Source organism: Sminthopsis crassicaudata, chromosome 5 (assembly GCF_048593235.1).
Source record: "Sminthopsis crassicaudata isolate SCR6 chromosome 5, ASM4859323v1, whole genome shotgun sequence".
NCBI lineage: Eukaryota > Metazoa > Chordata > Mammalia > Dasyuromorphia > Dasyuridae > Sminthopsis > Sminthopsis crassicaudata.
Window position 1 is genome coordinate 80,922,880 of NC_133621.1, and position 133,802 is coordinate 81,056,681.

Sequence of the window (133,802 nt, forward strand, 5' to 3'; positions counted from 1 at the left end):
GACTAAATGAGTAATTGGAAGTTCGCAGCTTGGAATCTGGAGGAAAAGAAGTCTCACAAGTAGATTAAAATGCAGGTGCTGAATAAGAGCAAAAGGAATAATTAAAAGTGGAGTTAGTAGGGACAATAGCTAGGGAACCCCACTCAGAGGAAGGCTGGGGGGAGGGTGATGAGGCTATCATGAATGCCTCTCATCCAAACACCTTTTCCTAGAATAAATACCAAAGAATGTTTTCCCCCAAATCCCCAAGTTTGTCTCCTTTGGGGAGGAGGAAGTGTCTGAAACTCCTTTCACTTATATATAGTGAAAGGAGCACTCAGATGCTAGAGCATCTGAGGTAGAGATGATGACATGCAGAGTGGAAATAATAATTAATCTTAAATAATTGATCTCTGTTAACAAAAAGTTGAGCCTTCAGTCTTACAAGGAAAGGCTTTTACCCAATTAGTAAAGGTGACAACAAAAAAATCGAAAAGCAGTTTGAAACCCCTAAAAGGGGGCATATGTCTGTTTAATTGTTTCTCCTAGCTTGTGACCAGTGAAAATAGGTTACACAGGGGATTGGAAAGCATTTTTTTTTCAAGTGAGTTGCTTGGCTTATAGATTCTTAGTAAAAGCATTCTTTGTTTAGAAACTATAAATCTTAAACAGGTTCATTTTTCAGGGCTGATGATGTAAGGGTAAGCCCTGGTGGTTTCAGGAAAACTGGCAAGCTTACAAATTAAGTGGAGTTGACAGAAAAACCCCAGGGAGGGGGCTGAGCTTACTAAGTTGCCCACCCCAACTATTCTTAGTGCTTTCATGGGCTGTGCTATTTGATACCTCCCCCCCACTCTGTGAAAGGGAAAGGAATTCATACCTCATACTTGGAGGTAAACTGATAAGGCTTAACAGGAAATAACTCCAAGTAATTTAGTTAACAATTTTTTTAATTTTCCTAAGTAATAGCCAAATAGACTTAGTTGTATTTTCTATTCCCTCAAATGTTTCCCTTTTGTTTTAGGGAGAAAATAACTTAAAGTTAAGTCAATTTTAAAATGTGTTCTATCTTAATAACTCTAAAATTAAGATAGAACACATTTTAAAATTGACTTAACTTTAATGAGCCTAGACAAATTGAATTGCAATTTGGTTTCCAATTCATGCAAATCATTTATCTTTTGTGAGGCAGAAAAAGGGTTAAGGTGCCAGTTTTTACTGACAGGGCCCTCAGAAATCTAACTCACTCTAGATACTAGAATTTTTAAAATAGCAGCAAAGTACTTTTATGTTTTCCTAAAGTTCCAAAACTCTTCTGTTAACACTATCAATCAGTGCAAATAGATCCATTTAGTGGATTTTCCTTTAAAATTCCTTTTATTATCATATCTCAGACAAATTCCCAAATCACTTTACATACACATAGAAATCATTTATCTGTTGGTCACATTAAAAAAACCCATAAAGTTATCAAATGTGAAGCAATTATATCCAATAAAGCAGTTAGCACTCATATATCATGATGCTAAGCACTTCATAGCATCCATTATTTCTCTTGACAAATCAGAAAACTGGGCAGAGATAAAATAATTTGCCAAAAATTACATAGCTGATACATATCTATAATTGAGACAGAGAATGGTGGTCTTACCAAATGCAGAGTTTGACTGGCTTTCTGGGTACTGTCAGGGGTACCCAAATTCTTCCCAGGAAGTTCCTGGACAGAACCTGCTGAAATCTGGGGTGCCAGGATATTCCTTTGATGGTAGTTTCAGGTGCCATGGCTCAGGGAATGCTGACCATGGAGCCTGATCCCCACTCCATCCCATTCCCCCAAACTGGGTTGGGGACATTTGGGCAAGATTATGTGGGGTCCCCACAGTTTTGCTTCCTCTATTTCTATAGATGAAGCAGAATTTAAATTCCCCTATAATTCTGAGATGAGAAGAGTTAGCTAACAGCGGGACTTGGGCTATTATTGATCTTGCTAGCAATCCCCACAACTGAGATGTTTCAGGAATTTTTCTTGCAATTTTAAAATGACTAGTTGCCAAACTTTTTCAATCATTACTTTCAAAATTTGAGAATTTGCTAATCAAATTTTTTGCTCTCAAACCTTTGAGAATCTACAAAGATGTTATTTTAAGAGATTTTCCCAGAATTCTAAGTGCGGCATAGAGGATTTTTCTTGCTGGTTGCATTTTAATTAGTTAACCTTTTTCAATCCTCAGCTTGACCAGAGCTGAGGTTCACATAAAAAAAAAAAAAAGTTAGGCTTTCTAAATCTTTCCAGGTAACAAAATCTAGACACAGACATTCTGCACAGAGATGCAGACACAGACAAAATGACATGAAAGAAGACTGTCCCATCTTTGCCAAAAGCCATCCTATAGCACTGCCATCTTTTCTGGTGTCCCAGAGAAGGTGAAAAGGTAACAAAAATTCCCTAAGAACCTTGCCGAAAATTGCAAGAATTTCCCAACCTGGGCATCCCCAGTCAAGGGAAACTTGCTGATCATGGAGCTCATAATAACCCAGACAAGCTTTCTCCCAGTGGCTTGGAGTGTCCCAGTATAGATTGTGGGAGAAAAAAATGGGAGGCTTACCTTGACAAGGAGGGAATCAAGCCAGGGAAGCCAGACTCTCCCCATATGGGCCACCAAATGTTGAGGTTGGGAAAGAGGTCCCAGATTGGTGTCGTGAGATGTCTCAAAAGAATTTGCAGGCTTGAAATCATCTCCTAATCCAGGGGAAAGTTTATTGTAATTGTAATGCCATTACAAAAATGGGCTTGAATTTCCAAAGGAAATTAGCAGAGAAACAGAAGAAGACACATTTATCCAGGTTTCTAGCATTGATATTCTAATTCTATGTCTCATATGTTCTCATTGACCAGATTATTGTCTCAGGAGTTTGGTCCATGAGATTATCCTGAGGCCAGAGGCTATTGGGTAGTCAGCAATGAATTGGGGAGCAATCAAAATCAGACAGATTGTTGTTCTTAGATTGGGAGTGTGAGAAGTCCTGGAGGCAGATTCAAAAACTAGAAGATTGAGGATTTCCTGACTTATTAGAACAGAAGCTCACCCCCACTAAAATCAGGGGACCACAAAATCATATTACATCATATCTAATCACAAGGATTCTTTTTCATTCCCATTGTATCTGAGATTGTCCAAGGCTTATTGCCCAATTCTTCTTTCTTACTCTCTGGTCTCTTTATCATCCCTTACCTTATCTCTGCTGAACTTCCTGTCTCCCTTAAGGAGGAAGCTTGCAGGGTGTGTCAATCCCAATAAAGGCCTGTGCTTAATTTGGAGATGGTTTGAGCCAGAGTTCTTTCAAAGAAAACATTACAACACATGCTGTAGCACCCCAACAGTAGGTATGTAAAACAAGTATGTATAAATAAGCTGTAGGATAAGTAGAAATAATAGAGAAAAAGCACTAAAATTAAGAAATATTGGAAAAGATTTCATTTAGAAGGTAAGATTCTAGTTAGCATTTAGTGGAAGCAGGAGGAGCCCGGAAATAGAGATGAGGGAAAAGAGCATTCCAGACATGGAAAAATTCCTGGAGAAAATGCTTGGTTATATAAAGTCTGGTGAAACTCAATTGAAGGGTGTAAGGTATAAAAAGATTACAAAGAAGGGCAGAGAGCAGAAAGACTAGTTATAAAGGGCTTTGAATTTCAAACAGGATTTTCTATTTGAGGTTGGAGACCATAGGGAGCAGGGATGATCATGAAGTAATTGATGTTCAAGCTCAGGTGTAGGAGTGGATTGAAACACCTGAAAACTCCCAAAGGCTTTTTATTTTCTGTACCTGTCCTGTTCCTGGAGAAATCATTTAACATTTCTAGACCTTATCCTCTATAAAATTGAGGTTGGGTGATTAAGGGGATGTTGACTAAATGGATTGAGTTCCCTTCCAGATCAAAAACTATGATCCCATTGACCAAGTGGTGTAACCATCCTAGAAAGCCCCAGACCCAGTATCCTGACTCTGTGTGTCTGTCTCTATCTCTATCTCTCTATCTCTTCTTCTTTTCTCTCCCTTCCTCTCCTTCTCCTTCTTCCTCTCCCCACTTCACTGCAAAAGGACTTTTCCCATGTATATCCTACAAGATATATATCTAATCACAGGGATTTTTCACATGCCTATCTTCTCTGAGATTGTCCAAGCATATCTGAGGTTGCCCAATTTTCCTTTTTCCCAGTTCTCCTATTCTTTCTAACTCTGCCTTCTCAATATAATTCCTCTCCTTACTCTACTTGACTGCCTTCCTTCCTTAAAGATGAAAGCCTATAGGATGACCCCAATAAAAGCCCATGCTTGATATGGTATCCCAACACTATGAACCCTGTGTTGTAGGACCCTGAGAAATCTACTTATCTAAGGTCAAACAGGAAACCAGCCGTGGCTGTGTGTGGAAGTCTGTGAGGTGCCAGTTTTTCTCCAGGTCTCTAGAGTCAGGAAGAAGCCTCAGGTTATTATTGAAAGTCTGGATAATAATAGACTAGTTTGGAAATGGTGAAGGAAGGAATGTACACTTAGAGATGAGAGTTTGTGCTAAGAGATGTTTGAGGGAGACTGGAAAGAATAAAAGAATGTACTGACTATCTGAAAAGCTCAACAATATACCCTTCAGTTCAACAAAGATGACCAAAAAAAAAAAAAAAAAAGAAAGAAAATGGCAAACATTAGGGGGGAATCAGGAACATTTAATAAGATATCAGAAAAAATTATATACTTTTAAAATTTTTTCTTGGATTTTTTTTGGTTTGTATTCTCTTTTGCAACATGGCTAAAATGGAAATTATATGACTGTACAAGCATAATCTACATCAAAGCGTTTTTCTTCTAAAGAAGAGAAAGGAGAGAGGGAGTTTAAACTCAAAAATTATTTTTAAAAATGAATATTAAACATTGTTTTTACGTGAAATAGAGCAAAATAAAATAAAAATACTATTTAAAAGAAAAGAAGAGTTATAAGTTGGTGTAGCCATCCTGGAAAGCTGTAATGTTCTTGTTGGTTTTCTGGAGGTCTTTGAGCAGCCTTCCTTTCAGCAGATTAATCACCACAAGAACAGCCAGGTGTTAAAGTCCAAAAGTCTTTATTGTCTCCACCCGGTGCTCAGTCAGCTTTCTTAGAGGCCTTCCAGAGTCTTGGTTTCAGTGGAGAAGCTAAGAAGGCCAGGCCTGCCACAAGGAGGCTGATGAAGATGGAAATGAATCTCTCTCTCCTTGGCTCTGAGAGCTTGAGCTCCCGCCTCCAGTCTTTTGTCTTCTCTGGCTCTCAATGAATCTGGCTGAGGCTCCCAACTTATATGCTCTACACTGAGTATAAACCAATCATTATATCACTAGGAAACCATTATTTGTTGTAAGATTAAATCAATCATACTGAATTTAGAGAACTATTAAGCATCATGCTAAACTAGATAACCATTGTCTCAGCAATTCTACTGACTTAACACCTTGTAAGAATCCTTGTTTCAGAGTTCTGGCCCATAACAGAAAGCAATTTAGAACTATGTTCAAAAAGTCAATAAATTATGCAGATCTTTTCACCCAATGATATTGATAGAGTACAACTTCTAGGAGAAATACAGGAGTAATCCTGAGGCCCCCAGACCTTAGGAGTGCTATTGTTCTAACAATCTGTCAATGATCCTAAAGTCAAATGGTGAAGTGCATACCAGACCACTCCTCAGTTCTACACCTACGATATAAAATTATCATGTTAGTGCTATGAGCTACCTACTTCATACTGCATATATAAATTACATACTACTTCATTACATGAAGAACTGGATCTCTGGTCTTTTCCTATAAATTTATCTTCTTGCTCCTGGTTCTTTGCTAAATCCTTTTGAACTTAGCCTGCTTCAATTGGTGTTACAATTATAATAAACTTTGCCCTTTGATTTGGAGATGAGTTCAAGCCTTCAATTTTTTTTGAGATACCTCATGACACTGATCTGCAATCCCAACCTTTTGGGATCTCCTTTTGAACCTCATAAATATTGTTCTAGAACTATAATCCAAAGAGATCAAAATAAGAGGAAAAGGATACTGAATTATGATATTATTCATAAAAGCTTTTTTTTGCAATGAGAAAGAGCTGGGAACTAAAGAAAAATCCTATCAATTGGGAAGTAACTGAATAAATCACAGGACACGAATATGATGGAATAGTTTTGTGCTGTAAAACATCATGAAAACAATCATTTTCAGAGGAAACTAAGAAGATTTTATAAACTAGTATTGGGCAAAGTGAGCAGAACCAGGAGAATAATTTATACTACAATAATATTGTAAAAATAAACAACTCTGAAAGACTTTAGAAGATTTTAGAACTCTGATCAATGCAATGACCAACAACAATTCCTAAGAGAGGTTAAGGATTCAAGATGCAAAATGAGAAATGCTTTTTGGGACAATGTAGGGATTTATTTTACTTCTCGGTTCATATTTTTTACAAGTGTTTTTTGTTCTTTTTCTTTTTTTTCATGTGGGGAGTGGGTGAAAGGTAAAAGAGAAGATGGATAAGGAATCACAATTTCAAAAAATAAGATGAGAACACAAGGGATCTTAGATAATCTGGACAGTTTTGACAGTTCTATATTGAATTTTAAAGGAATAAAACCTCTCAATAATAAAGATTTCATACATAATTTTGTTCTATAATATGTACATGAAAATGCTCATTTTATTTGTTATTTGTTGAGTTCAGAGTAAAAGGGGAAAAAATTAATGTTGACAATGATGAAGAAGTGATGAATGAAAAACTACAGAAAAAAAAGTAACATTAATTCAGTTGAAGAAGAATGATTGAGCTGCCATATGAAAATAAGTCTATGGGGAATGTGAGTAAGGAGGGACCACTACAATACATTGAGGGCTTTCAGGGAGGCAACATTCAACAAAAAGTGAATGGCATCCTAAGGTCTCACTACTCTCATGAAGTATCCTATCATCAGAAAAGTGTTGATAAAGAATTAAATTTTGCTTCACACAACACATTTGAATTACGGCTCCTTCAAATTCTATTTCAGAAAGAGATTAGTGAAGAAATCATATTGAAACTGCTATAAAGGTGATCCCAAGCATAGGCATCCATACCAATACCATGATAGTTTGATGGCATCAGGGCCATACCCATAGGATCCAAGGTAGAATCTATAAGATAGAAAAAAGAAAGAAGGTAAAAAAGCCTGGTCAGCCTGCAAATAAAAATATTAAAAAATTATTTAGTACAACAGGGTTTCTACTTGCTAACCATTTCACTAATTCAATCTTGGAGACCTCAAATGTGTGTTAAACTTGCTGAGAACACATAATCAAAACCAACAAGACATGTTTTGGAAAAGTCAGGAGAAAGGAGAGTAAACAATATTTATTCTTTACCTAAATATTTATGATGGGTTTTTCCCCTTGTTTTTTTTTAGGTTTTTATCTCCCTACAATGTGATTCTAAACACCTTAATAATAATATCACTTAATTACTGCCATACAGAAGTAGAAATATACTACATATGATTATAAGCCATTTTTTCTTTTTATTTGTTTCATGTAAAGATTCTCTAAAGGAGGTCTTTGAAAAAAACATGGAAAAGAATCATGAGATAAAAAGTAGGTAAGATTGGAATCTGTACCAATTAAGAGAATACCTATATTGATGAGATCACAAAAGTATAGAAATGTATTTCTCTGCTAGATTATAAATTCCATGAGGTTAGGGGCTATCTTAATTAAACTTTGTATCTAACTCAGCCCCAAGCACAGTATACTCTATTCATGGAAAACATTTAATAATTTTTTGTTGAATTAAATTGCACAAAATGCAGTATAGTAGACAAAGCACTGGAAGATGGGATATGGTCTTCCAAGATAATTACTTTGAAGAGGATAATGCTCATTTTAGATTTTTATCATGAGTTCAGTTGTTCAAACATCAGATATCTTGTTTTACATTACAATTTGTATCCCACAACTACCTACATAAATAAATGTGTGTGTGTATGTGTAAAAGAGTCTAGTTAAATGAGAAGAAAAGTATTAGGCTATGTCTATAAGATTTCTGATAGTCATTGAAAGGCTAATTAAAAAAAAAAACAGCACACCCATTGCTTGGCAACATTTCAACAAAAGAAAACAATTGGTTTTTTTTCCTTTGAAAAATTAATTCAGTCTCCCAATGTCTATCAGTAGATAAAGCCACAGGGTGCTAAATAACTAAGCCCTCATACTGAGAAGGTAGTTAAGAAAACTAGGCCAGAATTGTTAACAAATGGAAATTAGGCTCATTCATTTAACAAATATTAAGTACCTCAATGCTATGCCTTGAACAGTGCTGGGAGTTTAGAGAATATAAAAAAGGTACAAAACTTTGTCCCTGCTCTTAAGAAAATTAGAATTTAATAGCTTAATCTTACTGCAAACTCAAGAGAAAATCCCTTTAATTTCCAAGAACAATATTTTGCAAAGTTGTTGAAGAGAGATATTAATGACAAAAGCTGTGGTAGCAAATAGATATCAGCTTATCTTGGGATTCCCATCATTGCAATATAAGTGGTGGGCAGCCCTGTGATTTTCAGCCTCACTCATCTATTCCCTACATCTAAATGATGTTAAAACTTTAAAACCTATCATTACTAAGGCAGCTTTATTACGATGTCTACAATAAAACTGCAATCAATTTAATGTTGGGCTACTTTACATATAAATTGGAAACAAAATAAACACGAATGATTCTTCAAGCTATGTTGATGTACAATCAAAAACTGCCCTTAAAACATGAGAGAATCACAGGCATCTGAGAGCAGTAACTAGAAATTTATTTTGTCTATAGCACTAGGAGGGAGGGAGAAGAGACAGTGTTTAACAGAACACAGTTCCAATGGGGAGAAAAAAAGTTGCAGAAAAGGGTCCAGAAAAGGTCCAGAAAGGAGGGTAGCAGTGTGGAGAGCAGCCTTTTCTCAAAGTGTCTTTCTGTGTCCCAGCTAACATTTATGGGAAAAGGAAGGCAGATCCTTGAAGAGGGGCCATAAGTCCATGGCAATAGAACAGGATAAAAGAGGGAGTTTCATAATATGGTGCAGACTTATGGAGGATCCCCAAATTTGAGACTAAGAGAAAGTGGCCTTTAAAGCACAAGGTGTGGACTACAAGGAAGAACAACCACATTCTATGCCCTGGATAACATATCAGAGGCTCCACCATAGTTATGGCTTTCATCTTTTATTCCTTCCATATTTTTCTCATACTTCTTTCTCAGGATTACATTAGAGTTCCTTTGTCTCTTGCTGGAATGTTTACAAAAAAGCAAGAAATAACAAGATGATATTTAGGCACGGATTCTTAGCAAAAATCTGCCTCCATTTGGCATAATCATAGAGCCACAGGCTAAAAGCAGTTTCACAGGACACTCACACAAAAAATATCTAAGAAAGTTCAGAAAGGAATTTGAGTCCTAGTCCTTCAAAGATGATCCTAGAGCAAACTCTAGGTGAATCCTGGAAAAACTGATGTAGAGAGGTAGAAGATTTAAAAAGATAATGTTGCTCCTGGCAAGTTATAGCAAATGGATATCAACAAATAAGTGTGTATAGCAAAGACTTCATTGAGAAAAGGATTTCATTTCCCATAAAACTACAATACATGAGGCTGTGTGACCAAGATACAGAACCTGAGTGATGAAATTACTTTTTTTAGTTAAAGCTTTTTATTTTCAAAATATATACATGGATAATTTTCAACATTCACTTACAAAATCTTGTGTTCTAATTTTTTCCCTCCCTTCTCTTTCCCCCTCCCCTAGATGGCAAGTAATCAAATATATATTAAACTCCTGCAATTCTTCAATACATATTTCCATAATTATCATGCTGTACAAGAAAAATCAGATCAAAAAGGAAAAAAAAGAAAAAGAAAACAAAATGCAAGCAAAAACAATAAAAAGAGTGAAAATGTTATGTTGTGGTCCACCCTCAGTTCCCACAGTTCTCTCTTTGGGTGGCTCTCTTAATCACAAGTTCATTGGAACTGACCTGAATCATTTCATTGAAGAGAGCCACATCCATCAGAATACATCATCATACAGTATCGTTGTTGAAGGGTACAGTGATCTCCTGGTCCTGCTCATTTCACTCAGCATCAGTTCACATAAGTCCTTCCAGGCCTCTCTGAAGTTATCCTGCTCATCACTGATGAAATGACTTTTAAGAAATGTGAATAAATGAATGAATGAATCCAAAGCATCCAGGATATAAAATGAGAAAGCAAAATTGTCACTATCCCAAATGTCCCAAAGACACATTCTAACAAGGGAAGACTCTCTCTCTCTCTCTCTTTTCTCTCTCTCTCTCTTTCTTTCTTTCTCTCTCTGACTTTGTCTTTATCTCTCTGAATATACACACACATAATCATATATATATATATACACATATATATACACATTTTAATGTATATTTATAGATGTACATGTGTAATATACATATATGTTCACAAACACACACACATATATCCCCTTCACTTAATTAAATCCTTGAATGTGTACACATACATACATACATACATGCACCCTCATGCACACAGAGGAGGCTTAGCAAGAGTGGGATGCTTTAGTCATGGAAGTCACAGATGAGTGGAGATACACAGTAATTGATTGGTTTCCCCTTTCCAGGAATGACAGTGATGAGGTTAGTGGCAGTCAGAGAGTTATGGGAATCTCCTTCTGGTAGGCGCGGGTCCTTCATGAAAGAATTCAAGAGCCTGAAATATTGAATGGCAAAAGGGAAGTTTATTGTTGGATGAGAAGTCAGCTTTGCTAGGAAGACTGACTTCTGAGTGGCAAAGTCCTATTAGGGAAATGGAGACTGGCACTGAGAAGAGAATGTCATCAGTGCTGGCAGGCAGCTATGCCCTACTCCAGACTTCTGCAAGGATCAGGAGTTTAGAAATATCCTTTATAAAAATCTGAGGCTCAGATTTCAGGTTGAAAAGAAAGTCAATGCCTCCAGACTTAGATACGTAGAGTTTTAAGCCACTCATTATTAAGCCACCCAGATCTCCCAATAGAATTTGAATGGGGATCCCGCTATCAATGTGGGGGGGGAGGGGTAGTGATTTGCCTTTAAAGGGCCCAGTCTGAGAAATATCCTCTCTCATAGCCTCTATGGAGCCTGGGAGACCAGGAATCTCTCTTCTTTTATAGATCAAAAGGGGACACAATTTTAGAATGATAATTTTACAGATTAAAGAGAACTGCAGTTTCACTCCCCCATCAATAGTGTTGATTTGATTACATTCTCAGAGTTAAAGGTATAATGAGGGGGAGAGTGGAGAGGGAAGAGTAGAAACATAAAGATGGCTAAGGAATAGCAACATGACTATTGGCTAGAAATGAAAAGGTTCACTAACCAGAAGTCCAGGGACCTGGGCAGGGCAGTAGTCAGTGGAGTTTATCTAGAGTAAAAGATCATAAACTGCAGACATGATAAGTTTAATCAATATTACTGTGCACCCGGTGGGGATTGCCAGTGCTGAGTAGACTTTTTCCAGACCTGGGTAGAAAGACCTGAGTCCTTGGAATCCAAGTAAAGAGCTTCTGATTTAACTGATCTTAGAAGTTTCCAGTGAGCTAAGTGAAAAAGCTCAAAACAGGTGAGATAAATGATAATCATTTAAAATATCATCCTACTGGGTAAATTCATAGTTAAGTGACTTATGGCTTATATGTGAATAAAATGGATTCCAACAAATCAAACACTATCTTCCCATTATTCCACATTATCATTTCAGAGATATGACTGACTTCTGGTTGCCCTTCAGCCAGCAGGGATTCCTTTTATTTTGACTTTGCTTTTCTACTTTTCTCCATCAAATTGTTGAAGATAAATTATGAAAAATGATAAACTATGCAAAAATGTATTTGGACAGAGTCAAGTTGGTAAGAATCAAAAAGAAATGCAGCAAAATCAATCGCCCTCAAAAAAAAAAAAACCCACTCCTCTAAACATCTAGAAAGACATAAGACTGATTCCTGCTCAAAAAAATCCGAGGAAGGAAAAAAAAAAAGTGATTCATATTTCTAGCACAAGTCGGCATATGGAAATACACAGAGATACAGAAAGGTTGTGGCTTCTCCACTCAGGGCCTAACCATTCCAATGTAGGGCGAGGCCGTACACCAGATCAATAAGAGGTTCTAGGTCCAGGAAAGAGGGGCCTATAACATGGGTAGTTGCCAACTGACTGCTCTGTCCCTTACTACCCAGTTCTGAGTCATAGATTCAGGGAGGACTCAGTATAGCACCTGTATCGAGCAGCCTTCTGGTGTGAGGAGCAGTTGCAGGCCATTGACTTTGTTCCAAACAAGGAGCAAGTCCAAAAGTAAGAAGCAACTCTGTGACAAAGATCCCAGTAGACAAGTAATATCTCAGTTACAGTTTCTGGTTCTGTCTAAACCTACAGAGGGATGACCAGGTTAGATATCGCAGATCAAAGGAGGCCTAGGTTCTGTCACAGTTATTTTGATGAAAAGGATGATCAAGCCACATATCCAGAAAGAGAATGATTCCCAAATTCTACAAGCAAAGACTAAAAGCAAAACACAGCTGCTGTGCAAATTCAGCTAGAATTCCTAGAAGAGGGAAAGCTAGAGTTAAAAGTTTTTTTTTTTTTAATGTATAAATGAAATAAGAGTGATTGAATTAAAAATGAAAAAGTTGTGAAAATCAAAAGGGAGAAAACACTGCCCTCTCACCATCACCATATTTGTAACAATATACATTACTGTTTTCAAATATCATTCTTCACCCTATAGAAGAAAAATCATTCTTTTTTTGATATCTTTCTTCTTCATAAGGTTATGGAATACTATTGTTCTGTAAGAAATGACCAGCAGGAGGAATACAGAGAGGCTTGGAGAGACATCAACTGATGCTGAGTGAAATGAGCAGAACCAGAAGATCGCTGTACACTTCAACAACAATACTGTATGAGGATGTATTCTGATGGAAGTGGAAATCTTCAACATAAAGAAGATCCAACTCACTTCCAGTTGATCAATGATGGACAGAAATAACTACACCCAGAGAAGGAACACTGGGAAGTGAATGTAAATTGTTAGCACTACTGTCTATCTACCCAGGTTACTTATACCTTCGGAATCTAATGCTTAATGTGCAACAAGAAAATGGTATTTACACACATATATTGTATCTAGGTTATATTGTAACATTGTAACACATGTAAAATGTATGGGATTACCTGTCATGGGGGGAGGGAATGGAGGGAGGGGGGGATAATTTGGAAAAATGAATACAAGGGATAATATTATTAAAAAAATTACTCATGCATATATACTGTGAAAAAAAAATTCTAAATAAAATAAAATTAAAAAAAAAAAAACAATCTTTCTTCTTCATATAACCTCCTAAGGTTTCTCAGGTCTCCTTTAGTCCCTGGGGAAAATTAAGAATTCCAATTAGGAAATCCTTTATTTTGATTTCCTCTTTTCATATCTGGGGTTCAGTCAGAAAAGAATATTGGATCTGAGTTCTACTACTGCCTTTGATACTAATTTCTGTCTTTGTGCCTTCTTTGCATAAGTGGTTCCCTTGTGTCTCTGATATAGAAATTCTTCACCTTTTCTACTTAAATTCCTACCTTCTTTATAAATATAGTTCAAATGCTGTCTTCTACTCTAAGAATTTTTAGTATTCTACTATTGAAAATAGCACTATTGAACTACTAAGATTAATATATAATTATAAAATAATTTTATTTAGTTATATTTATTTACTAATTTTATATGTCGACTGCCAATAAAAGTAAATTTGAGTAAATTATTTGAGGGCAAAAACTGTTTTGTTTTGTTTTGTTTTGTTTTGTACTATTACAAGTGAAATTTAATAAGAAGATATATCGAGGCAATTCTCTGTACAAGATAACATTTTTATCAGAGGCAAGCTGCCTATCAATAAATGGGTCATTAGTTGCTTCCATTTATGCCAAACCCTGAGCAAACATAGAGTTCCCCTTTTATAGGTTTTGAAAAGGACAGAACAAAGAACAGAACCCAGTAAATGACATCATTAGATTGGGGTCAACGTGACTGGTTACAAAGTGGAGGAGCAGGGAACAACATGATTGTTTGGAATTTTAGTAAAAGGGGATAGCCATAGCCTTCCTTATTTTTTTATGAGACTAAGAGGTGCTTATTATTTGAGTGAAGAAGCAAAGTTTAGAAATAATAGACTAAACCTTTTTGGATAGCAAACCTGACATCCTTGAAGGATAACTTGGTGGTCCAAAGAAACTAGTTTCCTCTCCTTTGTATTCACAAGCATCCCCCCCCCCCAAGATCAGTTAAAATCCTTACTGTACAAATAGATGAGTGATTAAAAGGAGAGTTGGATTTCTAAAATTAACCCATTGCTGGCCAGCTGAATTCTGAACCAAATTAAAAAACAATGACTTAGGAAGTTTCAGGTCAAAAACAATTAATTGTAAATAGGATCAATAAGAAAGTAAAAACAGGGTGTTTTTTTTTAATCCTTTTTGGTAGTCTGATGAAACCTATGAAACCAGCTGAGTCATCTGTACAGTCAGGATAACTGTGTGCTTACAGTCAAAAGTCTCACCCAATCATTTTGTGCTTTGTTAACCACCAATACTAATTCTCCATCCCACAGTGAGAATTTTCTAAAGGATGTACATGACCCTGCAGTTCCAGAATCACGAATTTATTTGGCCACATGTATTTTCTGCACATGTGCCTCACTGTAGAGATGTTATAAGTTTATGCCCTTCTTTCTAGATTTTGCAATAGGTTTGGAGGAAAAAAATTTTTAGACATATTACTACTATAGCTTTTGAATATCTACGTTGGCTAAAGAATGAAATTACTTTACTGATTGATTATTAAAGGAAAGCACACTGATGGGGAGTTATGAGATACTCTTCTAAGAGGATAGCCATGCAAGAATTTGCATTAGAATTCTGAAAGGAATAGTAACTGACCCTCTAAACTTGCCAGTTTTATTTTGGGTTCTTTCAACAAATATGTATTAAGCACCTACTAAGTGCTAGGTTCTAAGTAAAGCTTCTTGAGAGAATTACAGTGCATGCCCCCAAGAAAGTTACATTCTGCTACTAGAAAGGAATAAGATACAAATGCACATAAATACAGAACATAGTAAATGTGAAAGTGATTGAGGAGTGAGGCTATAAACTCCTAATCTTTATTTATAGAGTGGTCACAGCTCACTTCTCCTCTAGCTGTACTACCTTGGGACTTCTCTGATTTCTCAACATGACCAAAGAAATTCCTTTAATCTCATCATCCTGTAAGATCTCATCAGCCTTGGTACTCCATTTCATCCCTACTCTCTACTTCTGTTATTAAAGAATGGAGGCACCCACTATGAACTCCAAATTTCCATTTAAGAAGAGAGCCCAGTTCAGACATCTCATTTCTCATCTGGCAGATCTATCTTGAGACTTCCCTGACAGACTTCTCAACCATCCTTACCCTATATCAGCTACTTCCTCATCCCTTTTTTAAAAGTCCTGTTAGAAATTAGATATGGATCCACACTTAACACCATATACCAAGATAAGATCAAAATGGGTCCATGATTTAGGCATAAAGAATGGGATCATAAATAGATTAGAGGAACAGAGAATAGTCTACCTGTCAGACCTGTGGAGGAGGAAGGAATTTATGACCAGAGGAGAACTAGAGATCATTATTGATCACAAAATAGAAGATTTTGATTACATCAAACTAAAAAGTTTCTGTACAAACAATACTAATGCAAACAAGATTAAAAGGGAAGTAACAAATTGGGAAAATATTTTTAAAGTTAAAAGTTCTGATAAAGGTCTCATTTCCAAAATACACAGAGAATTAACTCTAATTTATAAGAAATCAAACCATTCTCCAATTGATAAATGGTCAAAGGATATGAACAGACAATTCTCAGATGATGAAATTGAAACTATTTCCACTCATATGAAAGAGTGTTCCAAATCACTACTGATCAGAGAAATGCAAATTAAGACAACTCTGAGATACCACTACACACCTGTCAGATTGGCTAAAATGACAGGAACAAATAATGATGAATGTTGGAGGGGATGTGGGAAAACTGGGACACTGATGCGTTGTTGGTGGAGTTGTGAAAGAATCCAGCCATTCTGGAGAGCAATTTGGAACTATGCCCAAAAAGTTGTCAAACTGTACATACCCTTTGACTCAGCATTGCTGTTATTGGGCTTATATCCCAAAGAAATACTGAGGAGGGGAAAGGGACCTGTATGTGCCAAAATGTTTGTGGCAGCTCTTTTTGTTGTAGCTAGAAACTGGAAAATGAATGGATGTCCATCAATTGGAGAATGGTTGGGTAAATTATGGTATATGAAGGTTATGGAATATTATTGTTCTGTAAGAAATGACCAGCAGGAGGAATACAGAGAGGCTTGGAGAGACTTACATCAACTGATGCTGAGTGAAATGAGCAAAACTGGGGGATCATTATACACTTCAAAAATGATACTGTATGAAGATGTATTCTGATGGAAGTGGAAATCTTCAACTTAAAGAAGATCCAACTCACTTCCAGTTGATCAATGAAGGACAGAAACAACTACACCCAGAGAAGGAACACTGGGAAGTGAATGTAAAGTATTAGCACTACTGTCTTTTTATCCAGGTTACTTATACCTTTGGAACCCAATTCTTAACGTGCAACAAGAAAATGGTATTTACACACATATATTGTATCTAGGTTATACTGTAACACATGTAAAATGTATGGGATTGCCTGTCATCTAGGGGAGGGAGTATAGGGAGGGAGGGGATAATTTGGAAAAATGAATACAAGGGATAATGTTATAAAAAAATTTACTCATTAAAGGTCCTGTTATTTTTTGTCTCCTCCCCCATCTCCCATTGGATTTTTATATCCCAAGTATTTAGCATAGTGCCTTATATATAGATTAGGTGCTTAGTAAATGTTTATTGACTATTATTATTGGCTATCTGTTTGGATTGTTCAATTGTTTCAGTCATGGTTAATTCTTCGTGACCCTATTTGGAGTTTTCTTGGCAAGGATACTGCAGTGATTTGTTATTTCCTTCTCCAGTTCATTTTGTAAATGAACAAGATAAAGTGTCTTGCTCAGGGTCACTTAGATAATGAGTATCTGAAGATAGATTTGGACTCAAGAAGAGGAGATTTTCTAATTCCAAGCCCAGTGTTCTATTCACTGACCCACCTAAATGACTCTCAATAATATCAGGGAAGGTTTTATGAAGGATGCAGTATTTAACTAAGGAGGAGTCAGTTCAATACTATGTGCAAAGATTGATTACAAAGTTTTTGCCATCATCTGGCATCTGCCATCTGGTTTTTCCTCTGGTTGATGTAAGGAACAAAGGTCTGGCTAATTCAAAGTTTTGGTTAGTTGTTTTGTTCTAGTTAATCAAGTTGGCTCTGTTACTTCATTTCCCTGCCCCACATTACCTCTCCCCAGAGAGAAGAGACAGGAAGAAAAAGCAAACAGGGCGTAGAAAAACTAATTTTAAAATGTGTTCCCCTAGAGAAAGAAAACCTGTAAATCATCCTTTACCAAACATGAATGTGTGTTCTTATAGAAATGTTTTAGAAAAAAAAGTGATTTTATTTCCTTATAAGAAAAAATATATTCTTTTCTAGTCTGATGCACACCTCTGCTCATAAAAGGTCCAAATGGCAACCTGTGATTCCTTTCAAGTTTTCCAAACATTAGAAATCAAGAAAGGAAAATGGGTGACTACAGCTAAGACTGGATTCATTAAAACAGAACCTTATGGCAAAACTTAGACTTAGTCACTCTTCAACCTATCTAAAGTTAGGCTAACAGTTTCAGAAATGAGCTCAGCATTGAGAGAACATCATGAGTAATACATAAATGTTAATTATGCACAAGAGCTCTTTTCTTTATGATGGCTACTATTTAAAGAGCAACAATAACTGAACTAAAACCTTTTGAAAAGCACATATCAAGTATGACCTACACTTAATCTAAAAAGTCTGACTCCATAGAGAAAAAGCCAAGACTGTATAATATATAACTTGTGTCTAAGTATTTTCTGGATGAGGAAACATCCATCTTCAGGTTGGAAAGAGCCTCTCTTTATGGAAGCAACTGTAGAAAGTGGAAAAAAAAAGGTATCTCAGTCCCCACAAAAAAATTAAATTAATGGATGTGTTCATCCACAATGAGGAATAGTAACAAATAAGAGAAGGTAAGACATATCTCCTATCCCCAAGCGTTTAGCACAGTTGCAAATTGTCAAAGTGATTAAAGGACGGGATCTGGTGTCAGAGAGATCTGAATTAAACTCCATTCTAGATACTTGCTAGCTGGGACTCTGGGCAAATCATTTAACCCATCTGTCTTGATTTCCTCAACTATAAAGTAAGAATAGTACCTATCTCCCAGGGTAGTGCGCAGGCTAATTGTGATAATACTTGAAAAGTGTTTAGCAAAGAGCCTGGCACATAGTAGGTGCTACATAAATGCTATTATAATTATTATAGTTCCTAAGCCATATTGCTGCTGCTGTTCAGTCATTTTCAGTTATGTCCAACTTTCTTTGATGGCTTTTGGGTTTTTCTAGGCAAAGTTACTGGAGTGGTTTGTCATTTAAGAGAAAAGCCACTGAATTTGAGTCAGATTTAGACCAGAATTCAAATCCTGGTTCTGTCACTTATTTTGAGATCTTACACAAGAATTCATTTTCATGGGTTTTAGTTTTCTTACCTGTAAAATGAAAGTTTGGATTAGACAATCACTAAAGTCTGCTTCAAAATCCAAATTTATAATCCCATAGTCTAAAAGCTCATCTCAGAAAGAAGTAATGTTTAAAAAGTCTTTAACATCACTTTTCTCTTTCCCTCACCTTTGTCTCGCTCTTCCCCCCTCATGTGCATGAAATAATTATACAATATGTGTGTGTGTGTATACACACACACACACACACACGTAAACCACCATGTATAGTGGATATGTGTGTATATGTAGTGCCAGCTATTGTGCTAAGTAGTTTTACAAATATTATCTTATTTGATCCTCTTAACAATCCTGGAAGTAGATGATGTTATTATTCTCATTTTACAAATGAGGAAACAGAAGCAGTGACTTGTCCAGGATCATATAGCTGGTAAATATCAAATTGGATTTGGATGCAGGTCTTTCTAATTCCAAACGTGGTGTTCTATCCATTTCATTTGCCACCAGCTGCTCTGTTTGGTTTGAACTTCATCATCATCATCATACTTTTTTCAGCTTCTTTTTGTATATAGTGTTCCTCCCATTAGAATACAGCTATTTGAGGGCAAAGACTGTCTTTTCTTAATTTTATCCCCAATACATAGCATAGCACCTGACACATAGTAGAAAAGGAATAAATGTTTACTATATTAGATTCATTGCACCACTAAGCTGCCTGTATTGTTAAATATTATCAGAAATAATCGAATGTGATGATCAATTATTATGGTTGGTTCTTTTCAACAATGAGGAGATTCAAGGCAATTCCAATATATTTGTGAAAGAAAGAGCCATTCATATCCAGAGAGAGAGCTATGGAGAGTGAATGTGGATCAAAGCATAGTATTTTCACCTTTTTTTTGTGGTGGTGGTGGTCTCTTTGCTTGTTTTTTTTTCTCTTTTCTTTCTCCTATTTTCCCTTTTGATATGATTTTTCTTGTGCAGCATGAAAAATATGGAAATATATTTAGAAGAATTCACATGTTTAACCTATAGTGGATTGCTTGTAGTTTAGGAAGAGAAGGTGAGGGAAAGGAAGGGGAAAAAATTTGGAATACAAGTTTTTGCAAAGGTGAATGTTGAAAGCTATCTTTGCATTTATTAAAGAAATAAAAATCTATTTTAAAAATAAACAATCAATTTTATAATTTTAAATTATAAATTACATAATCTTAATATATTATCTATGCTATAAAATATAAGATATTGTTATAACTTTTATTTCTCTTTATTTATCTTATTTAACTTTGTGAATATTCCTCTTGGGAATATTTGACTGCCTAAAGCCTATTCCTTATTAACCTAATCTGGCTAAATCCAGGTGGATTGATAATATTAAGAAAAAACTGTTGATGTTCCGGAGAAAAGAAGGCAAGAGAAAATGAAGGAGAGAATATAGCATCTACAAAAAAATTTAAATCCCCCCCCCAAAGTGATTTATCTATTTCCATTTTGGAAGAATTTCCCTGACACCAAACTTTTGGTGATCTTTATAACATTCAAATATCTTCATTTTAATTAGCCTATTGTGACTTCTTTAAAATGAAGCCTTGAAGTTAGTGAGTATAAGATTTTTCAAATTCAGTGTTTAAATATGTTACCTATTCTGTTTACTTATTTATTCGAATTTTGTTTACCTTTAACTAAGGGAAAGTGAGATGTGACTTCCAGGGCTTCTTGGGTCATAGAGATTGTTATATGTTTGTATATGTATATATTTAAGAGAAAAGCCACTGGATTTGAGTCAGATTTAGACCAGAATTCAAATCCTGGTTCTGTCACTTATTCTTTTGAGATCTTACACAAGAATTCATTTTTATGGGTTTTAAGTTTTCTTACCTGTAAAATGAAAGTTTGGATTAGACAATCACTAAAGTCTGCTTCAAAATCCAAATTTATAATCCCATAGTCTAAAATCTCATCTCAGAAAGAAGTAATGTTTAAAAAGTCTTTAACATCAGACAAAGAAATATATATATATATATATCTTTAGATACATATATATATATATTTATATATATATATTTCTTTGTCTATCTGGCATAATTTCCTCATAAAGGCTTTGTCAAAAACTCCAAACTTTGTTCACAGTTATTTTTCTACCTTCTGAATGAATATGTGCTTAAATATAATAAAACCTAGGCTTTTGCCTCTATAATTTCTGTATTGTGATGGATTTATTTGGCAAAAGCAACCTTTCACAGGCAGCTAGATGATACAATGGATAGCTCACCAGGCCTAGAGTCAGAAGAGCTGAGTTCAGATTTGACTTCAGATACTTGTGACTCTGAGCAAGTCAATCCTGTTTGCCTCAGTTATCTCGTTTCTGAAATAAGCTAGAGAAGGAACCATGTCTTTTTCAAGAAAACCTCAAATCAGACATGACTGAAACAAGTGAACATACACATACCCATAACCTATCATAATGGAATTCAGTAAGAAATATTTCTGCCATAACAGTATGGATATATGTGTAATATATCCATACATATATGTACATAATATATCTACTGTCCATAGTTGTTTACTCCCCAATAAGACTCCAAACTTCCTGAGAGCAATGGCTGGTTTTTCTTTTTATGTCTTTGTGTTTAGCACTTAGCATTTAGCACAGTACCTACTACATTAGCACTTAATGTTAGCTGATAGACTTGTTATTAAGCAAATCTTCTCTCTTATGCAACTCTAAATGTTCTATTGTGTCGTAATAGAAGAGGTTTGAATCTCACCTTGAGATAATTGGTATTATTGGCCAAGCTCTGACTCAATGGCTTCGTGGTTTAGAAAAGAGAGATGGAGAATACTTCCTGGCCTTTGGGCAGTTACATTGGTAACAGTGAAGGTAATCATGTAGGTAGATCCATCTGCTGATTATTACTGTCTATAATCTGGGACTGAAAAGGTCCTTCTACTTTGCTTCCTGAGTCATGCCTTGTGATTAAAATCATAACTGGCTTCCCCCTCAGGGCAACAGGAACCTATTTCAGGAGAAAGGTCATTAGACGGAGTTTGGTGTTAGGGATTTGTAGTAATTAATGACCCTGGCCACTCAAATCATGTAGAGCCACAGATCAGGGATAAATGGTGATGGGTCATAAGTGAGACATCACATGGAAGGGAGGTGACTGAGAGCCTAAAGCTCTGCCACTCATGTATGAGCTCCTCAAATGTACTAATTCAGGTCACGACTGCCCACAGATACTGAGTGCACTTTTGTAGACAATGGAAGAACATAAGGAGCTAAACTTAATATGTACCTTTTGTGCCTCTGCTTAACCATCTGTTTGATCATGTACTAAGACTCCAAGTGTGCTATTGCAACAGAATAAAAAGATATGATTCTGATCTAGGGATATAGTACAAATTCATTTCAAAAGGAATATGGGAGCACCACAAACATAAAGTGCCAAGCCAGGGGGTAGTTTGTTCTAAATTGAGTCCAACCCACTCTCTATTTTTAAAAATCTCTTTTTCAAATAACAAAAATTCATCTTTGTTTCCTCCCACCTACTTTCTCCCAGTGAAAAGAAAAAAGCAAAACCTTTGTACCAAAAATGTATTGTCAAGGCAAAAAAAAAAAATTCAAAAATATGTCCCAAATGGTACCCTGAATCCATCACCTATCTATTAGGAGATAGGTAACATGTTTTATCATAAGTCTTTCTGGACCGATGGCAGGAAATTCTGCAAAAATCTTTCAAATTTTATTCTGGTTCTGTTTGCTTCAATTGCGTCGGCACTAACGAATCTTCCCGAGTTTCATTTTAAACTATCCCACTCATCATTTCTTCTGGAATAATAGTATTCCATCATATTCATATACAATAATTTGTTCAGCCATTCATCAATTTCCAATTTTTTACTACTAGAAAAAAAGCTGTTATAAACATGTTTGTACATATGGGTCCTTTTCTTATTTTTTTGAAACTCTCTGAAGTATTAAACTAGTAGCAGTGGTGTTGGTTCAGAGTATATGAGTGATACAGCTGCCAGTTGTCCCCTCTGCAGCTCCCCATACAATGTTCTTCTGTCCAAATCTGGAACTTCTTCGTGCCTTCATGCACAGCTCCTGGCCTAGTCAGGAAGGCTCCATCCACACAGTATGGGCCTGTCTACCTCTCATCCTTACCTTCCATAGACCTCTCAAGGTCTTCTGGAACATTGCCTCATTATGCCAACCTGAGATTGGAAAAAATGATTGATATATTCTTGGATTTCTCAATCAGAATTCAATCTGGTCCATTTTCTAGATTTTTATGGAGTATTGCTGGAAGAAAGCCTCCTCCTACTCAGCCACCTAGGTTAATCTCCCAACTCATTCCCTCTTGATATCCAAGAGTAAGATGGGTTCCAGAAAAAGCGCATAACAACAATGGAACTTTAGAGGTGATAATCGGGGACAGAGATTCCATCTTAGAGGTATAAACTTTAAGTATAAGAATATCTGGCACCATTTGGAAGAAGCACTCTATCTCCAGATATTAATGCCTTGAGACAAAGCTTCAATACCTTAGGAAAAGGATTCTTCAGCTTTTTCCACTCAAGACTCCTTTTCACCCAAGAAATTTTTACACAACTCCATCTCGAATCTGAGCCAAAGTGTTTCTGACTATGTTTGTACATTGGCAGTGCAAAGTACACATGTATTTTCAGAACCAAAACTGCAGTGAAATCACACAGTAGAAAAACCAGCAAGACACAAACACCCTTGATTCATTATGCTTTGATTTTGAATTTTGGGCATTGCCTTCAGAAACCTTACTGTTATCAAATTTTTGTAACTCCCCTCATTCCGTTATCCTATATGGGGTTGTGACCCACAGTTCAAGAAGCGTTGGCTTAGGAGACCCCTCAAAATCCCTGAGTACATGACCAGAGTTGCACTGTAAGTTAAAAATACTTTTTAGAAGTTAGTATTGTCCTCTACTGAAATAAGGGGGAGGGGAGGAAAGAACTTAAGATTGAAGTTAAATTTCATAGTTAAACCTAATGTTAAACTTCTCCATTTAAGAGCCTCAAAATCACAAACTATTCATGCCAAGTATTACCTTATAAATCCTCTAGTTCAAAGCATTCATTTTGTTATGAAAACTGAAGCTTAGAGAGGTAGGTGATTTCCCCAGCATTATACTGTGGTTTAATCCTCTTCTCCATCGCATAAGTTATAGATTTTTGCTGGTCCAAACGTTTCATTTTACAAATGAAGAAGCTAGTACCTAGAAAAGTGTCATCATGGAAGCAGCTAGATATCACAGTGGATAGCATAACCAGTCCTAAAATCAAGAGGACCCAAGTTCAAATATAGCCTCAGAAACAACATTTCCTAGCTGTGTGATCCTGGGCAAATTACTTAACCCCAATTGCCTTAGAAAAAAAAATCTATCATTTGCCCAGATTGATATTACAATAAAATAATGTAATAGTGTCAATGTATGAAATAGGAAAGTTGGGGCATCTAGATGGCACAGTGGATAGAATACCAGCCTTGGAGTCAGGAGCCCTCAGATACTTGACAATTATTTGTGTAACCCTGAACAAATCATTTAACCCTGATTGCCCTGTAAAAATAAATAAAAGAAAATAGAAAAGCTTTAATTAGTTATATATTATACTCATCAGAATTTTGGATTTAGAGATAGAGGTAACACAAAGACTCAGGCTTTATGCTTCCAAATCTAGAACTCTTTTTAAAAAATTTTCCTGTTTTATACATTTAAAAATGTTATACTATGTGAACTTAGGACTGTTGCTTTTTTTAAATGAATGTTCTATTTATAAAAATACTAAATGGAAAATTTTCTATTTAAAAGTAGAAATAGTGGGGCAAGATGAGGAACAGCTGCATTTCGTCAGGGGAAAGAGAGGCATTTTGTAACTAATATGTAGTGAGAGTACATACCTTTGAAGAAGAAAATTCCATTTTTAGAAAAGTAGTAACAGCTTTTAGAAGCAGTGACATAAGAAGAATCAGAATTTCACAAGATCTCAAATTCTATTTATCATGGTTCATGGTAAACTATTATGTTCAAGCTGGTGCCAATTATTAGAGGATTTTTTTCCTCAGAAATAATCTATATAGGTCAAACAATGCTGAACTCCTTGAAAATGACAGCAGCTAAGATTTGGTTTTCCCCTTTTTATATCTGATAGGGTTTTTTTTGCTCTCAATCCTTTCATTCATAGAATTCTAGAACTTCAAACTTAGAAGGGATCTGGGTTATTTTCCCTAATTCTATAGAAGAGACAAGAAAAACTCAGAAAAGTTCAACATTTTACCCAAAGTGACACAATCAGGAGAACCATCAGGACACACCAGGATCAGGTGGTACCTGCCCATAGCAAGATATTATATGATATTGTAGTTAATTTATACTTTAACATATTTAACATGTATTGGTTAACCTGCCATCTGGGGGGCAAGGAGGAGGGGAAAAAATAGAATAAAAGGTTAGGCAATTGTCAATGTTGTAAAATTACCCATGCATATATCTGGTTAATAAAAACTATTTTAAAAAATTTTTAAAGATATCTGATATGAAAATAAGAGTGAGAGAAAGGATAATGAAGAGGAAAATGAGGAAAAGTGAGAAGGAAAGAAAGAGGGGAGAATATAAAGAAAGGAAGAGAGAGAGATGATAGGGAGAAAGAAGGGAGGGAAGATGCAAGGAAGAAAACAAAATTAAGTATATATTATGTAATAGGGAGAGAAAGAGAGGGTGAGAGACAGAGACACAGAGATGGAGAGAAAGCAGTATTTTTGACTAAGCAAATAATCCATATTACAGTTATGCTCTTTTAAAAATTTTATTTATATCATATTACTTTTTACATAATACATATTACATGATACATATACAAAAATAAATTTCAATACTTCCATGAATATATCATATTGCTGATATGGGTAATACCTCTTAACAGTGTGGATTGTAAGCAATCTGCACCCTCCTCTTCATAAAATTCTTGTCCCTGTCCTCCCATCAATCTTCCACAAAATATCAACCCAATTAGTTTAAGGCCTTATCCTCCCTCCAGTCATCTACCTGTTATTCTCCTTGCCCATGATTCATGACTGACTAACCAGATTTTTGGTCATCTGTTTCCAGGATGGAATCCTTTGACCCTCCTTCACTGTCTTATTAGGCATTCTATTCCGATCTCACCAGGAGGATGGTCATTAAATGATGAATATGCTAGAAGAAGAAGAAGAAGAAGAAGAAGAAGAAGAAGAAGAAGAAGAAGAAGAAGAAGAAGAAGAAGAAGAAGAAGAAGAAGAAGAAGAAGAAGAAGAAGAAGAAGAAGAAGAAGAAGAAGAAGAAGAAGAAGAAGAAGAAGAAGAAGAAGAAGAAGAAGAAGAAGAAGAAGAAGAAGAAGAAGAAAGAAGAAGAAGAAGAAGAAGAAGAAGAAGAAGAAGAAGAAGAAAGAAGAAGAATACATCTTTTCTTTGACAGCATTCTGAGAATACTTGCTTTCAAACCATTCTAAATGTCTCAAGAATGGATGCCCTGGATAAAGGCATATGATGAGATCTCTTTTGTCATCCTGGTTAAGCTTTAAATTTCTTCAAGACTAAAGAGCTATCAGTTCTACTAAAAGCTTGCTGCCCTCTTGTGGTTTATTTTGCCTTATTTGTTATCACATTCTAAAACTTGGCTTTACTCTTTATTTTCAAATATTATTTTCCCTTTCCTTGCTATAGGAAGTGGCCAATAATATATATAAAAATCTTGGAATATGGTTAAAATCCATCATGCATGTCACTGTCTACATTACTCAGAAAGGAAGATACCTTACTTCAGAAGACCCATCATTTCACTTAGAAAGGATTTTATTCTTGTTTCATTCCTTTTGCCAGGCTGAGAATGTGTTCTTTGATATAAGACATCTAGTTACATTTAGGAAATAATACCATTATGTAATAGGAAATAAACAAAGTACAAAATGAAAGCTAAAGTTTTCAATGTGTTTTTTATATTTTAGGAATGGTGGAAATATTTAGATGAGATTGATACAATAACCTGAAATTGAATAAAATATAAAACATGAAAGGGGAAAGGGATTTATACAAATGTAGACTTCCCAGAGGTCTCTTTTTCAGAAATTCAAATCCATGTTAATTATACCAATACATTTATAAGGGACAAAGTCCCTTTCAGAATTTGAGTCATCATATCATCATATGAAAGCACTCTAGGAATGTCATTAAGTAGGTAGCTGAGGGGGAGAAATGACATTGCTCTCTATTTAACTAGCTCTCTACCTTTTATTTGATTGCTCATCTACATGGGCAAATTGGAGGAACTTAGTATTTAAAACTGGAGAACCTCAAAGCTATATTTCTCTTTTAATAGTATTTTAATTTTCCAAACATTCATTTCCAACATTCATTTTTGTAAGACTGTGTGTTCCAAGTTTCTCCCTCCCTTTTGCACCTCTCCAAAATAACAAGCAATCCAATATAGGTTAAATATATGCAATCCATTTAAACATATTTCCATGTTTTTCATGTTGTACAAGAAAAATCAGACCAAAAGGGAAAAAACTGTGAAAAAAAAAAAAGAAAAAGATAAAACTACTATGTTTCAATCCTCATTGTCTCCATAGTTCTCTATCTGGATGCAGATGGTATTTTCCATCCCAAATATTAGAATTGTCTTGAATCACCACATTGTTGAGAAGAGTCAATTCCACCATAATTGATCATCATGTGATCTTTTTTTGCATTTAAAGTTTTATTAAAAGATCACTTTCTTAGTACCAGAACATGATACTTTGTTAGATTATTTCAGCCAAATTAAGTCTGCATTGATAAATTAGAAAGGAAATTCTTCAGTGAATCAGATATTTAGGAGTAACTGAAGAATGCATCTTTAAAATGCTTTACAAAATGAAGCATAAGAAATATGAGACATACTGTGTTTCTTTGGTTTATCTTTAAAGAGAAGGGATTTTTTTATGTTTTGGTTTTGGTTTTCCACAACATAATATCAAAGGGAAATAGTTACAACTAATATGGAAATTAAGCTATATATTGCACTATGTTTTCCTGATCCTATAAATGTTATATATATATATAAAAATATATATATATATATATACACATATATATATGTATATATATAAAATATGTCAATTTATATTCATTAACCTACAACTAGCCTTAAATGCTCCAACTACCACAAAATTGGTCAATTAAATTGCTACTTACTTGAATCTGAATAGACAACTCACTTTAGTCTAGAGAAGTATTATAACCATAGCATAATCCATATGTATTGGTTTTAAATACAAAGCTCTATGCTAATGGATTGTCACATAATCTTGCTTTTACTGTGTACAATGTTCTTCTGGTTCTGCTCACATTCCCAAGCAGTAGTTCATGTTAAGTTTTCCAGGCTTTTTTAAAATCACCCTGCTCATCATTTATTTTAGGACAATAATATCCCATTACATTCAGATACCATAACTTATTTAGCCATTCCCAAATTGATGGCCATCCATTCAATTTCTAGTTCTTTAACACTACAAAAAGAGCTGTTACAAACAAAAAGAGTCCTTTTCCCTCTTTTATGATCTTTTTGGCATACATACCCAGTAGTGAGGCTGCTAGATAAAAGGGTAAGCAAGTTTTATAGTCCTTTGGGCATAATTCCAAATTGTCCTCCAGAATGGTTGAATTATTTCATAACTACACCAGCAATGAATTAGTGTCTCAGTTTTTCCACATCCTCCCAACATTTATCACTTTCTTTTCCTGTCATTTTAACCAGCCTGAGAGGCATATAGTGGTACCTCAGAGTTTTCTTATTTTGTATTTCTCTAACCAATAATGATTTAAAGCATTTTTTCATATGGCTAGAAATTGCTTTAATTTCTTCATCTAAAAATTATTTTGTTTATGTCCTCTGGCCATTTATCAATTGGGGAATGATTTGTATCCTTATAAATTTGAATCAGTTCTCTAATGCTATTTTATTTAAGCAAATAACTTATCTGGTTAATAAGCTAGTGTTCAGGAATGAAATTTTAGGAAATAAATTGCATCACCATTATAAAGTAGGATGAGATCCCTGACTGAGAAAACAAAGTCTCTTACCAGCTAGAGTAATAGAAAGAAGAGCCTAATGGCATTAGCTATTTGGGAGGGCTCCAGTTTTGTTCTAAAAAGTTTAGCTCTTATCTAAGAGCATCTTCTGCTCAGGAAATGAGGAGATTCAGAGCCCAGACTTGATGGGAGAAAACAACATTTCTTAAAATGTTGGGTAAAATAATATAGCAGTACTCTAGCCAGGGATTTCAGCTGAGCCAAAAACTAAAGGTGGTAGAAACTAAAGTGAAACATCATAAGCAAGAATCACAATTCTTTCAGAGGACAATGTATGAACAAAAATATTGAAGCCATATGCAACAATAACCAACATGTAGCAGAAATTGAAAGATCAGCATGGAGTAGTCTCTATCCAGTAGACACTATCAGCAGGAATAGTGCAATGATATCACTAGAAGAAATGTGTGGCAACATTAGGCACTTATCCATCCATGGGTCTTGGCCACATCAATTCCCTTTCCATATGCCTCTCTACTTGCATTCTCGATAAGACTATACACTCTTCCTGATGATAATGATGAGTATTATTTTTGTAACAGTGTGCCCCAGTTTTCTGGAAAATTTTTTATTGTGATTATTCTTACCATCCCATTTCATTAAATGCTTTTTCTTTGAGCTAATTTTGGGCTTGTGAGCTATCATTTTAAAGATTTAAGCCCACAGAATACTTTGAATCTGAGGTAGCTATCTACTAGGGCACTCACTGGGGGTGTGCTGGTGAAATGTTTATAAAAAGTGGTTATGATTCTGGGAGAAAATGTATATATGACCCACTTTTAAGTTTAATCTGCATTAACATTTTCTCCATTATTTTCTAAACTTTAGACAGTCAACAAAATAATACATAAAGCTAACTCAACCTGTAAAACAATAAATCAAGCCATTATTTATAGTCTTTGCTGATTTTTGAGATATACATGCTCACCTTGAATATTGAAAAATCAGCTCTCACAAGCCAGCTCAATAGATGGCTCCAAAATTTCAGGATATAATCAGTCACTAAATATTAATATGATATTTTCATGATCATCATTCTAATGTTATAGTAATTAAAATGCTACCACCTCTCTCAATTTCTATAAAAATAAAGAAGAAAAATAATCTTTGAATCTCAGAGTATAATTAGGGCAACAACAAAAAACTGAATTATCATCAAAACCATCTGGACTTAGGAGCACATAAATAGGCAACTCCACAAGCATAAGTATGTTTTATTTGTTCTCAATGAAATATATTAATTTCTCAAAAAGATCCACAATCTTATTGAAAATGCATATTTATTCCTTCCAAAACATTTTTCCATCCTAGGGGTAACTCTCAGCCCTGCCTTCCATAAATTTGTCACATGTGATTGATCTAATATGCTGGAGACCTTCTTCATGTTCTCTTAACAGTTCAAAGATACCAAGAGAGCATGGACCCATCCCTTAATCCTTCCATGTAAGTAGGTCATCATTTTTGGCCAAACATTTCTTTTATGTTTGATTTAATACTGTTTGTCTTTGCATCACACTAATTTCTTAAGATATTCCTCTCAATTTTTTAACCTATAATTTTTCTCTTGTGACAAAAATTTTAAAAGAAAAGAGAGTTTATCAAAATCCATGAACATATTAGTCATAGGCTTTAAGATGGGTTAGTAAAATATCATTAGAATAAGTTGTGGCTAACTATGGATTGATAGAGACTATTGATTCTCATTTTTAAAAATTTACTTCTAAGATTTTATAGGAAATAATGGGGAGGGACTGCAAATTGAGTGGTAATTCCATATATCTGGGCATCTACCTTCATCAGGGAAAGTGAAAAGAATGAATCAGATTCCTAAGAAACTGTTTACTAAATTGATGTTAGAGACTAAATTACCTTGGATCAAATGTTTGCCTATTGCTTTGTTAAAAAATTAGAACTGTTCTCAAAAGTGATCTGGGACTTTCCCCATACGAGATTGGTTTATTTCATTTGGAAGGGAAAAGGAAAAGACCCTCTATTAAAACAAAGGATAAATTTTTAAGGAATTATATACTGACAGTGACCTCATCCTTTTTAGCCCTTCAGAAGCAAGGGTTGCTGGCTCAAACAACACCTTTGGAGATTGCAATTCCAAGAAAGTGGATTCTTGCTAAGCCTTGGAAGAAGCAGAGTGGGAAGGACCTTACCCAGATGCTCCAGATGCCTGAAATTACAGTCTGGAGGCTGAGAACACCACACTTAAAGCCCCTGTGAAGGAACCTAAAGAATGGATTGTTAAGAACAATATATAACCTCTAAAATTGACTTTGCTTTGGTGGGAGGTGAGAATGTTTGTACTTAGAAATATTTTAACAATATTAGTGTTGTGCATTTTTTTTAATATTCCAGAAAAGTTTATAGGAACTCCTAGATTGGAGGAAGATGAATTAACATTTTTTTAGGATGAAGAATTCAGATAGGGTTTTTAATGTAAAATTAGGACATTCTATACTCTATGTGAGTTTTAATTGGTTATGTTGTCATTTTAAACCTGTTCTCATTGTTTAGAGAGATTCTGAGAACAGTGGTCTATGCCTTTGTCCCTTTGAACATGATTAATATCTGAACATGTTTTGATATAGATTAGTTTATTGAGCATCTTTAAAATGATTTGCATAATGTTGAATTTAAAACCCATCTACTTAGACATGAAGACAAGCTGTGAACTTTCTAGGAGAAATCTCTTACTCTTATCAATGTAAAATTATAGTCAATATTTATTTAGGATATGTGAACCCTGAGAGCTAAATTCACCTGAAGCTTTGATTAATGAGATTTGATATTTGAGATATCTCTTGGGACAATGGCTGATACTTGAGTTTTTAATTTGGGTATGATTGTCCAATGGATCATCAAACCAGTAACCCACTATCTGAAAGGAATATGCTACAAGCTACTCAAGAATGTGTTACAGATGGAGGTTAGTATCTGGTCAAGAGTTGGGAGGACAACCTTGGCTTCTACTTAAGGTGGAATCTTTCTGACATTTTCTCAGTGGTGTTCCTTTGAATAAGAAATCACCAGATTTTTCCTGAGTCTGGCTATAAGGTGGAATTGTTATTGCATACAATTAGCTAAGGATGCTTTATCCTGGCATGTATGTGCTCTCAGGCTGAGGCCTGAAGGTCCAGTTTTTGATTCTAATCATGTCCCTACTTTTTCCTCTTACAGCAAATTTCGATCATCAGGGCAAGTGTTCAGTAAAAGCTGTGAGCACATTTCAAGTATGTAAGATCTTGCAATTTCCTATCTGAAAATATGTGGTCATTATATCCTAAATATGTATTTGGCCTAGTCATCTATCTGTTGCTAGATGCATATATCTATGTTTCTTAGCATTTTTATTCTTGCTGACTTTCATGATAGGCATTTTTATTTGTGAAAGGTTACCTACTTTAATTACTGGGGACATAAATGGTTGAGGTGATGGACCCCAATGGGATTTGTATGCTGCAGGGGCTCATTAGACTCAGAGCCATGGACTCAGAGACTAAAGAAGCAGTACTCCAGTAGAAAAAAGACAAACCAGACCCAGAAAGTTTGGAGACTGAGAATAAGATGGTTGAGGAAATGTATCAAGAATGATATGAGAGATCTTCAAAGGATAATAAATAAAGAGAAGGGATTGAATGGTATTAACTGAGTGAAGACCCTTTCATAAGGATGTCTTCAATGTATGCCTTAATTGTGATTTGAGACTTTGCAATAACAAGTTGAACAAAGCTAAAAGCTGCAGATATTTGTCTTATGAACAAACATTTCCTTTCTATGTCTTCGCCCCCCCCCTTTCATTAGCATTTAAGTAACTAATACAGTAAAGTGTGTTCTGGGGTCCATATTTAGTTTCTGAGCAAATCAGAACCCTCCAGCCAATGGGTGGGGTGGGGGTTTCTGATTACGGTTCATATAATCCTTTGTTCCTGCAGTTTGTACTTTGCACTGCTCTATTGACACTGTCTATTGGGAATTGCCCTTTCTCCTGAGATAGTAATAAACCCCTTTTTGCTTTTCTTACTCTGACAGTCTCAGATTTTGAGTTCACTGTCTCACATAGAGGGTAGGAGAGATTTCCCCTCTCTTCCCCACTGTCATCAGTCATGGCAGTTTGGCTTTTTACAGTGCAGACCAAAAAGAGATGCTGCTCCTAAGTGAGATTCAAGTCTGGGAGGTACCTGTAAAATATAGAAGGAAGCCCAGGGAAACAAATGGAGCAATGTCTCCAGCAACGATGTTTCCAGCAGAAAGCAGCTAGGAAACACCAATAAGACATTTGGAGTCCTAGGGCATTAGGAATACCCTGGCCATCAGGAGTTTCTCTATCTCTCTAATGTATAAACACACATTCTTACCACTGACAAAATATCTGTGGAAGAATGCACCCTGGGTTTGTGGAAGGAATGTTATGTAGTTACTAATTCTTACTCTGCCATTTCAATAAACACCTTGCTTTAAGCTAATTCCATTGTCTGACTACTAAAAGTAAACTTCTGAGGGCTTGTGAATTATAGCTTTAGGAGTGGAGATCCAGAGAATATCCTGAAATCTAGGATAGTTACTCCCCAAAGATACTGTGACACCAAGGTGAGTGGGACAATCCAGAGAATTTAACACAGTTATGAGTTAAGTTGCAGAGGAGAGGAGGATATATTGAGAAATTAAAGTGATGTAAGAACAAAAGACATCAATAAAAGAGAAAAATTTTTTTAGCTTGAACCATACCTCCTGATCCAGGAAAGTATAGTTAAATTAATATCAAGGCTAGATATGGAATACAGTATTCTATACATTTTAGAGGACTAACAAATTACAGTGTATCTAAAGAAGAGTAACCTAGTATCATGAATGATATGGGTACCATGCTATATGATTTATAAAGAAGAAACTAGGATATTTAGAGAGGAGAAAACTTTAAAGATGCTTGGCAGGTAACTTCAAATATTTGAAAGCATACAAAGTACAGCACTAAAACCAACAGGTTCATGATGCAGTATAGTAAAGTAGATTTTTAACTCAATGTAATAAAGAACTTTTATTCTAATATGTAATGTTCTGTTGTCTCCAGAGACTGCCGATCGCTCTCTGGTCTAGAGGAGAAACTTCTTCCTCTGGAGAGCCGCCTTAAATCTGGCCCAGACAAGACTCTCAATCTCTCCAGTGCCGCCCTTTTTTATCCTCCCAGAAAATGGGTGTGGGATAACGCAAGGGCTTCTGGAAAAAATTACTTCAACCAATGAACTTGTTCCTCCTAAGCATCCAAGCTCCTCCCCAGGAGTTCGAAGGGGTTAAACTCCCAATAAAGACCAGAACTAGAGAATTGTTAAGTACAGACTTAGCACTTACTAAGAACCTAATATCTCATTATCTCATTAGCACTTAGTAAGGACCTAACACTAATATTATTTTTAGGCAATTGGGGTTAAGTGACTTGCCCAGGGTCACACAGCCAGGAAGTGTTACGTGTCTGAGACCAGATTTGAACTCGGGTCCTCCTAACTTCAGGGCTGGTGCTCTATCCACTGCGTTACTTGGCTGCCCCTTATTCTAGTATTTTGAGGAATATAACAATGAAATTCTTATAAAGTGAGGAACTAATATGGCCATCACTGAAAATGTTTAAGGAGAAGATAGAAAGCTATGGCAGGGTTGCAGAAAGCATTTTTGAATTCGGGAAAAAAAGTTAGACTAAATGATTGCAAAATTCCCTTCCAAATAGAAAAATTCTATGGCTACATTTTATCAAGAGTGGAACTAATAATGACAGCTCCCACATGAATTGTCTATTGACTAATTTTTATCTATTTTTCTTGTTGAATTTATTCTAAAGGGACATATGTACTTTTTTCACAGTCCACAAAAGAAAGAAATGCTTCTAAATGTTCACTTTTTCATGTGACTTGGAAGAGTTATTAGCCAAGAATTGCTGGATATAATAGAAAGAGCAATGGGCTGAGCAGGATTCTACATGGCTGATCATATAAGCTTTAGTAGGTCTTCTTGGGTATACTTTATCTGTCAAGTGAAAAAATTAAACTACATAATCTCTAATGTCCTTTATTCCAGTTTTCATATTGGGAAAAGCCTATTACTCTCAGATTTTTTTCTACTTTAAATTTTCTTTTTAACAGGGTACTTAATAATACAAGACTGGATAAATGCTGCTAAAATGGTAACCAAAAATGAGACAGGACTTTTTTGGGGGAAAAAAAAAAAAACATACTAGCAAAGAAAATTTCAACAGCAGAACTGCTTTTAATTTGGATAGACATAGATATTTTTGTGTGAATAAGAAAATAGTCCATTAAAATTCATGGTAGATGATTTAAAAACCAGTGATAAATCTGATGATCATATTTTAGAACTATTCTGAAAAATATATATACAAAGATTCTTCAACACGTTGAGAATGACTATAATATGTATTTTCTTTTAAGTTCAATAGATATGAAAGTGTCATTTCTTTTCCTGTTCAAAAATATTGATTTTAGTAGAAATGCTGTAGTCAATAGTAAAATGAATTATATACAATATATATATGTATATATATTCTATTTACAGAAATATACATGCATATAGATGTATTAGCTATTAAAGTATATACCCCTTAGTAATACCTAATGCATTTTAATCATTGAATAAAAATTCTCTGGGTAAGCTCATCTTTTATGAATCCCTTGTTTTTCCATTTTTCCCCCATTTCTAGAGGACATCCTGCAAAAGCAAACGCAGTTTCTTCTGTTCTTCCTTCTTGGGTGATGCCCATTTCTTCTTTAGGTACTGGATTTCAATCATCCCAGATGTTCTGGCCAGTGCCAGACCAAGGAATCTGTTTGTCTTTTCTGGATCACCCATGACTGTTGCAGCTATGAGCCTAAAGTGAGAAAACATTTATTTACAGCCAAATCAATTATAAGGAGACACACATTTGTTGTTATTATTGTTGACTGACACTACATTTCTATCAAATTGGATTACTTTATGTTCCCCTGCCTCCATCCACAACTATAAGTCATATTTTGAATAGATACCCTTTATCACTTCTGCTTTTTCTTTACTTCATAAAGATCACAGATTTGGCAATGAAAGGACCTTGGAGGTCAACTCTCCTGAGTCTACATATCAGGATATTTAGGCCACAAAAAATGGAGTATCTTAAGAGCCAGAAATCAAACAATGTTCATCTTATTCCAAATTCAGTCCAGACCTCTTTCCATTATATCTCATATATAACCCTGAAAAACTTATTTTAAAAAAATAAGTGAAAAGATTTAAAACTAGATAATACAAGTTCATACATAATGTATGAATATAAAACAAAACATTTATAGAAGATATTTCTTTTATTACTCATGCAAGGATAAAAATAGTTTTACTGATGAACTTTTGTTTCATGTGAATTTGCATCATGCAAAATGGTTTCTATATTCCTCCAAATCAAAAGGCATGCTTGCATATTAAAAAGAAAAATAATATTCAAACGAACAGATCCACCAAGAGACAAAATATTTCCTGGCACAGGAGTCACTAGTTTGAAAACTTGAAAATTGCAAGAGAAGGTATAAGATTTCTGGACAGCTCTGAAATCCCTTTTCCTTCCTCCCTGCACTACTGGAAAAAGGTGATCTTTTCCTCTCTAATCTGTCTAGGTATGGAGAGAACACAACAATTCCCTTCTAGGTATCCAAAATACGAAAAGTAAACCAAAAATAGCTGACTTGCCCAGGATTAACCTAAACCAGAAATGAATTTGTTTACAATGAAAATGTCTTTCCAGATCTGCATTTTTCTGTTGTCATCTCCTTGGTGAAGCTTGTCCAATTGCTAAAGCTTTCTCCCTTCTTAACTTGGCACATATTATCTTAAAGACATGTATATTGTATGTTCCTATATATATAATGTCCAAAGGCAGAGGTAGTTTTGAATCCGCAAGTCTTTTGATGCCTTAGATACTAGATGCTAATAAACTCTTGCTGAATTGAACTGAATAGCATAGATTAATTCTGTGCCCTGAAGGAGGAGTTATCATATAGATTAAAGCTATCCTCAGGCATTGAAGGATTAATTCTCAACAAAGTACAGAACAAAAATATTTATACTATTGTGATCTGCTGTTTCCCTCACCTTCAAGTAATATTTAGGAAAATGTATTAGATCTGGAGATCCAAGTTCAAATCTCAGCTCTATTACTTAGCTGTATAACCTTGAACATGCTGCTTTCCTTTTCTGGACTTCAATTTCCTCCTCTGCAAAATGAGGTTAATCTTTATGGACTCGAAGGTCCCTTTCAGTTTCAAATCCAATCCAAATTCTATGATGCTGTGGGTGACATGAATATGATACAAACCAAATGCTATAGCTTTCCAGGCAGGATACTTAGGTACAGCTGGGAGGATGTCAATATGTTGAAAGTGCAGGGTGGAATTGCATAAGTAGTATTAGAAAAAGCACAGGGGAAGTAAAGAACAAAACATGTATGAATAAAGCTGAGCAATCCAGATTGGCCAATGTTGCCTGACTCTCATATTTCCCGGACTGACAGGTTTCCAACCTCTTCTTTTCTCAAGCCACCTTTGCCATCACCTTCACTTTCTTCCGCTTTGTGCACCTACTTTACTTAAAAATGGAGTCTATTCAATATAAGCAAGCTTCTATGTAATTTCTTAAGTTTCTCCTCCTTGCTGATCCCTATAGAAGAAGAGACCCTTTGCCTTGGATTCTGTCTTTAACCATGTTTTTCCTTTCTCACATCTCCAATCTTATATACTGATCCCTTCCCTGAGAAACATGTCCAGATCTCCCCCATATTTAATAAATGTTCTTTTAACCATTTCACCCCATCTTGAGCTACCACATTTTCTTGGACCTCTTTCTCCCCATTCATAGACCATGTCACTTACCCTACACTTCAGGTTTTCATCATCTCTCACTGGAATATTTTAACAGTCTCCTGATTTCTCTATTTTAATTCTTTCCTTTCTCCAATCCATCTTCCATCTGGGCATTATATTAATATCCCTAAGACATGGGTCTGTCTAAGCCACTACTTCACTAAAGATTTTTAATGACTCTTCTCATAGATCCTTTAGGATAAAATATATGCTCTTCAGCCTTTCACTTAAAGCTCTCAAATCTAGCTCCAACTTGTCTTTCCAGTCATTTCACATTTCTCCTTCACTTATTTTGTGTTCACAGCCCAAATTTGCCTTTCCATTCCATCTTCTATTTCCAGACTATTCCTCCTTTCTCCTACCTAGCATACACCACCTCTGACCCTCTGACTTTGAGAAATCTAAGCTTTTTTTAGGGCTCACCTCAGTACCCTCTTCTCTATAAAGCTCTTTCTGACTCCCCTCATTGTCAGTGTTCATTCAATCTTCACATCTTGTATTTCCTTATTTGTTCACATCTTGTGTCCCCACTCCAGCCTCACAAAAATGCAAACCCCTTGAGGAGACAAGGAAGATTTTGGTTTTTTCTCTGAAGGCTCAAGGCCCAGGAAACAGTCTTGCAAGGAGAAGACAATTATATTTGATAGAATCCACTGAATTGGAGTGTAAACACCCACAGGACACTGACCAGACAGGAAAGGTAATTTGGAGCTAGAAGGTGGAAAAATTGGAATGTCAGACCAAAAGATCACTGCACAGTGAGGAGCCCTTCTGCAAAGACAGACATAGGAAGACATTCATAAAATTTGGGGGACTTGATGTTTGTCAGGAAAATTCAATCTATTCCCAACGTAGCACATCTAGTAATTAATGTGATTAATGTGAGGAAGATAAAGAGTATAAATAAGGTAACTAGAAAGAAGTTGGATTTAAGATATAAGAATGTTCGTCAGGTGTCCTGATGCAGATGGATCAGGAAAATTGGAAAAGATAAATAAAAGTATAGTCATTATTTATGATATATAGTAGGGTAAAAGGTAGTTCTAGACAATCATTTCTAGTAATTATATAAAACAGGTACACTATGGTGACCTGTTATTTAATTACTGATATCAACTGCAGATAAAAATTAATCATTACAAATATGGCAACATTAGTTAATGGCTGATTAACACTGAGTTTTCATGGCAGAAAGGCTGAGACATTGATACTGTGATGCAGTAAGAGTAATAAAATATACTATTTATGGATCAAAATGGGGAAGATTAAATTATTTAAATGGATATTAAACTAGTAATATTAAACCTATAATCCATGAAGTCACAATTAAAAATATAAAAACAGGTTATAATATAGCATTAGAGTAAAAATACTATTTAGCTATCATATTCTATCTGAATTAAAATGGTGGTCTAGTAGCCATAGTGTCAATCTCGCTGAATATGCCAACAATATTTGATATATTTTTAAAAGCTACAAAAAAAGAGATATTCTCCAATTACCACTGTTAACTGATTCTATTATCAAACATCCTAAAGACTAGGAGTTCTTCCTTTATGGCTAAACCAAATCCCTTCTTCAATTTACGTAATGTTCCTCTGTTCTATTGTTTTTGAAACCAGAGAACAGCTATCCTGAATATGTTATACATACAGTATTTATTCTAAATAATTGAACATTTATTATTCCCTGAAAATAAAAATATAATCTTTAGTGAAAAATATGGAATTATTAATTAATAAAACCAAGTCATTATTACTAAAAATATAACCAAGAGAACATCAACAATCACAGATCCATAGACTTGCTTTCCCATCTACAAACAACAAAAAAAAAGTTTCTGCTAATTGTATCTCCAACTTCATAAATGTGGTAGAAGTCAAGAATCTCTTGTGTTTTCTCAGATTCTTTCTTTTTTGTCTTTTACCTTGAATACCTTTACCCATTTTATAAGGGAACCTTTAATTTTTCCCTCTTTTCTATAAAAAAAACTAATGTGCAATTTTTAAATACATAGCACTTACTTCATATTTGCTGTTGCTCTTATTGTTTACTTTTTGCCAATTGACATGTAAAACTGTTTTGGAAACTTGCCTGCTCACCTCCCTAAGAAGGTCCCTAAGAGGTTTGATTTACTTCTAATAGTCTTCCTAGACTTTCTCCAAACTGAGGCAAGGTCGATTAACTGTCTTTAAGTAGTAATTAGTAACCTCCTGCCAATGACTCAATGCAAATAACAAAATATACTTGGGGTATCTTGCAATGTATAGCTTCCAATTATGTAAGATATAACCCATCTTCCTCTTCTCTCTTAATAATGTTAAAAGTCTCCCTCTATCTTCATATTTCTCAGCTGTTCCACTTTTGAGTAGCAATTGTCTTAGTAGCCCACAATATTAAAAATTATCTTGCAAATTACTTTGATTATAATTAGTTAATAAATATAAAAAAATTTGCCTTTCAAGTTAGCTTACTTGACAAATGATGATGCTCTGAAAATAATGCTGAATTTGGAGTCAGAGGATGTAGGTCTGAATCCAAACTCTTACTATTTACTACCTTGATGACGTTGGTAAGATGAGTCACTTAAGTTCCCTAGGCCTCTTTTCTTTATCTGTAAAAAGAGGGTGTTCAACCAGATGACTTCTTAGAGCTTGTCATCTTATTACTGACTCCTTTATAGAAGTAAAAAAAGTCATCATTCTAGAATAGTCATTGGTTCTGTAATAATCCTATAAAAAGCTTAAAAGTAAGGGAATGATAATAATAGACTCTGAAATTAAGTGGCAATTAAAGCATCACAAAATATGTCAAGTAAATGAAATAATAGATACACTAAAGCTATTCAGAGATTGAAAGAATACTTATATGGCATAGATACATTTTATCTTTCAAAAGGAATACCCAGAGAAGTTTGCTGTATCCCTACTGTTAAATCCTACATCCACTAAATAACTAGGGAATAGTGGATGCTTATAAATTCTTCAAAAGGTGAGATTTAATTTATGCTCTTTAATTGATTTTGCTCTTAGATGTACTGGTTTCAATTCTTGGGTATTAAGTATGAGTCTAATATCCAAATAACCTGGGATTTAACCAAATATGAACAATAATTTTTTAAAGAGGTGGGAAAGTTGTAGGGTGTGATATATACTAATAGGCAGTGTTTCAGAATCTATAATATTCTGATGTGGCCTAAGTGGTCTCATATCAATTGAGATAGAGAAGGAAAAATCATTGGATCACAAATTGACCATCAATCATCTTATGCAAAGAAATACTTCTAACAATCCATTACAAATTTTATCTGACTTACTTATCTGGGGAGATGAGTTGTTTGGCTACAGGTCCCAGATCATTTTCTAATAAGTCCCAAATGTAAATATTAGAAATGTCATCCTGGACCAAAAACACAGCAGGTCTTGTCTGAGTCCACTTTAAGGCAATAATTGCCTGGCCATTTGTGGTATCATTCCACTGACAAATTGGATATTCAGAATTTAGCTGATGTAATCTAATGCTTCCATCTGAACAGCCAGCCTGTAATACAGAAAGGGGAAGAAAGTAAATAAGTAGGCTAAGCAAAGAGAAAGTAAATAATTAGGCTAAGCAAAGATAAATAAACCACACCATTAAAATAGATGTTAATTGTTAATAATAGTTGAACTATCAAATATTATCATATAGGTTACTAACATTATCTCTTTGGATACAAAAGAACAGCCAGCTATTTTTATGGTCACAAATTTGTTCTACCCACTTACTACTTATATAACCTAAGTAAAAATCTCCACAGAAGCAAAATCCACTAACTTATTAATTCTCACACTTTCAAAATGAATTAAACTTAGCTTAAACCAAGGAATTATGATTCTTTTGACCAATATAACATAAATCAAATGCCCCTTGGAAAAATATATAATTGATTTCATAATTTTATTTCCAAAAAATCATTTCCCAAAGGAGAATATATACAATAACTAAAACCAAATCTTTAAACATTTCTAACATTTAGAAAAGAAAATATAATGATTCGGAAAAGGTAAGCTATTGAGTATTGACAAAATTTAAAAATTCAACAATTGTTTGATTACTATAACTCTCAGATAATTTAAGCAAATCTGTGATCTCATTTATCACCTAATAGCTAAGGTTGAATGAAAATTGTTTTAACACTACTGTGATTCTCATCTCAAAAAAAAAATCTCATTGCTTTTTTTTTTAGGATATTTTAGAATAATTTGTGGTTGGTTGTTGTTGTTTTTTTTTAATTTATAACCTTCACAGAATATAGCTTGGCACATGCACTGAGAGGTAATTATGAATATTAGCTAACTTGTTCAAAAAAAAGAAATAAAAGTCTTTAAATTTTTCCTATTGAATTAAGGTTGTTCTATCCCAATAACAATAACAAATTTGGAATTTAATCAAAATATAATAATTATTATTATTCATTTATATTCTTGATTATTTAAATAGGAACAGGAGTATTAGATCATTATTATTACTTTTTTGGTTGTTCTCATGTCCTTTGTAATTCTCTAAATTTTAGGTTACAGATTTTGAGGGCATATATAACAAAGTGCTGAATAAGGAAGGCTTTACTTAAAGAGATAAGTTATTTGTTTTATCTCCAAGGGCAAAAACTATTATTAATATACCAATGCAACATTTGGAGTGATTATACATTTTGTTGGGATCAAGAAATTTACTAGTCACCCAATCTTACTATTTCTTAGAACACAATTCTTGTAACTGGACAGCAAAATTGGAGAAAGGGATTAAAATTAGCTGGAGGAGTACAGAAAAGCATGAGCTGCTATTTATTATAAACTATTTTAAACTACAAATGTAATTAAGACATTACAAGTAGTAAAAAACTAAAGGAAGAAGGGACAATCAAAAAGCAATTTTATTGCTTTGCAAGAGATAATGAAGGAAAAATTTCACAGAACATAACATTGTACATTTAATTATATAGTGTATTTTAAAACTACAAGGATCTGTGACTTCCTTTGCCAATGTAAATCTCTATTCATTCCAAGCCTTAGAAGGTAATTTTTATGAATTTAATTTAAGAATTTTAAGTGTCTGAGAGCCAATTTTCTGATAATGACAGCACCTTTTGACTGATACTCATATGGCTTATAGTCATTCAGCAATAGTCCAGGCTCTTGGCAGCTTAGTAAAGCCCTGCCAAAGCTGACCCCTGGTCTATCGCAGCCTTCAAGAACTTTCTCCCTCCCACAATGAAGCAGTAACACAGATCTTCATCTTTTTTACATAAAAGTTACTAATTTTTTTTAAAAAAATTTCACCATTCCCCTGACATATTCAAATTATTAACATTCTATTTGTTCAAATAACAAGCATAATGTTTGCATATGCAATATTTTACATATAAATCTTTGCAACGATCATGCTCCCCAAACAGATCAAGTATGAATAATACATTAAAAAAAAGAAACTTTCATACCAAAAACATTGGTTCTCCAAATGGTGAAAAGTCAATCACATTAACTTTCACTGGCCTTTCTTCACGTTGTTGGGGTTTGAAAAGTTTTGGAGACACTTTCGAATCATGTCTTGCCCCATGACTTATAACACCCTATTAATATGAAGAAATTGATGATAGATATCTAAAGTAGACAGAAGTGGTTAGATAAATATTCCAATCATTCAATCAAAAAACATTTATTAGAACCTATTACACATCAGGCACTGTATTAAGCACTGGTGATTTTAAAAAGTCAAAATGATTCCCAATCTGAAGATTTACATTCTAACACGGAAGACAACATGTACATATCTAAACATATACAAGGTTGTATAACACAAATACAAGGTAATTTTTCTGAGGTGTGGAGAGGCACTTAAAGATCTGAGAGGAGAATAAGAAAGGCCTCCTGTAACAAATGAGGTTTAAGGGAAGTCTTCAAGAAGTACAACAGGATTCTAAGAAGCAGACATGAGTTGGAAGTGCATTGTGAGCATGAGTGATGATCAATGCAAAGGTTATAGATAAAATGAGAAACAGTTAGGCTTGAAAGAATCATGTATAATAAGGCTGGAAAAGTCAAATAGGGCCAAGGTTTGCAGAGCTTTAAATGCCAGAAAATGTAGTTTTTTTATTCCAGAAGTAAAAAAGAGAGTTCCCTGGAGTTTGTGGTGTATTATATAGTCAGATCTGCACTTTTAGAAAATCATGCTGACAGCTTTGGAGAACAGACGGGAATAGGCAGAGACTTGAGTTGGGAAAAATAGTTAGGAGGCTCTTGAAATAATATAGGCAAAAGATATTGAGGACTTAAATAAGGGTCCTGGTCATGACACCTTTCTCTTATCTAAGACCTCTTCCTTGATTTCATCAGTCCCCAGTGATCCTGAATTCAAATAAATTCTAGATCTATACATTCTATTCTGGGAATAGTTAGCACATTAAGTTTTTAAGGAAAAATAATTTATTGACTCACACCAAAATATAGAATGATTTTTAAAGATATTTTGGGAAAATTCTGGGAAATGAAAGGAATTAGTTATAGAAGGAAATTTTAACTATTACTTACCATATCTGTACCAATAATGAAACGATTAGGATCTGAAGGCAAAAACTTAACAATAAGTGTCTGCATGGGCTTCAAACTTGTGTTAACTTTAGGGGGAAAGCTAAGAAAATACAATAGAAAAGCAATTTGAGAATGTCTTTTAAAATCTCAAGGACATATACATATATATATGTATATATATAAATAGAATTAATACTGCATTAAATATTTGGCATAGACATTTGTTTCATAGTTAGATTACACAAGAGGAAACTGCTTATTTTCCATTTTGGAAATTAGCCTATTTGCTTTCTGATATAATACTGAAGGAAAAGCTAAAAGAAGTTCAAATCAAAGTAAAACTATGTGATAATCACCTTTCACATATCAATTTACTTCCTACTTCAATTTTTCTATCTACAAAATGAAAAAATATTGTCTGTCTTTAACATGAATATTATAAGAGTAAAACAAATGATAAATAAAAGTGGTTGATGGTACCCTAATAGCTCACTTAACTGAAATGCTTTCCATATAAGGTCGATGCCTTGATCTTGCCTGCTAATGGACACAGCTATGGGAAGAAGTCACAGATGTGGCTCCTTGTTTAATATATAGCAGGAGTTGGAGATGTTCTCTTTTAAGGGAAGACTAGAAATTAACTATGGTTCTATATCTAATGAGAAAAAGTCAAAAGGCACTAGGCAAAAAGAAAAAAAATATAATGTGAAATACAGATAGCATTCTAGGGCAAGAACAATTAGTTGAATGTTTCTCTGTAGGAATCATCCAAACTCGTTGGACTCAAACAGAAGTAAGAATTCATACATTTTCTTTGATGATAATTTACAAACCCAGATACAGTCCATATTATTTTTTAAAATTGGAAAAAATAAAAGAAGGCCCAATGTACTTGGTCTCTTTTTTGTCTTTATATTCCCAGCACCTGAGGCACATAGTGAATACTCAATAAATGGTTGATAAAATAAAGAATGAATGAATGAATGAGCTCTAATCCTAAATCCAAAGGGTTTGGAGCTAAATCCTATTGTGTCACTAACTAGCTGAATGATCTCAAGTAAGTTCCTTCACATCACTAAGACTTAGTTTCCTCACCTGTGAAGTCAAGAAGGTTGAACTAGATATGAAAGAACACTTGTTCTGGAGTCAAAAGATGTGGGTTCAAACTCTCCCTCTGAAATTTACTATGTGTAGTCTTGGACAAATCACTACCAATTTTTGTGCTTTCATTTTAACTTTCAATAAATCAAGGAAATCATTCTACTACTATTCAACTCACTATTCCATTCTCCATAGTAGCAGTTCCAAACATTCTCATTTGTCTTTTTACAATTGTTTACATTTTTTCCAATTATATGTAAAAACAATTTTTATTTTTATTTATTTATTTTATTATTGCATTTATTATTTATTATTTTATTTATTTTTTTATTTTAGAAAATTGTTGGTTCCAAGTTTTTTCCCTCCCTTTCCTCCCCTCTCTTTGAGAAGACAAGAGATATGATATAGAACACACCTGTACATTCATGTAAAATATATTTCCTTAATAGACTATAAAAGAATACAGACCAAAAAAAAAAAAGGATAATTTTTTTTTTAAGTATGCTTTGATCTGCATTCAGATTCTTTCTGGGTTTTGGTTTTTTTTTCAGTTTCAGTTCTTTCTCTGGACAAACCAGGACCGGATGGACTTACAAGAAGTCTACCAAACATTTAAAGAACAATTGATTCTAATACTATATAAACTACTTTAAAAAATAGGCAAAGGACCTTATGAAATTCTATGACACAAATATGGTTTTTCTATCTAAGCCAAAGACAGTCAAAATTAAAAAAAGATATCAATTTCTCTAATGAATATTAATTTTTAAAAATTTTATTAAAATATTACCAAGGAAACTACAGTAATATGCTACAAAGATCAACACTATGACCAAGCTGGATTTACTCCAGGAATTTAGAGCTGGTTCAATATTAGAGACATTAAAAGCATAACTGGATATATTAATAACAAAACAAAAAATCAAATAATTATTACAATAGATGCAAGAAAAGCTTCTGACAAAATGCCATATCCATTCCTTTTTTTAAAGAAAAAAAAACAGCACAAGGTATAGAAAGATAAATGGAGCTTTCCTAAAAAATAATATATAGTATCTATTTAAAACCAAGAGTGAGAATTTTCTATAATAAGGATGTTAGAGGGTTTTCCAATAAGATAAGGGATAAAATAAGTATGTGATATTGGTGTCTTCAAAACTATGGGATTTTGATAATCACAGAACTAATTTCTGAAGGAAAATATTGGCACAATAAAGATATAACAATTAATTCCTGTTTTCAAAATGTAAAGTGATACAGTTAGAAGATTTTTAAAAAAAAGTAATATAAAATAGATGTCACATACAAGATAAAGTTCTCATGAAATCTGCTCAATTTTTGAGTTAGAATATGGCAAGAAGGATTTATACATGCAGAAAGAAGAATTTTTATTTCTGGATTAGTTCCCAGGCTAATAAAAGTTTCACATAAATATTATATTCTGCTTCTAGAAACTGAATTGTTTAAAGGATAATTTAACTTCAGTATCATATGTTATCTAAATAAGGGCCAGATAGCATGATGGAGTGCTGGATATCAAGTCAGGAAGACTGGAATCCAAATTTCTCTTTTGATACTGTGCTACCACAGACAAATCAAGTAGTTTCTCTAATCTTCAGGCACTTTTCTAAAACTCATTTATTAAATTACAGACAGGCTGCAATCTTTATTGATGGAGGTAGTTCCCTCATTAAAAAAATCACGGATATTTGATATATTGCCATAGCTTATTTTATTTTGTTTTTTTATTATTAAAACTTTTTATTTTCAAAACATTTGCATACATAATTTTCAACATTCACTCTTGCAAAACCTTGTGTTCCAAATTTTTTCCCTCCCTTCCTCCTACTTCCTCCCTCAGATGGCAAGTAACCAATATATGTTAAACATGTGCAATTCTTTTATATATAGTTCCACAATTTCCACAATTATCAGTGCCACCATTTTAAACAGATTTAGAATATAAATAAAACAAAAATTATCTACAAAAGTAGATCTCTATCCTATGGCAGGGATTTTTGACCTGAAAGTCTGAATTTTGGTTGTGGTTTTTTAATATTTTGATAATTCTTTCAATATAACTTGTTTCTTTTGCCTATGTATATGTATCATTTTATACACATAAAACCATTATTTTGAGAAGGGTAGAACAGGCATCACTAGCCTGCCAAAAAGATTCATGACACACAAAAAAAGATTAAGAATGCCTTCAGTACAAAATCATCAATTCTTTAGAAATTTCCCTAAAAACATATGTTTCTTACCAATCGTCCTTTTCATAATACAAAGACTATAATGGTTGCCAAAGTTCATCATGTATAAATTTCTAAATGTAATATTTTATTTCTATCTTATGTTTAAGGAACTCTAATAAGATAAAAGATATTATTTTTAGCATGTTAAACATGATATAAATGATTTACCTGCTATTCAACTGAATTGTAGAACTGTGCACCAGCTTTATCTTCCCTCCTGGTATTAAACCTAAAAAATAGACCAAAATCAAGTTATTCTATTTGTACAGGTGGTAATTAAAGAACTTTTTAAAATAAAATAAATCTCTTGTTATTACTTACATGTCTTATGTTAGAAAATGATGACAAAGTACAAATCAATTTAATTAAACTGATGTAAGTCATACTTACAAGCAGAACAAATAATATTTAATTTATAACTAATAAGCATGTTAAATTTATAATGTGTACTTTGACTTTGTATAGTCTGTTTAAATTAAATCTATAAGTATATATTCCCATTGAATACATTGTTGATAAGCAACATGAAAAGATGAGTAATGTAATATTTCAAATTTGTTTTTCCATAAATAATCTTTAGCAAAACATTTTCTTGAGCAATTTTGGACCCCTAATCTGGCTCAAAAATGAAATACCACTTGGAGTTTGTTGAACTATTTTCTTACACTTTGCACAAAGGTTCTAACAATGACTTGGAAATATTAACTGAGGAATTCCCCCTCCCCTTTATTAAAAGCAAGCTGTTTTCAGCTCATTAGAAATTACATTTTACCAACATCACATGAAGAAATAGTCTAAAATGATGATTTTTTTTTCCTGATTAAAAAGTGTTCACTATTCCTCATTGAGAGTGAGAGCATACCTTTAAAAGAATACTATGCTCTTAGTAGAAATTATATTCAAAATATTTCAGGTAGTCTATCAGCAATTTTACAACTTAAGGCATGTAAAACTACTTTCACAATAATTCAAACTACATCTCTACTCTAAACTTAAGAATTTGTCATGTCAAAATTCCTTATGCTTTAATAAAGTTATTTTGAATCTTGTTATATTGCTCTAAATTAAATTAGTGATGAAACATTCCTGAAGTACACTTGATTGAATATAGAACTATTTTCAGAAATTAAGGAAATATAAAAATATAAAAATACTAAATTAATTATTAAGAAAAAACAAATTTTAAAAGATAAAGAAAAAGAGAAAGAAACTACTATTTTACAGAAGTTTGGACAATCACCAAAAATGTGTTTTCTCTCCAACATAGCCCATATCTAATCTTTACTTGGAGACCTCCAACAAAGGAAAGCCTTTTTAATATTCTGAGGGATGTTCATTCCACTCTTGGAGAGCTATAATTGCCCAGAAATATTTCCCCACTTTAAGTTTAAACTTATCCCTTTCCAACTTCCAGATCCATTGTTCCTAGTTCTGTGACAGGTTATTTGACCTTTGGAAAAAAACAATTATGTTCCTCTTCCTGTTCATCCAAATCTTCTCTTTTTTGGACCAAACACTCCCAAATCTTCTAGTTGATTCTTATATAGCATGAAAGTAGGGGTCTTCCTCAGCCCAGCTGCTCTCCCTCTTCCTTTGGCTTATCTATTTGTATCATAAAATGTGACACCCAAAACTGAATACAATATTCTAGATGTGTTCTGACAAAAGAAAACATATCAACATTCAAGCCTTAGACAAAAGGACCAACCAGATCCCAAGGACAGCATCTTTGTCCTCTTAAAGGAAAGCCAGCATAGCCTATATAAAGCTCATATTGCGCTTGTCACAATATCAAAAGTCCCTTCCACAGCTTCATCTCTGATAAAAATGTTAAACTATGTACAGCCAAGCAGAGAATACTAGAGCACTTCCCTGGAGAAGCTCAATTAATTTGTGGGCTACTCCTTAGGTCTAGCTATTTCATCATTTGTGAATCCACCTAATTTGACATATGATCTAGCCCACATCTCTCCATCACTTCCACAAGAATAGTTAAACATTCTCCTGATTTATAAACTTTGTTTAAAAAAAAAAGTGTTAATGTGATATGACCCTCTCTTCATGAAGCCATTCTCCTGCTCTGTGAGCATCTGTGAAATGTTAATTAACCATTCCTTAATAACATATTCTAGACTTTTTCAGGAATCAAGAGTAAAATCTTATAGCACACAGACTACCTTCTTCCTATTTTGAAAATGGGGAATTTACCCTTCACCAATCCTATAGCACTTTTCACATTCTCCTAATCTTTCAAAGACTACTGATAGAAATACAGCAATCACACTGATTAATGTTTTCAGTAACCTCGGATAAAGTTCATCTGGGTTCTGATAATTTGACTATCATCATCAAAGCCAACTAGATAATCTCTTCCATTATCTCTTTATCTATCTTGGGTATCAACTCCCTGATTTTTTTTTTTTTTTTTTTTTTTTTTGGTTTCTCCTTTCCAGTCCAAAGATCATCCTCTATGGCAGAGAAAACAGAAGCAAAATAAAGTAAGTGCCTCCTTTCTGTTGCCAATGATTCTTGTTCTATCTATTCTAAGCACCTAATGCTTCCTTTTATTTTCCTCTCTTCCCCAATGTGGCCAACAACCATCAAGGGGAAAAAAAAAAAAAAAAAGGAAAAAAAAAACCCTTATTGTTGCCATTAGTTTCTCTGCCAGCTCATTCTAAGCTTTTGCATTACTATTCACTTCTGAACTTCTTGTCTTCAGTGGTTAGCAATAATGGAAAAAAAATTGATTTCTTTAATGTCTTCAGCCCCCAGATCAAGACTCTATAATATTTATCAGTACAATTATCCCTTTAACATTGTTGGGGGGATTGGAAGTGTAGTGTCGCTGTGATTTGGGAAATCTGTGTAAATTTTTTTGGCCTTTCTTTGTACCAGAGAAGAAGTATGAATTATTATAGTATTAAAAGATAAAATATTTTTGTGTTATATAATATTATATGTGTATATTCATATTATGCATTTTTGACTTTCTAAACTTTTTTTTGTATTATCTTGCTGGGCTTTGCATGTTTTTTATAACTTCTACAAAACTCTCCAAAAATTCCCATTTAATTTCTTAACCAACTCACAATATAACAAAATGGGGCAAGTCGAGATGTGGAAGGCATTACTGTATTTTCTAGATACCTATGGTAGGTCTAAGTCACTACTATTAAACTAAATCTTCTTGATCCAACCCACTTCCAGTTGATCAATGATGGACAGAAACAACTACACCCAGAGAAGGAACACTGGGAAGTGAATGTAAATTGTTAGCACTACTGTCTATCTACCCAGGTTACTTACACCTTCGGAATCTAATACTTAATGTGCAACAAGAAAATGGTATTTACACACATATATTGTATCTAGGTTTTATTGTAACACATGTAAAATGTATGGGATTGCCTGTCATCGGGGGGAGGGAATGCAGGAAAGGGGGGGATAATTTGGAAAAATGAATACAAGGGATAATATTATAAAAAAAATTACTCATGCATATATACTGTGAAAAAAAATTCTAAAAAAAAAAAAAACTAAACTAAATCTTCTTATTGATAATTAGATGTTTCCATGAAGAAACAGTAAAAGTAAAGCCAGAGTTTAGGAAATTTTGACTATAAATATTATCCTTGGTTGGAGATACACCTTTCATTATTTCAGATTCATATTACTACTATAAGTCACAAAGTAAAAAATGAGCTAAGAAATGGAGACCAAATAATATTGGTCAAATCATTTTGAGATAACATAATAGCATTTAGTCTTTAATATGATTTAGTTTACTATTATTTCCTTCATTTAGATTCCCAGTTAAAATTCTAGAACTCTAGAAGAATTGAGATTTAATTCAAACTCTTAATTCAGTAGAACTCTAATTAATTACATTTAATTATAGCACTCAAATAAATGGTATATTTACTATGGTGATATTGGAGATTGTTGTTTGGAATTTGACAAGTTTTGCGAGAACTCATTTTTGATCTAATATATTAAATGACCTTGAATTTTTCTTTTTTTTTATTATATATTTTTATAATATTATCCCTTGTATTCATTTTTCCAAATTATCCCCCCCTTCCTCTACTCCCTCCCCCCGATGACAGGCAGTCCCATACATTTTACATGTGTTACAATATAACCTAGATACAATACATGTGTGTAAATACCATTTTCTTTTTGCACCATAAGCATTAGATTCCGAAGGTACATGTAACCTGGGCAGACAGATATTAGTGCTAACAATTTACATTCACTTCCCATTGTTTCTTCTCTGTCCATCATTGATCAACTGGAAGTGAGTTGGCTCTTCTTTATGTTGAAGATTTCCACTTCCATCAGAATACATCCTCATACAATATTGTTGTTGAAGTATACAGTGATCTTCTGGTTCTGCTCATTTCACTCAGCATCAGTTGATTTAAGTCTCTCCAAGCCTCTCTGTATTCCTCCTGCTGGTCATTTCTTACAGAGCAATAATATTCCATAACCTTCATATACCATAATTTACCCATCCATTCTCCAACTGATGGACATCCATTCATCTTCCAGTTTCTAGCTACAACAAAAAGAGCTGCCACAAACATTTTGGCACATACAGGTCTCTTTCCGCTCTTTAGTATTTCTTTGGGATATAAGCCCAGTAGTAGCACTGCTGGGTCAAAGGGTATGCACAGTTTGATAACTTTTTGGGCATAGTTCCAAATTGCTCTCCAGAATGGTTGGATTCTTTCACAACTCCACCAACAATGTATCAATGTCCCAGTTTTCCCACATCCCCTCCAACATTCATCATTATTTGTTCCTGTCATCTTAGCCAATCTGACAGGTGTGTAATGGTATCTCAGAGTTGTCTTAATTTGCATCTCTCTGATCAGTAGTGATTTGGAACACTCTTTCATATGGGTGAAAATAGTTCTTGAAGCAGAAAGAGACATATATGTGCAAAAATGTTTGTGGCAGCTCTTTTTGTTGTAGCTAGAAACTGGAAGATGAATGGATGTCCATCAATTGGAGAATGGTTGGGTAAATTATGGTATATGAAGGTTATGGAATATTATTGCTCTGTAAGAAATGACCAGCAGGAGGAATACAGAGAGGCTTGGAGAGACTTAAATCAACTGATGCTGAGTGAAATGAGCAGAACCAGAAGATCACTATACACTTCAACAACAATACTGTATGAGGATGTATTCTGATGGAAGTGGAAATCTTCAACATAAAGAAGAGCCAACTCACTTCCAGTTGATCAATGATGGACAGAGGTAGCTACACCCAGAGAAGAAACAATGGGAAGTGAATGTAAATTGTTAGCACTAATATCTGTCTGCCCAGGTTACATGTACCTTCGGAATCTAATGCTTATGGTGCAACAAGAAAATGGTATTTACACACATGTATTGTACCTAGACTATATGTAACACATGTAAAATGTATGGGATTGCCTGTCATCGGGGGGAGGGAGTAGAGGGAGGGGGGGATAATTTGGAAAAATGAATACAAGGGATAATATTATAAAAAATATATAATAAAAATTATTTTTAAAAAATAATTCTTGAATTTTTCTTTAGAGAAACTAAAATTAGTAAGAATCATGAAAACTTGTTAGAAAATAAAGTTCTAACTAGAAAATAAAGTTCTGAAACTCCTACTTTGTAGTAACAAGCACAAGATTATTTTTCATCTTTAAGGAAAAAAGGTAGTTTCCTGTTCTATCAGAAAGTATGGATTTCCTCTACCTTAGGAAAATACTACTAAATAGGGACGAATTTATAACAATAAATAACAATAGGGACAAATAGGATTATTGCTGTTAACTAAAAACTATATTCATAATTGGCATTTTATAAAGTGCTTTACAATTTGCATAGGTCTTTACATGTATTATATACAATTTGATCCTCAAAACAACTCTGTGAGTTTGACATTATTATTAACCTCATTTTTTAGGTGAAGAAACTGATAAAGTTCAAATGCCTTGCCTACAGTCACATAGATAAGAAAATGGCTGATGTGGGATTTTGAACTGAGGTCCTTCTAACTCCAAACCCAACACCACTACCATGCAAACCTAATGCCTCATTCCTAAGTTAGATTAGCTCAAACAAAGTGTTATTCATACACTACTAGTAAACTCAATGAAATACAACAAAATACTTATAAACTTTTCAATTGGCTAGTTCTACTGTATTACAATGATATATTCCCTGAAAACACATTATTTCAAAATAACTTACAACTTTTTTTCATTTCTCATGTAAGTTTTTTTTTAAGTATCCATGATCATAATTGTTCTTTTATATTTTGTAGTTACCTAGATCACTTTGGGAACCTGCAAAATCCGCTTTTGATAGTTCAACCACCACCTAAAATTAGAAAATCCGTGATCAATAATAATTATAAAACAAACTAAGCAAAACTTTACTACACCAAGTTGCTTTGACTAAATTTAACAGTGACAAAAATACAGAGAGAAAAACTAAAATTATTGAGACTCCATATAACATTCTTAACTTGAGTTAACATATGCAAAATACTTTTCAAATCTAAAAATGTTATATAAACACCAGCTATGAATATTATTACTTATTCTTCTTTTTTATTGTCTTCACTCTCTACATTTGTTCCCTCTATAAGCTCATTCACTTCTTTGGCTTGAAATATCACTTCTATGCAGATGATCCTTAATTCCAACTTTAGGATATTTCCAAATCAAGATGCCAAGAAAACCTCAAGTTCAAAATCAATCAACTTCCTTCTAGTCTATAAGCCATATTTTTCTATTTCTGTTACTGATCTCATAATATTCATAATCACCAAGGGCCAAAACTTCAGAATTCAAAGATAGAAACTATATTGGTATATTTTATCACTGACTCACATGACTTTTGATCACCTAGTCTGATCCTTACAATTTCAAGACACAATGCTTTAAAGTAACAAAATGAAATAGTAATAAAGTAACAAAACAAAACAGTAGTCATAGGAGAATAAACAGCAGTAGCAGCAGGAGAAAGAAAAGAAGGAAAAAGAGTAAACAATATTTTCCAAGGAAATGTCTATAATTTTGCACAAAATGTCCTGTTTAAGAGAGAAGACCTAACATGACCAATTTATGTTTTTAAGTTGTGGGCTTCTTTAAAAAATTTAGAGAGATAAAAACAGAAACAGAGAGGAGGTAACTGCTCATTTTAATGATGTGAAATATTTCTTCATTATTTTCGTTTGAAGGCAAATATTAATTTCTTTACTTACCCATATATTAAGAATTCCATTTTCATCCAATGAAGCAATGTGGAATGACAAACCAGATATTTCTAAATGAAATATAAAAGGAACATGAACACCAATTATTTAGAAATAGAAATGTATTTACTATATTTATTTGGAATTGCAATTCACAAACCTTCTTGATTAGAGAAAGGTGAGAGCACAAAGTTTTGTTTTTTATAGACAGATGTTGAAACAGGTTCTATTGATTGAACAGGACTTCTGTGGTTTACTGGAGTAAGAACACCATCTATGGTTTAAAAACAAAACAATCATTACTTTTTTGAACTTTCACATTTGCACTCACATTATAATATAGAAATGGAAAATAATTTGTTTCTAAAATGTGGAAACAAGGTCAAATTTTACATCATAAAAACCTTATAAGGATTATATTTGATGCTTTGGAATTACTTTCCTCCTTTCCTAGTCTTGATATTTATAGTTTTAACCAACTCAATTTTATACTGCCTGCCATTAGTACCCCTCCCATCCTTGTCATATTAAATCATATATAATCTCCAATCTTGAATTATCCCCATCAACCACAACAACTCTCCTGTAAACTGTCCTGATATAAATCCTACAATCAAGTTTATCATAGCCATTGCAAATACAGTTTATCTAATTTTCATTGCACTATGAGAATCTTTTTATTCTTCTCTAATTATCTGTGTCTATATGCAACGGCTTTTCCAAATGCTTTCTTTTCTGACTATTCCTAACTTTGGTCTACTTCCTTAATTGACAACTCTGATGACAATTCTTTTCTGGATTCTTAAATTTCTTGTCCTCTACACATTGTAGTTGACAATATGGACCACATTCTTCTTTTGGAAACTGTCTTTTCTCTGAGTACTCTTGATACTATTTATTCTCTTCTGACTTCTCTATTTGTTCATTCTGTCTCTTTTGCTGGATCATCATCCAGGTTCCACTCAAGTGTGAGTATATCACAACACACTATCTTGGGTTAACTCTTCACTTTTTTGTCAGAAATCTTGTCAACTCCCACCAGTTCAATTATTCTCTCTAAGCAGATTATTCCCAGGTCTATTCATACAACCTTAGTCTCTCAATTTCAGAGTCACTTCTCCAGTGGTCAATTAAACACTTTCAAGTGAAAGTCCCACAGGCACCTCAAATTAAACATACTCTGAACCCATTATTTTACCCTCAAAATCCACACATATTCTTAACTTCCAAATTTTCCTCTAATAGCTCAACTCCTTTTTTAAAAAACTTTTTAACATTCTTTTAGAATTGCTTTCCAGATTCTCTCCCTCCCTCTCATCCTTGCACCATCCATTGAAAAGACAAGCAAAATGATATCAGTTATACAGTTATACATGTGAAATCATGCAAAACATTTCCATATTAGCCATACTGTAAAAAGAGAGAGAGAAAAATATATACTTGAATTTGCAATCAGACTCCATCGTTCTCTCTCTGGAGGTGGATTGTATTTTTTCATCATGTAACTCCAGTCCTCTTACTGAACTCCTGCAATAGAGGCCCAATTGCTTTACCAGATCAAGTTTCTCACTATTCCAATCGATTCTCCACACAACTGCAAATAATGATATTCTTAAAGGATGGATCTGAATATGTCGTCCTGCTGTTCTAAAAACTTGAGGGGTTACCTGTTGCCTCTAGGATAAAATATAAACTCCTTTCTTTGTAATTTAAAGCCTTTCACAAGTGGCTCCAGTTAACGTTTTTTTTCTCATTACATATTAATCCCACTTAAGAACCCGGTCAAACATGGTTATTTAGTTTTCCTCATACATGACAATTATGCCTATTTTGAGAGTTTTTCACAGGTTGTTCTCTATCCCAGAAATGCATTCTCTCTTCAACTCTACTTCTTTAAATATCCAGTGTTCCACATGTATTGTACCTAGACTATATTGTAACACATGTAAAATGTATGGTATTGCCTGTCGTCGGGGGGAGGGAATAGAGGGAGGGGGGGTAATTTGGAAAAATGAATACAAGGGATAATATTATAAAATATATATATATAATAATAAAAAAAAATTAGTGGGAAGTTTGAATAAACTAGATAATTCCCTCAAAAAAAAAAAAATATCCAGTGTTCCTCTGACCTTAGGTCAAGCACCCTTCCCTACATGGGGGCTTTTCTCCAGAAATTACTTTTTTTTTTAAATGGGGCATTTATTTATATACACAGAAGAGGTTTTCCCAATAAAATGTAAGTTACTTTTGGCCAGACACTATTTATTTTTGTCTTTGAAACCTCAGCATCTACCAGCGTGAATATAGCATTAATATAGCATGTTAAGGTTTGTAAAACATGTTATCTAAATTGATTTTCACAACCCTATGAAGTTGCTTGGAGACTGAGATTGAGACCGGTTACTTGAGCTGCTCAGGGTTTCAAAGATAATGAAAATCTAAAGCAGGATTTTTAACTCTGATTTCCTTGGCTCCAAGTCCACCAACTCTAGCCACTGGCTCACTTAGCTGTAAGTGAATGCTTGTTTAATATTAATTTCATTTTAGCAAAACATTATTTCATTTAATTCCACTGGATTAATGATTTCCAACATTTTCCCTCTACCAGCCTAATTTTACCATTATATTCACTAATGTTGTTTAAAATCATGTTGACCAAATAAATTTAATACTTAATCTTTGTAAGCTTTTGAGGGACATGAAGATTTTAGTAAAGTATCAAGCACAAGGGCATTTGAGACAATTTTTTTTATTTTATTTGAGAAACATTTATTAAATGCCTACTACAGGCAAGATACTCTGATAGAGCCTGAAAAAACAAAAATATATGTGACACAGAAATGAGGTTGTCAGGAAGCTTCCAAGGCAGCTTGCATTTTAAATATTTTAAAGAGCTGTTGTGGTGAATGTCCACAGAGCTAAAACATAGGATTGCCATGCAAGCCAATTTGTATTATATAGTATAAATTTGTAGTGGGTCTAGTCTACAATGTTCTATCATTTCTTCCAATAGCTTTTAGCTGCTCAAAAACTGAATCAAAAAGAATAAAAGGTCAAGGAGACAAGAATTCAAATATGGAAAACAAAACAATACTGAAATGGTTGGTCATTAAGTTAAAGCAGAGTAGAAAAGAAAGGGAAGCCAAAATAACATTGAGTAAATGGAACAATATGGAAAAATAAAGTAATTTTAAAGGTCATAATGAGGGCAAAAAACAGGCGTAGGAATAAGGATCTGCAAGAGGTAGTACAGGAGATTGTGATATGAAAGAATTTCAGAGTTGATTATCCTGGATTTACAGACGTTTCAGTGCAGTCAAAAGTTAATCATCCTAGCTGGCACCTGAAGCAGAATGGAATTACTGGCTACAGGAAATGAGTTCAGGGAACTCAACTACTCTCCCTTTAGAAAGATGATGAATAACTGAGCATACTGACAGAGAGAGGGTGAAGGAGATATCAAGTGTTCTAGACAAAAATGTAAACAAATCAATATATTTGAATAGTATAAACACAGTGTAATCATAGAACTTATACTTTTAAGATTTTTTAAAAATTAGGTTGACATACAAATTTATCAAACTATAGCAAGACTTTTGGGACATACAGTATGAACTAGAGATTTACTATAATATAATCTATTCTAGTTGTGAATTTGTAGTAAATCAGCTCTCTCTTAAAACTTCAGTGAAATAGATTCATTAGAAAATGGATTAATTGATCTAATTAATTAATCAGAAATACTAAAAGTATTTAGTTTAACCTATAGCATAGTTCTATAAATATAGAAGTATATATACTATACTATATAAACTATATAGTAGTATAAATCCAGTGTGCAGTGATATAGTAAGCTTCTATCATGTAACCACCAAATTTATCAGGCATCTGAATATCTAATGGTTATCTAAACATAAACGTTTTTTAAAAATCTCACCTATTACTATACTCCCAGTGAAGTAAAGAACTGTGATTTTGTACTGTATTTAAATTATTACACGTTTCAAGAGATTATGTTTTTACAAAGAATCACACTTTAAACATAATCAAGATTCATTTTATAATTTAATTACCAGTATTGGCTTGGCTGTTACAACAGCAGTTGCAAATAAACAATATTACTACAACATTAACACTCAGTCTATAATCCTGAATTATTAATGATGTTGATAATCAAGCAACAAGGAAACAGAGACATATTAATTTCATGCTCCATTAGAAACAGAGAGAGGAATAACCACTAAAATTCAGGAAAGAAAAATTGGCAAAAATAATTTAAAATGGATAACTTTTGTCTTCAAATGAAAGCAACTAATAATAATTTATGACAATTAACTAATTATCACAATAAGCAGAAACAAATAAAATGCATTATTCACTTACAGACATCAATTTCACTACATAAAGACTATAAGAAACATTTTTCGCCTGGAGAAAGAAAATAGAAATTTTAGAAGCATGAGGAGTCGTCACTTTACAATGTATTTTTGAGTCCAATTTCTTTCCCATAAAGTTGAAACCAAAGGAAGAAATCCTTCACTGACTGATCTTTTGGGAAAGAAGTATGAAATGTTCTCAAAATCATGCTTACTTATATAAAAGATTTCCTTTATCAGTCAATAGTCAGTCAAAGTGGTGCAGTGCATATAGTGCCAAGTCTGGTGTCTGGCAGAGTCCTCTTCCTGAGTTCAAATTCAGCCTCAGATACTTACCACTACATCACCCTGGACAAGTTACTTAACCCTGTTTGCCTTAGTTTCTCATCTGTAAAATGAGCTGGAGAAGGAAACATCAAACCATTCCAACATCTTTGCCAAGGAAACCCAAAGAGCTTACAAAGAGTTGGAAACAAATGAATAATAAATATTTATTAGGTATCACATCCAGCACTAGCTTAAATGCTAGGCATACAGAAAGAATCAAAAGATATTCCTAGCCCCAAGGAGTTCACAATTTAGTGAAGGATATAATAAGCAAACAAATATGTATAAACAAGCTACACATACATAAAGGAAAAATAAGAAATAATTTCCAAAGGAAAGGGATGAATTCCAGCGCTTCCAGGTCAAAAAGAAAATATTACAAACAGCTAGAAAGAAGCAATTCAAATACTGTGGAGACAGAGTCAAGACATAAGAATTAGCAGCTTCTACATTAAAAGATCAGAGGACTTGGAATATGTTATTACAGACCAGCAAAGGAGCTAGAAATACAATCAAGGATCACCTACTGAGCAAAACTTCATGAGAGAAAATGTACATGGATGAAATAGAGGACTTTCAAGCATTCCCAAGCATTCCTGATGAAAAGTTCAAATAAAGAAGCATGAGAAGCATAAAAATGTAAACAGGAAAGAGAAATCTTAAGGGATTTGATAAGTTTAAACTATTTGCATTTCTACTTGGGAAGATTATGCTTGAAACTCCTAACAACTGTTAAGACAGAAGGAGTATACATAGAGGACATAGGTATGAGTTGAATATGAATAAGAGGAGATAGTATCTAAAAAAAATAAAATTAAGGGTCAAGAAAGAGTAATGCATTGGGAAAAAGAGGAAAAAGGTATAATTAAGTAAATTATCTCACATAAAAAAGGTAAAAAAAAAACAGAATTAAGAGGGGTTAAGGAAAGGCTTCCTATGGAAAACAAAAATTTAGTTGGGACTTAAAGAAAGCAGTAGGTGAAAAGGAAGGAACACATTTCAGGCATGGAGAACAGTCAGAGAAAATGACTAGAGCCAAGGAATGAAAAGTCTTGTTCATGGAATAGCCAGGATGCTTGTCACTGATCAAAGAACATGTGTTGGCATGTAAGATTTGTTAAAACTTTCTATTGCCTCCAGGAACAAATAGAAAATGCCTAGTTAGCATTCAAACTAACTATATTAGAAAGCCACCAGAGTTTCTGAGTAAGATTTCTATGACATGATCAGATCTGTGTTTTAGGAAAATCTAACTGAAAACTGAGTGGAGGATCAAATAAAATATTTGTAAAAGTACTTTAGCACAGTGCCTAGCACATAGTATGTGTTACAGATGTGTGTTGCTCTCCCTTCTCCTTATTTTTTATATATTCACTATGTATAGAGACAATATTTAAGACTAATAAATTTATGCACAGCAATTAATCTTGCCTGTAAGCTTAAAATTTTTTGAGGAAGAAGAATAACATTATAAAATATTTTACTTTATATTATGAAACATTTTAACACATGTACACAGTTTAATAATTTTTTAATAAATATTTCAATATATTGTAACATTTGATATGTTAATTATATTGTAATCATATATTAATAGTAAATTTCTAATCCTATTGTCTAATATGTTAATGTTTAATATTAATATTGCAAATAATAACCATATAATAAAAGGAAAGAAAAATTATCCAGTTGAGACTGTCATTAGGCCACTAAAGTTAAGAAATTTTTTATTTAAGAAAATTTTATTGATTATAAAGATGGCACAGAGTAAAAGGAGATTGGACATCTCAATCATGGTATCCCCTACAGTTTTTTCCATTATCTCATCTATCCCTAGTTATCTATCCTATCAACTCCCATTTTATATGTTGCTTGTGATTTGTTAAAAAACAAAACAAAACAAAACCTGTCCCATCTATTTAAAACAAAAGTGACCTATTATAGTGATCACCCCAGGGAGTGTCTACATTTTTTGTCATAACAGAATGTGATTGTACCAAACATTACTAAGATGAATGGTTCACTTCAAGCCTGGAAATAAATGTCAAAGATTTTAATTGCAATTCTATTTGTGATCAGTCTTTTTATCTATTAATAATTCAAAATAATTTTGATAAGTATAATTAGCTAGATCTTTTGTTAACATAAAAAATAACTTTCTTTAATGTAGTTACTCATACAATATTGAATTACCTTTTTTAGACATTATAATCCCCAGTTAGACACCATAACATCACTTTATCAAGGGGAAAGATGACAAAACTTGAAGTTGATCATCTTTAATTTATTTATACAATATCAAAATAACTTTTCATTAATCTTTTAGTTTTTTTAGCCAACAAATTTTGTTTTTTAAAAAATTATTCAAATAAGTTACCCAGCAAGTGACTAAATAATTAGCTAATTATTGTTATTTTATTCACCAATTGATAAGTAGCCAAAAGATATGGATAGGCAGTTTTCAAATAAAGAAATCAAAGCTATCTTTAGCTACATGAAAAAAAAGTCTAACTGTTGACAAAAGAAAATACAAATTAAAGGAATTCTGAAGTATCACTTTATATCTATTACACTGGCTAATATGACAGAAAAGGAAACTACTAAAAGCTGGAGGAAGTATGGGAAAATTAGGATATTAATAAATTGTGAGGAGAACTCTGAACTCATCCAACCATTCTAAAGAACAGTTTGGAACAGTGTCCAAAGAGTTACAAAAGAGTTACAAAACTGTGCGTACTTTTTGATCCAGCAATACTTTTTAGTATGTCTGTCTCCCAAAGAAATTGTAAAAGGCAGAGAGGAAAGGGCAGGGGAGGATGTATCTATACAAAAAATATTTATAGCAGATCATTTTGTAGTGGCAGGAAAATGGAAATTGAGGGGATGTCCATCAATTGAAGAATGGCTGAACAAGTAGTATATAAATGTGATGAATATTATTGTACTATAAGAAATATTGAGCAGACTGATTTCAGAAAAACTTGGACTTATATGAACTTAAGGAAAATGAATTGAGCAGAACCAAAATAACATTGTACACAGTAACAGTAATACTGTACAAAGATTAACTGTGAATGATTTAGCTATTTTCTGCAATATAATTCAAAGACAATTCCAAAGGACTCATAATGAAAAATGTTACCCACTTCCAAAGAAAGATCTGAATAGAGGCTGAATGTAAATTCAAGCATACTATTTCTCTTTTTCTTCTCTGTGTGTGTGTGGGAGGGGAGGGGTTCTTTGGGTCTGTGTCTTCATTCACAACATGACTAATATGATAATATGTTTTCCATTATTGTACACATATAACCTATACAAAATTGCCTACTATCTCAGGAAAGGGGGAGACAAAAGAGTGTAAAAGAAAATTTTGAACTTAAAATATATTTTTAATGAATGTTTAAAAAATTATCTTTGCATTTAACTGGGGGAAATATAAAATATTATTTTTTAAAAAACAATTAATTCTTAATATTTTTCAAACTCCAGGAAAAAAACTGTCTACATTCATTGTCTTTACTTCCTCATTTTTAAGACATATTTTGTAAGCAGATTTGACTGAACACTGGTAATAGGTTAAATTAAAAAGAGATATATTATATATAATATCTATATATGTACACACACATCCCATAGTAATAGTATAATAACATATTATGATAAAATATGCTATTTGTATTGTGTATATACATATATGTGCATTTATCTGTATGTGTGTGTGTATGTATGTGTATATAATTTCTTGAAAAGAAAATAGATACTACTAACCAGTAGAAAATGTCGCTGTCCTAAATGTCCAAATGCAATCTCTTAATTTCACATAGTGATGCATCCTGGAGTCCTCTCGTAGATCCCATAAAACTACTGAGCCATGGATTGTTCCAGCAAATAATAAAATTGCTTTAAAAGGGCTAAAACAGCAGCACATGACCTTTAAAGAAAGCCAAGAAAAACTCCATTAATTGAACTATTCTAAGACCACAATTACAAAGCAAAAATAATTCCTTGTTTTTGTTAAGCTGTAGAAACTTCTGCATTAGTCTCTTCCTACTCAACTGATTTACTTCATTTCCCTTTTCCCATTCCCACTATTTTATTTATATTAACTATATGTATTATAAAATATATTTTCAATCCTTGACAATTAATTACTAAAGAAATTATTCTTTACATCCTTAGGCAGGAGCTCAAAAGTAGAAAGGAAAGAAGAAACAAAATAATTTTTAAATTTCCCTTTTCTCAGTCCAGATCTATAAACAGTAAGCCTTTCAAAACCTGATGATTCCCCACTTTTCTAGTCTTCTTACACCCTCATACTCTGCAAACTAGTGATGCTATCCTTCTTACTATTCTATGGCAATAAAAATTATAGTCAGTTTAAAAATATTCTTCTAAAGCTCAAAGCTTAAACCTTTCAAATAATCTTCCTTGACCTGAGGAACTCCTTTCAGACAATTACTTCTAGTAATAATAAAAGAAGGTTTTCCTGAATCAAATCTCTGGGTAGGCGGAACCATCATTTTAGTTCACTAATAAGCTGATGAAGCAAACATCCAATGGGACATTGAAAACAATTTTTTATATCTTAGGGCCTATCAAAAAATAGAAACTTTTTCTTTTCTCTCCCTTTCTAAAAAGTTCTCTGATGCTTTTTATTCCCAAATGTTTTTTCCTTTCTGCTCTCCTTTCCTATCAAGTCAATGAATTACAAAGCCCATCCTTTTAACCAATAATACAATAGTTCCCATACTAAAATGATCAACTTTGACTATACCTTTGATTCACAGATTAAAACTTTCTGAGGGCTGGAAGGCTGCCAAATATCCCATACACAGAGAATGTATCTTTTATCCAGTACATCAGAGAATGGCTTTTCAGGTAACTCATGAACAGAAACTAAAGTCTGTCTCTGAATTTGAGAAATATGTAAAGAAGACACTTTTCGATCTAGAGAAAAAATGAAGAAAAATTTTATTCAAGTAAAAAGCAAGTTGATAAAATCCCAATTTAATCAAAGCTAATTTAATAACAAAACCCAAACACTGAAAAGTTCAATATTTATGATGCAATTGAGAATATTTAAGAATGGCTAAATAAACTACTATTTTTTCCACTATGTTCAATCCAAATCAATTTGATAAACATCTATTAAGCCATTTACTATACTCATGGTAATATGGTAGTGACTGGGGATAAAAAAAAGAGCAAACTAAAACAATACTTATGCATAAGGTGCTTATTATATTAGTTCAGGAAATAAAAATTTTGATTAAGTGACAACACTAACAGAATTTTCATTTCAGTGAAATATTTGTTCAAAATAGTTATATTAACCAAGTTTCTGACTTCCCAAATATACACAGATTAAGTAATTTTGGAGGTACTGTGTTTTCACAGAATCTTAAAGTGTATCAGAACTGGAAGAGATCTTAGGCAACATAAAAGATCATGTGGAACAGTCAGATGTGAAATCTAATCTTATGTGAGCTCTGAATTATCTCTCTAGTAATGGTAATTCATTTCACAAACTTGGTCTCAGTTTCCTAATTTGAAAAATGAGAGGACTATTTCAGATAATTCCATCATCTAATAGTCCTTTGGAGTTAAGGCTTTCTTATAGCATTTCTTCTATTTATGAGTATCAATTCTGTATAATAATAAAAATAATATTATTTGTATTTATATTTTACATCATGTCTAAAGTACTTTAAAATATTTTATCTAATCTAATTAATAGAGTACCTTACTTATCTGAATATCATATTTATAAATAAGTTTTACTTATTTTGTAGTGGTAATCTAGCACACTGCTAGCAGCTGTGGTAAGTCTAGGATTCACAAATGTATATAGAAGGCTATAGAAAACCATGGCTCAAGCACTTTCAATGGAATCTAGAATTTAATGCCATGCTGGTGCCCAATTCTATCTCCCAAAAAACATTCCTAATTAAGAGAATCATAACACCTCAAGTGATATAAAAGAACTTAAAGAGATAATGCTAGAATGTCTGCATTCATTGTTCCATGTAACTTTCCTAAAAGATAGCCATTGAGTGCTTGAAAATGATTGGCTTTCATTCTCCAATTGATAAATGGTCAAAGGATATGAACAGACAATTTTCAGATGATGAAATTGAAACTATATCCACTCACATGAAAGAGTGTTCCAAATCACTATTGATCAGAGAAATGCAAATTAAGACAACTCTGAGATACCACTACACACCTGTCAGATTGGCTAAGATGACAGGAACAAATAACGATGAATGTTGGAGGGGATGTGGGAAAACTGGGACACTGATGCATTGTTGGAATTGTGAAAGAATCCAACCATTCTGGAGAGCAATCTGGAATTATGCCCAAAAGTTATCAAACTGTGCATACCCTTTGATCCAGCAGTGCTGCTATTGGGCTTATATCCCAAGGAAATACTAAAGAGCGTAAAGGGACCTGTATGTGCCAAAATGTTTGTGGCGGCCTTTTTTATAGTGGCCAGAAACTGGAAGATGAATGGATGTCCATCAATTGGAGAATGGTTGGGTAAATTATGGTATATGAAGGTTATGGAATATTATTGTTCTATAAGAAATGACCAGCAGGAGGAATACAGAGAGGCTTGGAGAGACTTACATTAACTGATGCTGAGTGAAATGAGCAGAACTAGGAGATCATTATACACTTCAACAATGATACTATATGAGGATGTATGCTGATGGAAGTGGATTTCTTCAACATAGAGAAGATCTAATCCAATTCCAATTGATCAATGGTGGATAGAATCAGCTACACTCAGAGAAGGAACACTAGGAAATGAGTGCAAACTGTGAGCATTTTTTGTTTTTCCTCCCAGGTTATTTTTACCTTCCGAATCCAATTCTTCCTTTGCAACAACAATATAACAACAAAATTTGGTTCTGTACATATATATTGTACCTATTATATACTATAACATATTTAATATGTATGGGAATGCCTGCCATCTAGGAGAGGGGGTGGAGGGAAGGAGGGGAAAATTTGGAACAGAAGGGAATACAAGGGATAATGTTGTAAAAAATTACCTATGCATATGTACTTTCAAGAATGTTATAATTATAAAATTAATTTAAAAATTAATTTTAATATAAAAAAGGAAAAAAGAAAATAATTGGCTTTGAGTGAATTGTTAATTAAGTTCTGGGACAATTGTGATTGTTAAGAAAAATCTTCCTCGTACTGAGCAAAAATCTACCTTTCATCAATTGTTATTAGTTCTGCCTTTTGGTAAGTTGAGTATCTCTCTCCACATAACAACCTTTCAAATACTTGAAGCCAGCTATCAAATGTCCTCTTCTGGTACACTTAAGTCGGTTCTCCAGTGTCAATGTCTGGAGTTCCTAAACTGTTCATCACTAATTGATTATATCAATTAAGATTTTTATATGAAGAACATACAATAAATTCTTACTTTATTTAGGTTTGTTTTTTTTTGCTAAAGTCTTACTTTGTAGGAATGGTAGGTTAGTGTTCATCTGGGCACAGCTTTCACTAATATTAAGGGTATTTTCTTGAGACCTGAGATTCCAATTAGGTTCAGTTGCAGCACGATCTTCCTCAAGTAATACAGCAATCACCTGTCCAACACACACACACACAAAAATGCTTTAAATATGGAATTTTCACATTATGTTGATTTTTCCTTGAAAAAATTTTTTACTTTTTTTGGTGAAAATCATATTTCAACAATTAAATCAATCCAATAGTTTAAAAAGTTAGTTTTCTACTTTTTCTGGAGAGTAGCTGAAGTTGATTTCAAATGACTACAATATTATAACAATTTCTATGGACTAATTAAATTGTTTTGTTACAGAATTTCCTGTACAAAGCATTTGCTTTGTATCACTCTAAAGTACTTGACTTGTACTGTCATATATTATTACAGTGATCAGTCTACCTAACTTATCTTCTTATTTTATTGTTAGCGCCATAAGGGTAGGAATCATCTTACACTGATTGAATACTGTCCTCAATGCTTAGTACAGAACTCTACATGTAACACATAATAAGTATTTGTTGAATTTTATTGAATTGCTAAAAATAACATTTCTAGATTGAAAAAGCTAGAGAAGAAACGTGATCCTGTGTGCTCTGAATAGGAAGGTGAAAAGAAATGTATCTTGTACCCTCTGTAATTCATATATAATATGAAAAGTGCTATACTTTCTCATAAATATTTTAGAGGTACTTAATCACATACACAGATGTCATTTAAAGAGAAAAGTTGAGATATAGTAATAAGATATTAATGAGTGGCCATTCTACATAGAACATGTGTCTCCATGATCATATGAGATCACTGAGAAATGCCTATTCTCCCTTTAGATCTCCCAGAATACAAATTGTACCCCTCTAGAGCATTTATCAGCACTATCATTTTAGAATGTCATCTTCTCCTTCTAAACTATAAGCTTCTGTGAACAGAAGCTTATAGAATCTGTGAACAGATTTATTAAATCTTTTAGCTAAAGAACATACAACAAAGTCCTCCTTTGAAGAAATAATAAGTGAGACTATGAACATCAAGTAATTAGATACGACATCTTAATTTGTGTATTAACCCTTCCCTAAAATGGTGGTCAAAACAGTAAATAATTTATCAGCTCTCAGTATCCTAGACAACTCTCTAAGACCATAAGTTGCAGAATAGTTACTGGTCTACACTGCTAGAGGAGCATTTCCTCACTGAGTGTTCATTCAGTCATGTCTAATTCTTTGTGACTCCATAGACCAAAGCAATCCAGGCCCTTCTTTCCTTTAGTATGTCCCATAATCTATCAAAGTTCATGTTCAATGCTTCCATGACACCATCTATCCATTCTTTCCTCTGCTGCCCCTCCTCCTTTTGCCTTCAATTTTTCCCAACATAAGGATCTTTACCATTGAGTTTATTCTTCTCGTTATGTAGCCAAAGTATTTACGTATCAAGTATTAAGCTTCAGTATCAGTCCTTCTAATGAGTACTCTGAATTGATTTCATTAATTATTGATTGATTAGATTTCCTTGCTGCCCAAGAAATTCTGGAGAAGTCCAGTATCACAATTCAAAAGCATGGATTCTGTGGAATCCAGTTTTCTTTATTAATCCAACTCTCACAACTATACATTATTACTGGCAAAACCAGAGCTTTGACTATTCTGGATGTTTTTTAGCAAAGTGATGTCTCTGCTTTTTAGCATGCTATTCATATTTCCCACAATCTTCCTTCCAATGAAGTGCCTTTTAATTTCACGGCTGCTGTCACCATCTGCAGTAATCTTTGAGCCCAAGAATATAAAATCTGACACTACTTCCTTTTCTTCTTCCTCTGTTTGCCAAGAAATGATGCGACCAGTTATTGCGGTCGTATCACTAACTAAACTAAAACTAAACTAAAAATTTAAAAATTAATTTTTTACATATTAAATTTCAAGTCAGCTTTTTTTTTAAGGCAATGGGATTAAATAACTTCCCAGGGACACATAGCTAGTAAGTGTTAAGTGTCTGGGGCCAAATTTGAACTCAGGTCCTTCTGTCCAGTCAATTTTACACTCTTCTTTCACCCCCATCTGATCTACCATCACAATGATACCTGCACCACTAAGACTGTTGATATTTCACATGAAAATCTTAATTCCAATTTCTGATTCATCAAGTATGGCATTTTTCATGATATGTTCTGCATATAAGTTAAATAAATAAGATGACACTTATATGACTTTTTTCACATTCATTTAAAAAAATTGAGCTTCAAATTATTTCCCTTCCTCTCTTTTATATCCCACTCCCTGAAATGGTAAGCAATTTGATATAGGTTATGCATGTACAATCATGCAAAATATTTTTTGCATATTAGTCATGTTGTGGAAGAAAACACAAAACAGAAGAAAAAATAACCACAAGAAAAATTAAGTAAAAAGTAGTATGTTTCAATCTGCATTCAGACTCTGCATGTAAGTTAAATAAACAAGGTGACAATTATACAGCTTTATTATATGCCTTTCCCAATCTTAAACTGATCGGCTGTTTTACATTTGGTTCTCACTTTTGTTTTTTGACTCATATATAGGTTCATCAAGAGACAAGTAAAATGGTCTTTAAAAACTTGTTACATTTTCTTATGATCCACACAGTCAAAGACTTTAGTGTAGTCAAGGAAACAGATGTAGATTTTTTTTTTTCTGGAACTCTCTTGCTTTCTTTATAATCCCTCAAATGCTGGCAACTTTATCTCTAGTTCTGCCTCTTCAAAAATCAGCTTACACTTCTGATAATTTACATATTGCTGAAGCCCAGCTTATAGAATCTTAAAAATAATCTTACAGGCATGTGAAGTAAGTGCAATTGTTTGGTAATTTGAACATTCCTTAACATTTCCCTTCTCTAAAACTGGGGTATATTAACTGATCTTTTCTAATTCAGTGGCCACTGTTGTGCTTTCCAAATTTGCTAGCATATTGATTATAGCACTTTAAAAGCATGATCTTTTAAAATTTTAAATAGCAAGCCCACTTGACTTCATTCTCCAGGATGTCTGGCTCTGGATCAGTAACCACACAATTATGGTATCTTTTTAATACAGTTCTCCTGTATATTCTTCTTTTTTAGATAATATTTTATTTTTCCCAATTACAAGTAAAGATTTTTTTTTACATTCATTTTTTAAAAATTTGAGTTCCAAATTCTTTTCCTCCCTCTTCTTTATACCCCATTCCCTGCAATTTCATATAGGTTATACGTGTACAATCATCTAAAATATCTTTTCATATTAGTCATGTTGTGGAAGAAGACACAAACCAAAAGAAAAAAGCAACCATAAGAAAAATTAAGAAAATCAAAAATAGTATGCTTCAATCTGCATTCAGACTCCATTAGTTCTTTCTTTAGATGTAGATAGGATTTTTCATCATGAGACAGTTGGAATTTACCACCTCTTTTTAATATCTTCTCCTTTTGTTAGGTCTCTAACTTTTATTGTCTTTTATTGTGCCCATTTTTGCATGAAACATTTCCTTGATTTATCTATTTTTAAGAGATCTTCTGACTTTCCCACTTATTATTTCCTTCTTTTACTTTTCCTTGGTCATTTAAGAAAACCTTCTTACCTATCCTTCTGTTCCCTGGAATTCTGCATTCAGTTGAGTATGCCTTTCCCTTTCTTCTTTCCCTTTCCTTGTATGATGATCAATTGTGATGTACTTTTCTCTTCTCAACAATGTGGTGATTCAAGGCAATTACAATAGATTTGGGGTGGAAATGTCATCAATATGCAGAGAGAGAACTATGGAGACTGAATGTGGATCAAAGTATAGTATTTTCACCTTTTGTTTTTTGTTCTCATGCTTTTTTCCTTTTTGGTCTGATTTTTGTTGTTTTGTTGTACAACATGATAAATATGGAAATATGTTTAAAAGAGTTGCACACATCTAACCAATATCAAATCTTGGGGAGGGGGCAAAGTGAAGGAGAAGAAAAAATCTTTCAAAAATGAATGCTGGGAACAGCTAGATGGCGCAGGTAATCAGAAAGACCTGAGTTCAAATCTGGCCTCAAACACAATACTTCCTAGCTGTGAGGGAGGAAGGAAGGAAGGAAGGAAGGAAAGAAGGAAGGAAGGAAGGAAGGAAGGAAGGAAGGAAGGAAGGAAGGAAGGAAGGAAGGAAGGAAGGAAGGAAGGAAGGAAGGAAGGAAGGAAGGAAGGAAGGAAGGAAGGAAGGAAGGAAGGAAGGAAGGAAGGAAGGAAGGAAATTAAGAGAAAGAAAGAAATGAAAGAAAGAAATGAAAGGAAGGAAGGAAGGAAGAAAAGGAAGGAAGGAAGGAAGAAAAGGAAGGAAAGAAGGAAAGAAGAAAAGGAAGAGAAATGATGAGGCGGATGATTTCAGAAAAGTGTGAAAAGACTTACATGAATTGATGTTGAGTGAAGTGAGCAGAACATTGTACACAGTAAGAGCAAGACTATGAGATAATCAACTAATACTTGGGATGGAAAATGCCATCTGCATTCAGAAAGAGAATTATGGACACTGAACATGGATTGGAGTATAGTATTTTCGACATTTTTTGGTTGTTTACTTTTCTCTTGTTTTTTTTTCTCTTTTTGATATCATTTTTCTTGCACAACATGACTATGAAAATATGTTTTAAAGGACTAAAGATGTTTAACATATAGCAGATTGCTTGTTGTCTTGGGGAAGGGGCATATGAGAGAAAAGTTTGGAACACAAAATTTTACAGGGGTGACAAAATAGCTATTTTATAGGAGAGGAGTAGGGAAGGAGGGAGAGAAAGAGGGAAGGAGACTGTTTACTATGACCAGCAAGTTACCTCAGTCCTGCTTCATTTTGCATTTCAATTTGCTTGTTCTTCCAATCATCTTTTGATTTCCTACATTAGCATTCCCAACCCTATAAACATGACATTTTTGCAGGGATAGCTCTAGAAGCTATTATAGGTCTTCATAGACCTGATCAACTTTGGCATCTTCCATATGGTTGGAGCAAAGATATTATTGTTAATGCTAAACAGTTTGCCTTGTATTCAAAGACATAGCATTCCTCACCACGTGGTGCCCTCTAAAAATTATACTACGGGTAGAAAGAGCTAAAATGAATAGGTAGAGTGGGACCAGATTATGAAGGCCTTGAAAGTTGAGCAGAGGACTGAGGTGGCAGATAGTAGGACCCTACTATAAATTTTTATTCTAGGAAGTATCATAACAAAAACTTTCTGCTTTATTGCTGCACCATAAGAACCTAAGAATTTTTGGTTACACCAGGACCTGTTTAGCTTTTGGGGAAGGTCAGGTAAAGAAATAAACTGAGGCTTGGATGAACAGAAGAGGTTAGATGAGTTATTGTAGCATATGGAAAGATAAAGGTATAGTTGATGCAGTAAAAACAAAATAGATCATGTTGGAAATAAAGTATTTCTTATTTTTGCTTCATTTCTATTTTTATTTACTCACAAATGGTGCACTATGCTATATGTGTATCTAACACTTTTGCCTATGTTAACTTCAGAACATACAAGACAAATAACCATAGATTACGTCTTTCCCATTTTACTATTTTGTAAATTAAATACAAAATATAGAGAATTATTTGAACAGCATCATATATATAGACACACATATACATACTTATATATATACTTAATATACATCATTCCAATTAATCAATTTTACTATGGCTTGTCTTGAGCAACACAGACAGCCCAGGTATTTAACCACTTCCCCATATGTTATAAATATAAGCATTTGTAGAATATTGACTATACCTGACAAGCAGCTCGGAGAAAATTAGCTAACCTTGGTGTATCAATCTTTGTTACATATGTACCATCAGACATATCTCTGCTGTTTTTAGTACCTGGAAAAAAAAAAAGATATTAGGTTACACAGCATATGATAATATAAAATGAAAAGAACAGAATCTGTAAATTCTCTAATGACATACTATGAATGTTTTCCTCAGTTTCTGCAAATGTATTTTTTAAATCAGAACTGTGATTTCATTGGTATAGGGAACTCCCAAGAGGAAAGTTCCTCATCAATGAGATCAGAAGTCCTACCTCTAAGATAACAATATATTTCTGTTGTATATTTGCTCAGGATCCTTAAATAAAGCCCAGATAGCTAAAGTGTGGGACTTGAAGAAAAGTCTTCATGACTTTGATACTAGTTATCTATTCACTATCCAACATTGCCTCTCCCTATGATCACCTTATGCTAATTCTTGCAAAAATGCCTTTAATTATATGAGTATCATCATCATCATCATCATCCCCGCCAAGGTCCTCTTCTATTATTCTATATAAATAAGATAACCCTAGTCAGCATGGCTGACTATTCATCTGACATCTGATGATATTTTCTAGCTAAATTCAAAGAAGTTCATGGCTAAATTCACTGGGAAAACTTGTTTGGCCACAGAAACTAGTCAAACCATATGCATACAGGGAAGTTGTACTATACACATCAATAAATGGAGTATGAACACATATATCACATTTCTGATCTTTGAAGTACTGAGTACTACAATAATTATTGTTATATAATGGCATTTATATAGCACTAAGTCTATTATCTTATTTGATCATCATACAAGACTTGTGTGAGCTAATGTATGATTTACCCAATGGTACAATAAAGAAATTAAGGCAAAGAAAAGTGAAGTGACTTGTTTGTTATCATACAGCTACTCAATGGAAAAATCAAGAATACCAGATCTCTTAGCTCAAATCAGATGCTATTTTTTAAAAATGTAAATGTAATTTTTATAAATTTTATTTTATTTTAAATGTTCTAAGGAAGCTTATTATTTAAAAGATGCCTAGTGTGATTCCTTTTATAAAATGAAGAGTCACTACTAATTTATCTAGTTTATAAATTCACTTGTTTGTACATTAGCTTTCAGAAAGTAAGGCTCATTTTTATAAAGGAGGATAGTAATAATTCCCTTCCTTCAGAAGGATATGTTGAGGAAGTAACAATGACTAAGCAATTTCAATTATAACTGCATAAGAATCAGTACTTCATGTAATGCCAGGAACTCTACAAGCCTTTAGTAGCTATCGATTCATCTTATTTTAAAATAAGACTGAAAATGAAGTAATTGACACAAAGGAATATAGATATACCGAGTTTATAACTAGGCTATGTTCCAAAAGCTCATTTTTAAGTTGGCTTGTGGAAGCCAATATAATAGAGAATGAAAGGTACTGAGCTATTTTAGTCCCATTTCCTTGACACATTAGCCATATGACCTTGGACAGGTCACAGCTTCTCAAAGCTTCAAAATCTCCATCTCTGCTATGGATATTATACCAGGTCTGATACTTTAAGTGAATATGTAATAATAAAATGAGATAACATATGGCCAAATTCTTTTAAAAGTCACATAAATTTAAGAGATCTTCAGTCATACAAATAAGAAATTAGTGATTTTTTTCATATTCTCCCCACTTCCTTGCCTTCTATATATAATATACTCTCTAAAATTTGCATTTTATTGAATTCCATTTTAAATGAATTAAAGGAGGTATCTAACTAAGCTTGGAATAACTACTCTCCCTCATTACTTCTTGAATCCCAAACCAGTTTTTAAATTCCAAGGTAAATATTACCTTTTTCCATGAAGCAGGTTCTGATTCTCCACTACCTCCCCCATCAGACCTTGTTAGGATTACTAAGTGAGAACACACATTTGCACTCTATTTTACAACTATCTTTTAATGTTGTATATTTCTATCATGTAATTACATATCTTACCCCCATTCCAACAGTCTCTTAAGCTCTGTGAGGGCAAGAATCATATCTGAGTGAAACGCTGCATCTTCTCCAGTAGCTAATGGATGCTCTAAACTTCAGGAAACTGTGATTCTATCATTGTGCATTTTCTTTCTATCAATGCATATCAAGGCCCTATGCTGCTTGTCAGCTGGTCTTTTGAAGCTATCGTAACCAAAAAAAACTGTTATCCTGCAACCAATTTGGAGATGAGTCTCTCCAGACTAAACTAAGCCAATTCTCAAACAAAGACATAATCTGTCATAGAACCCATGCTTGGATCCTCTTCAGCTCTATATAGTTGGCAATGCTTAACAATATAGTAGAAGCTTAGCAAATATCTGTGGCAGGGAAGGAGAGAACTTAAACTACATTTTCTCACAGAAACAATGTATAAATAACTTCCAGATAGCTCACAAAAATCTATGTAACATTTTTTCTCAAGATATTTTATTTTTCCAACTACATGGAAAGATAGTTTTCAACATACATTTTTGTAAGATTTTTGAGCTCCAAATTTTTTTCTCCCTTACCTCCAGAACCTCCTCCCCAAGACAGCAAGCCATCTGATATGGATTATACATGTTATGTTACTATATTTACATAAATTCTTCAAGGATCTGTGATTTTATCAATCTGAGTCCTCCCAAACTCTGCTATAATCTAGCAGCTATTCAAAAATTGCTATCACTAAAAAATATCTGATCTTAACAATCAACCTGATAATTGTCTCTAAACTTAACTAGAACAGTCCACAGCAGGCATTTGATCCATCAAGTTCACACCTGAAGCCTTTGCAGACTGTTAGCAGCTGCCAAGAATTTTTTTCTCATTTGCTTTGAGTCAATTACCTACATACATAAATAGGCATAAGAGAAAGATCTAAGTGAAAGACTCAATTCATAACATATCTAAAATAGTACTAAACAGTACCTCTGATCCCAGAGCACTACTGAATCCTCAGCCTTAAATTAATCACAAAGAGGCTGGGACATTTAGGGTTAGGGACATTTCTTGTGAAAGTCTTAAAGGAGGTTCTGGGGTTGCTATAAACATATATGTGCACATATATGAAAGGCCTACCCTCTTCTCCTATTAAAAAGGATAATGGTTATTTATTGGCTTGAACAACAACTCAGTGCATAAACTACTTCCTAAATAAACCCTGAACATGTAGATTACAAAATGTCTCAGTGGGCATATACCAATTTTTAAAAAATTATTCTTCAGATAAAAAGTAAATCTTGTGATTCTTCATTCACTTTAAGTACATTATATGTGTCCCTTCCACCATGAAGGATTATGTCTCATTGAGAGGGCCATAGTCATAGGAAGAACTTAATAACTGAAAAGACTTTATTACAAATGCATAGAAATACATCCTTTGACTATATTTTGAATGACTATGTGTATATTATTTAATTTTAGCCCTGATATTTTATATAATTATGATTTCAAAGTTAAAATGAGTACACTAAAACAGAAATATGATTTATTCCTTTAAAACAATAAGGAATATTTTCCATACCAGTGATGTAATGACTATCTGAAAGATATATATTAGAAAAGGTACATTAAAAAATAAAATATGAATTAACTCAAAGCTTTTACATAATTAAAAAATTACTTACCTCCTGATACAATGGTACTTTCACCAGGATGCTGGGTCCATACTTCATGGGTTTCTATTTCATCAGTTTGAATATCTCTTTCAACATTATCTTCATTATATTGAACATATGCCTTAAATACAAAGATATGCTGAAGTTATTTTAATGATTACGGCAACTTCTTATATTTGACATGATTCTTCCTCCATATAAGGCCTTCTACACTTCAACAGAGAGCCTTTGTGATTGTTGCCCCAAAAGACATACATGACCTAGTTTCCAATTTTCTGGTGATGATGAATCTTCCTAATTTTACTAGGTTGGTCATCAAATATGAAATATACAGACTGCTATTAGAAGCTTTACAATAAAGTAGGAACATCTGACAGTTCTGCTATAATGTCACTTAGGAGATACTCACATGGCACAGTCTTAAGGTCCTTTACCATCCTGGGTGTCCTTCCTCAGGACAATCAATTTTTTTCTAATTCCACTTAAACAATTTCCCCCCTAAAATATGACCACAGATCAGGATACAATACTCCATCTGTAATCTGGCCAGAACAGAGTAAAACAGCATTATCATATCCAGACAACCTTTATTTTTAATGTAGCCTAACACTATCTTGGCTACCATAACATTCTGGTGACTTCATTTGTGATCTATTAAAATGCTCTTTAAAGCATACCTGATCCATTCTGTATTTGTAAAGCTGATTTTTAGAAAACAACTGTAAGACTTTGTATTTGTCTCTATCAAATTTCATCCATACTAGGGCAGACAAAAGAATCAGGGTCTCCAGGGTTACTTCCATAACAAAACAAGGCATCCAATGAAGACTTTAGAATTTAGACTTCTTATAGTGCTTAGGAACCTATTATTTTGCTGGGGGTTTTTTGTTTGTTTGTTTTGTTTTAAGTAGTGTAGCCATCGATATAAAGATATAAAGAGATAAACACAATCTCTCACACTGAGGAAAATGTAATATAACTAGGCAAAGTACCTACTAATCATGATGAGAGGAAAAAGTCCAGATAAATGCATCTACCTTCTATACCTAAAAATTTTTGCTTTACTCAATTATCAATTATATTGCACAAGACTGTTTTATAGCTTTAAAAATTATATTCTCAAGACTGTCTAGAACTTATTGCATCACTTCTTTAGTAACTACTTTGTATAAAGCAAAATATGCAAATTTGGCTTATTCTACAAATTATGTCCCTTAACAAAACTATCATTTTGGTATCAAAAAACAAGATTCAGTTTAGGAGGCTGAATACTTTCTCAAGATCAAACACTGGGATTTTCATTATTGATGTGTTGCAATTCATACATTTATTTCAATTCCCAGGAAATGTGAATGGTTTTGTTTTTGTATTATCGGTGTCTTGCACAGAGTAGATACCCAGTATTAAATTATCATTAAATAATAGTCACTCTTTGACCAAAAACCTACCCTGATGCTTTGTGATGGCATGAAGATAATACTGGTTTCTCATATATTACCGCAAGGGATCAGGAAAACCTAACAAGCAAGGAAGGCCCCACTGTAGTACCTGGAATGGACTTGCATAAAGAATCTCTCACTCAAAGATACAGCTGATACAAGTGTTCATAATCAGAAGGTCAATTACAGTAGTTCACTAAAAACCACCTAGTAAAGTCTGTGTTGGGAACAGTACACCTTAGTGGGGGAAGTATCCATGTGGACGAAATAATAGCTATTTTAAAGTTTAAAAACATATAGAGACAATGGCTGATATAAGAAAAAGGGAAGACATAATTTTTGCTTTCAAAAAGTATGTAACCTGAGGAAATGGAAATGCACATGAGATAACTGAGAATTATGAGAATAATTAGAAGGCTGTAGTAAACCACAGAATGTTAGAGAAATTCTGTCTCAAAAAGAGTGATAAGGGAATTGTCAGGGCAGGCTTCCATGAAAGGGGCAGGATTTAAAGGGCAGGGAAGGGAAAGCATCTAAGGGAGGGTGGAATGAACGTGAAACATATGGTGTACAGTGAAGAAGGTGCACTGCCTCAAACTAAGGATAGTGTCAGTAGTAGGAGATATGATTAGATAGGTAGAGGGAGGCCAGATTATGTATGCCCTTGAATTACACTGTAAGTATGCAGTTATTAAGTATAAAGCACTTTGTGATCCTTATAATAATTTGTGCACTATGATATATACATAGAGTGTAACATAGCAAAAAAAAAAAAAAAAAAAAAAAAAAAAAAAAGCAATGGGTTGAAAGTAAAACTTAGTTTTAAATCCAAGCCCTACCACTTATTTGTATATTCTTAGCTCTCTAGATCTCAGTTTCTTTATCTATAAAATGGGGGAGTTAAGAGTAGAAAACCTCTAAAATCCCTTCCAGTTCTAAGTTGATTCAATGAAATAAATTTTTAATAATTATTATTTGAGTACTGTTATTATTCTAGCTTACCTGAAAGCCCAGAAGAGTACATTAAAGTCCAAAAGCTGTGTTACCTTAAATGGACTCCAGAAGAAGAAAAAAATAGCACAACAAAGGAGGCAACAGAACTGCCTTAATCTCATTTAGTAATAAAATGCTAAGAAAGGATAACCAATGACTGAGAACTCTCTCACTCAACATTTCTAAACAATAGAACTATTCTAGGAAAGAATTAGAAAAACGTCCTGGAAACAGGCACGCAAAGATCTTAGAGAGGTAAAGGAGAAAGTAAACCCTAGATATGAGAGAAAGGCTGTATAAATTCAAAAAAGGGAGACATCAAAAGCTAATTTGAGGAAAGGAAACTGGAAATAAGCTAAATATGGCTGGAATGCAGAATGAATGAAATTAATCTGAAAAGCTCAAAGAAGGAGAGCAAATTCAAGGGTGAGTTTATGTTTAATACTAGAGGCAATAGGGAATAACTGAAGATTGTTGGGTAGAAGTGACATGGTGAGACCTGAGCTTTAGGAAGCTGAGATTTAGAAACATTGACAGCCATATGAAAAATGAACTGAAGAAGGAATAGTCTAGAAAATGGAAAACCATTTCTACACAGTCCAGATAAGAGATGATGAAGATCTGAAATAAGGTATTAAACACAATGTGAACAAAGAGAAAGGATTAAATATGTAAAATGTCATGTCAAGATTTAACAAAAACAATTAACTAATGTATAGGAATTTTAAAAGCATTAAGGTATATCATATGAGATATAATAATAATAGCAAAATACATCATGCTTTAAAGGTTTACAAAGAACTTTCTTCACAACAACCTTTCAAAGTAAAAGGCACAAGCATTATTATCCCCATTTCATTGATGAAGAACCTTGGGCTCTGAGAGTTTCAGTTTGATGATAGATCCAAAGTCCCCAGTGGTTTCTCTGAGAATGATACCCAGTTTTCTCCAGAAAGAACTGTAACACTATTGCCTCTTAAGACTAATGGTTCATTGAAAAGTATTTGTTTTCTAAACAAGAAATGTTTGTGGAAAATATGTCAGTAGCTTTCAATTCAATCTATTATGGACCTATCATTCATAAAGGTATTTAAACTCTTCTTGAACCTGTTTACTGAAGTTAAGATTTGTATGTGTGATATTTAAAAAAAAAAAAAGAATTCTTTTTAATTTTCTCGACTCTACAATTCTTCAAGCTTTGAAAAAACATCCTCTATTCCTGCCTTCTGATATTATAATGAGGTAAATTTATTTTTAATTTATCTTTTATTTTAATTTTGTCTATTAATTTCAGGAGCCATGAACTTTTAAGAAAACATTCATAGAAGCACATGTTGTGATAGCAAAGAATCACTTTGCTTCTGTAACACAGGAAGTACCATTTCCAAAATTCCAGCTTTATTCCACTGATTAAGGAATGGCTAAATAGATTGTGGCATAGAAAAGTGGCAAATATAATTATAAAGTAAGAAATGACAAATAGGAATTAAGAAAAAATGAAAGATATGAAATTATACAAAGTAAAAAAACAGTATCAGGAGTTATATAGATATAATGACTACAATAATACTTTCTCTTTATCTCACCTCACAAAATCATATTCTTCAGGAAGCAGCTCAAGCATTACATATTTATTTCGTGTGTGTGTACCTATTTTTATGGGGACATGATATCTCAAGAGCAAGGATTCTTTCTTTTATTTTGTTTTTGGTTTTGTCTTTGAATCCTTAGCACAGTGCCTGACACAGTGTTTAATTAATGCTAGTTTGGTTGCTTATTTGAATGAGAACGCTAAAAGGAAAAAAAATTTCAAAGAAACTAAAAACCATTATACCCATCCCATGAAACAAACGTTTCTCTTTGAGCTTTTGAAAAATTATGCACTTACCTGCTTGGTATTTCTTTTACCAAAGTTTCTTATGTACATATCATATTCATTTACTGGTGGCAGATCCAAGAGAGAAAAACTAAATGAAAAATCCAAGTCAATCAGTCGAAGTAACTTTGCACTGCGTGTCCTTTAAGATGAATAGACAACAGAATACAAAATTAAGAAGCATACTATAAGCATTTATGATTCTTTAATATTTTACATTATTAATTCTATACCTCAACTATTTACCAGACACAGAATTACTCTAACATCTCAAATGCTGCCCTTCATTATTTTATTCACTTCTTATCACCTTCCTACTGAATTTTCCAGTTACTATTACAAATCTTTTATCATACTTCTCACTCCCATCCTGAGTCTCTCACTCTCAGGAGATAAGCTAACTCTACTGAGAAGATGATTTCATCTAGAGAAAAATTTCTCCGTTTCTTCCACCTTCATCTAAAAAATTCTGTAGACCTTCTCTTGTTACTTCCTCTTGTCTTCCTCAGAAGAATTATTTCTTCTTCCCAAGGCTAAACTTTCCATTCATTTCTTCATTACATCTTTTGCAACCTTGGGACATTGATTCCACTAAAAATCCACCTTCTTTTTTGTATCTTCACTCTCCTTCTCACTTGCTCTTCACCTTTTGCCTAGACATATAATCAGATCTTCTCTATCTTAAAAAAAAAAAAAAGTGGGGGAGGCTTTCCTTGATATTTATGCCCTTATAGGTTACTGCCACATTTTTCAATTTTCCTTTAACTAACTTTCTAAGAACCATCCATGTTGTTCCCTCAGCATCCAGTGATTCCTTAACCCCTTTTAGCCTGACATCTGATCAATCCTTCTAATGGACCTGCCATCAGAAGTTACCAATGACTCCTATTCAGCAAACTTTATAATTGGTAGGCCACAGTCTCCTTGATCTCTCAGCAATATTTGATACAGTTAACTACCTCCTCCTTGAAACTCTCGCCTCTCTTAGCTCTCTTCTATATAATCCAAGTTTATATGTAGAATTTTATAACACAGGGCATCTTAAATATCATATAATACAGCCTTTACTGGTTTAGCTGAATAAACTGAAGCCCAAAGATATTAAATATATATATATTGCTGGTTAGTGACATGGATGGAATTGAAAGAATCCAGTTCTTTCTTTCTACCCTATGGAGCCTCTGATTACTTTGCATAAATGAGGACATTTTCCAAGGTTTAATCTTTAAGTCTTTCTTTCTCATACTCCCTTCCCATTCTATGATTTCAACCTCTGTAATGGTGACTCCCAAATGTATCCCCAACCTCTCCCTAGATGGTCATATCTCTATTTCCAACTGCCTAGTAGACAGTTATAACTATGTATACTTCCTAGTACTTAGTACACAATAGGTGCTTAATAAATGTTTCTCTGACGAAAATGAAAATAATTTTGCTGCTATCTCCTTGAAATACCTACCCCCCCCCAAAAAGAAACCAGTTTATCCTCATGATTTCCTTATTTCCATTATTTAATTGTACTGAACATTTTCCTAGTTACCCAAGCTCATAACCTTAACTTCTTCTTTCCTTCATTCACTAATTGTTCCTTGGAAATGTTTCTTCCTTTCCATTCCCATGGCCACCATCCTAATATAGGTCCTTACTTAACCTGGAATTACTTCAATAGTCTCTTAGCTAGCCTGCCTGCTTCCAGGCTTTCCCCTTCAATCCATGCTGCATTCCTCTCCTTATGAGAACCCAAGAAACCACAGAGATGACCTATAAGTGGGCAGCTGGTTTGGATATCTACAAGATAATGCTTTGAGACCTCCTAAGAAATCCTAAACTACTGGGTGTGGACATGGAATGAGGACAAAGTTTCATTAATGTATCACAATATTAATTTTATTTGTGCATTTAACTTGGCATTAAAGTTAGCTGAATAATTCCACTACAGAAATATCTCTCTATGTACTATTATATATCTTATAAGTACCCTCTATTGTATTTTCTATTTTCTATAAAATGAAATTTTAAAATAAATATTTAATAAGTATTATTGACAACAAAAGGAATAATATGAAGAAAACTCAGAATTTCACAATGTTTGCCATCTACATATAGTCCCAAATGTATTTCTCCCTCATAAAGAAAATACTTTATGAGTTTCCCAATTCTTCTAAGAAGAAGGTATATATGCCCATTCTAATTTGTTCTCACTTCATAAGACTTTTATTAGTTGCTTACATATGTGTGTATGTATATGTATGTTTACTCGTGTGTATATGTGTGTGTGTGTGTTTCTGACTTTGAATCATCATGAGCAAGAAGAGTCAGGAAAGCCATGCTCACCTGAATCAAGATTGCATCCTTGTTGAGAATCCTTTCAATACCATAAATGTCTTTCCTACTCTGACTAAATAAAAGTCCTTATGCTAATATTAGATGGATGGACAAATGTCTCATTTAATTTCCATCTCATATCTGATGTACTATCCTAAGTCAGAGCTTCCCACAGACACAATACTTAAAATCCAGTTAAATGATTACACTAAATTTCTAACTCAAATACTACAGATGTTTAAGGGTTTGTTTTCTAATTACTTACATGATTCAAGTTTAATGGAATATCCTGGTTAAAAAAGTTCATTTTGTAAGACTCACTATCATAATGGGAGCCATACTATTATTATATCCTCACATTTTCAAATCACATTTTCCTATAAAGACTAACAATACTTTTAAGGAATAGTATGAAGAGACTCAGATGATGAGAAAAAACACTCATCTTGGAGCCTACTTGGCTCATGGAATTGAAATCTGTTCTAAAGAAAACTGCTAAAATCATGGCAAGATCCACAATCTCATTTTGAGCCCCTCATAAGAATCAGGTAATTTTCAGTTTATTCATATTTTGCTGAATATTCACCTTCGAAAGGCACTCTCCTTCAAGAAATCCTTTGAAAAAGACTATACTCTAATTTGACAAATTATTTACATTTAGAAAAAAAATAATTATGGAACAGCAACAGCATGATTTTATATAAAATGTAAACTACATAGCAGGTTATTAGTACTAAGTGGTAAGTATTAAAAATTTAACAAAATTTTGGTAAAAATCAATAATGGCATAAATTTATTAAGGCCATTCACCGTTGTTTAAGGGCATGATTCCGACAACTTTGTCGCTGTGAAGCTGCAGCAAAGTCCATAAATATTCCACAAAGAGAGCCTCTAGAAGGGGATTCTTTTGCTTCTGTATGAAAAAAGTAAATTGTTTTAGTAAAGTTTTTTATTAAAAATGAAAATAAATTTGGCATAGAATAGATTATTAACACCTCTAATCATTATACTTAATAGGGCATTAGTTTAAAATTAACAAAAACAAATCTTAATGAAAGATTCTTTGCCATAAACAATTGCAACTTTTACAGTTTTAATCTTTAACTTGAGATATTTACTTAATTAATAACTATTTGTTTAGAGCTATTCTAATAGCTCTGCAAGAAAAAAGGGAAATATAAATACAGTCCCTAATGGAGTTTACAGTCAAAATGAGGAATCAAATCACACATAATTTAAATAACTAGGGAATATAAAAAAGCACAATATGAAAAATACCATTCATGTTGAAATGTCTGTTTTGGTTTTTTTACAACTCTCACAATGCTTCAACAAATGATTAAAGTCTAAGCATTCTGAAATTTGAATGTTTAATACATGTTCATATCAAATAATTTGTATAATCTAATAATAGGCTATTTTAATACTGAATTATTTTAAATAATACTGTTTTTCATAGTATATAATTAGTTCTGAAAGCAGAGGGGAAAACATAATTCTTCTGGAAGAGCTTCTTAGGTTTTAAACATGTAATTCAAACTACAAATAATATATGGTAACAAACTTAAATGTAATAAATCAATACAGCAAAATAAAAACTTATAATACATAATTATTTGCTATGAAACTATGGGACTTAGAGGAAAATACATAACAGTTCTTAGTAATTTAGAAGCATGATATGGGAGTTTTACAAAGGAGCCACTGGAATTTGATTTGATAATGACATGGTACTTTCTGGAGGCATGAAATTTGGATGATTTTAGGCAACAAAGAGTAATTGAATAAATGATTAGGGCCACAAGAAATAAACATTAGACAATAGAATCTCCAATAAAAGCATATTTTCTTTAAAAGGAATCCATTAACAGCATTCCAAAATTAAGGAATTCACAAATTTCTTTTATAATATAGCATATCTCAATTTAACCATCTCTGTGGGCTTGTTCCCATCTTGTCATACAATATTGTGTTATTACTCAATTCTTATGGAACTAGGATCTAACTATGTATGAGCAACACTTCAGCAGATACTAACAGCCATCAGATAAGTCATGGAAAACAGTCTATGTGCTGATCACTGTTTGATGTCAGTTGCTAGACAAGTATGGGCCAATGAGATAATTATGTGAAATCCCTTGTAAAACTTAAAATATTATGTAAATGTCAGTTATCATCATTATTACTATTAATACACAAATCATGTATTAACCTCATGGTTAATACTTGGCTTAAGGAAATTGAAATCTGTTCTAAAGAAAACTGCTAAGTAAATCATGTTTTATACATACAGTTGACTCATAACTAACAAAGACAAAACCAGAATCCAGAGACTCAGCTATTAAGTAAGGGACTGAACATATGTAATCTTAACTTCATTATCTTCTTTAAGCAAAGAGGGGCAGAACCAAATAGAAATGAGGGGAAAGAGGTCAGTAAGTCCAAGTGACAAATAAAAAACAAACAACTTTCAAAAAACTTTTTCAGTCAAATTAAAATTTTAAGACATGTGAATAACTGAGACAAGCTTATAAAACTTAAGAGAGATTGCTGCTCTGTAAACTACTATATATTGCTACTTTTATACTTCCTACAGGATAGAAACAATATAGAAGGTGGAATTCAAACAGATAATTATATTGCCAGAATTCCTGGTACGCTAGAATCTTTTTAACTTTCTACAATATTATCCTACAACTTGCTTGGGATAGTATTCTAAAATTTTGAGTAGTATGGGCTATATTTTTTCTTAATAAAATCAATGAGGAAAATAGAATTCATTTAAAAATCTCTTTATAACAAACTTTGTTGAAATGTATCTAACTCCATAAACTAAGCAATTCCTAACCATGTTAAAGAACCTTGATCCCCTGCTCCCCTACAACATTTCTGAATTCACTCTACTATTATGACCAGTTAGTTCTTGGTTACCTCAACAGAGTCAATAATGAAACTGGGTAAGAGGGAATTCAAAGTGAGTGCCACAGTCAAAACAAACTAGCAAAATAAAAATTTAATATCAATTGTAAGTAAAACACCACACTAGTTTCTTATACAAAAAAGGACAAAAATGGTCTAGTGTAATTACCCTGCAATTCTTGGCTTCTGACTCCCAAGTGTTCTCCATTGACTTGGCTGGACTCAGGGATAGTGTCATTCTGAATAATCAATTTATTGAGAACTTAGTAAGTACTCAATCATGCTAGACAGTATCATCATGTATCCATAAAAATGTATCATCATGAATTCATAAAAATGTATCATCATGAATCCATAAAAATTATTTTCACCAATAAGAAATTGATTTTAAGATGTGAATTTAGTGATTACATTATTACCCAAACAGCTTTTAAAAAATCATTTGCATTTACTTGTATACCTGTTCTTGGTTCTTTTTCAAATTCTGATTGAAATTGTTTTTGAATTTGTCTTGAAGGTAATGTGCCAATTCTTTCATTTTCTGCATGAATGGCTCTTTGGATTTCTTGTATCTCCATTTTCCTAGCTAGAGGAATTTCTTCATCCCTTTCTTTTCTGTGATCTTCAGTATAACCACCATCACCATTTTCATCATCATTATCATCATCATCATCATCGTCATCATCATCATCTTTACCATTACCATCACCATCACAATTATCAAAATCATCTTCATAGTCCTTCAAAAAAAAATGATTTTACTGATTTTAAGGTTAAGTTTTAAGGTTAGTTAACCCTAATTAAATTTCAAATAATTTCAGAGATTGTTTTTAAAATTCAGGAATATTTCAATTCAAATGACAGAATCATTAAGGAGAAACTTTATGATGTTGGGGACCTTGAAATTAAATAAAATTTGTTAGAAACATCTCAAAAATTACATTGTTTTAAATAAAACAAAATAATACTGTGGGGTTGCTTTTAATAGGATTTTCTCGCAAGACTTTAGTTTTTAATTGATTTAGAAGTCTAAATTTGGAGCCAAAAACTATAAAAAAAGAAAATTTATATTTCAGTTTTGTACCATATTTTCATAAACTTCCTATGTTTTGTTATATTTTGAATTATGCTAGGAACATTATATAATATATATTGAAAATATCCCCAGCATAATAGAAATTAACTATCAAATGTTGCCAGATTTTTAATTAAAGGAACAACTGAAAATGAAAGAAATTTTAGTCTTTTGATTATTTCATACTGTTAGGTTTTGTTAAAAATATGGTAAGGTATTTATAGGCAAAAATATATCCAAGTAGTTCAAAAAAAGGATATTAGTGGTAATAAGAAATATATAAATAATAAAATTATTGCTAAAAATCAAAGATTCAGGCTAAGAAAAAAGTCAAGTACTTCAAAATCATCTTCATAATTTGCAGTATAGTCATCAGCACCATCATTTTCTAAATCAATGTCTTCCTTTTCAATATCCTAGAAAGGTAAAAACAAAATATAGAATAAACCAAAGTGGATAAAAACTGTTCACATCATTTGAATATATTGAATGGGTTGAATTAATTTTGATATTTATTTATTTTGATTAATGAATATTTTTGAATAATTTTATAAATTAAAATCCAAGTAAAAAGGTATCAAACATTTATGAATTAATACTATTGTTATATCAACATAAACAGAAAAATTACAGTATTATTTTTTTTTTTTTTGCTGAGGCAATTGGGGTTAAGTGACTTGCCCAGGGTCACACAGCTAGGAGGTAGTAAGTGTCTGAGGTCTCATTTGAACTCAGATCCTCCTGATTCAGGGCTGGTGCTCTATCTACTGTGCCACCTGCCTGCCCCCTACAGTATTTTTTAAAATGTGCTTCCACTTACACATTTTTTCCCCCTACCATCTTAACGAATGTTAATGTTCCTCCCTAGTTTTTTTGGTAGTTTCCAGATTCCTCTCACTATGCTTTTCATGCATATTCTCCTCACAAGAAAATATCTCATTTTATACTATTAATTGGTACTCTGAATGAAAAAAGGTTGGTAAACTGACAAATTTCAACACTCATCCCCATCTAAATTTTTACAGATTATGAAGATATTTGTATCTGAATTAAAAGGTTCTATGGATCAAAGAGTTTATTCTTGTCTTGGTTAGTAGAAATAAATAAAGCATTTTTCTTTTATTTTTTTTCCTCAATTTTGCTGAAATATAAATTCTTTTATGTAGACTTTCTTCACTAGGATAAAGAATAAACCAGTAAAATCAAATTGTTGTGTTTGTCCATTTTAGAAAAGGAGCAATAACAATTCACGGGCAATATGCTGACTTGTACATATATTGGATTTAAATGAGGCAGACTTGTGCAAAGTCATCAGTCTCACACTCTCTTCCAGGGTCGCTGAAGTTCAGTGACAAGATAAGAGTCAAGATTGATGATTAGCCATGGCCCAGGACGCAAGCAGACCTCCACATCTTCAATGGCTGATCAAGCATTCCATGGTGTCTGCTTCGGCCACCTTCATGGCTATTGGAACAAATTGTTCTCATCGACCCATTCCACGGGGAAAGCTTCACATTAACAGCAGACATCCTCTAATTCACCAACAGGTGTGGGGCCTATATGTTCCCCATATGCTTGGCTGGGCCCCCAGAATGACTTTATATGGAACCAAGCTTATTTGACAGAACATAGACGCTAAGAGCCAAAAGAAACTTACTGCAGATCTCACTTTGGCATAATGTGTTAAGTTCCACATATTTGGAAGAATATTATAAGCTGGAGTGGACTGAGGATAACTAACAGGCCTCAAACCTGTTAGTAAGTTAGAGAATGTTGAACCAAAGCATGTGAAGATGTCCCCTAATGGAATGACAGGATGAGAACACTTTTTCCCCCCAAACCCAAAAAGATGGCTGAAGCAGGTGTTGTGGAACTCTAGTGATGCCATTTTGGTCCTCTTCAAGAACAAAGGGCATTAAACACACACTGATCAATCCTGCCACTAGACTTCAATGACCCTGGAGGAGTAAGATTGATGACTTTGCACAACTCTGTATTACTTAAATCTAATTAACTTTTGAGTCAAAATGTCATCCTCATGATGTCATTGGTGCTTTTTGAGAATGAAAGCTAAACAACAGCAACAAGCAGATAATATGAAAATAAAATTTTCTGAGTCTCAGTTTCCTCATCAGAGTAGATAATACCAATAACACCTCTCTCCCAGGGACACTGTAAGAGGTAAGGAAGACTGTATGGAAAACACTTGGCAAACATTAAAAAACTATAGAAATTATTATTGTCATTATCATCATTATTCTTTAAAAGTATGTTTTCTTCCTTACCTCAGTGTCCTCACTTGATTGCCTTCGAGCAGATTTCCATACTGACATTCCTTCATCACCAGGTTGCTAAAAGATATATATACAAAAATTGCAAATTAAGAAAAAAGTCTTTAAAAAGTAGACTTAAATGTTACTTATAATAAAGGATTTTAAAAATACAACTAGGAGACATCTCATTTTTTGAAAAATCAGTCTCTAGACAAGCTACTATCTAAAACTATTTCCATACTGTTTGAATAATAAGATCCTTAATTATAGAGGATGAAAAGAATTCTCTGGAGTGAACTTGAAATGTACTATAGGTGAGCTCTGCCCTCATGTTCAGAAAATCATACTGATTCATTTTGATAAAAATAAGTCATGTTAAAGTTTTAGTTGCGCTGATATTCAAGAAGCATTAATTACAGTACTGAACATGTGGTGACTATGAAAGACTCAAGTATTTACAAGGTATGAATTAATCACAACTATAAATTTTCACATCACAAAAGCACTATCAATTTTGCCTATTGGCCTTGTTAACCTGATATTCTGAAAGAGTTAACAGGTAAACAATTTATTCCCGGGAAGTGCTATTCTCTTTTATCCTATTTATATGTTAGCAGACAAACAAAATGTTTGCTTATTTTGCTTAAATGTATTTCTTTGCCATAAGCTGAAAATGTCCATACTAAAAGAAATATGACAGTATGGCAGAAAGGCCTGAAATAGAAAATCAAACTGTCTAAATTAAAAATGAAAATTTTTCCAGAGAAGTAGAGTATTATCTCTAAAGTGTGAATTTCTCGCTTTTTCTTATAACATGACTACATAGTAAAAGATAAATAACTTTAATTATATGCATATGACACTATTTCTTATTCAACCATGACATCTGTTAGGCTACAAGGGATTTGGTTTATACACCCCTGATTTTGTTTTATAACAAAATGTATGTGATCTATTAATGTCCAAAGTAAATTATTTTACCTTTCTTTTTGTGTCTTTGTTTTCTTTTCCACCAGTCTTTCCTATATTCTCTACACGCCTAGAAACCAAATATAACAAAGTTTTAAATACTAAATAAGACTATATTTTTCACATGACAGAAAGAATAAGTATCTTTATAGACAAAATATTAATAAGATTTCTCCAAACTAAAAATTACAAGCCTGTCATTTTAAGTATTTATCATTAAATCTATACTCTTTATCTTTGACAGCCTAAAATTTTTAGCAAATGCCTGAACTCTCTTATTTAATCTCCCATCCCAATTTAGACATAATGTGAAACCTGAATTTCTATTAATCAATATAAGTTTCATTTTAAAATTAACCCTATTTCTTATTTGGTTTTGTATTGTTAAATAGCTAACTACTGCCCCCCCAAAAAAAAGGCTATCAACAATTTGATATTTAATGTTTGCGTTTCAAAAAAGAGAGCTTTTTAAAAAGCATACAATTCTGGCCAAAGGGTTTTTCATATCTTTTAATGTTCTTAAGCAAGAGTTCTTTATCTTTTTTGTGATGGAGCTCTTTTGGCAGACATTGATTAAACCTATGGATTCCTCCTTAGAATAATGTTTGTCTTGTTTTAAAAAGAAATCATAATCAAAGGAAATATACATTTCAGCTACAAGTAAGTGAAAACAAAGATGAAATTATTTTCTCATCTAAGTTTACAGATACCCTGAAATCTATCCATAGGCCTGTTAGCAGACTATGGACCACAGGTCAAGGAACTCTGCTTTAAAAGCAAGATTCAGCAACTTGTCAGAAGTGGGCTGTCAAGATGCTAACATCAAATCTTCTTCATAAAGGGAAGGATATTAACAAAGTTTGTGCCCTTCCTCATGCCATCAATATTTAGATTCGCCCAAGATGTAGAATCTTTTTTTTAATTATAAAAGTTTATAATTCATTCACAAATTACTGCAAATTTTATCACTAAGATTTCAACAAATAGTGAACAGTCTTAAATGTATCTTTTGATTTTTTTTTGCTCTAATTAAAATTAGAGCCAACATATAAAGCTTGTAAGCAAACTCTAAAAGAACTATGAGATACGTATCTGGAATCAAATAATTCATCTTCCTTACAGGCTGCCAGATATATGTTCTCTTTTGAAATTTATTCCTCCACTTCTGTGTTCACTTGTCTGTGAAACAAAAAAATAATGAATTTCATTATTTTTCTTAACTATCATTAGGAAAACATGAATCATAAAACAGAAAAAATGCTTATAATTATATAATTTTGCATATTTCACTTTTAGTCTTTAAAAATGATCCAAAATTTTCTACTGCTGACATATTGTCCTTTACAAAGAGGAATTTGGTAGACACTTACCTTTTTTGTATTCTGATAAAATGATTACACTGAGAAGCTCCCTTGGTCTGGATCACAGAGTCAATGAGACATGCAATAGATTTATACTTCATTTAAGTTAATTGTCCTAACTCAAAGGCCTACTTTCCATCTACTAAGCTATTTAGAGTATGTCCTATACAGAGACAAGTATCTCTGATGAAAACAAGGAATAGTAATTGAGGCCAAGTGGGAAATAAGGTTGGATGGATACAGTAGATCCAGATTTGGGAATCAAATAAATTAGTTTGGATTTCATAAAATAACAGGGGTTTTTTTAGGAGAAGAATAGAGAATTGGTTTAGCAGCATTAGGAATCATAAATTGAAAAAGGATGAATAGGAGTCAAAAAGACTAGCTATGAGACAGTTATAACTTTCCATATTGGAGATAATAAGAGTCTATCTTAGGATATAATAGAAAGAAGATAGTAACTGAAAAAAGGCACTTCAAAGTAAAAATGACAGGACAGGATGACTAGATATGGAAAATAAAAGAAAAGAATAAGTATTTCTAAGTGACAGGTTTGTAAAATGGAGCTAAAAATTATTCTTTCCTATGAAATAATATATGAAAATATCTTAAATTCATATAAAAAGAAGCAATATATTATAAATGTAAATTATTGTGAAGAAAGTAGCAACAAAAGAAAAAAGCCTTGGTTTCTAATTCACTAAAGAACATGTAATGAATAAATAAAATATTGATTTCTTTGAAATCCAATAACAAGTCCAGAATTGTATTAAGCAACCACACCATTTAAATAAATATAAATGTATAACATAATCAGACCCTTTACAGTCAAGAGAAATTTTATACAAAGTGATCATAAAGCCACAACTTTTTGTTCAACATTATTTCCAGAGAAGTTCCAGAGTACTTCAAAGCATTTTTCAATAATGCTATCAACATGACAGGTGATGACTTTATTTCCAGTATATCAAGGTTTTGTCATCTTTCAAATATTAATCAAACAATCCTAATTTCAACAAAGTTTTCTTGCAATATTTGGAACAATAAATCTATGAATGTAGATTCACTTCATTAGAATCAAATATGATTCTACCCTGCTATGTTGATGTCAAGCAGGATACAAAAGCTAAAGGACTAAATAATAAAATTTAGTTTCTAATTTAAAAGAAATTTTTACCTTAGAATCTCTTTTCTTTCTATGCTCTTCTTTAGATACTTTTTCTTTCTTGTCTGCAAAATATTTTGGTCTTTCATCCTCAAAAATAACTCCTTCTTTATGTCGTTTGTCTTTATGTTTTTCTTCCACATCCCTATCATTGATAGAAGTACTTTTTTCTTTTGATGTTTTTTCTTTTTTTTCCCTAGAGTTGCTTTTTTCTCTATCTTTATGTTTCTTCTCTTGTTCTTGTTGTTTCTTGTGCTTTTTTTCTCCATCTTCTTTATGCAAATAATATCTGAGAGTAAATTCTTTATTTTCACCATACTGAAATATTTAAAGTAATTAAGTTTAATTGTTTCTGACTATAAAAAATTAAGTCCTTAAATATACAAAATATATAATTTACCTGTCATAAGAAGAAAAATGAATATATTTATATGCCTACAACTTCAGAAACAACAATCTCTGAATTACATATATTTTATGTAAAGATAAATGGATAACCTTAACTAAGGAACATCTAAGTGACTTAGTGGATAAAGTCCGGGGCCTAGAATCAGTAAAGCTCATTTGGCCTGAGACATTTACTTGCTGTGTGATCCTGGGCAAATCATTTAAGCGTGTTTGCCTCAGTTTCCTTATCTATCAAATAAGCTGGAGAAGTAAATGGCAAACCATTCCAGGATTTTTGTGAAGAAAAAACTAAATAGAGCTTACAAAGCTTATAAAGAGCCAGACACAACTGAAAAACAATTGAATTAAACCTTAGCTAGATGGCCATGAGAACCTTCTTTCTTTTATCAAATCTACAGATCTTAATACAACCTGGGACCAAATTATTACTTCTCACTTTAACCTACGATATCACAGAAGAGAAGGCAAACTTTGGGTGGCAATCATTCCACTGACCTTAAAACAATCGCATACTGAATTAACCATAAAAACATTTTCAAGTATGTCAGTTATGCTTATCACCAGCAAAAGAGAAATGAAGGAAGAGGACTAGAAAGAAAGATGGCAATGCAAACTCTGACTCACCATCATATCTCATCCTAAGAGAATGAGAGGTTGAAAACACCATATGAAGTTTTGTAGGAAGGGAGCTGAGGAGACTTCTGACTAGGAGTGACCAAGGGATAATATTATGTTCTAACTAATTACCCTCTAGTTAGTTTCCTTATTTCTCTTCCTTGAGCTGTTATCCAATTTTCCAAAATTAGAAATAATACTTTCCTAAAATAGCCTCTTGTTTGTCATCCTGCCAAGCAAGGGTTTATGCTGAAATCCCTCTAGTCCTTCTGATGTATAGTGAACACTCTAACTCATATTCCAAGAATGTTATTTAAAATAACTTCTCTGAAGTTATTTCAGAGGCTTCCACTGAAATATCTGCTTTTAATTCTTCAATTTTTTTCTTATCACATTTTATCACAGTTGTTTTATTACTATGTGATTTATTATTGTTATAAGTTTGACACAGATATATTTGTCCCTAATTTCCTAGTGTTACTCAGGGAAAATATAAATATCAAGGAAAAATCCCAGTATATTTATTTTCTTATAAAGTCTAAGACTATGTGTCCTCAGAAAAAAAAATTTTGGTGTTTTCCTAAAAGCCTTTCCACCTCACTGAAGGATGTTATTCTAACAGTCTGTAATCTTTTTTATTTTTGACAACTTTCCCAGTTCATTCTCTTTACCTGATACCTGAGACTCAGGAGTAAGATATGACAATATCAAAAGACAATGGAACTGGGGATCATTTTGTCCCTATTTCACCACACTGAGAAAATTACTTAATATAAGTTTATATAAAAAACAACAACAACAAAAAAAAAACAAAAACAAAAACAGAATTTAAAAGATTTCCTTGTCTCGAAATAAGTATTATCCGCTGCCCTTCAGTAGCACAGCAATTACCTGGGTGCTCTCATTGATTCATTCAACAAACATGTCAATAGTCCTACATGATAATCTGCCCTCTACTGACTTGATCTAATAGATTAATCAGGCAAAAAGCAGCTTTATAATAGTGAAAATAGGCAGTAACTTCTCCAGTATTTTGTCAAACTTTTCTCTTCAGTTAAAGACTTCCATCAGTGTCTGATAGGTCATAAGGAGCCTAAAAATGATATTGGCTGCTGAGCACCTATCATTTATAGCTCAAATAGTTCCCTGACTCTGCTTTTTAATAGGACTGCTAGTCATCAAGATTATACTTCTTTTCTAGCAATCTCATTGGTCTAAGAAAAAGAGATGTAAAAAGACCATGTTAAAAACTCATCAAACAAAATCAAACAAAATTCCCTGAATTCTGAATTCACATAGTCTATCCTAATAAAGTTCTTTTTGGCTACATTTTTCTAATCACTGTGAATCTAATACTCAAATATCACTAAGGCAACAGAGAAAATCCTGTATACATTTATTATTGTGTTCCCTATACTAAAATATAGATAATCTACAGTTAATCCCATTTATCTCATGGCCTTGTCCTGACTTGCTTACATCTTATGTTTCAAAGACTCATATTTAGTTATGATTATTAAAGTTCCCTCTAATTTGGAAACATTGTAGAATTTAATTCCTACTTTTTTACCTTCTTTTCTCGATACTTCTTGTCTTTGTCATCATCTCTTCTTTCAGAATCATCTTTTGGTTCTTTGTCTTTCTCTTTTCCTTTAATACCTGTTAAAATGAATTTTTTTCTTATTTATACTCCAAATACAGAAATTCTAACACCAAAAAAGGCTCTATTAGGCTTTTGCAACTTTTTCCTATTTATTTATTTTCTATTTATTAAGAAAAGAATTGTTAATGCACGTAGGTTCTAACACTTCCTATTACTGGGGTCAAGAGCTATGGCAAGGAAGGAAGGAAGGAAAGGAGGAAGGAAGGAAGGAAGGAAGGAAGGAAGGAAGGAAGGAAGGAAGGAAGGAAGGAAGGAAGGAAGGAAGGAAGGAAGGAAGGAAGGAAGGAAGGAAGGAAGGAAGGAAAGGAGGGAGGAAGGAAGGAAGGAAGGAAGGAAGGAAGGAAGGAAGGAAGGAAGGAAGGAAGGAAGGAAGGAAAGGAGGGAGGAAGGAAGGAAGGAAGGAAGGAAAGGAGGGAGGAAGGAAGGAAGGAAGGAAGGAAGGAAGGAAGGAAGGAAGGAAGGAAGGAAGGAAGGAAGGAAGGAAGGAAGGAAGGAAGGAAGGAAGGAAGGAAGGAAGGAAGGAAGGAAGGAAGGAAGGAAGGAAGGAAGGAAGGGAGGGAGGGAGGGAGGGAGGGAGGGAAGGAGGGAGGGAGAGAAATTAAAAGGGAGGGAAGGAAAGAGAGAGGGAAGGAGGGAGGGAGGAAGGAAGGGAGGGAGGAAGAGAGGAAAGAAGGGAGGAAGGGAGGAAGGAAGGAATGGAGGAAAGAAGGGAGGGAGGAAGGAAAGGAGGAAGGAAGGGAGGGAGGGAGGAAGGAAGGGAGAAAGAAAGAGAGGAAAGGCAAGCAGGCAGGAAGGAAAGATTAGAGGAAGGGAAGGAAAAGAGGGAGGGAAGAAAAAAAGAAAGGAAGGAGAAAAACAACTGTTTTGAGGGGGAAATATTATTTCTTATTATAATTGTTTAATATTTACTATATTTTAAATGTTATATCTTACCCTACACAGTTCTTAGGAATTGAGTAAATTATATATAAAAAGTTATTTTTTAAAATAAAGCTGACAATTTCTCACATATGTAGCAAAAGTAATCATCATAGAAAATATTTGGGCTTCCCTGGACAATTTTTTACAACAGAACATTATATTCATAATTATAAAAACTACTAATAAATATGGAAAAATATGGAAAACAAAAAATGGAAAATACAGTATCTATTATATGTTGATTACAAATTAGCAACTGAATCAAAAGAAGAAAAAAAATACAGGTTTCTTTCCAAGAATATGTATCCATTATACATGTTAAAATAATGCAAGATTCCTTTACAGATGTAACCACAGAGGTAAGTTTGATGAATAATCATCTAATTATTACTAACATAAAACAGGAAGAGACAGCTTGGGAGAAATATTCACTATTGTGAGTGAATTTAAGAACTTCTGACAATCATATGAAAGACTATTCTAAATCCCTATAACAAGAAAAATTTAAACTCTGACATTTTACTTCATATCCATATTACACTGAAAAAGATGACAAATGATGAATAGATATAAACTGTAGAAGAGGTAGGAAGGTAGGCTGATGAAGCTGTAAATTAGTTCAACTTATTCTAGAGAATAATTTAGAACTAAAAAAAGTCACTAACATATGTCTTTTAACTGAAAAATACCAACACCAAAATAGAACAGAGATTTTTAAAATTTAAGGACTTAGAAATTATTGGAGATGTCAATTAAAGAAGTCCCCCGGTAACCTTGAGAAAGCATTTTCAATGGAGTAATAAGGTCAAAAGCCAAACTGCATGGGACTGAGGAATAAATAAGAAAAGATGAAATAGAGGTAATGAGTTCTCATAGCTTGTTCTAGAAGTTTGGAAGTGAAAGAAAAGATACATATAGATGATAATTTGAGGAAATGGTGTGGTCAAGGGAAAAATTTTATTAAGAATAGAGGAGTTCTGAGTATATTTGTAGGAAACAGAAAAAGAGATAGTAGGTTGTAAGAAAAAACAAAAAGAAAAAAAAACAGGGAGAGTGGTATATGACTATAATGAATACTATTGTAACTTAAGAAGTGAAAAAGCAGGATGATTTCATGGAAAAATTCACATGAACTGATACAAAGTGAAGTGAGAAGAACCAAAAGAATGTTGTACTCAATAATGGTAATATTGTTTAATGATTAATTGTGAATGACTTAGCTATTCTCAGTGATATAATTGATGTGAGTGGTGTAGACATCAGATAATAGCAGGCACCAAAAGTTGGGGTTCAGTTATGTCATTCTCTTTTGCAAAAGGTAATTTATTTAGGGGTATAGGCTACAGACAAAATGAAAGGATACAATAGACACCAGGAATGGTAAATATGAAATATAATGGGAGAGCATCAAAAGGCAAATTCCTCGGTGGAACTCACAATTACCCAGGTGAAAGGGAGCATCCCCATGACACTGGGTCACATCATTAGTTAACAGACTAAGGATTTAGTACCCTAACATTTTAGGTGGAGAGTTGAGGAGGAGAAATGGGGTTGAGAAGCATAGTGAAGTTAGGAGAGATATCCTGTGATATGGGAGAGGGGTAACGAGAAAGACACTATGAGGAAGAGTACTGCAGCAGATGGAGCCAAAGGAGGACAGCATCGAAGCTATGGCCCATAAATAGATTTTATAGGAAAATTTAAACTCAGGAATATGACTAGGATTTCTGAGATGACATGGCAGGATGAGACTGCTGGAGACTCCTATAGGGGGTGGGTTTCAGGGATTTGACAAAACGGGACCATGGAGCTATACTGATCCCTATCAGTGTCTTCTTGAGTGTTTTCTCCCTTCTTGCCTCAAGGATCAATTCTCTTGTTTTCTCTCTGTCCAACACACTATTCAGGACTTTATAAGGATGACGCAGTTCCAAAGAACTCATGATGAAAAATACTATCCACTTCCAGAGAAAGAACTGATGGCATCTGGATACAGATTGAAACATTCTTTGACTTTCTTTTTTTTCATGTTTTTTTGGAGGGACAGGGTTCTGTTTTCTTTCACAGCATGACTAATAAGGAAATATTTTTGCATAACCATACATGTATAAGCTATCTCAAAGTCCTTACCATCTTAGGGAGGGTGAGAGAAAACAAGAAGGAGTGAATTTTGAACTGAAAATAAAAAAAAATGTTAAAAGTTCTTTTTACATGTAATTAGAACAATAGCATATCATTCAAAGAAGACAAATTTAAAATAAGAAGAAGATAGTACAAGCAATTTGCTAATGAAGATGGAGGGAAAAAAATCAGAGACAAAAGTATAAGGAAAGAAAACAGTGTCTCTTTATTGGAGACTACAGCAAAGGTCATCAAAGATAGATACCAAATAGGGAAAAAGAGGAAGCTTAATGCAAATGGCTTCTATTTTTCTCAGAAAAGTATGAAACAAGGTGTTATAGTGAGGTGGCAAGGTGAAAAATGGTGTTACAACTTTGGAGAGTAAAACAAAGGTCTGAAACACTTGCTAGGGGAGTATGATAATAAAGAGAAAAGAAAAAAGGGATTATTTTGCAGTGAGAGCTAAAGGGAGATTAGACAAGCCAAATTTGTAGTGGATTTAAGCCACATGGTTGTGTGGCTTCCTCCACCAACATTTAGAAGCCAATGAGTAAGAAAAGAGAATGCATATGGTGGTGTTAGAGTATGAGATTTGATTGGACAAGATGCTAAGGGATTCACATGGAAGACAGTATGTATCTGAATCAGCTGATTATAAATTCAGGATTGGGGAGAAAAGAAAGTAGAAGTCAGAGAAATGGTAAACTGGGAGAGCACTAACACATTACCAATCCTAATATATGCCCAAAAGATAGTATACTAGTAATATGATCAGAAAAGGAAAAAAAAAATACTACCATGATATGATACTGCAAGTAAGAAATGATAGACAACAACCTGCAAAACTTGAAATAGTAAATAACTAACACAAAAGAAAGCTCTTAGCATATTCAAATTGATCCTCTATAATAAACTTAGAATTTAGAGGGAACACAAATTTGTACATTTAGAACTAAAAGAAAACTAAATCAAATCTTAGGACAATGAATCTTCACAAGTAAAGAAACTGAGAGATTGAGGGACTTTCCCAAAGGATATTGAAGGTTGTATTTTTGTGGCTAAAATTTAAGCCCATATCTTCTGACTTTAAATTTGGCTTTTTCCAATATACCACATAATTCCAAACATAGACAAGAACTTCACAGGATGAGAAGGTATGAATAACTATAATCAATTTATTATTCAGTCAGAATTTATTAAGTGATTATTATATGATAAGACAACATGAACCACTGGAGGAAGGATCCATTGTGAAGTAGTACATGTAGTACTGAGGAAAAATAAATTTTCAATGAAATAATGAACCTAATCTTTTTTTATTAAGAGACCAGCAACTACAAAAGATTTTGAACATGTAATTTTCCACCAAAAAAAATTACTTGAAACAGTCACAAAAAAATGATGTCTAGAATTTTCTTAAATGCTTTCTTTTTTTAACTTTAAATTTTTATGTAACATTTTACTATAAAGAAAATTATAATATTCATACTTTATTATGTAGGAAAGTAGTAAACTGCATATTTAATAATAACATTTTGTATAGACAACTGGTTTAGTTTTGAGAGCTAGGTAAAAACAAAAAAAAAATTTTTCACCTAGTGTCCCCCCCCATGTAGAGACTTTTTAAGAAGATATTTTATTGCTATTTATTGAACAAATAAACTTTGATGGTTATAAATCTAGCTTCAGTATTATAATCTGCAACACACTGATTCAGTTCCATTTAGCAAAATTTCATAAGAAGTTTTTAAAGTTGCAAAATAATATTCAAAACTTTTGTTGTAGTTCTTTTGAATGGTTTTCCACATAAGCTCAAGCAACATTCACTTATTTCATTTGTTTAGCACTTCTCAGTACATCATAGAGATGTATATAGGCAATAAAAAGATGACAAAGAAATTATCTAGAAATTCCAGAATTCCAAAAAAGCTTCAGAAATAAAATACAAATCTGATATTGGATAGAAGAAAGCTCCCAATAAAGTAATACCCTGATTGAAAGCATCCAGAAAAGACCCCAAATGAAAACATTTCTCTGAATGTATGTCTCAGTAAAGTGGGCAGATCTATACTTCTTTCCATAATAGAACTGAGTTGTCCTGAGAATCTTCTATTACAGTCATTAACATTTTGATGCAATTCTGAGACATTTTTAGTCTAATTATCTTCACCAAATATTGCTAAGAATAAAGTAACCATTTGTCTGCAAATTGATTGGTCCCAAGCCATAAACCAGAATTGCCAGAATACAATAATGCAGTACCACAAAAAAAGATATCCAGTTTATTTCAACAAGAAGAGAAACCCAATATAAACATATGGGAAAGAACATATTAGTGTATAACTACAGCTAAACAGCAGCAAATACATACAGTTCTGTTCAAAATTGTCCCTTTTTAAAGCACCCATACAAGCTCTTGGTTATCAGGATGAATGTTTCATTTTGTCAGTTCTTAAAAATATATACATATATACGTGTATACGCACACATTCACATACATATGTATGTGTATAGATATATATTTATACATGTACATATGTATAAATTTAGCTATGTAGATGTATATATAGATGTTTGTATGTGTGTACATGTACATATATTTTCTCAGTATAGAAACGAAAGCAAAAGTCACAAGGGCTTGGTCACTTACTCCTTTTGTAACTGAATCATAGAGTTTCAAAGTCTTCATTCCAAATTAATGTTGGGTCATTCCAATTCTACCACTGCAAGAAATAGCCACTTGCCTTCCTTATACTTGATGCCCCAGAGAATCAATGAAAAGTCCCAGGAAAGAAAACAGTCAGGATCCTCACTAAGGAAGATGAGCAGGAATATGGAAACAGGGACCCCCCCCATCAGTAGTCCACTGTGGGCCTGACTCTAGGGGCACTCACCTAATTGAGACTCTAATTATACACTATAAGTTCTTTCAATAAAATCTAAATGCTTAAAAAAAAATGAAATTAAAACAAAACATTTTAGTATCTACATAAAGAAAAATCTTCCAAAAAGCAAGACTTTTTTTTTTTAAAGAAATATATTTGAGATCATTTTTGTAGTTAACATTAGCAATGCCTGAGTATAACTTTCGTACATTCTGGTATGAAAAATAAGGGGCAGTTTTTAAAATCGCATCGAATTCCACCTGATCGATTCTAAGTAATTGTGACAAACTGGGAGAAACAGCCAAGAGTTGCCCAATAAAACAAGTCAACCTACCTGAAAAAACCTTCCTCTCCAATTTTTCCACATCTTTGTCTCGCATTTCAAATCCCTTAATATGATGTGGACTAACAGTTTGCTTTATATCATCTTTCTTAATTTTCTTCTCTTTCTCTTTTTCTTTATCCTTGCTTCGGTGATATTTTTCCTTCTCAGCATCTAGTTCACGATGTTTCTCTTTATTTTTTTCTCTCTCTCGTTCTTTTGTTTCTTTTCTCTTTTCTTTTTGTTTATCTCTGTCTCTATCACCATAAAAACCTTTCCCAGATTCTTTGCTTTTTAGTGTTTCTTTTTCTTGATCTTTGTGTTTATACTCTTTGTATTCAAACAATTCACTCATTTCTGAATCTCTGTGTGCTTTCTTTTCTCTGTGTTTCTTTTCTTCTTTTTGAGTATCTGACTGTGATGCCTAGAGTGAATAAAGAGAAAAAAAGTGATACTTTCTTATACTAGGAAAAAGTATTTGCCCTTGAAGAGTCCAAAGTATATTTGATATTGGTTAAGAATCATTACTCTCCTTCAAAAGAGGAAAACCACACTCACCCATTAACATACACTACAATATATTCATCCAAATCAATTTTAACCTCAGCAAAGTAAAGGTATAAGGTGATCATTTCAATCTTCAACTGTATTTTGTTTTATATGTATTATGATAGGTATTAAATTATCCTGCCCATTATAAACATTAATACAAATAATCTCTCTCACATTTTTCTTTCTAAACCCATTTCTACCTGCCCATCTCCCACTATACCAAAGCTTAGATCCCCTTTCTGCCACTCCTCTTAAAATGTTCATATCAAAGATGGGTACAGTGGATAGAGTACCAGAAATGAAATAAGGAGGAGTTGAGTTCAAATCCTGCCCCAGTCAGTCATATAACACTTACTTAACCCTAGTTGCTTTAAAAAAAAAAAAAAAAAAGTTTATCTCCTTATTGCAACCTTTGAGCTTTTACCAATGGTGGCTTCAACAGATTCTGTTACCATAACAAAAAACTGATCCCTGTTCTGGTTCTGGACATTGATCTCCACTTTGTGTTTCACAAAATATAAACAAATGATGTGGCTATAAGACCTATATAAGCAAGTTACTACACAACTGATAGAAATCTGCTGGTAGCTCTGGGAATCCTGGTTACGGAATCTGTAGAAGAAGCCTTGAAAGCCCTCTGTTACTGGTTGGTCATTTCAGTCATGTCCAATTCCTCATGAGCCCATTTGATGTTTTCTTGGCAAAGATACTAGTTTACCATTTTCTTCTCTAGTTTAATGTGCAGATAAGGAAACTGAGGCAAGCAGGGTCAAGTGACTTGCCTAGGGTCACACTGCTAGTGAGTGTCTGAATTCAAGTTCTCCTGACTATTGTTCTATCCACTGTACCTTTTCCCTATATGATCTGCTAACTCCAACCTATTCTCAAAAACACCACAAAAACTAGAGGAATATCTGATACATTTTACCATTATAACAAATTTCAATAAGTCTGCTGGGAGTAGAGCAAGAATTCACCCAATAATGTGAGATCTGAAAGTTCCTACCATGACCTCTGTAGCAGACCCATTCTGAGCCCCATGCTTTTTACCCGATTTCTATAATTACATGTTGTCATCCAAGAGAGAAATTCATTTCAATACATAAGTATATAAAGACATAAAAAGTATAGGCTATATTCCTCAAAATTCCCTCTTTTAAAAATAGCATAAAATAATAAGAAATAAATTTTAAAATAGTACATTCATAATGAAATATATATTGATGAACAAATAACATTATCAGTAAAAATAATTCAGAAATTAAATGAACCTTCCTTCAAATCTTTGAAACATTACCCGAAGGTATTTCTTGAGGTCTTCAGTTCTCCAAGTGTCATCTTTGGTTCTTCTCTGAAAAGAAAAATAAGGTAAAATTATACAAAGAAATTTAGAATGAGCCATTTTGACAATTTCATTTTGCATATTTTCTTCTACTTCATTTCTATTTTTAGAAATTATTATTAAGTCTTATTCAAAGAGGAACATATAGAACATATGTCAATCATCAAAAAAAATTAATCAAACCTTGCTGTTCAGGAGAATAATTTGGAACTATGTCCAAGTGGCTATAAAACTTATTTTTTGACCCAGCAATATCACCTAGGTCTGTATCCCAAAAGAGACTTAAAAAAAAAAAAAAGACTCACATTAAGAGATATAAAGTAAAGTGAGCAGAACCAGGAGAACACTGTACATAGTAACAGCAATACTGTATAATAATTAACTATGAATGACTTAACTAGTCCCAGCAATACAATTATCCAATCAATTCCAAAGCACGTGATAACAGATACTATCCACATACAGCAAAACAACTGATTGGAGTCTAAAAGCATGTTTTCTTAACAATTATTTTAATAGTATTTTATTTTTCCAAACTTATGCACAGATAGCTTTCAACATTTATCTTTGTAAAATCTAGGGTTCTCTTCCTCCTTCTCTTCCTCTCCAAGACAGTGAGAATTCAATATCAATTAAACATGTATTCTTCTAAACATATTTCCTTATTTGTCATCAAGCATGATTATTTAATTTTATTTTTCTTTATTTTCTTGGGGGGGTCTATGTTTTCTTTTGCAACATGACTAATACAAAAATGTGTTTTGCATTGACTGCATATGTATAATCCATATCAAACTGCTTGCCTTCTCAAGGATGAAGGAGAAGAAGGAGGGAGAGAATTTGGAACTCAATTTTTTTTAGTAAATAGTATTTTATTTTTTCCACTTACACATAAATATAGTTTTCAACATTCATTTTTACATGATTTAGTTACAAATTTTTCTCCCTCCCCAAGACAGATAACACAAGTGCAGTCATGTTAAGCATATTTCTACATTAATAATGTGACAAAAAAAGAAAAAAAAATAAAAGGGAAAAACCACAAAAAACGAAAAGAAAAAATGAAAATAATATAAATCTGCATTCAGACTACATAGTTCTCTCTCTGGATATGGGCAGCATTTTTTTTTAATTATAGCTTTTTTATTTACAAGATATATGCATGGGTAATTTTACAGCACTGACAATTGCCAAGTCTTTTGTTCCAATTTTTCCCCTCCTTTCCGCCCTCCCCCAGACAACAAGTTGACCAATACATGTTACATGTGTTAAAGTATAAATTAAATACAATATATGTATACATGTCTAAACAGTTGTTTTACTGTACAAAAGAATCGGAATTTGAAATAGTGTACAATTAGCCTGTGAAGGAAATAAAAAATGCAGGCGGACAAAAATAGGGATATTGGGAATTCTATGTAGTGGTTCAAAGTCATTTCCCAGAGTTCTTTTGCTGAGCGTAACTGGTTCAGTTCATTACTGTTTTATTGGAACTGATTTGGTTCATCTCATTGTTGAAGAGGGCCACGTCCATCAGAATTGATCATCATATAGTATTGTTGTTGAAGTATATAATGATCTCCTGGTCCTGCTCATTTCACTCAGCATCAGTTCATGTAAGTCTCTCCAGACCTTTCTGAACTCATTCTGTTAGTCATTTCTTACAGAACAATAATATTCCATAATATTCCTATACCACAACTTATTCAGCCATTCTCCAATTGATGGGCATCCATTCAGTTTCCAGTTTCTGGCCACTACAAAGAGGGCTGCCACAAAGCAAGTATCTCTTGAAATTGAATTGGATCACTGTATCGCTGAGTAGAGGTAAATCAATCATGGTTGATCATTATGCAATGTTGCTGTTACAATATTAAATATTCTAGTCCCACTCACTTCACTCAGCATCACTTCATCACTCTGAAAGCATCAAAAGTCTTTCCAGGTTTTCCTGAAATCAGCCTGCTCATCATTTCTCACAGCCCAATAGTATTCCATTACATTCATATACCACAGCTTGTCAATTATTTCCCCTATTGATAGGCAAAATTCCTCAGTTTCCAATTCTTTATCACCACAAAAGGAGCTGCTATAAATATTTTTGCACATATAAGTCCTTTTTCCTTTTCTATTGTCTACACAGACCTACTAGAGGTATTACTGGATCACAATTTAATTGCCTTTTGCACATAGTTCCAAATTATCCTACAGAATGGTTAGATAAGTTCAATTCCACAAACAATGCATTAGGGAAACTCAATTTTCAAAAAAAAAATTAATGTTAAAAATTGTATTTACATATAATTGGATATATATATATATATATATATATATATATATATATATATATATAATCTTAGTACCTACTAAGTCCAAGCCACTGAACTCTATTAATATAGAGCAAGTTTGTTATTAAACATCTCACATTATCAGTATCAACAGTTAAACTGATATTTTAGATCATAAAAAATTATTAGATTCTTAATACCTCCTTTTCTCTTTCTGCTACTCTGCCACCATCACTATGAAATAAAATATAGGACTGAGACCTAATTTCTATTTTTATCTAGTTTATGTATCACCATAACCATTAACAAGGTGGCTAAATTTCTTGTGATATATCTTTACATCTGTAAACTGGTTCTTAAAAATACTCTTTTACCCTCAAACATATTCAATGTCTAAAGATTTTGAGTGTATATTTCACATTGGGGGGAGGGGAGAGAGGAGACAGAGACAGAGAAACAGAGAGAGAGAGAAAGGGTATATATCTATACCCAAAAGACTTATAAGTCTAAATAATACAAATATATTATATAAACTATTAATGATAAGTCTAAATAATACAAACTTATTATATAAACTATTAATATACTATAAGTATATTATGTGTGTGTGTTTGTGTGTGTGTGTAAAATATGATGTTATACTATAAATTTGAGAGCAAGAAAGGTCTTTCATTTTATATTTTTATCTCCAGCACCAAGCTTGGCCAATATTTTTCATTCATTCTCGCGTCACCAAAAATACTCCAATAAAATCCATTCTCCACAGTACTGTCAATGAGATTTTTTCCTATATTCAAAATATAACTATGTCACACCCTTATTCAATAAATTCTAGTGATTTCCTGTCTCTTCCAGAGCAAATATAAACTCCTGTCTATTATTACCCTTGTCTTCATCATCCCCAACTCATGTTTCCAGCTTTGTCATACATTCCTCCCCTGGCACTCATGATAGTTAATCACAATGACCTTCTTAACTTTTTCTTAATACTTGATTGTCCTTTTCCCACACCTTTCCCACCTCAACTCAATAGCCACTTTTTCTGACCTGCCCAGTTGCTGATGCCTGCCACAGATGAAAATGCTAATAACTTTTATGCATATGTATCTATATATATGTACCTGTTTTACTTACTAAAACATGAGAATAAGCCTAGATAATACTTCCTAGCTGTGTGACCCTAGGCAAATCATTTGACCCCAATTGCCTTAGCAAAAAATAAATAAATAAATAAATAAGCTTAGAGATACAGAAATATCACAAATGCAACTGATTAAATGGATTGCTGTGCTTTTCAGAAAGAGAATGATTAGGGAAATAAGAACTAAATACCCTATCTTAAAGACCATAAATTTCTATAGGGAATATCATAATCTAATACCTAGAAAATAATATAGAGAAAAGCAAAAGTACACAAAATCTCAATTTATATAAGAGAATTAATACAAATTTATAACACTCACCACTATTCCTCATGAGCACAGGATATATAAACAGTTTTCAAAGAAGATATGCAAACTATATGAAAACATGTACTAACACATAAATAGTGGGGCAGCTAGATGGCACAGTGAATAGAGTAGTAGCCCTGAAGTCAGGAGGACCTGAGTTCAAATCTGACCTCAGACACTTAACACTTCCTAGCTGTGTGACCTGGGCAAGTCACTTAACTCCAATTGCCCTAATCAAAAAAAAAAAAAAAAAAAAAATCATAAATAGAAAAAGAAATACAAATTATAACCTCATATCACACTGACTGACAAAGACAGCCAAAGATGGGAATAGTTATAGATATTGGAAAGGTTATGGAAAGATCGGCACAAAAATAATTTTTGGTAAAGCCATGAAGTGGTCCAGTTGATCTTGGTTTCAATTTGGAATTATTCAAGGAAAGTGACTAACAGATTCAGACCCTTTTGACAGAACAGTCCCCCTAATGGACATAAAATTACTCCAGGAAAATAAAAAATAGAAACAAACATCTTATATACACCAAGATATTACTCTCTGTAGAAGTTTGCTTAGGTGTTGTGGTAAATTAAATAATGGGCCTCAACTCAGGAAAACCTCCAGGATTTACTATTAGCTGTTTGACTCAGGCAAGTCACTTAACCTCAGTCTTCCCAGGTTTCCTGATCTGAACAACAGAGATAACAAGAGCACCTACATCTTAGGGACAAGAGTGCCTACTTCCTAGGGATGCTATGAAAATGAGATTATATTAGAAAAGTACACAGTGATCGGCACGTAGTCAACACTTAATAGATGCTTGTTAACTTCCCCTTTCATAGAAGTAAAAAATAGAAACAAAGTAGGCTCCCTTCAGTTGGAAGCTGGGAAAAAAACCACAGTATATGAATGCAATGGGATACTCTTATACGGCAAGAAATTACAAATATAAGGAATTTGGAGAAAAGAGAGCATTTGATGCAACAAAGGACAGTGACTACAATAAAGAAAATGAAGGACTCACTCAAAGGAAATTGAACTCATAAGTAATGGAGAAAACCAGTGAAGATTGTGGAAAAAATTAATAATACTTTGATAGTGCTTTATGATTTGCAAAGTTCTTCACAGGTTATCTCCTTTAAATCCTCATCACTCTGTAAAGTAGATGCGATGGGTATTATTGTCTATATTTAACAGATGCGAAAACTTTTTGACTCAGTCAAAAACAGCCGATATTATGAAGCAGAATTTAAAGTCAGGACTCTCCTGACTCCATATCAAGGGTTTTTTATTCTGCACCAAGCAGCCTCATATATAACCAAGCTAATCTTATCATCTAAAAAATCATCTAAATTTAAGATGTGCTAGATTGTGCATATAAACAAGGTAATTCTCAAACTGAAAACTTTGGTAAGTCACTATTACTACAATCATCACGATGAACCCCTTCCAATTTGGCATCTAAATTGATCTCTCCATAATCTCAACTGCTCTTAAACCCTCCACACACTCCCGCCCTGCCCCTTTCCCTGCATTTGACACTCCAAGCCTCCCTTCTCTGGATCGAACTGACAGTCCTGGCCTCCCTTCTCCTCCTGCACTGTCCTGATACTCCAGGCCTGCCTCCCTCTGAAGCCTGAGGCTCTCTCCTCTCTGGATCATCCTGACACTCCTTTTTCAAGCTTCTCTTTCTTACCTTTCTGGCTCATCCTTGGGACTGACTCATTATTTTTATCAGAAGCTGTTCTCCAAGTTTCTGTCCAGAGACCATCTCTCTCCTCCCTCTAAATTCTGTCTCTCTTTAGCTTTTAAAGGCCCACACAAATTCACATGAATTAACTCTATATAAATGTATAGCTTGATAGAAGCTTCTACATTTTCTAATAAGTAGGAGTATAGAACAGAATTCTGAAGGCAGAGTATTTTGATAAAGTTTGATCAGTGTGAGTGATAAGAAGCCATTTAAAAGTTTGGAGAGAAGAATGTTCATTCTTTTTATAATTCAATTAACTTAAACGATGACAGCTAAATCACTGAACGAATCCATCATAACTACAGCATGAATTGAACAACCAAATAAATAAATGAATACCTGGATAAACAGATAGATTGGGGAAAATAAACTAATAAAATTTGAAATTTTAAAAAAAGAGCCCTATACCACCTCTCCCCAACGACTCTTCCTGACTTCACTGGATATTCCCCTATCTTGTACAAACAAAACGGTCTTTGCTCTTGGTTCCTTAGATACTTCTATTCCTTGCTGTCACACTAGCAATCTTGCATGTCTGGTGCCCCTCACTTTGGCATCACAGAATCTCCTTTTCCTACAAGAAACAATTCAAGCACTACCTTCTACATGAAATACTACCTCAATTACACACACACGTACGTCCTGCCTCTCAAACTACCCTGTATTTAAATACTTTGTGTTTGCTTGAATTTATTCTTCCTATTTGCTGTGTATACTTATATGTTTTCGCCTTCCTTCTTACAATGTAAACTCCTTAATAGATAAGAGGGATTGTTTTTAAATTTTTTTTTTATTTTGAGTTCCAAATTCTTTCACCAATAAAGCAAGCAATATGTGAATTATACACACACAAAACATATTTCTATATCAGCCAAGTCGCCAAAAAAAAATAAATTAAAAAGTGAGAAAATCATAACTCAATTTGCCTTGGGATGATTTTCCTCCCCCCTTATTCTGGGTCTCCTAGCACAGAGCTTTACCAGATAGCGGCCGCTAACTAAAGGCCCCGAGATGACTGATACTGCTTTCTCGCTATTTGTTCTCTAGCGGAGTGTGGATGACCCAGGAGAGCGGGGCTCATGCTTGAGATCTGAAGCACTGTCATGATCCCGGGCAAGATCATTTCGTTTCTCTGAGTGTTTTCCCAAGGGTAAAATGGAGTTCGTAATGCTTTGGGCGACTTCTCTCCCGGGAACGTACACGTGCCGATTCAAGCAAAGCCACCTCAAAGCGCACTGTTATTTAAGCTCCAGCCCGACTTCCAACAAAATACCGAGCCTTTTGGAAAATGCACGCGCATGAGCCCGGATTGACCTTGATTAAACCGCATACAGAGGCGCAGAAAACGGACTGGCCCCACTCCTTCAGAACAACAACTGCGAGAGCTCCGGCAGCTGACAGAACCAAGCAGGGCTACTGTTACTTTAGGAGCAGACCAAATGGCTTTAAAGCAAAGCGGGGGAAAGGGCGGACGCGAGAGGAGGGAGGAGGAGATTTCCCGTAAGAAATGAGTAACTCCATCCAGATTCTTCTCCGAGTCCTCTCAGCATCCAACCCATGTTTCAAGCAGCTTCTCTTGGATGAAACTGCCAACATGTGAGGGGCACAGGCGGATACTTTTTTAACCGCTTTCCTTGGAGCAAAGGACAGAGAAGAAAGCCAAGGCCAGGAGACAGAAAAAGAACCGCCGGGCCCCAGTGGCCCTCGGAAGGAGGCCCTGAAGGTCTCTCCTAGGCGCGCCCCGACCCCATCCCTGCACTAACCTTTCCTGACTCCATCTTTCTCCTCAGACCTACACCTCGTTTTCTCCCCGGTCCCGGGAGGACAATGAATTCCGTGGCTTGGGCCCAGAAGAGGAGAAACTCCAAAAAAGAGAGCTAGGCCCGCAGTGGATGCCCTCCGCCGCTCAGCTGCACCCAGGCGCCTGCGCTGAGGCCATTCTGAGGGGCCTCGGCGCGCGTCCCCTTTCTCCCTAGCAACGGCCAGGCAGAAGCAGGAGACGGCCGAGCAAGCGATCGATCTAGTTCACCCTCCCACATTTACCCCCACCCCAATCCAGCCCCTCACCTCCCGCCACTCAGTCTAGAGGGGTCGATTCCCTCTGCTATAAAGGGTTTGATTGGCTGAAGGGGCTGTGGCCTCTTTGTGAGGTTTTTGCAAGTTTGCAAAGCCTTTGGGGTTAGGTGTTTCTCTTCACTCCAGACACTCCAGACACGGGAAATATTGCGGGAAAGAAACTAAGAACAAACGTTTAGGGATTAGAGGAATAAGAGGGATCTGGTGCTAGTTTTAGTCATTAATCTCCCAGCAAGCAGTATTTGGAAGCCAATTTATCTTGTATGAAACTCCTTGCACAATTCCCTTTTCACCTCGAAATGTCACAAACTAGTGCTCATGAGTAACTGTGGAGCATTGCGCAAAGGACGAGGGGCCGAAAACTGACCTGTGCTCTAGTCCTGAGTCGGCCACTCCTTAGACCAACTTTACTCTCTTTGAATGTGTGAACTTTGGGAAGCCTCTAAACCTCTTTGAATTTGTTTCCACATCTTACAGAGGGATTTAGGAACAATGTTCTATCACTCACAAAGTATTGTAAAGATGAACTAGATAAGTGAAAGAAAGTCTGTAAGAGCCTCTAAACCAGAATCTTGTAGAAATAAATGTTTCTTCTTGATCATGACAATTTTTCTCCAGGTTCCTTAGGGAAGCAAAATGTTTGGGGAAAAAAAAAATCATGTAGCTAATTCACGATAAAGCTCACCAGTTACTGAAATGAAAGTAGGTTTTGTATGACATTTGTATTAGTATTAATTATATTAGCATATAATATATTAGTATTAATACTGTCAAAAATGTATTTGCTGAAGTATTTCAGTTGTCCTTAAAATAAACCAAATAACTTCATAAATATAATCTGAATATTCTCAATATGAGCTATTATCATTGTTTTAAATAATTAACTACTACAATTTATAGATTTTTTTAAAGAATGTTAAACTACAGCCCTTCTAACTTTCCCACTAATGGATATTATTTAGCTACAGTTTTGGAAAACTCATTTTGAATTTATACATGCACACATCCACATCACTTAGGTAAGCTGACCTTTCTTAATATTTTCACAAAGGGAAGAATCTCAAATCATGACTTGGCCATTAAGATGGATTCATTCTCTAATGATTCAGACTTGGTGTGAAAGCTAGGAGGGAGGATAACCAAAATGCAATGAAACCTGCCTGCTGGCAGCAGGTCACAGGAACCAAGGTCATACTATGATTGTTTTAGCAACGTCAATGACATTTTCAAGAGAAATATAGAAAGAATGCTACATCTTCTCTGTATTCAGTGACCTGGACTGGATCCTCCTAAAATCAAAGGCAAGAGAACTGTTATCCCATATAAAGGGTCCTAGCCAAGAAGCTAAATGAGTTGAAATTTTATATATTTCAGTTGCTGTCCAAGCTGGAAAAGTTCCTTCCCCTTCTGCATTTCAGTTTCCCCCATGTATAAAGATTAGATAAGATGATTTTTGAAATGTCTTTTAACCTAATAGAAAGAAGGGGGGAGGGGTTGAATAGAGGGAAGAAATCTTAGATTTAGATTTAGGTTTTTCTCTTCTGTCTTTAAGAACCTGTTAGAAGATTCAAAGAAATTAAGTCATTTCTTCAAGTTCACATAATGTAATTAAATACATCTACTAAGTTGTAGAGCCAAGTCAGATAATGACTTTTAAAGATTCAGGGCTTCTTATACTATAGCTACTGCCTCTTAGAAATGTTAATCCAAATGAGCCACTTCATCACGATTTCCTATTTCTAGTTTATTTATTTAAGTATGCTCCAAGGGAAAAAGCCTGGATCTTAAATGAGAAAGCTGGAGTCCAAATTCTACTAATTGCTACTACCTGTAGGTAACCCAACAATAGAATCAATCAATCAACAAGCATTGTTTAAGTGTCTATTTGCCAGGTATTGTGAATTAGAGATTTAGAGAAAAAAAATAAGCACAAGTTCTTATCATTAAGGAGTTTAGATTCTACTAGGGGAAACAAAACATAGTATATAATTGGATACCAAAAAAAAAGAAAGAAAAGTTTAGAATATTAAGGGGAAAGCAAGCAGTTGGGGAGTTCAAGAAAGAGCAGAAAGAATATAATACTTGGGCTAACAACAAAGATTTTAAGAAAGAAAGTGGATTTCAGGAATTAGGGACAGTTAGTGCAAAGGCACCAAGATCAAAGATGGAATGTTATGTGTAAAAACAGTTAAAAAAAAAAAAAAAAAAGAGAGAGAGAGAAAAGGCCATTTGGGCAAACTAAAATACAGAAAGAGGAACAATGTACAAATAATATTGGAAAAATAGATTGAAGTCAAATTCTGAAGTGAAATGTCAAAAAGTCCAGTTCATTTTTTTTTAACCCCAGAGGCAATAAAATGCAAAGAAGAAGTTGCAGCCAAAATGGCAGTCTGAATATGAGGAAGACTACCAACCTTCTACAATACTTTCTCCAATGAAAACTTTGAAGTAGCCACCAGAACAATCCAATGAGAAATTATAACATCTTCCACACCAAAATTATACAATAATTTAATCAGAAGCCCATGAGCAGTAGGAAACAGTCATTCCAGCAAGGTAAGCTCCAGTCAGCACTACCAGTGATTGGACAAGGTATATAGCCAGCAAGACTCTGAATACAAAAGCAGCAAAAGAGATTTACCCCTCATAAAGTCCCAGGGTAATCTCGGAAGCCCCAGATAATGGGTAGCAATCAAAACAATACCATTCTCCAGTGGTACACAGATCAAGATAGTGCAAATTCAGGGTTTCTGAAGTTCCTAAAATTGTGTCCTGAGATTCTAGAAAGGGCTCTGAACCTCAAAGATATGAGAGAGAGAAAACCCCAAGAAGCAGAGGTGGGTACAAGAACCCATCAAACTCAGGATAAGACCAGAGATGGCCAACCACCCCATTCAAGAGCAAAGAAGAGGGCAGAGACTAGACTTGGCAAAAGTTCAAATTCAGAAACTAAAAGCTAGGAAGATAAGCAAATCAAAAGGAAATGCCTCCCAACATAATTTTAAAATGTATATATATATATATATGTATATATATATGTATATATATATATATATATACGCATACATATATATATATACACATATATATGTAAGTATAATGCATGTAAATGTGTTTATGTGTAATATATGACAAATCTAATCCCAAAACAACTATTAACCAGAGACTTAGAGGAGAAAAAAAGGATTTTCCACAAGGATTTTGTGAATACCAAGAAGAAATCAAGAAAGAGCTAAAAAAAAAAAAAAATTAAAAGTTTAGGAAAGAATTAGTAGAATAAGTGGTAATTTATTTTAGGAGAACTAGTAATTTACTTTAGAAATGGAAGCCCTGAAAACTAGAATAGACCAAGTAGAAATCAATGACTCCATGAGACAGAAAGAAAAAATGAGGACAAAATCAAAAAATCGGAGAAAAAAAGTAGAAAAAAGTAAAATAATTGATATAAAAATAAACTTCTAGAAGATAAGTTAAGGAGAAATAATTTAGGAATCATAGAATCCATGAAAACTATGATTAAAAAAGTCCTAGACACCATATTTAAAGAAATCAGAAATGTAAACTACCTAGGTCTGTAAGACCTAGAGAATAAATTAAGAATAGGAAAAAAAAAAACAAACAAACTATCAATCACTTTGAGAAAGACACTCAAAATGAAAAATACCAGAAATATAAAGGCCAAAATCCTGTGCTCCTCATCAAAGAAATGATCCTTCAAATACCCAGAAAGAAAAATTTAACTACAAAGGAAATAGAATTGAGATCATACAAAAATAGCATCTTCTCTCTAAAACCAGAGCAGATCCTATAACACAAAAAAGGGGATAAAACCAAGATAATAAAAAATACACTATAAATATAAGTAAGAGAGAATTCCCTCTGGAAATTTAAAATAGAAGGAACTTTTTATAGTTATTGTCTCTACTGAATTTAAATTAATTTAAATGAAAATAGTTGCTAGGTTTAGTAGATTGTATTGATATTTGATAAATTTTTAATAAAATATTTTTTAAAAAAGGAAAAAATAGGGCTGGTTAGTAGTGGAATTTCTTGTTGGGGTTAAGTTAAATCTGTTTGCAAAGAAGATGTGATGCTATGAATGAGTCAAAATTAGCATAGTTAGTAATGGGGTATTTCTCTTTCTCAGAGATGTACTTATAAGGAACAGACTGTTAAAAGGAGAAAGGAGGAAAGAATATTGTCACATACTGCTGGTAAGATAGGGTTTGTGGAAAAGAGCCTTCACTAGAGAAACCCTTCTACTTGGGACTGTACGCTTTTCCAGATTAATATTAAAATTATGAACAGATATGTATAATGTTATCTTTTAGACAAATAGATGTACATTCAAAGACTTGAGGGGAGTTGTTTGATTCCTTTAAATAAAACATCATCCTATTCTTAATAGTATGAACATATAATCTTAGGATTCCTGAATGGTACTATGTGCCAAGAAAGTGAGGGAAAAAAAAATCTCCAAAAGCATACCTGTGCTCTTCATATCAGGAGGGAGCAGCTGAGAGAATAATTACATTTTGGAGGCTCATCCTAGATGTACATTTAAATATATATCTTCTTTATTTATATTCTCTATATATTCTATAATAAAATAGCTGAATCTAGACAGTTCTCGGACTCCTCTAAACACTTCAAGACAAAGAATAAATATCTTCAAAACTAGAGCAGTGAACTACCACTCTATATAGTGCAGCAATCAAATGACCTCCTACAGAAGGCAACGAAACAGGAAAGAACCATAAATTTTATGGAGGGGCACACTTACTTTCACTCGGTTGTCACTGATTGGTTTCCTTTCTTTGATGTCACAGGCAAGGGAATGGTTGGGATTGGCCAGCAAAATTCTCAATGGAACATGGAAGTCTCAGAAGATTCTAGAATTTCTATGAGAAGATCAGGATGTGTTTGAGGAAACAAAGAGGCGGGATATAATCTAGAGAAAAACTGGCCTATCATTAAAAAAAAAAAAAAAAAAAAAAAAGTTGCTCACTCCACTGAAGAGATTTCTTGAACAGGTGTCAAAATCGTAGCTTCTGTTAACCTCTTATTCTTTCCTTATAAAAACACAATAGCATTTTAGAGTTTTTGTGAATGTGTCCTTTCTACTTATTTCAATATTATTATAGATGAATATTTGCATTTTAAAATACTCTTGTGCAAAACTGTCCCCTAGGACCCATTTCCCCAGAATTCAGCACACCACATTGTTTAAATGCCGAAGGTCTGCTGCTCAAAAAGATTATTTTATGGAGAAATCACACAGGGCAAATATTCACAAGGTGGTAAGAAAAAAAAGTGATACAAGGACACACTCAAGATTTGTCTGAAGAACTTTAGATTGATCGTATGATAGGGAGGACACTGGCACAGGATCACGTGGTGTACCCTCATTAGAGAAGGTGCTATGTTCTGTGAGCAAAGCAGGATTGAATTAGCTCAGAAGTCAAGATGCCCAAAGGTAGAGAAGCCACTCTAAATGCTCATAGGGATTATTGGTGTCCAACCAGTGGCAGAGCATTCCCAGCTCATAATGGCCTGATCAGCCACAGTAGGATGCACTGTAACTTGACTCTAATATAGTGATGTCATTGTTGTCCTCTTCGAGAACAACAATCAACTAATATTTGGGCACCTAGATAACACAGTGGTTAGAGTTAAGGAGGAGTTAAGAAGTGGAGTTAAGAAGACTCATCTTCCTGAGTTCAAATCTGACCTCAGACACTAGATGTGTGGACCATGTGACAAGTCACCTAACCTTTTTGCCTCAATTTCCTCATCTGTAAAATGAGCTGAAGAAAGAAATGGCAAACTATTGCAGTATCTTTGCGAAGATAATCAGACATGACCGAAACAAACATGTTTAACTATAAATTTTGCCTCCTAAATTCACTAGACATGAGCTTTATAAAGGAATAACAGATTAAGAACTTGATTCTTTGTGACTAGTTCACATTAAAAATTCAGAAGATCCAGTTTTCAAAGAGAATCAGGTAAACTGAATTGGGGTGGGTATCTGTAGCTTTGTACCAGAGTTGCCCTCCGGACAGCATTTGTTTCTAGCAACAAGAGTATCTTACTTAGGCAAGGGTAGAAATCTTTATAGTAATAGCAGGACACAAATTCAGGGGAAAGTAAGAGTAAACATTTAGGAAATAGGATTATTTTCTGCAGAGAGGGACAGAGGAGTGACTGAAGGATACTTTGTGTATCTTTCCTTCACATATTAATAAGCAAAAAACTTCAAGTAGAGTTAAGTCTTTAGGAAGATAATACTACCAAGAGTGATTTATATTAAACATAGTCACTTGTACTTTGGTTTACTTTGTATCCAGAGAATAAAGGTTAAATACTTTATTACACAAGGTACATATCACCTCAAAGAGCAGATTTTCTGATAAATCATTAGCAATTCAATTCAATGCATTTTGTATCTATCATATCCAAAGTACTAATAGGCCAGACATTAGATATTTTTAAAATATCATCTCTATGTTTAAGGACTTCACAATTTAGGTACTGAAGGAAAGGAATGATATTTCCATAAATAGAGATGGGCTAATTTATTCTAGACCTAAGGGATAACTTTTAGAAAGGTATACAAATGGGAAAGGTTAGGATGACCAATGGGGAATATTTCAGTTTGGCTAGATTGTACAGTGGCATAAAATAATGATCAAAATAGGAAGATTTGAATTAGAGGTTTCAGCAATGGAATTATAGTGAGAAGTATAGTAGGAGAATAAAACAGCAACAGCAGCAATAACAACCCAAACCTTCAAATGCAAAGATGTAGAATCAACAGAACTTTACAACTTCTTGGAAGTAAAAAATGAGGTAAATTTAAGTCAAGAATGATTTTTAAAAAGCCAGTGTTATGGGCCAGAACTCTGAACTTGAAACAAAGGATTCTTACAAGGTACTAAGTCAGTGGAATTGATAGAGACACTGGTTAAATCTAGTTTACCATTGATTTAATCTTACAACAAATAATGATTTCCTAGTGATATAATGATTGGTATATACTCAGCGTAGAGCATATAAGCTAGGAAACTTAGCTAGGTAGATTCGGAGAGCTAGAGGGAAGCTGGCAGAGGCAAAGAACTAGCTGCAGGAGCTCAGGCTCTCGGAACCAAGGAGAGAGAGAGGCCTGTAAAAAAGCTAACTGGGCCCCAAGAAAGGAGACAAGACTTTGAAAGAGACAATAAAGGATGTGGACTTTTAACACCTGGCTGTACTTGTGGTGATTACTGGACGGAAATAAAGGCTGTTCCCAGAGACCTCCAGGAAACCGAACCAAAAAGAACATTATAACCAGTAGATTGGTTTCTCTTTTATGCTGACTTTTTAAAGTTAATGGATAGAGATGGTCATAAAAGACAAAACAATTTGTTTAACTTAAAATTTAAAAGCACTTGCATGAACAAAATTAACAGGTAAAAGAAGAGAAGTGGCTAACTTGGAATAGATATTTGCAGCATCTGTTTCTGATTAAGGTATTATATACAAGATATAGAGGAAATTGAAACACAGTCATTAATGAGTATTTAGATGGCATTTTGAAGTTTCTCTATTTCTCATTTTTATCTCATTATTGTCTCAAAAGCAGTTGGTGAATTCAGTAGGTGCTATTATTATCATCATTTTACAGATGAAAAAGATGAGTGATGTATCTCAGTTAATATAGCTAGCAAGCATCTGTAGCCAAGTTTTGAACTTACATCATCCTGTATACAAATCCAGCATGCAACTGAAACGAAGTAAGAGATCTGAACTGGGGATATAGATTTAGGAGTCACTGGCATGAAAATACAATTAAAGCTACATGATAAGGACATAGGAAAAGAAGAGTCCCAAGAAAGATCTTGGGGGGAATCATACTTCAGAAGTAAGAAAAGAAAGTGAAAACTGAAAGAAAACAGAAAAGGGTGAATGAGAGAGGAATAAAAAAGGAAATCACAGAGACATGGAAACCAAAGGAAGAGAAAGTAATAAGGAGGAAGTAATGTTCATAAGTTAACAAATATTATCCAAAAAAATCAAGAAGAATGAGACCTGAGACAAGTATAATGGATTTGGCAATCAGAAACTCACAGGTGACCTGGAAAGAATAATTTCAATAAAGGTCTATATAAAAACTAAATCAAAGGGGATTGAATACTGAATGACTTGGTTAGGAAGTAGAACAATTTAGTTTAGCAGTGGTTTTTATTTATTTATTTATTTATTTTTCCACTACTTTTAAAACAATTTTTAACATTTCTTAGGGAGAGGGGGACTTTTTTGTTATTTCTTTTTTTACAAGGCCCAGGGTCACACAGCTAGTAAATAATAAATGTCTGAGGCCAATTTTGAACTCAGGTCCTCCTTACTTCAGAATCAGTACTCAATCTATTATGCAATCTATCTGGCCTTATTGGATATTTTTTTTTATTTTTTTAAGTTTTGTTTGATAAATGATCAAAATATATGATACATTCATGCATTTTCTTTTACCTAACAATGACACTATTAGGCATGCATACCAAAAGAGATTTTAATAAGGGGGAAAGAAAAGGAAAAAGACTTATATGTACAAAAATATTTATAGCAACTCTCTTCTTAGTGCAAAGAAATGGAAATTGGGGGAATCCCCATTAATTGGGGAATGGATGAATAAATTGTAGTGCATAATTGTCATGGAATATTTTTGTTCTATGGGAAGTGTTAAGCAGAATGCTTTTGGAAAAAATAAACCTGGAAAGTCCTCCATGAGCTCAAGCAAAGTGAAATATACTGTATATAAAGTACATAAAGTAATGGGATGATCAGTTGTAAATGACTTATCAATAGTACTGTTGTACCACAGTTTCCCTTTAATCGTCCTGCCTCAGTTTTTCTAAATTGTGCTGCTTCAGTTTCCCTAAATTTTTGTGCCTCAGTTCCTTGAATTGTTGTTCTGCCTTGATCCCCCTGGTTGTAATCCCCGCTCCTGACCATTAGGACTGACATAATTTAGGGCTGGCTACTCTAAGGTTACAAATTGTAAATATGTAATCTCAAGATAAGGGGGAGTTCAGACTTCCTGGTTCCTTAGTCCTCCTAAGTTATCAAGAATTCATGGTCCTACCCCCCACCCTGTCAGATGGTCTGTCCTTGGAAATTCTCCCCCTTCCCCTTTACCAATGCCTGGACTCTACCCCCTGCCTTGCTACCCTGAGCTTAGAGCCATGTAAATAAAAACCATTGGAATTTCACATTTGCTGCTGCTGCTGCTGAATGCTTTGAGACATCAGTCCTGAGACCAAAATGGATCCTTTGGTCCCAGGAAATCTCTCCCTCTCAGAAATCCAAATAAAATATTAAAAACTCTCTAATCTCTATCTTGCCTCAGTTTCTCTGGCATTATAGTATAATGATCCACTTATGAAAATATAGAGAAAAGAAACTGAATAAAATTAAACTTCTCTCTTGCCTCTCTCTTTCTCTCTCCCTCTCTCTCTCTCTCTCTCTCCCCTCTCAACTTTATTTTTCTTGAGGTTTTTTGTTTTTTAAATTAGAGTGAGAGATCTATGTTTTCTTTTAAAACATGACTTTTATAGAAATGTTTTGCATAAAACAAGATTAGAAGGGAAGTAACAAACTGTGAAAACATTTTTACAATTAAAGGTTCTGATAAATAAAAGCCTCATTTCTAAAATATACAGAGAACTGACTCTAATTTATAAGAAATCAAGCCATTCTCCAATTGATAAATGGTCAAAGGATATGAACAGACAATTTTCAGATGATGAAATTAAAACTATTTCCACTCATATGAAAGAGTGTTCCAAATCACTATTGATCAGAGAAATGCAAATTAAGACAACTCTGAAATATCACTACACACCTGTCAGATTGGCTAAGATGACAGGAAAAAATAATGATGAATGTTGGAGGGGATGCAGGAAAACTGGGACACTGATACATTGTTGGTGGAGTTGTGAAAGAATCCAACCATTCTGGACAGCAATCTGGAATTATACTCAAAAAGTTATCAAACTGTGCATACACCTTGATCCAGCAATGTTACTACTAGGCTTATATTCCAAAGAAATACTAAAGAGCGGAAAGGGACATGTATGTGCCAAAATGTTTGTGGCAGCTCTTTTTGTAGTGGCTGGAAACTGGAAGATGAATGGATGTCCATCAATTGGAGAATGGCTGGTAAATTATGGTATATGAATGTTATGGAATATTATTATTGAGGATGTAAATTGTATATGAATGCTATGGAATATTATTGTTCTGTAAGGAATGACCAGCGGGATGAATACAGAGAGGCTTGTAGAGACTCACATGAAGTGAAATGAACAGAACCAGGAGATCATTATACACTTCAACAACAATACTAGATGAGGATGTATTCTGATGGAAGTGGATATCTTCAAGAAAGAGAAGATCTAATTCCGTTCCAATTGATCAATGATGGACAGAATCAGTTACACCCAGAGAAGGAATACTGGGAAATGAATGTGGACTACTTGCATTTTTGTTTTTCTTTCCACATTATTTTTACCTTCTGAATCCAATTCTTCCTGTGCAACAAGAAATTCAGTTCTGCACACATATAGTGTATCTAGGATATACTATAACATATTTAACATGTATAAGACTGCCTGCCATCTAGGCACATGTTTTTTCTTTTTTAGAATCACACATTGGGGTAGAGGGCTACTCCAATCTATCTTTTGGACTAATCAATTACTAATGACAGTCTTAGACATGTGATTTACATTTCTACTTATAAAGTGTAGTTTGTTCTTATCGAGTCCCTTGAAATTAATCTTTGATGTTTACCTGCTTTGTTTTGCTTTGTTTTTTAAGTGTGGTTTGGGAGGGGTGCAAAATAAATCTACTTTGGTTAGGGCACAGAAAACATGGCAGGAAGTAACCTAAATTTAGACACCTGTGGTAATGCTGTTTTGAGGGACTTTTAACGCTAAAAAGACATATGTAGTCTTTTTATTTTTATATTTATTTTTTATCAGACTAGTAATTTTATAGTGGTGTCATTGGGTACATAGGGATCTCTGTAAGCCATACACTGACTTAATTTTAAAATGTGATATTATTTACTTTAACATGTTTTTATTTATTTTGTTAAATATCTCTCATTTACATTTTAATCTGGTTTAGCTGTACTCAGGAGTATTATGAGCATTTGAGGCTAGCTATGTTTGATACTGTGTGGTGCAGGGACCTCAAGGTAAAAGATCAATTCAAGACAGTCACATATATACTTTATTTGAATTGTCTGGGTATAGAAAATATGGTTGAAAATGTTGCTTCTAGACCTGTATGTGCCAAAATGTTTGTGGCAGCCCTTTTTGTAGTGGCTAGAAACTGGAAAATGAATGGATGCCCATCAATTGGAGAATGGGGGGTAAATTATGGTATGTGAATGTTATGGAACATTATTATTGAGGATGTATTCTGATGGAAGTGGATATCTTCAACAAAGAGAAGATCTAATTCAGTTCCAATTGATGGACCCAATCAGCTACACCCAGAAAAGGAACACTGGGAAATGAGTGTAAACTGTTTGCATTTTTGTTTTTCTTCCCAGGTTTTTACCTTCTGAATCCAATTCTTCCTGTGCAACAACAAATTCAGTTCTGCACACATATATTGTATCTAGGATATACTATAACACATTTAACATATATGGGAATGCCTGCCATCTAGAGGAGGGGGTGGAGGGAAGGAGGGGAAAATTCGGAACAGAAAGGAGTACAATGGATAATGTTTTTAAAAATTACCTATGGGGGCAGCTAGGTGGCACAATGGATAGAGCACCAGCCTTGAATTCAGGAGGACTCATCTCAAATCATACAGTTCAAATCTGGTTTCAGACACTTAAGACCTCCTAGCTGTATGACCCTGGGCAAGTCACTTAACCCCAGCCTCAGGGGGGAAAAAATTACCTATGCATATGTACTGTCAAAAAATGTTATAATTATAAAATTAATTAAAAAAAAAAAAGAAAAGAAAATGTTGCTTCTATATGGGACTGTGGTAGGAGGAGAGCAAGTATTGATAATCCTCTTGTAAATGCTTATGTGACAGAGAACATGCAACTAGTCACAGGGAACTGTAATGGGCCAGAACTCTGGAGAAAGGTGTTAACTCAGTGAAATTGATAAGACAATGGTTATCTAGTTAGATTAATAGTTCTCTAGTTCAATATGATTGAGTTTATCTTACAACAAATAATGGTTCCCTAGTGATATGATTGGTTTATACTCAGTATGGTGAATTGATTTAATTGTAATACAGTATATAAAATGGGGAAAAACCCAGCCCCAGAAGAGAAGACTCGTGGTGGCTCTCCTGCCTCCTGCATTTCTTCACTGAGACCATGGACCATCTGAAAGTCCCCCAGAAAGCTAGCTTGGCCCCAGGTGAAGGAGATAAAGACTTTGGACTTTATCCCTGACTATTCTCATAGTGATTAATCTGCTGAGACCAAGGCTGGTCCCAAGGCCCTCCAGAAAGCTAGCCAGAACATTACAGGGAACTATAACCAAATAAGGTGAATATCAATAGGAGATGTAATTAAGGGTGGGAACTCACATGGGGAAATTAGATTGTAACCTCTTTAGTACTCAACCAATGGAGAATCAGGAGAGGGACCTGCATTTTGGAACAGGATATAAAAAGTTAAGTTTTGGCATTTTAAGGGGTATGTCTCTTTGGGATAATCATTCTTGCAAGATTTGTGAATAAAAATCTTTTCCTGGCTTCATCAGCAAATCTGCAGAATTCTTGGTAAGATGCTTATCTCTTACATTGGGGCCCTGTGAAAATGAGTGATTTACTGAATATCAAGAACCAATATATATCAGAAGTTTTGGAATCTTCTCTAACTCTCTAATAGTTACTCTAAGCCCAGTTTCCTCTCCACCATGCAAGCTGCCCTTCATTTGTCTTGGAAACAAATATGGATCCAGGGAAGGTGTTTGAGTAGAGAAGTCACAATTGATATTGTAAGACATATTAGTCTGCCTTTGAAAGGAAGTCAAGAGAAAATGTTGAAACTAAGTTTTAAGGAACAGAAGAGGGGAACTGAGGGGATTCATTGCTCAATTTTAGTCATGTAGGAGATGATCATGTTATCTGATATGGGTGTGGCTCAGGGTGGCTTAGTTGATACTGAAAAAGAGAAAAGGTTTAACTATCCTAAGGGAATGAGATAAAGAGTTGATTCATTGGAAAAGACCCAGATATTGGGAAATGTTGAAGTCAAAAGAAGAAAGGAATGGCAAAAGATGAGATAGTGTCATAACAGCAACAAACATGAGTTTGAGACACTTTGGGAAATGATGGGGCAATAAAAGGGCTTGGTATGCTGTGGTCCATGGGCTCATGAAGAATTGAATACAATTGAACAACCAAAAAAAGACTTGGAAGTGGGGACAGAGTTAAGGAGCAAGAAAAAGAAAGGAAGATGAGAGAGGGATTGTTATTATTATTTTTTTTAGTAAATTCTAGGAGAGTCAGGATGGTATGCTAACCACAGCTCAAGGAGAGAAGCTAATTTCAGCAAGGATCACTTAGCATAGTGCCTTAAACATATTTGAGTTGAGACCTCTTATTTCTTAAGACCAAAAGAGAAAACAAACAAACAAACAAAACAAACCTCACACCATCTAATCCAAAAAGGCTTTAGGAACTCTGTATCAGATGTGGCAAAAATGTGGCATGCTGCTTACAACATTACTGAATAGTGCCAGAACCATGGTTAAAATGTTGTTCCTATCTGATTTTAAAGTGCTGATATACTTAAAAACAAAAATAAACCTATATGATTTTCTTTTTTTTTTTTGATGTTCCAAATAATTTTTTTTTTATTCATTTTTCCAAATTATCCCCCCCTCCTCCCTCCACTCCCTCCCCCCGATGACAGGTAATCCCATACATTTTACATGTGTTACAATATAACCTAGATACAATATATGTGTGTAAATCCCATTTTCTTGTTGCACATTAATTATTAGATTCCGAAGGTATAAGTAACCTGGGTAGATAGACAGTAGTGCTAATAATTTACATTCGCTTCCCAGTGTTCCTTCTCTGGGTGTAGTTATTTCTGTCCATCATTGATCAGCTGGAAGTGAGTTGGATCTTCTTTATGTTGAAGATTTCCACTTCCATCAGAATACATCCTCATACAGTATCATTGTTGAAGTGTAGGCGATCTTCTGGTTCTATTCATTTCACTCAGCATCAGTTGATGTAAGTCTCTCCAAGCCTCTCTGTATTCCTCCTGCTGGTCATTTCTTACAGAGCAATAATATTCCATAACCTTCATATACCACAATTTACCCAACCATTCTCCAATTGATGGACATCCATTCAACTTCCAGTTTCTAGCTACAACAAAAAGAGCTGCCACAAACATTTTGGCACATACATAAACCTATATGATTTTCTAAAGTAACATGTGAACTAGGGAGAATCTTAAGTGGCTTTCTATATGAGTTTGACATCATTTTAGCAATTCAGATAATAATCAGTCTAACACTTAGACTTGGGAAATTGCTTGAGTTACTTAAGAGATTAAATGACTTGTTCACAGTCACCAGCTAATAAGTTTCAGAGGCAGAATTAAACCCAAGTCTTCCTAATTCACTGCCCTTCATTGCTTCCATATTTCTTTATGCTTTAGGAAACAGGGCAAATGTCCTTTTACTTTTGACAAGTAAAGTGTAAAATTATTAGCTTCATTTTGAAAAAACTGCTGATCTTAAACAAAAGCTGGTGATATGTGGACATTAAGAATGTCTTCATGGGCAGAAGCCAAGTAGGAAGGAGCTTAAAGTGTGTTCCATCGAGTTTTTCAATTTTTTTTCCCCAAGGAACTAGAGTCTATATAATTTCAAGCTGAGACAAATGAGGAGCTATAAAAACAGGAAGATGAAAGTCAATAGTTTCTCTTTTCTATGTTTTGGTAGTCAAAGACAATATATTCTATATGGAAAAGTCTTTGGGCTCATATAAAAGGCCTGGGTTCTGGGCTCTATTATTTATTGACTTTATGATCTTAGATCAACTCTACAATAACTTTCTTCAGTCTCTTCAGTATTAAAATAGAGACAAAAATATCTGCCCTAGATATTTTAAATGATCAAATAATAATGACAATACTATGTAGCATTTATATAACACTTTAAAGTTTGCATAATGCTTTAGAATTATTAGCTTATCTCATTCTTACAACTCTGGTAGGTAGATGCTATTATCTCCATCTACAAATGAGGAAATGGAGGCAGACAGAGTTTGAGTAAATTGCCTAGGGTCACAGAGTTAGCAGCTGAGGCTACGTTTTAATTTATATTTTCCAGATTCCAAGTCCAGTACACATTTTATCCATTGTATCTATTACCTGCTTCTAAAACACATGCTTTCTATAAAGTGCTATTTTTATATAGTCATAAAATACATACGCATGAGTCATTCATATAATGAATACACATAGAAAGGCAGTAGTGGTCTTTATTATTGGCAATTTATTCAGGTGTAGATAAAAGAAATGCTAATAAATGAGTAATTGTAGCCCTTTCTACATTGTAAAGAACTCCATCTTTTAGTTACAGGCTATAGCTACTATTTGTGGAATATTCCATTCAGTTGAAGAAATAAAAAAAAAAAAGTGTCTATTATATTTTAAACATTTTGCCAGATGCCAGGATGAGGGGATGAGATTAGATGAGTGATTTATGTAGCAATTGACTATGGGTATCATTCAGATTCCAGGATCTCTATCCAATAAGCTGATGAGGTCCTGGGTATCCAGGTGGGTGTTAGCAGAGAAACTCTGAATCATCTATCTCAGCCTTATGTGGGCCTTTTGTCTTTAAGCAGGCCTTTTATTCAAATGGACTTTTGATTACAGACCCATTCCAATTAGAGGTCTGTGGAAAATCCAATTATGATGTCAAACCTCCAAGTTATATTTCCCCAATAAACGGACTTATCTGTATATCACCAACTTGTTAACTCCTTTTTGGGGGGCTAACCTGCCAGTCAATGGTATACTCCTGCCTGGCATCTTGTACTTGTTATAGCTAATTCCTTTCTAGAGGTTAATCCACTCGCTAAATGTTACAATAGCTAATGCCTATTAGGACCCTAAACTCTTTTTAAAGTTAGCCCTATTATCCCCCACTTGCCAAGCTTTAATGGAATCTTCCTCCTGATTAATTGTGAATTCCACTAATGGGCTTTTCTTTCCTCTTGTTACTTGCTAAAACTCCTTTCCTTGTGAACTTCTCCATGAATTTTGCCACTCTTAGCAGCATAATAAAATCTTTGCTCCTTGATTTGGAGGATGTCTAAGGCTACAAATTTTGGGGGGACAACTTGCAACACGGCCCATAAACCCTCTATACTTTGGGGGTTCAACGCTGTCAAACCTCAATAATATCACATTAAAATAAAATTAAAATAGCAATCTCTGCCCTCAGAGTTTAAATTCCACTGGGGAATATGTTACTTAGATATAAGGTAAAGAATGATGGAGGGAAAAACTGAGATCTAGACAAAATATTTTAGGAATAATTGAGCAGGGGAATACATTTTCTGTGGTGAGGGTCAGAGAAGGCTATATGGAAAATGTATTACTGAATTTCCTTGAAAGAAGATCAACTTCTGAAAAGTTGAGCTGAGGTAAGGAAGCAATTTAGGTAATGTGTTTGGCTTGAATAAGACAACAGTTTACTTAGGAAAAATGTTGAGTAGTCCAGTTTGACTGGAGTAAAAAATTCATGATGGGGAGTTGTGTGATAAATAAGGCTTTCTGCCATACATTTTTTTGACCCCAAAAGGACACTCCATCTCTTCTTCCTTTATAGAAAATTGATCTGATTTTGTTTTGAAAAGATGTGAAAACTTCAATTATAGCTTTTTTTCAATCTATACTAAATTGTCACATTGCTTTAGGCTGCTGCACAATAGTTACTATTCATGTCTGCCTTAATAATGAAATCCAATGTTAATAAAGTTTAGTAGAGTTTACAAATGTCAGCTTCTCCTCCCTCCCCCTCCAGAGTTTGGTCTAAGAAAGACAAAACAGGTTATACCTGTGGGTTTATTCCTTCTAAGTAGGTGGACATGTATAAATGGGAGCACAATTAGAACAATGCTCAAGGTAGCTTAGGCAGCAGGGGCTATAAAGACAAAGAAAAGGGGAGTGAGTGTAATTACATAATGGTGTTATCATCAGGTCATCTCTGTGATTGGCTGTTTTTCACAACTGGAGTTGACATGAATCAGTATAGTTGCTTATCTGGCATAACAGGGAGAGTTCTGGGTTCAATATGTCAATACTACAAGGAATTTCTGATGTGCCCAGCTTGAGGAATGCTCAGTTTTATCTCTTATTGGGCTGGTTCTAATTCCCATGTCATTCTGGCCTCTTTTGGATAGTAATGGAGCTTGAAGAAATCAAGGTGATTAAAATAAAAGTCATTAACCATTCTATTTTCACACAAGCCTTCTTAATGTTTATTGAGGAAAGTAGACAGGACAAGGCTGGTGTTATACCCATTTTGGCCTGCAACAGGAAGTTAGATCAGGGTGGTGAATTTTTCAGTGACAAAAATTTTTCCCCTTTTTCTCTTTACAATTTTTTAATATACTTTATTTTTATATCATTTGCGTTTTCCAGCACAACCTATCCTTTCCACCTCCTAGACAGCCAACTCTAATGACAAAGAATTAAAGGGGGGGGGGGGGAAGAGGCAGTTCAATAAAATTAACAATGGATCAGTCAAATGCAATATATAATATAACTCCATAACCAGAGTGCCCCACAAAAGTGGGAGGAAGATATATTCTTGTATCTCTTTTCTAGGACACTTTAGGTCATTGAAATTTAAAGGCAGTAAATTTTATTTATTTTGCTGCTATTGTCCTTTCACATATATTGTTGACGCCATCACACACACCCACACACACAGTAAATATATTGAGAAAAAAAGATTTCTCTCATATAATAATAATAAATTATTGAATTAATACTAATGTTTTTCCTCTTTCTATTTTCTCATTCAGATATCATTCCCTTGAAGTTTATTCAGCCAGCATCTAAAGGGCATTGGCTGATAATGAGATTGGATTAATTTTGTCCTCAATTTTGTTAAAAGGCCCATCAAAGAGGGGAAGCCCTTTATCCTCCCTCTACTCAGGCTTGGGTGGTTGGGAGGGTGTCTATCTTTTGTCTAGACCCCCAGGACTGGGGGTGGTCTGGGAGTAAGAGTGATATAATCGAGCATGTCCTCTGGCCCTTCATTAGAACAGATTAACCTCCTCTTATAATATTCATTCTTCTCATTAATAACTAATAGGAACTATTTCCAGGTGACAAGAACACCCACTTTTCCAAAAGCATAAAAACACCAACAATCAGTCTCTGACTTATTCTTTTATTATTTGCTAGTCCTAATTAGTAAAATGATTAATTACCCAGAAATTATCTCTCAATTTCTCTCCATACACACACACACACACACACACACACACACACACACACACACACACTCACACACACACATTTATGTATGCGTGTAGTATATTTATAACTCCCAACCCTTTTTTGCTTCACTTTGCATGATCCCGAGTTCTCGTCGCTTTCCTATATTTAGATAATAATATTCTATTAATACATTTATGAACCATGATTTGTTTAGCCAGTCCTTAAGATAGATATCTATTTGGTTTTCAGTTCATTGCTACTTACAAAATGTGCAATTATAAATGTTTTATTCTTTTATCACCAACTTTTTGGGGTATATGCCCAGCATGGAGATTATTGGGTCAAATATATTTAATTCATTTTCTTAGCAAATTGCTTCCTAGAGTGGTTGGAACAATTTACAATTCCACCAATGTGATGTGCAACAATTCTTAGAAGAATGTGTAGGAGCAGCTAGATGGTACTATGCACAGTTCAGCACTGTACCACACATTGTCTTTGACACTTTTACAACCTGTCTCTTCTTCTTACAATCAGATAAGTCTATTAAATGCCACTGTTTGCTGTGAGGATCATGCATCCATGAAGTTTTATTGAATTTAGGTAAACAGAAGACAGTGTTAGTGATGAGGTGGTTATAAGATGCATGTCTTCAGTAGTAAGAGACCATTGCTGTTGCTGTTTCCAACTCTATTCTTCCCAGGAATCCCCTGCCATGTCTGGTAGTCTGAGCCTACACTAGCATTAAAATCACACAGAATTATAAGCTTGTCCTCTTTTGGCATGTTGGTGACAAAGGTTTTTGTTTGCAGATGATTGTGAACTCAACACAGTCTCCAGAGCTGAGATGCAACAAAATATGGATCAGTTCTGTGCTAATTTTGGCTTAACAATTAACACCAAGAGAATACATGTACTTCATCAGCCAGGACCACACCATCCATATGTGGAACCATCGGTTACAGCAAATGGAGAAGATTTGAATGCTGTGTATAAGTTCACTTACCTTGGCAGTATACTTTCCAGAGATGCACATATTGATAGTGAGGTTGACACACACATTGCTAGAGCTAGCTCTGTGTTTGGGAAGCTCTGAAGGAAAGTGTGAGAGAGAAAAGATATTAGGCTGACTACCAAACTATTTAAAGATAGCAACCTCCAGGCTAAATATGCTCTCTCCTTATTTCATAGCCTCAAAATCTATCAGAATCCTACCTGTCCTCCTCTGGACATTCGTTATTTTCTGGGGATATTATTTGAACTTTTGTCCTGGATTTAAGTTTGATTAGTGAGTGAGTACAAACTCATCTAGGCCACTATGTTTAATCAAATGAGACCCTATTTCCCATCTCATTTATCCTTTCTTTTGGCCAGAAACCCTGATGGTCTTCCCCTCCCAGAGGGATTTAAAATTTTTTTTTTTTTTTCAAAGGCAAACTAGGCAGGCCTTTTGCCTCATTTCTTACTTAACTTTAAATCACTGAATGGGTGTTGCATCAGATAAAGCAGGGGTTCTAAAACTGCGGCTTGATGTTTATGCCACCCTTGGGGTTATGTCAAATGGGCTGAGGGGCAGAGACAGCGTGTGAGTTTTTGTTTTTACTATAGTCCGGCCCTCCCACAGTCTGAGGGACAGTGAACTGGCCCCCTATTTAAAAAGTTTGAGGACCAGTGGGATAAAGTGAGACCTGAAAAAGACTTTAGCTTTAAAAAGCCAAGAACAGTACTATATCTGGAGTCAAAATGATCTATGTCTTGTCACTGGACTCAGATGATTCTGGAGGAGAAAGTAACGCTAGTGAAATACAGCTCTGCCTCACTTAAATCCAATTCCCTTTACAGTCAAGGCATCTCCCTCATGAAGTTATCGGTCCTCTTCCAGAACAAAGGACTAACAACAAATAACATGGATTTAATCACCTATCTTTGCCACTGGTCCTGCTATAACTTGGCACCTTTAAGGTATAAGGCACATATTGTTTTGGGCATATTAATCAAATAAATATTATTATTGTTTGGGAAAGGTATGCATCAATTGATCTGGTTTATAAATGAATGCATCGTTTCTGAGACCTCTAAACTAAAACTCTCTTTGCTTGGCCACTCCCTTTTTTACATCTTGTCTTCCAAATATTAGAATGTAGATTCCTCCAGGGTAGAGTCTACGTTTTGTACTTTCGTCCACAGAATTTTGTAGAGTCTTACATGTACTAAGTGTTTGATATACTTTTTTTTAGAAATCACTTGAAAGGGCAGCGAGGTGATGAGGTGAATAGAGCCCCAGCCCTGAATTCAGGAGGACCCGAGTTCAAATCTATCTCAGACACTTAACACTTCCTAGCTGTGTGACCCTGGGCAAGTCACTTAACCCCAGCTTCAGGGGGAAAAACATTTAAAAGTTCACAGAAATGGAAGAGAATCTCTCTCTTAAAATAGGAAGAATTCGTTGACATGACAGTTTGAAATGACATTCAATAGTTAAGACCTTCATGCTTAAAAGTCTACAAAGAATTCTTTAACATAGAACTGTTTAACATAGAACAGAAGGCGATGCAAACGTCTTCATTCAGTTTTAAGCTATTAAAGCTTAAAGACTCCTGAGGACACTGAATTGAAGTCTGAACATTTAAGTGGTAATGCTTGTGATTTTAACCTGGGTAAGTCTGAAATATTGATTGAATTTACTGTAAAAGGTAATTTTGAAAACTCCCGAGAGTCATTTCAGCAATGCATTAGAGTTCCAAACTCCTTCTGAAATATCATACACACGCACAGACACACACACAGACACAAACACACACACGCTGACACACAGACACACAGAAGCACAGACACACATGCTGACACACACAGATATGCAGACACACACAAGCACAGGCACACACACTGACACACACGCACGCTGACACACACAGACACACAGACGCATGTGCTGACACACACACGCACTGACACACACAAGCACAGACACACACACTGACACACACAGACACGCAGACACACACAGGCACAGACACGGCTGACACACACAGACACGCACACACAGACACACAGAAGCACAGGCACACGCGCTGACACACACAAACGCTGACACACAGACACGCACAGACGCACGTGCTGACACACAGAAGCACAGACACACGCACTGACACACACAAGCATAGCCACACGCGCTGACACACAGAGAAACGCACAAATGCACGTGCTGACACACAGAAACACACAGAGACACACATACAAGCACACACAGAGACACACGTGCTGACACACACAGACACGCACAGACACAGATAGACACACACACAAGCAGACATACACGCTGACACACAGACACACAAGCACAGACACACGCGCTGACACACACAGATACAAACAAGCACAGACACACAGAGACATACACAAGCACAGACACACACGCTGACACACAGACACACACGCTGACACACACAGACACAGAGACACACACACAGACACGCACACACAGACACACGCGCTGACACACAGACACGCACACACAGACACACGCGCTGACACACACAGACACACAAGCACAGACACACGCGCTGACACACACAGACACGCACACACAGACACACACAAGCACAGACACACTAGACACACAGACACACGTGCTGACATACACACACAGAAGCACAGACACAAGCGCAGACACAGACACAAAGCACACATACACATAGACACACACAGACACACAAGCACAGACACACAGAGACACACACAAGCACAGACACACACGCTGACACACAGACGCACACACAGACACGCGCTGACACACACAGACACACACATAGACACACACACTGACATACACACAGACACAGAGACACACACAGACACATGCGCTGACACACACAGACACACACATAGACACA

General features: G+C 34.0%; 1 protein-coding gene and 1 pseudogene across 3 annotated transcripts; both read right to left on the reverse strand.

Moving 5' to 3' along the window:
• Positions 1 to 35,153: 35,153 nt before the first annotated feature.
• Positions 35,154 to 116,154, reverse strand: DYNC2I1 (dynein 2 intermediate chain 1). Of its 3 annotated transcripts, none has more exons than XM_074267297.1 (25): positions 115,887 to 116,154; positions 103,788 to 103,841; positions 101,951 to 102,362; positions 95,597 to 95,685; positions 93,016 to 93,321; positions 91,598 to 91,656; positions 90,490 to 90,547; positions 89,521 to 89,586; positions 87,574 to 87,651; positions 86,621 to 86,900; positions 84,052 to 84,154; positions 80,929 to 81,058; positions 76,618 to 76,729; positions 72,976 to 73,067; positions 67,168 to 67,297; positions 64,462 to 64,634; positions 63,456 to 63,618; positions 55,142 to 55,255; positions 54,991 to 55,052; positions 54,050 to 54,101; positions 47,905 to 47,965; positions 44,381 to 44,480; positions 43,291 to 43,422; positions 41,131 to 41,354; positions 35,154 to 35,797 (listed from the first exon to the last, which is right to left on the reverse strand). In XM_074267297.1, the coding sequence occupies exons 3-25, from the start codon at positions 102,291 to 102,293 to the stop codon at positions 35,626 to 35,628; spliced, it is 3,099 nt and encodes a 1,032-aa protein (XP_074123398.1). In that variant the 5' UTR covers positions 102,294 to 102,362; positions 103,788 to 103,841; positions 115,887 to 116,154; the 3' UTR covers positions 35,154 to 35,625. The 3 variants fall into 3 exon arrangements, with proteins under 3 accessions (XP_074123398.1, XP_074123396.1, XP_074123399.1); XM_074267295.1 differs by lacking the exon at positions 115,887 to 116,154 and adding an exon at positions 111,086 to 111,333; XM_074267298.1 differs by lacking the exons at positions 87,574 to 87,651; positions 89,521 to 89,586; positions 90,490 to 90,547; ... (4 more) ...; positions 103,788 to 103,841; positions 115,887 to 116,154 and adding an exon at positions 86,330 to 86,399 and having other exon boundaries at positions 86,621 to 86,845.
• On the reverse strand, positions 100,564 to 101,723 carry LOC141542679 (E3 ubiquitin-protein ligase RNF170 pseudogene; annotated as a pseudogene).
• Positions 116,155 to 133,802: the final 17,648 nt, after the last annotated feature.

What these genes read in the sequence shown, in the direction of transcription:
- DYNC2I1 (XM_074267295.1), bottom strand. An exon ending in ACCTTTCTCTAATCAAGAAG is followed by an intron (nt 55,053 to 55,141) that starts GTTTGTGAATTG and finishes TATTTCATTTAG; the next exon opens with AAATATCTGGTTTGTCATTC. An exon ending in AGGTTCCCAAAGTGATCTAG is followed by an intron (nt 47,966 to 54,049) that starts GTAACTACAAAA and finishes TCTATTTTTTAG; the next exon opens with GTTTAATACCAGGAGGGAAG.